General features: G+C 33.5%; 17 protein-coding genes, 2 long non-coding RNA genes and 1 pseudogene across 39 annotated transcripts; 12 read left to right on the top strand and 8 right to left on the bottom strand.

Annotated features, from left to right (window-relative positions):
* The first annotated feature begins 2,624 nt into the window (after nucleotides 1–2,624).
* On the top strand, nucleotides 2,625–5,933 carry LOC106401116 (tonoplast dicarboxylate transporter-like). Of its 2 annotated transcripts, XR_007325178.1 has the most exons (4): nucleotides 2,625–3,222; nucleotides 4,192–5,323; nucleotides 5,409–5,603; nucleotides 5,814–5,933. XR_007325178.1 is itself a non-coding variant. In XM_013841561.3 (3 exons), exons 1-3 carry the CDS (start codon nucleotides 2,776–2,778, stop codon nucleotides 5,435–5,437), a joined length of 1,608 nt encoding a protein of 535 aa, XP_013697015.2. In that variant the 5' UTR covers nucleotides 2,625–2,775; the 3' UTR covers nucleotides 5,438–5,699. The 2 variants fall into 2 exon arrangements, 1 of the variants encoding a protein (XP_013697015.2); XM_013841561.3 differs by lacking the exon at nucleotides 5,814–5,933 and having other exon boundaries at nucleotides 5,409–5,699.
* A 297-nt stretch (nucleotides 5,934–6,230) lies between these two features.
* Nucleotides 6,231–6,637, top strand: LOC125588987. The gene is made up of 2 exons (XR_007325183.1): nucleotides 6,231–6,267; nucleotides 6,345–6,637. It is a non-coding gene; the product is annotated as an uncharacterized LOC125588987 (long non-coding RNA).
* A 441-nt stretch (nucleotides 6,638–7,078) lies between these two features.
* LOC125588984 (putative nuclease HARBI1) lies at nucleotides 7,079–10,659 on the top strand. 4 transcript variants are annotated; one of them, XM_048761044.1, is made up of 4 exons: nucleotides 7,080–7,721; nucleotides 7,819–7,935; nucleotides 8,024–8,605; nucleotides 9,152–10,659. In XM_048761044.1, exon 4 carries the CDS (start codon nucleotides 9,380–9,382, stop codon nucleotides 10,436–10,438), a length of 1,059 nt encoding a protein of 352 aa, XP_048617001.1. In that variant the 5' UTR covers nucleotides 7,080–7,721; nucleotides 7,819–7,935; nucleotides 8,024–8,605; nucleotides 9,152–9,379; the 3' UTR covers nucleotides 10,439–10,659. The 4 variants fall into 4 exon arrangements, with proteins under 4 accessions (XP_048617000.1, XP_048617001.1, XP_048617004.1 ...); XM_048761043.1 differs by having other exon boundaries at nucleotides 7,079–7,721; nucleotides 7,819–8,605; XM_048761048.1 differs by lacking the exon at nucleotides 9,152–10,659 and having other exon boundaries at nucleotides 7,164–7,721; nucleotides 8,024–8,427.
* A 175-nt stretch (nucleotides 10,660–10,834) lies between these two features.
* On the top strand, nucleotides 10,835–11,638 carry LOC106424220 (cysteine proteinase inhibitor 5-like). Its single transcript, XM_013864977.3, has one exon. The coding sequence runs from the start codon at nucleotides 11,098–11,100 to the stop codon at nucleotides 11,458–11,460; it is 363 nt and encodes a 120-aa protein (XP_013720431.2). The 5' UTR covers nucleotides 10,835–11,097; the 3' UTR covers nucleotides 11,461–11,638.
* Nucleotides 11,639–16,370: 4,732 nt separating this feature from the next.
* Nucleotides 16,371–18,914, top strand: LOC106400999 (putative MO25-like protein At5g47540). Its single transcript, XM_013841419.3, has 11 exons — nucleotides 16,371–16,842; nucleotides 16,936–17,097; nucleotides 17,218–17,336; nucleotides 17,443–17,517; nucleotides 17,627–17,720; nucleotides 17,809–17,868; nucleotides 17,944–18,012; nucleotides 18,110–18,208; nucleotides 18,305–18,349; nucleotides 18,458–18,560; nucleotides 18,651–18,914. The coding sequence occupies exons 1-11, from the start codon at nucleotides 16,714–16,716 to the stop codon at nucleotides 18,725–18,727; spliced, it is 1,032 nt and encodes a 343-aa protein (XP_013696873.2). The 5' UTR covers nucleotides 16,371–16,713; the 3' UTR covers nucleotides 18,728–18,914.
* A 108-nt stretch (nucleotides 18,915–19,022) lies between these two features.
* Nucleotides 19,023–20,732, bottom strand: LOC106400989 (cytochrome b561 and DOMON domain-containing protein At5g47530). The gene is made up of 3 exons (XM_013841407.3): nucleotides 20,040–20,732; nucleotides 19,543–19,797; nucleotides 19,023–19,466 (listed from the first exon to the last, which is right to left on the bottom strand). The coding sequence occupies exons 1-3, from the start codon at nucleotides 20,664–20,666 to the stop codon at nucleotides 19,164–19,166; spliced, it is 1,185 nt and encodes a 394-aa protein (XP_013696861.2). The 5' UTR covers nucleotides 20,667–20,732; the 3' UTR covers nucleotides 19,023–19,163.
* Nucleotides 20,733–22,298: 1,566 nt separating this feature from the next.
* LOC106400972 (ras-related protein RABA5a-like) lies at nucleotides 22,299–24,529 on the top strand. Of its 2 annotated transcripts, none has more exons than XM_013841389.3 (5): nucleotides 22,299–22,495; nucleotides 23,130–23,213; nucleotides 23,287–23,370; nucleotides 23,484–23,894; nucleotides 23,978–24,529. In XM_013841389.3, exons 4-5 carry the CDS (start codon nucleotides 23,555–23,557, stop codon nucleotides 24,301–24,303), a joined length of 666 nt encoding a protein of 221 aa, XP_013696843.2. In that variant the 5' UTR covers nucleotides 22,299–22,495; nucleotides 23,130–23,213; nucleotides 23,287–23,370; nucleotides 23,484–23,554; the 3' UTR covers nucleotides 24,304–24,529. The 2 variants fall into 2 exon arrangements, with proteins under 2 accessions (XP_013696843.2, XP_013696851.2); XM_013841397.3 differs by having other exon boundaries at nucleotides 22,332–22,495; nucleotides 23,173–23,213.
* A 4,836-nt stretch (nucleotides 24,530–29,365) lies between these two features.
* On the top strand, nucleotides 29,366–31,318 carry LOC106400938 (probable pectinesterase 68). 2 transcript variants are annotated; one of them, XM_048758408.1, is made up of 5 exons: nucleotides 29,366–29,792; nucleotides 29,917–30,106; nucleotides 30,221–30,427; nucleotides 30,640–30,878; nucleotides 30,942–31,304. In XM_048758408.1, the coding sequence occupies exons 1-5, from the start codon at nucleotides 29,497–29,499 to the stop codon at nucleotides 31,042–31,044; spliced, it is 1,035 nt and encodes a 344-aa protein (XP_048614365.1). In that variant the 5' UTR covers nucleotides 29,366–29,496; the 3' UTR covers nucleotides 31,045–31,304. The 2 variants fall into 2 exon arrangements, with proteins under 2 accessions (XP_048614365.1, XP_013696800.2); XM_013841346.3 differs by having other exon boundaries at nucleotides 29,368–29,792; nucleotides 30,958–31,318.
* A 306-nt stretch (nucleotides 31,319–31,624) lies between these two features.
* LOC106400891 (WAT1-related protein At5g47470-like) lies at nucleotides 31,625–33,869 on the bottom strand. The gene is made up of 8 exons (XM_022704274.2): nucleotides 33,696–33,869; nucleotides 33,375–33,598; nucleotides 33,222–33,287; nucleotides 33,007–33,123; nucleotides 32,710–32,932; nucleotides 32,482–32,646; nucleotides 32,251–32,402; nucleotides 31,625–32,167 (listed from the first exon to the last, which is right to left on the bottom strand). Exons 1-8 carry the CDS (start codon nucleotides 33,699–33,701, stop codon nucleotides 32,041–32,043), a joined length of 1,080 nt encoding a protein of 359 aa, XP_022559995.2. The 5' UTR covers nucleotides 33,702–33,869; the 3' UTR covers nucleotides 31,625–32,040.
* Nucleotides 33,870–33,938: 69 nt separating this feature from the next.
* Nucleotides 33,939–35,855, top strand: LOC106400878 (putative pentatricopeptide repeat-containing protein At5g47460). The gene has a single exon (XM_013841278.3). The coding sequence runs from the start codon at nucleotides 33,969–33,971 to the stop codon at nucleotides 35,730–35,732; it is 1,764 nt and encodes a 587-aa protein (XP_013696732.2). The 5' UTR covers nucleotides 33,939–33,968; the 3' UTR covers nucleotides 35,733–35,855.
* LOC106400899 (protein NONRESPONDING TO OXYLIPINS 2, mitochondrial) lies at nucleotides 35,809–37,519 on the bottom strand. 11 transcript variants are annotated; one of them, XR_007323867.1, is made up of 5 exons: nucleotides 37,269–37,519; nucleotides 37,020–37,195; nucleotides 36,485–36,532; nucleotides 36,206–36,264; nucleotides 35,809–35,984 (listed from the first exon to the last, which is right to left on the bottom strand). XR_007323867.1 is itself a non-coding variant. In XM_048758432.1 (4 exons), the coding sequence occupies exons 1-3, from the start codon at nucleotides 37,430–37,432 to the stop codon at nucleotides 36,525–36,527; spliced, it is 291 nt and encodes a 96-aa protein (XP_048614389.1). In that variant the 5' UTR covers nucleotides 37,433–37,519; the 3' UTR covers nucleotides 35,809–35,984; nucleotides 36,485–36,524. The 11 variants fall into 11 exon arrangements, 4 of the variants coding, with proteins under 4 accessions (XP_048614389.1, XP_048614384.1, XP_048614371.1 ...); XR_007323862.1 differs by having other exon boundaries at nucleotides 36,206–36,249; XR_007323873.1 differs by having other exon boundaries at nucleotides 37,077–37,195.
* A 3,427-nt stretch (nucleotides 37,520–40,946) lies between these two features.
* LOC125587804 (aquaporin TIP2-3-like) lies at nucleotides 40,947–49,856 on the top strand. The gene is made up of 2 exons (XM_048758997.1): nucleotides 40,947–41,387; nucleotides 49,279–49,856. Exons 1-2 carry the CDS (start codon nucleotides 41,148–41,150, stop codon nucleotides 49,651–49,653), a joined length of 615 nt encoding a protein of 204 aa, XP_048614954.1. The 5' UTR covers nucleotides 40,947–41,147; the 3' UTR covers nucleotides 49,654–49,856.
* Nucleotides 41,394–44,595, top strand: LOC125587794 (ATP-dependent DNA helicase PIF1-like). Its single transcript, XM_048758978.1, has 2 exons — nucleotides 41,394–43,854; nucleotides 43,946–44,595. Exons 1-2 carry the CDS (start codon nucleotides 42,927–42,929, stop codon nucleotides 44,518–44,520), a joined length of 1,503 nt encoding a protein of 500 aa, XP_048614935.1. The 5' UTR covers nucleotides 41,394–42,926; the 3' UTR covers nucleotides 44,521–44,595.
* Nucleotides 49,857–53,044: 3,188 nt separating the features above from the next.
* Nucleotides 53,045–55,468, bottom strand: LOC106386605. Of its 5 annotated transcripts, none has more exons than XM_048758988.1 (9): nucleotides 55,202–55,468; nucleotides 54,752–55,004; nucleotides 54,598–54,688; nucleotides 54,370–54,494; nucleotides 54,176–54,293; nucleotides 53,876–54,040; nucleotides 53,663–53,777; nucleotides 53,397–53,530; nucleotides 53,045–53,323 (listed from the first exon to the last, which is right to left on the bottom strand). In XM_048758988.1, the coding sequence occupies exons 1-6, from the start codon at nucleotides 55,349–55,351 to the stop codon at nucleotides 53,884–53,886; spliced, it is 894 nt and encodes a 297-aa protein (XP_048614945.1). In that variant the 5' UTR covers nucleotides 55,352–55,468; the 3' UTR covers nucleotides 53,045–53,323; nucleotides 53,397–53,530; nucleotides 53,663–53,777; nucleotides 53,876–53,883. The 5 variants fall into 5 exon arrangements, with proteins under 5 accessions (XP_048614945.1, XP_048614939.1, XP_048614946.1 ...); XM_048758982.1 differs by having other exon boundaries at nucleotides 53,045–53,319; XM_048758989.1 differs by having other exon boundaries at nucleotides 53,045–53,319; nucleotides 54,119–54,293; nucleotides 55,202–55,465.
* Nucleotides 55,469–64,018: 8,550 nt separating this feature from the next.
* Nucleotides 64,019–66,626, bottom strand: LOC106424136 (F-box protein At5g42460). Its single transcript, XM_013864878.3, has one exon. It carries the CDS (start codon nucleotides 65,854–65,856, stop codon nucleotides 64,732–64,734), a length of 1,125 nt encoding a protein of 374 aa, XP_013720332.2. The 5' UTR covers nucleotides 65,857–66,626; the 3' UTR covers nucleotides 64,019–64,731.
* A 6,318-nt stretch (nucleotides 66,627–72,944) lies between these two features.
* Nucleotides 72,945–84,479, top strand: LOC106400862 (probable amidase At4g34880). The gene is made up of 5 exons (XM_013841257.3): nucleotides 72,945–73,602; nucleotides 73,835–74,049; nucleotides 83,380–83,583; nucleotides 83,671–83,848; nucleotides 83,936–84,479. The coding sequence occupies exons 1-5, from the start codon at nucleotides 73,057–73,059 to the stop codon at nucleotides 84,290–84,292; spliced, it is 1,500 nt and encodes a 499-aa protein (XP_013696711.2). The 5' UTR covers nucleotides 72,945–73,056; the 3' UTR covers nucleotides 84,293–84,479.
* LOC106400869 lies at nucleotides 84,443–87,007 on the bottom strand. The gene is made up of 10 exons (XM_013841269.3): nucleotides 86,402–87,007; nucleotides 86,166–86,225; nucleotides 86,050–86,089; nucleotides 85,811–85,989; nucleotides 85,684–85,722; nucleotides 85,493–85,582; nucleotides 85,226–85,286; nucleotides 85,023–85,147; nucleotides 84,799–84,890; nucleotides 84,443–84,704 (listed from the first exon to the last, which is right to left on the bottom strand). Exons 1-10 carry the CDS (start codon nucleotides 86,447–86,449, stop codon nucleotides 84,587–84,589), a joined length of 852 nt encoding a protein of 283 aa, XP_013696723.2. The 5' UTR covers nucleotides 86,450–87,007; the 3' UTR covers nucleotides 84,443–84,586.
* Nucleotides 87,008–87,052: 45 nt separating this feature from the next.
* Nucleotides 87,053–88,944, bottom strand: LOC125585906 (transcription factor KUA1-like). The gene is made up of 3 exons (XM_048755627.1): nucleotides 88,462–88,944; nucleotides 88,183–88,391; nucleotides 87,053–87,981 (listed from the first exon to the last, which is right to left on the bottom strand). Exons 1-3 carry the CDS (start codon nucleotides 88,733–88,735, stop codon nucleotides 87,409–87,411), a joined length of 1,056 nt encoding a protein of 351 aa, XP_048611584.1. The 5' UTR covers nucleotides 88,736–88,944; the 3' UTR covers nucleotides 87,053–87,408.
* Nucleotides 88,945–93,051: 4,107 nt separating this feature from the next.
* LOC111214445 lies at nucleotides 93,052–100,985 on the bottom strand (annotated as a pseudogene).
* A 9,430-nt stretch (nucleotides 100,986–110,415) lies between these two features.
* LOC125589268 lies at nucleotides 110,416–111,792 on the top strand. Its single transcript, XR_007325455.1, has 3 exons — nucleotides 110,416–110,791; nucleotides 111,149–111,320; nucleotides 111,633–111,792. It is a non-coding gene; the product is annotated as an uncharacterized LOC125589268 (long non-coding RNA).
* The last annotated feature ends 2,929 nt before the right edge of the window (nucleotides 111,793–114,721 follow it).

Raw genomic sequence — 114,721 nt, 5'->3', positions numbered from 1 at the left:
TAGACATGCAAATCACAAAACAGACCACAAACAAAACTATTATAGATCATTCCTCTACAAAGACAAGCTTGGACTCCACTTGATATGGAAAAAGACTTTGTCAGAAGACTTCCAGGAAGTCCAGATGACTTCCAGGATGTCCAGACGATTGAAATGGAAGTCGTCTGGAAGACTTCCTAGAAGTCGTCTAGTGCATTATATTTTAGACGACTAACAGGTTAGTCATCCCAGAAGTCTTCCAGATCTGAAAAACTGCATATCCAATCCAGATCTGAAAAACCTGCATATCCAAAAACGTTCAAATGGCTTAAAACAGAAAAAATGAGTGAAAAATTAGGTAAATCTACCTTTATAGAACACACAAAAATACATATCTAAAATTAATAGATCTACCTTTAAATGAGTGGAAGATGAGTACCATCTGATTAAAAACCTGCCAAAAAGATAGATTAATAAGAAAGACATGAGACAAAACTGAAAAATTCATATAAAGTTTGATGTTTTCAAGTCAAAGAGATTAGAGTGAGTTTAGAGAACTTTAGTTTGGGAAAAAAGTAAGAACTTTATACAACAAGAAGTTACCAAATAAAGAAAAATCAGACATAAAAACTTACCAAAAACGCTCAGATCTATTATGAAAGGGAGACTTCGTCAGAAGACTTCCAGGAAGTCCAGACGACTTCCAGAAAGTCCAGACGACTTCCAGAAAGTCCAGACGACTGAAATGGAAGTCGTCTGGAAGACTTCCTGGAAGTTGTCTACTGCATTATATTTTAGACGATTAACAGGTAAGTTGTCCTAGAAGTCTTTCAGATCTGAAAAACCTGCATATCAAATCCAGATCTGAAAACCTGCATATCCAAAAACGTTCAAATGACTTAAAAACAGAGAAAATGAGTGGAAGATTAGATAAATCTACTTTTACAGAAAACATAAAAATACATATCTAAAATTAATAGATCTACCTTTAAATGGGTAGAAGATGAGTACCATATGATTAAAAACCTCCAAAAAAGATAGATTAGTAAGAAAGGCACGAGACAAAACTAAAAAATTCATATAAAATTTGGTGTTTTCAAGTCAAAGAGATTAGAGAGAGGTTGAAGAGTTTTAGAATGATGAACATTACATTTTTTTTTGTAGCCATTTGAGAGGAGGAGAGAATGTGTAAATTTTTCTGTATATAGGAAGACAAAATATCCAATTAGGTTAAATATTTTTGATTCAGACGACTTACTTGTAAGTCGTCCAGAATACTTTAATATTTTTAGCGGGAAACTAAAATAGAAGACTTCTTAGACGACTTACAAGTAAGTCGTCTGGTTTAAATTATTTAGCGGAAAAATAATTTTTTAAAAAAATTTTAGTCGGGAATATTTGGACGACTTACATGTAAGTCGTCTGTTTTAATTTCTTCACCAGACGACTTAAATGTTCAAAAATAACTTAATTAATATAGATCCTAAACTTAATTAACTAAACACTTCATAAAATCAAATTAAACTTTAAAAGCGTTTACTATACACAAAAATAAACACGTATAGGTAAAAAAAAAAATTTAAAAAACATTCAAGCTTTTCAAAATCTAACCCTAAGAATAAATACAATACTACAATATATGTTGCCAAACCCTAGACCAAAGAATACCATGATTCACTACCTACACTCATCTATGTTGAAAACAATTCAATTTTGTTATATTTTAATTTGTATCACTTAAAACTTTTTATAATTACATGATTTTAATTTTTTGTTTATCAAAATATTTTTTAAAAATTTTAAAAATTATTTTTAAGATCAGCTACACCAGAAGACTTACTTTGAAGTTGTCCAGAAGACTTCCAACATCTCAGACGACTCAGACGATTTACTGGAGCTATATTCGTAAAAATAGCTTCTGTTTTTTTTTTTTTTTGGTCACAAAGGGACGCACTGCAATTTCACAAGGCTTTTAGGTTAGTTTTGCATTTGATTCAAGTTTGGGTATATGTTTGAGATTAAAATCAAGTTGTGGATTAGTTTTGGCAAATTCTCCAGTTATTTTATAACCTCTTTGTCAAAAGAAATAAAAACATTATTTGATTCACATCTATTATTATTAAAATGACTTCCTGTTGAGGATATTTTTTTTATGATAAACGAGACTATGAATGTTAAATGAAGAAGCTATACAACAAAGTTTATCCATGACTCTTTGAATTAATTATTTGTTAATAGTTTTCCTATAGCAGTATATGTTCATGATTAAATAGCAATAAATTGTCATGCTTACTTGTTATCTTAATCTCTAATGTTCTTTTGGGTCATCAGATTCCAGATTTTACAAGCCATCACAGTTGGCCACTTGTAAATTCGTTTGTCCCCATCATTTATGGGTCCATGATAGTACATCGAAATAATTATAAAAACTAACTTCCTTAGATAACTTGAAAAGACATCAATCATATTCACATTGAAAATAAAATAAATAACCTTTCTTTATATTTACCCATTATCTAATAACGCGATTTTGTCTTCCAAGAAAAACAGGACATATTGGTGATATATACACATTGGAAAACATTTTTTTCCAGGTACAAAATTTTACATGAAAAAACAAACAAACCGAACACCATGCTATGTGACCACACAAATTAATTCTATAACATAAATTTACATTCGTTTTTTGCCGAACACATTATAATAATTAAATAAATTGATTTATAAAAGGGCTCTTTCCCTTCTTACATTTCTTGCATTTCTCTATTTCTTTCCTCTAAAACCGGAGTTAACACAATGAACGGTGATCATATCTCCGTCGCAGACTCCGACAATATGAAATCTCCGCTCTTACCGGTCGTCCACAATGACGAACCAATGGAGAGAAAAACGGTGGGGCAACATCTCCGGACAATATTCACGCCGAATAATTGTTACATCGCTCTTGGTCCTCTTCTTTGCGCCGTGGTGTGTCTATGCGCACGGCTCGGCGGAGATGATACGACGAGGGCGAGGAACATGCTCGGCGTTCTTGTATGGATATTCGAGTGGTGGTTGACGGAGGCCGTTCCGATGCCTATCACCTCCATGTCACCGCTTTTCCTATTCCCTCTCTTCGGAATCACGGCGGCGGATGACGTGGCAAGTTCTTACATGGATGACGTCATCGCCCTAGTCCTGGGCAGCTTTATCCTTGCTCTCGCCGTCGAACACTACAATATACATCGTCGTCTCGCCCTTAACGTGAGTCGTTTTATCTCTTTGTTTTCTTTGTCTTTTTCTCATATTTTCATAGAATCTTTTTGTCCTTTTTAGATTTTGTAAGCATCGTTTTTTAAATTGTAGATTCGCGATTTTATGTGTTAGAAAAATTTGTACTCATGTAGTTGCTAGGGACTCTGATCCTAGGAAATATTGAAGTAAGCAGATGATTTTCCGTGGGTCCACAGATGAGTTGATTACAACTTTTGATCATTGATTCATTATGTGGAGAGCTTTCAACTAAATACAAACTTATTAAATTATAACTTTAAAATAAAATTAATTCGGCAGTGGTCTATGTATATATAAGGAAGAGAGATACATATAAGCGTAGAAGAATGCAACAAATATTATATATAACTTTTGTTCCACAAAGTAAAAGTCTGATATATTAACTGAACATATAAAAAGTTTAAGCTTAAAATATACAATCATCTATTTAATACATACTCCCATCTATTTCATAATATAAATAGTTTTAGCTAAAATCACAAAGATTAAGAAAATTGTTATTTTAAAAGAAATATCACTAAGTATATAGATTATATATTGACCAATCATAAATAAATGTATATAAATTGATTGGTTACACTTCGCCAAATAAATAAATAAAATTACATAAAAACATGAAACAACTTATATTTTAAAACAGAAAATAACTCTAAAATTATTTATATAATGAAACAGAGAGAGTATATATGTCATATCCGTGTTTTTATGGTGTTTATAACCTTTAATGGCTGGTGTACGTATAACCTTAAAATAGCATAGGCCAATCCACATAGCACAATGTTGACTAACTCAGGCATATGAGATGATTAGGTTACAACCTACAATTATATATGATCATCAACAGTAATATTATGATAGTAGATCCTATTTAATTAAGTGAAGGTTAAATAAATAATCAAGGACATATGAATAATGATAATATTATTCTTATCCATGAAGATAACTATGGTGTTCTGCGTGGAGCCTCTAAATGCGCCACTCCTTCTTCTTGGCATCTGCGCAACGACGGCGTTCGTGAGTATGTGGATGCACAACGTGGCGGCTACCGTCATGATGATGCCAGTTGCTACAGGGATACTTCAAAGACTGCCCTCTTCGTCGGAAATGGTGCATCCGGCGGTGGGGAAGTTTTGCAAGGCGGTGGTGCTCGGTGTGATATACTCGGCTGCAATTGGTGGAATGAGCACACTGACAGGAACAGGTGTGAATCTGATACTTGTCGGAATGTGGAAAAGCTATTTCCCTGAGGGTAACCCAATCAGTTTCAGCCAATGGTTCTTCTTCGGTTTCCCATTAGCTTTGTGCATATTCTTGGTGCTTTGGGGTATTCTATGTGTGTTGTACTGTCCTAAAGGATCAGGGAAAGCTCTATCTCCTTATCTTCATAAATCTCATCTTCGTAGAGAGCTTGAGATGTTAGGAACAATGAGTTTCGCTGAAAAGATGGTTCTGTCTGTGTTTGGTGGGTTGGTTTTGTTGTGGATGACAAGAAATATAACCCAAGATATCCCCGGCTGGGGTAGCCTCTTCCACGGCCGGGCTGGGGATGGAACGGTGAGTGTGATGATGGCTACATTGCTGTTTATAATCCCAAACAAAATTAAAAAGGGAGAGAAGCTAATGGATTGGAATAAATGCAAGAAACTTCCGTGGAACATAGTGTTATTACTAGGAGCTGGGTTCGCTATAGCTGATGGAGTACGCTCCAGTGGCTTAGCTGAAGTCTTATCCAAAGGTCTCGTGTTTCTTGAAACTGCTCCTTATTGGGCCATTGCTCCAACCGTTTGCCTCATCGCTGCTACCATCACTGAGTTCACCTCAAACAACGCAACCACTACATTGTTGGTTCCTTTACTCATCGAGATTGCAAAGACAATGCGCGTCCATCCTCTGCTTCTGATGGTCCCTGGTGCCATAGGAGCTCAGTTTGCTTTCTTGCTACCCACGGGAACGCCCTCTAACGTCGTAGGGTTCACGACAGGGCATATTGAGATCAAAGACATGATTAAGACAGGCTTGCCTCTAAAGATCGCAGGAACCGCCTTTCTCTCTGTCTTGATGCCAACCCTTGGTATGGTTAACTTTTACGATCATGGTCACTTTCTTTATATATTACAGTTTGAAAAATAGTTGCTTATCTATATGTTGTATGGCAGGGGCTTACGTTTTTGGAACAAAAGGATGAGATTAGTTCAATGAGTTGAAGCACAAGACAACAGACACTATTGATTCATTGTGTACTATATTCTTACAATGGGGCATCCTATTTTAGATATGTCAGTCAAACCAGGAAATTTAGATGTGGTCAACAAACCGGCCCATTTTTGTAACCTGCTCGACTATAGTTTCCGGTACGATTGTTTTCTTTTGTGCTTTTACAACGTACCGGTAAGTTTGGTCCTATTTTTCTTGTGTATATATATATATATTGAGAACAGTTATTTAAATATAACTATGTGCATTGCAAAAAACTCGTAACAGTTAAGTGTTAATTTATTCATGGTCCTACTAATTAATGATTCTCCTACATCACTATCCAGCATGGCTTCTTCTGTTTTCAGGTTTCTACAAACACAATAAAGGAGAAAAGAAAACGCTCATGCCTTGTTTACATCAACAATTTTATGTCCTGCTTGCTTGTATTACTTTTGTCTGTTACTCATTTATATTCTTGATTTGTCCTTTGCTATATAGTTGTGTAATAAACTATTAATTAATATGATTATCATTATATTATATGTTTTTGGGTATTTACCATTGTTGGTACTTGGTAGTAGTTGGGCATATTGGAAAAGAAAATATAATTGTAAGAGCATCTCCAATGGTGTTACCACCATTAGAGTCCTTAGCATTATTAAACTAATTTTTTTTGGATAGTTAAGGGTTCTAATCAAAATTCTATCTCCAATGATGTTCTCCAATTTGGAGTTTTTAGGAATAAAACACAACTCTTGAATTTTCTGAATCTTGTCTCAGGAGGAGTGATGTGTGCTCATCGTGTAGCTGCTGACATTGGTGAGACAAGTGTAATAGAGACTTGTTGATTGCTATGAGCGTAAGAAGCTAACACTTTTTCACCTTTTGATTCGTAGGGCTTGAGAGAAAATCGAAGGTACTTGATGCTGGTCTTCTTGGTATACTTGGTTGGCTAAGGACACTCGCATAGTTCTGAGAGTTGTGTTCCTCAAGTCCATGAGAGCAGGACAAAAGAGCTGCACATATATATAAGAAAAATATTTTTCCATATTCAATATTTTTTTGTCTTTCTCTTCATACATAGATAAAATCAAAATTAAGGAATCTAATCCTAGAATCATGGGAAAGGAGTCTAATTCCAACTTCCTATGTTAAGAAAAACATACTAGTTTAAGAACCTTAAGTCTTACATTTGGAGATTGAATTTTGGTTCAGGTATCATCATCATCTGCATGATTCTCATTAGAAGTAGAACCTTCCCACCAAGAAACAGGTGGTACTCCCGAGTCCGTAACCTTCGTTTGTCTACTTTAGGATGTATTCCAAAAAGGGTATAATAAGTGTTATCTAATGTCAAAAAATCCATTAGAGCATGTACAACGCGGGTTGTTAGTCAATCCTTAAGTGTAATCCTTAGCTTTTTGTGATTAAATAAACAATAAAAATATCGATTAAGCTAAGGATGAATCCTAAATTAAGGATTAAAAGGACGGAATCCGTAATGCGCTGGCGTTACGTGAGTGGCTGGAGTCACATTTGTTTTTGGTGGGGTGAGTGAAAAAAAAACGCGAAGAAATTCATTTGTTCGACCCAAGGAAAAAAAAAACCAGAGGCGTGACGGAGGCGATAGAGGGACGAATCGTGATCGTCGTTGTCGAAAGTAAATCCGGCTTCTCTGTCTGTTAATTTTTCTTCTGGGCTTGATGCATGTTCATTTCATCGGTTGAAAGGGTTCGATTGTGGGGTTTAAATAGAATTAGGGTTTGAAATGGGATTGGGGATTTCAATCGAATTAGGGTTTTTGTCTGGGTTTGTAATTTTCTTATTTTCGAGGCGATGTTGTGTTGTTATTGACGCGATTCCAGGTTCTGGATTGAGTAAATGGGATTGGGGATTTTATTCGAATTAGGGTTTTCTTCTGCGTTTGCTAATTTGTTCTTTTAGATAGGATTGTTTGTTGTTCTCGTCGGGAATGAAATCGAAATAGGGTTTTGTTCTGGATTGAAATCGTATAATGGTTTTCTTGTCGGTTCACACTCGATAAAAGGTTTGAGGCTGGATTTGTTTTCGTTGCAGGTACAGAAATGGAGGAAGAACTTCGAGATATGAAAGCACACAAAGCGTACATCAGCATGGTTGATTTCGTTGCAGAAGCGCAACAGGGCATTCCCAAACTGTGCCCCTGTGGCTCAATCACGAAGGAAACCGTTGATGAAGAGGACACTTACGACTACCTCCCTGGGAAAAGATACTTCATCTGCAAAGACTTCGAGGTGTGAAATTTTATTTCTATCTCATTTATTTATATGCGATTCTTGTTCTTCCTTATTTGTTTGTTGTTTGACCAATTTCCACTATTTTGTTTGGCAGAATGACGGACTTCATTTCAGGCAACCATGGGTTACGGGTGTGACAGAAGAGGTTGAGAGGCTGAAACTACGGGTTCACGAGCATGAGAAGCTTCTCAGAGAGTGTGAGGCACTTAAGGTGAGATTCAATTGTCAGTTTCATAATAAAGTTAGTTGTTTGTACTACATTTCTAAACCATTGTTTGGTTTACCTGTTCTCTGTACAGGCACAGGTTGCAATGCTGGTAAAGCGGGTGACAGAACTTGAGTTACTGCACTAAGGTTAGTCTAACTGAACTTTATTAGTTACTATATAACTCGCTAGTTACTAGTTTTAGTTGTTTGAATAGAAACGGATAGGACAGGCACCTGTTTAGTTTGAAATCTGTACACTTTGCGTTAATGAACTTGTAGAGTGTGTAGTTATAAATGCTTAGCTTAACGACCATTAAATTTTCTATAGCTGTTGTGATAGGACAGTTTTCTACTTGTATTGAATGTAGAATCCCTTATTTAATCTTACTAGTTTCTAGTAGAGAATCACACAGTTTTATTCATACTCTTTACAAACTCCTAAATGGAAAGCTCCTCTAGTTTTGTTAACCTGTTAACGAGTCAAGGGGCAGTTGACCTTGACTCATTAGAAACTCCGGCGTTTAGTACCCAATCTCCGCAGGAGGCAGTGTGTAATGTTTCATTTCTTGTACTCTAAACTTGAACCACTCCATGTATCAAACGTACGTTTAAGAATTCTCAACATTGTCTTTCGCTTGATAAAGTCTTAAGTCTTCACATATCAAGGCTACAAGGTAATAAGTCTTCTCAACATTGTCTTTCGCTTAATTAAACTCTCCAATCTAATAATATTTTATGCCTAAACTTTGAATGAATTCCAAAAGTGATGTTTACTCCTATTTGCATAAAATTATATTTATGGTTTTTAAGTTTAAATGCTAAACTTTCTGGATTATATTGCCAAATTTAGATTGAAATTTCAAGTTCGATCATTAACATATAAGACCGTATACATACTTGAAAATCAGTAGGTTCCCTTGTTTTAGTCAAAGACCGAGTTTCTCTATATCATCATGAGCTCACTTGCATAACCGTTTTTGTAGTCTAAAATGAAGGAATTGAAATAATTTAACTTTTTGCGAAAACTTTCCCACTTTTTCCTTGGGGATCTATTTATGAGTCTCTGTATTTTGATCTTTCGAATCCTTTATAAATGAAACATAGTACATTATAAATGCGGCTTTAGATTATGTTCATCAAATCATGTTATTATTTCCTCATAATTATAGACATGATCTTCAATATTTTGATTATAATTTTTTTTTTTAAACGAAATATAGCCAAATATGGGAGATGAAGTGGATCGCAGATTAAATGCGGCTTTAGATGAAGCTGTCGATGAATATTTGGAAGATACATACAACGACATCGTAAAGAAGCAAAAAAAGAAAGAGAGAAAACGTGCATATGTCGAAAGAAACCGCGAAGAGGGCCATACCCGTCTATGAAATGACTACTTCAGTGAAAATCCAACATTTCCGCCTCATTTATTCAGACGCCGTTTCCGCATGAACAAGGACGTTTTCATGCGTATTGTCGATCGTCTCTCAGAAAATTATCCTTTCTTCCAACAAAGAAGAGATGCTGTCGGAAGATTAGGTCTATCTCCACTACAAAAGTGTACGGCAGCTCTTCGTATGCTTGCTTATGGCTGTGCGGCTGACGCCGTTGACGAATACCTCAGACTTGGTGAAAGCACGGCACTTTCATGTTTAACGAATTTCACAGAAGGGGTAATTGATTTATTTGGAGAAGAGTATATGCGAAGACCCACTCCAGAGGATCTTCAACGACTGCTCGACATTGGAGAGATTCGCGGCTTCCCGGGAATGATAGGAAGCATCGATTGTATGCATTGGGAGTGGAAAAATTGCCCAACCGCTTGGAAAGGACAGTACACCCGTGGATCAGGAAAGCCAACAATTGTCTTGGAAGCTGTAGCTTCCCAAGATCTTTGGATTTGGCACGCTTTTTTTGGTCCTCCAGTTACCTTAAACGATATTAACGTCCTCGATCGATCTCCTGTTTTTGATGACATTTTACAAGGTCGAGCTCCAAGGGTACAATACCTGGTAAACGGACACCAATATGGTTTGCCTTACTACCTCACAGACGGCATATATCCAAGATGGTCAACATTTATCCAATCTATCTCAAACCCTCAAAGTCCTGAAGCACAGTTATTTGCTAAAGTTCAGGAGTCCACCCGAAAAGATGTGGAGCGTGCTTTCGGAGTATTGCAAGCTCGATTTGCAATAGTTAAAAACCCGGCTATTTTGTGGGACAAGACCCAAATAGGGATGGTTATGCGAACATGTATCATACTGCACAATATGATAGTGGAAAATGAACGCAATGGATACAGCGGGTGTGATATATCAGAGTTTGAAGAAGGAGAATCGAGTAGAAGTTCAGAGGTGGATATGTCATATACTCGCAGGCCTTCAAATCTCCGAACTATGCTTGAAATACGTACTCAAGTTCGTGACCCACATACGCATGAACAATTGAAGTTTGATTTGATCCAAAATATTTGGAACAAGTTTGGTAATGATGAAAATGTTTAATTGTTGTATGTTTCTATTTTCTCTTTCAATAAATAAAAATTTTAAATTTTTTTTTAAAAAAATTTATTAATAATTTTCTAAGAATTCCTTAACGGTAACACCATTGGAGCAATATTTGTGATTAGAGTCCTTGACTATTCATAAAAAAAAAAAATAATAATAATAATAAACTAATGTTAAGGACTCCAATGGTGGGTAACACCATTGGAGGTGCTCTTAGCTTTCGGAAATCCTCATATGATGCAAAATTAATTTTAAAATAACTTCATTGTTTTTTCCAACATTTTTATCTTTTAGTCATAAAAACACTTCTGTTTCATAGATTGAGTAATTTATCAATGAATGGTCAAACCACCACTCGAGATGGTACGCCATTGTGATTTATGATTGAAGAGATTGATATATAAATGTGGTTACAAAACAAAAAGGTTGAACAATAAATTTAAAACTTAAAATGTTCTAAAATGTAACACTTAATTTGAACATGAGTCTGCGTCACGTCAAGTGGCAAGCCTCTAGTGTTATGAGTCTGCTTAATTTAACACTTAATTTGGATATGAGTCTGCTTCACGTCAAGTGGCAAGCCTTTACTATAAATAAATAACCCTAAAACCCTCTTGCCATGACAAATTCGAGCAAAAAAAGAAACACGGAAAAAAATGAATAATAAAGCATTTTTCTTTCTTCTCCTCTCCCTCGTCCTCCTCCCACTCTACGCGTTTGCGGTGGTGAGTGTTGGCGGCTGGAGTCCCATCAGCGATGTTAAGGACCCTCATGTTGTAGAGATCGGCGTATTCGCCGTCTCCGAGTACGATAAACAGAGCAAGTCAGGACTCAAGTTCGTGACAGTTGTTAGCGGCGAGTCTCAGGTAACCGCAGGTACTAATTACCGGCTTATGGTGACGGTGGATGGCAGCATAGGAGTTGCTGGCGCTGGTGTGAGCAAGAAGTACGAGGCGATTGTATGGGAGAAACCGTGGCTGAAATCGATGAATCTCACTTCTTTCAAGCCCACCGTATAATGGCATTTTCTCTGGTTTTTCCATATGTGACAGATCTTATAAAACAACAAAAAAAAAGAAAGAAATTATTGTCAGTTAATGTATGACTATCTGGTTTTCAAGTTTCATGTTGTAACGGTAAAGAAAGAGTGTGATGCAGATTGCAGACGAATAAATGATACTATATTGACACATCCGCTAAATATGCCGGCTAATCTGCTATATAGATTATGGGGTCACGAGACTGTTGAGAGATGGTATCACTAAATTGAATTATTGGATATCATTTTTATGAAAAAAAATAGAAGGTGACACAAGAGAACATGTGAGGGGAAGTGTCGAAGGCGTAAAGCGAACATGTCATTTGTCTTTTGGTCCACTACGCAGGTCAATTAATGTCACCAGTAATTTTTTTCTTGCTAAGATAATGTGACCAGTATTTAAATTATTCAACTACCAGCTTGTCCAAAAAAAAAACCATAATATCAAATATTTAACTATTGAGAGTTGATTTATATATTTTTTTCGCTCAATAACTCCATATGTTAAATTATATCCCTTTCGTTCCCGAAAGTAAGATTTTCTAAAATTTTCACTGTGGGAACCGAAATTCGCACTGTCGATTTCCGTTTAAATAAGGAAATTAGAAAAATCCTAATTTCCCAGAGGACCCAAATATTTGTTAATTACCACACGTCAAGCAATCAGAACACGAGAACAACAACGATAAAAATAAGAAATCGAAAAGAGAGCAAAGAAGATCTTCTTCCGAATCTGCGTATGAGCGTTTACAACAAGGTATAAGCCTGGGCTCGAGAGCTGTCGGCGAGATTTCTAGTTCTAGCAACCCTAAGACGGCTAAACCTAATTGAGTCGCAGCTCGAAATAACAAAAACGGAAAATTGCCTAAATTGCTCTAAGTGCTAAGTTTGCTCTGAAAAAGTTTTTTTCTCTGCTCCTCGCCTAGGACTCCTTATATACTAGCTCCAAGGTCGGTTTACGCTTTTACTCTTCTGCCCTTAAGCCGTCATAGCATAAAAATGGAGATATTCCATTTTTCCCGATCTTCACAATTATCTTCAAAACTTCCGTATTTATCCGCGGAAACTTGACATTTATCCTTCCTCGTGGGCCAAGCGTGAACAATGCTGTGGTTCACGGGCTTTTGGTTAGGAAAAATCGTAGGATGGGCCTCGAGTCGTGTTTTATATCCCTTTGGGCCGTCTTCCGGCTCGACACGTTTACTACGAGTTTTCCGCGGTTTCTAATCCGAGAAGTTTGATCGACGAATTAGAATAGCGGGAAACATGGACTGAGCTTGCTACGGTCTTCGGGAGATAGCATTCGAAGGTTTGACGAGAATGCAAAGACTGATGTCGTATCGATGTTCGGAAAGGTTCAATCGCTACACAGCGACCGAACTTTGGCTCGAGCCCGGTCGCTACATAGCGACCGAGCGGGACAATCGCTCGGTCGCTACGTAGCGACCGAGCTTTAGCTCGAGCTCGGTCGCTATGTAGCGACCGAGCGGGACGACCGCTCGGTCGCTACGTAGCGACCAAGCTTGGCTGAGCTCGGTCGCTACGTAGCGACCGAGCGGGACGATCGCTCGGTCGCTACGTAGCGACCGAGCTTGGCTGAGCTCGGTGTTTCGAGCCTTCGTCGGATATCTCGACTCTTTCTTCCGTAAAGTTTTTTCGTAAGAAAGAGTCTATTTCGAAAAGTACTCTTCGGAGAAATTCTTATTTTCTTCTTCGGATGTTTTGGATGTTAAATTTGTCGTAACCGTTTTTGACCCCAACATTCACGTTTATTAAGAATAAAATAAATTTTTACAATTTAATTTATAATTTGTTTCAATACACTTTCTAATAATTATCCACCAATAAAATTTAATCAATTCAAATATTCAAAATTAATATTTCTCAAAAGTATACAAAAGTACCTTAAAAATATAAGAAATTTATTTTTATGGAACAAAAAATAAACTCTAAAAAATCTTATTTTCGGGAACGGATGGAGTATTTAGTTGCTATAACAAATATCACGAGAAACTGTTAGAACGGACATATTATAAATTACATGAAAAATAAGATTTCACATGGTTGTTTATAGTAAAGGGATGACGTACTATAAATCGGCATGGTTGTTTATACTACAAGAGATGAAATATAAGCCAAAGAATGCAAATTGATTTCTATGCATGTTAAAAAGATCTAGGTCAGTTTTGAAGGCCAAACAAGTCGTTGGATCAGCACAATTTGTCTTAAACCTTATTGAATACATCATTCTTTAGCTCAGGCTGCGCACGGCGCACATAAATTCTTCCAGTTTTGTGTGAAGTGTCGATAGATACTGTTGCATCCTGGGGTCTTTGGCATGTGAAATCCCATGTTAGTGTTAATAAACCATCCCAATCTATTAAATGGTCCATGATTAATCTAACATCGACGTGAAAAGTAGGGACAAAATAGATCACACGGGATAGTCTCATGCTGCTATGATGCTGTGGGGTCTCCACCCCTTCTTCACAATTTTTATTGGTTTGCCTTCTTCCAACTACCTACCTCTATGGGCACAAGTTGCCAAGTGCCCATTGGTGATATCTTTTTGAAAGTTTTCATATATACCAAAATGATTTATGTTCAATTGATCCCCATAATAATTTCTATAAAAATTAAAATTAATGTTTTGTTGTAATAAAATATAGTTTACTTATTTGCCGACTAGATTGTCATTTAATAAAATCAATAGTACAAAGTCGTAAACAACTTTTTTTTACGTAAACTATAATTATGCCCGTTTATTGAAGATGATATACCCTCGTACTACTATTCTACTACTATTCGAAGGGTGTGACTTTTCATACTTTTAAAATTTTCAAATCGCATAACCTCATGCTCATTGCTTCTAATTAGTACATATCAATGAATTTGATGATAACATAGCTTTTGCATTGATCTTGATTCGACCTGAACAGAGTTTATGTGAAAATGATTCTTTCTTATATGAAATTTTATTATTCTCTCCCGAAAAAAAACATTGTGAGTTTTTCTAAATATTCCAATAAACAAATTGCAGTCTTCTTCTACCAATCTTGTAAAACTCAAACGATGATGATTACTCTGGAACAATGGCAGAACAATGTAACAATGACTAAAACTTAGTGATGCCTTTTGTGTAAATGATCTGGCCAAAAATGTTTCTCCTAAGAAGTGACAAGAATTATACAAATACTCCATCTTTCCAAAAGGTTCTGAAATTTCTTCTTCTAATATATATAATGGTTAGTAATATCAAAAATTTGTGATAAAAAATCCAGATGATATTTCCTACTACATATAGGATAACAAACACCGGCCAGAAACATGAATTCAACAGACAATAACAAATTTTTTTGGACATAACCACTCTGTTAAAAGAGACATAGTTATATCGAAGATATATAATGAATGAGAAGAAACTAAATCGTAATATATCACCTGTAGATGAAACACCATTAGTGACATGACAATTGTTGTTGCCTTGACTCTGAATTGCAGTCACTGACCCATGTACCGGAAACTTATTAAACAGAATGTGTGTTTTTTTTATATAAACCACCACCATATCACAATGAAGATATACATAAATCAGAGTTGAAACCCAAATGATACCAACAAATTCTTCAGCAAACTAAACCCCGAAGGTATTTCAACTAGAACACTTAGTCACATCATGAATTATTGGAAGTGTTTTTGAAGAAAATAGAGAAGAATCGTCGTAAACGCTTCATGAATTTAAATGCTTATGAAGTGTATTTGGAAAAAATGTAGTCAAAGTGAAAACAGAAAGAGTACGACCAACATTAGAGTTGACGCCTGTCCGAAAAAAATACATATTAGAAGTTAAAACCAATCGCTTGAAGAATTGCTTGAATGGAAGAGTCGCGAAACAATGTGTAGTTTTTCTGCTGTAAACCGAGGAGACCTAAGTCTTTATTTTACAAAATAGGTAATTTATATTTTGGTATGAAGATGTACTTAGGAAACAATCTAGAAGAGAGTCGATTCGGTAACCATATTTGAACCTCTTAGAAAATAAAATTATCTCAATTCATTTATTTTTTTTAATCCGTTTATTTTTGTTTTAGTTTTTGTGTTTACTTTTATATAGGTTCTTTCGTGAAGAATTATATTTTGGTAAATCTTTTGGATATCTTATTTTTCCAATTTTATTGGTTATTGTAAGATTATCGATTTTAATTTGAATAAAATTTAAATGATAAAACGATTAAGAAAATTGTCAGAGCATTAATTATAAATCATTTGATTTGTACCAAAATTTATAAATTTTAATTTTAACAAAACTTTAGATGATAAAATCACAATCTTGGATAGAGAATCATTAAAAATCATGTAATCTTTATAAAATATATATTAATAATTAGTTTTAAACATAATTGAACTATTATGTGGATAATACATAGGAGATGAGTTTTTTCAAATAAACATTTCTCAAAAATATCTATAGCTCTAATCTTGAATAAATTCAATGTAATACGATAATTGAGATTGATGTTTGTGATGCAGCAAAAATTTTAAAGCTCACAAAAAAATTTGTAGAGTTGATATTCTATTGATAAATGGAAGAAATTTTATCTCTACAATTTATTTCTCTTGATATGTTGGTATCTTCTAGTCATTTTCATTGTATTATTTGTTGTTTTTATTTGCATATGTATTGTATATGTATTTGTATCATCTTTTAACAATCTAATTAATATTGAAAAACATATTTCTCAAAAGTAAAAACATATTTGATTTTTTTAGTTATTTGTATTTATGTTAATGATAAAATTTCATTAAAACTACTAAAATACAAAAGTGTCATGATTTGCCAAGAAAATCAGAGTCAATAAGGAAGGAAGGAAACAGAGGAAAAATAGATATCTTTTCTTTACAGCACATAGCTAAAAATGGATACACATCTCAAGTGAGAGAAGAAGAGAAAGAACCAGACAGGAGAGGAGATATAGGAACCAGACAGACACACAGACCAGTCAAATCAACATAAAAAAAAAACCAATCTTTTTTTTAACTTTTGACCAAATCTAAAAAAGGGGGAGAGAAGGGGAGAGAGGTAAAGATAGGGCCGTGCTTGTCAAAGGGAGGTGCTGCACGCGGAGCCTCCACACCGGCGAGGAGGCTCTCGTTGCAGCGCCATAGCGGAAGCCTATCCTCTTCAGGTCTCGCCAGAGAACCGTCGGATCAATCCGATAACGGCGGTGGGAAGATGAAGGGTCTATTCAAGTCCAAGCCTCGCACTCCTGCTGACATCGTCCGCCAGACCCGTGATCTCCTTCTCTACGCTGATCGATCCAAGTCTTTGCCTGACCTCCGTGAATCCAAACGCGAAGAAAAGGTCTCTCCTTTATTACAAATCACAATGTCGGTTTGCTCTCTCTCTCTGTATGGATTTGTTTGTTGAATGTTGTTGTTGCCTTCTTGTTTGTAGATGGCGGAGCTAAGCAGGAACATCCGTGATATGAAGTCTATTCTCTATGGAAACAGCGAGGCCGAGCCTGTGGCTGAAGCTTGTGCTCAATTGACTCAAGAGTTCTTTAGAGAAGATACTCTACGTCTCTTGATCACTTGTCTCCCTAAGCTCAACTTGGAGGTAACACTAGAATGACATCATTTTGAGATCTAGATTCAGAAAAATCTTGTGTTTGTTAGATTGAGATATCATTATTCTATGATCTAATTGCGAAAAATCTTATTTTTTTTTCTCTGTTAGACGAGGAAAGATGCAACACAGCTAGTTGCAAATCTACAGAGGCAACAAGTGAACTCAAGGTTGATTGCTTCTGATTATCTGGAAGCCAACCTTGACCTCATGGATGTTTTGATGGAGGGGTGAGTGTTACTGGTCCGATCTTATAATCTAAGTTGGTAGTTTCCGAATCAAGAGATTTCTCATTTTTTTATACCATTTATAACAGCTTTCCATGTTTTGTGTCAGGTTTGAGAATACGGACTTGGCTTTGCATTATGGTGCTATGTTTAGGGAGTGCATCCGTCATCAGATTGTTGCCAGGTGAGCAGATCATTCCATTTTCTCCAGTTTACAACTTGTGAAAGTGAACATCTGTTCAGTGATATTCAAGTTCACATTGGTTCACTAAAGTAATTTTCTATGGATTCAGATATGTTCTGGAGTCTGAGCATGTGAAGAAGTTCTTCGATTACATACAGCTTCCTAACTTCGACATTGCTGCAGATGCTGCTGCAACTTTTAAGGTTCTTACAAGTTGAATCTTTTCCTGCTGGCACCTATTAAATGTCAAACGTGCAGTCATTAACACAACCGTTTAATTTATATTCACAGGAACTGCTAACTAGGCATAAGTCTACTGTTGCTGAGTTTCTCATCAAGAATGAAGACTGGGTAAGTCTTTCTGATTTGCTTGCAAACTCAAAAACATTAGACAGAGTATAATTCTCAAACTTCTGTGGTTTGCAGTTTTTCGCGGACTACAACTCAAAGCTTCTTGAATCAAGTAACTATATAACCAGACGGCAAGCTATTAAGGTAGTGTAAATTATACGTTAGAGTCTACTAAAAACAATGAAACAATGTTAGTGTGTGTGATTAATCTGATGTACTGTTTTGTGTAAACGTTAAACAGTTGCTGGGTGATATATTACTGGATCGATCAAACTCAGCTGTGATGACGAGATATGTGAGCTCAAGGGACAACTTGAGGATTCTCATGAATCTTCTTAGGGTATGATGCTTTATTTATTTGAATATACTCTCCTCAGATCTTTTGTTCTTGGTGGTAATATCTTGGAAAAATAAACACAATCGCTTTGAATTACAGGAGTCAAGCAAGAGCATCCAGATAGAAGCGTTTCATGTTTTCAAGGTATTATTAATTCTTGTATCTTAAAGTAGTGGAACATTATGATGATGATGATGATTTTCCTGTTTGTACAACGTGATTGTACTGAGATCATCATTATCTGTTATGCAGCTGTTTGCAGCGAACCAAAACAAGCCTGCAGATATAATCAACATTCTGGTGGCAAACAAAAGCAAGCTTCTAAGATTGTTGGCTGATTTGAAACCAGACAAAGGTATGAGGCTCCTCTTTAACTACACCATGCTTTATATATGATCCTTTCTCCTCTTTTATAAATGTTTTGTTTGGTTCATCTTTTTGGCAGAGGACGAGAGGTTTGAAGCAGATAAGACTCAGGTCTTGAGAGAAATTGCAGCCCTTGAGCCTCGAGATCTTGCTTGAATTGATTGCACCAACCAACAGATATGCTCCTTCTTTCCCTTTTTAAAACATTCAACTAGACATTTTTGAAACATCAAAGTTGGTTGCTTGTTTTCTTTATTAGGTAAAACATCTCTTTCATTTCTCTTACATACTCAAGAGACAAGATATTCATTTGATTGTTGATGAGAAAATGGGTTTAGTTAAACGCGTTTAAGTTCTACACATAACCTCGTATAAGTTCATATGTACACATCGTGAAGGTGTAAGAGAGCAGCAAGAGGCAATGCTTCAAGAGCCGTTCAACTTCAACAACTATTAAACATCAAATATATTACTTTAATCTAGGAATACAATACATATAGAAATCCCAAAATCAAACCAAAACTAACCAACTCAAAGCTGATAAATAACCAGAAAATTTCACTCCCTACTCTATAATACACCAACGACTTCTCTAAGCATACTGAGATCGACCACCGTTTCCAAGCTGAGACGTCTTGGAAGATTCCTCTGCTTTCCCTCTTTTTATGACTACATACCAAGTAAACCCTTCGAGCACAGCCGCGACTAAGCCTAGGGTTACTATTATAGCTGTGTAAGCGTTTCTCCACTGCTTCTCCGGGCTCAAGATGTCTAACCCTTTGAAAACGTTCACCACCGCGAGGACGATCACGGTATAGCCAACGCTGTGGTGGTAGATGTTCCAGTAGAGTCTGTACTTGTGCTCTGGCTTGGGTCTTAGAAACATAGCAAACACCTAACGTGCACCACAAGCAACTGAGTTAATGCAACGTTTCGATGATAGTTTATAAACAGTTTTAATCAAAACCTACCTGAACTGTTGCGAGGCAGAAGAGAGCGATCCCGATGGCACGGTGAGTGCTGAACTGAATCCCTTCTGACTCGCTGCCAAGTTTGATACCTGTAGCCCAACCGGCAACACCAATGATATAAGCAGAAGCTTGGCAGGTAACATGAAGATAGAACCAAGCAGGGCCTGCTGATTTCGAGACTCTCAAGTATCTAGCAATGATTGCTCCTATTGGCATCATTATTCCCCAGCTCACTGCGTTCAGTATCCCATGTATCTGCAATCATTATCAGAAACTAAACTCAGTTGTTTCAAACAGGAAGAAACATGGCAGGTTCTAAGATTCATGGGGCTTAAAACAATTAATATATATTTATATTTTTTAATTATTTAACGGTTGAATGATAAATACATATTAAACATTAATATTTTGAGACCATAAGCGAATGTTTCATCTCGCTATGTCCAGAACCGGTTCTGGACGTCTAGCAAGAAAAGAAACTGAAATGATGAACTCACGTTGCGTTTTTTAAGCTTGGAATCTCCTGCTCCTCCTCCTGGGGTGGAAGCAGATGTACCGGAGATGAGATTCAAAGTGGAAACAGAGCGGATGTTATTGCCGGAAGTTGGATGAGGCAGGAGACTGTTCCCAGAAAGAGAGCCATCTTGCCACACAATATTAATGTTTCCACCGTTTGTAAGTGGAAGACTCAGAGTTGCGAAGACAATCATCTCGTTGTTTTGGTAAGTGGCTGATAGCATAGAGACGTTGAAGCTCAGATCACCTTCTTGGAGACTCGTCTGGTAGCTGTCGATAGGTGAAGTGTAAGCCCTAACTGTGCCGTCTGATATCGGATATGCTACAATGGCCTGAGCTCCAACCATGCCGGTGGATGATGGGTTCACGGCCCATGCCACCCATTTCCCGGGGGAGAGGTTTGTGTGGCGATAAGCGACTTGGAGACTGCCGGAAGAGGAATCATAAGTGTAGTGGAGGAAGGAGTCAAGAACAGGGAGGTCGTTACAGGACTCAAAGAGACTGTTGCTGGAGAACTGGTAGTTGGAACATGTTTGAGCCAAGGAGGATTCTGTGATGATGAAGATGAAAACAGAGAGACAGAGGAGGAGAGTTGAAGATTTGGCCATGGATACTAGTAAAGAAAAGAATGAGATGAGTATGGGTTAAGGGGAAGAGAGAAGAAGGAGATTAAGTAAGAAAAGAAAATGGGACAAGTAGGGTTAGGTTTGTTAGTTAATCTGTCTAATAAAGAATCTTTACTTCTCTTTCATCACACATTCACATTGACATGTTTCTTTCCTTACTTTAATAGTTGAGTATCTATGTTTTATTTTCTTGTTCATCTATCATTTGCGAGTTTGACCTATATTGTAACCTACACACTATAGAAACATTGTAAATGAAGTTATTCATTTCCAGGTTTGACGTGTATTGTTTGCCTTCATAGCTTCAAGTCTTTAACCCTCTTAAGTAAATACCAAGAAATATGGTATAATGTGGAAAAATGACAGTATAATAAATCAAGTAAATAAATGTTTGGTGGTGGAAAAAATGAATGGGTCCTCTTCACGTAAAAACAAAAGGTTCCGCTTGCTTCACCAACTTTGTTACGAATTCATCTCTCGTGTTTTCCCCTTTGTTCTCCACAATTCCTTTGATCGGTATGCATTTTAACATTTCTTTATTTAGTTAGGTATAAGCAGATACCTTCTGTTTTTAACAATTTAATAATAATAAATCTACTTATATAAACCTTATAAATTCAGAGACCGAAACTAATATTTATGTTCCAACCGTTGCTATATGATAAATTATGAACACACAAAAATATGAAGGTTCGTGTATAGATTAATATAGGGTTTGTGGCGCAATAAAGATCAAAACATATCCAACTAGTAAAGTTGTGGATGTGCCCTAATTTAATTTAAGCATATGTTTTATTGTTGTAATTTAATTCAAACATCCACCAATCTTCTTTATGAGTTTTGACTGGGCTAGCTAAAAACCGAGTTTGTGAGAGATCCAATGAAAGTGGTTTGGTTGGGTTAGCTGGTTAGGGTTTAGGTTTTATATTTGTGTCGCGACCAAAATCTCAACTGCTAATCACGTGCATGTGGTGGAGTCGTTGATTGTAAATTTGTAATCAAACAATATATAATGCCTTCCCCGGCCAATGCTCCAATGACTACCCGTCACATGTCTCCATTAAGTTTGTGGGTGTTGTTACGCTCAAGTTGAGCTAAAGACTTATAAAGGCTTAGCTGACATGATATGGGTTGTCCAAAAATAATCCCAAAAAGGGACTCCAATTAAGTGCATAGTCTTTATAGAGCTACATACCATACCACTATAAAATTTAAAATAACAAGTGATTACGAATGAAATTAAAATACCATCAAACGAATAACACATAAAATACAAAATAAAAATATTCATGGGAAGATTAAGCATTTGAAAAATGGTAAAAAAAATCAATTTCTACGAAACAAATAACCCCTACTTATATGTAAAACCAGAACCGAATTTGGGTATAACTATGAAATATTGACATTGACCTCCAGAATTTATGATTTTTTTTACGCAAATGTTTATTGCTCCAAAAGTCTCATATCTAGTCCTGTGTAAAACTATCTAAAGATGGTAAATTTAAAACGACGGTAAGAAAGACACGTAGGGCATATGATAAAATATGTAAAATGGGCTCATCAAAGGCCCAAAATGTAATTTCTTCTCAGCCCATTTATTTTGGTTACCGAAATAGAAACTTTCAGTGTTCGGTCTCTGACTGCCTTATTGCAACAAGTCTCTTTTGATTTCATAGCAGAAGCGTTGAATCCCTGCGTTTTCTTCCCCGGATCGACTCCACTCTGGGGATCGGATCTCACTTCGTTTCTCATCTCTGGATCCCATCTCTTCATCCACCCAATTTCTTAAAACCGTTGTTGTTTCCACAAAGGTAATTTTGTTGTCTTCCACACTTGTGATTATCTCTGCATATCTTGTTCTTTTGTTCCATTACGTTAAATGGGTCTGCAAAAGTTCTGAATTTGCGACGATCAGCGTCTTCTCTCTTGTGTGTGTGTATGTTGGTCTTACATTTTGACCGGAATGTCTTGTGACATGCTATGTTTGTCTGAAAAGAAACCCTCAAAAAGTCTCTCTTGACATTGGTTCTTACTTGGGTTTAGTTTCATTTTTTTGTGTGTATTGGTGTCTATAATTCTCTTTGTTAATATATTTTTTTTTTCTGAAAAATGTGGCATACCTTCACTTTATCATTCCGTATCTGAAGATTCATTACCTGCAACAATCATTCACTAGTTCATTCTTTAAGTGTGAACCTTAGGACAAGACTGCTTTGATTTCCATCAGTGTGTTAACTGCACTTTGTGTGATCAACTGATGAGTAGTGTTGGCTGCTTAGGGCCCGCTCTTGTCTCTTCTTTTTTGATAGAGAGAATATTTTATCTTGCTTTCTTATTGGAGGCTTTTTCATGCCTGGTGAATAGTTACTATCCACCGACTTTTAACTTTTATATATTCTCAGGGTGATCTCACCACTAAAGTTGGCTTTACTTGTTGTTTTATAGGCGTACACACGCTACTTATCTTGTATAGTAATTTCTACTGTAGGAGGTTGTAATAAAGGGTCAGATCCATCTTTCTCAGATGAGGTAACTGCTTCCTGCTTTACTTTTTGATTCAGAATACTGAAACTTTATGTACTAAATCATTTGCTTGTGATAGGTTTTCTTAGGCGGTGGAAGAGCTTAAAATTTAGTCAACTTTGCAGCTCCACAGAACCTTCTAGGAAGCTACCTCACTAGACAGGTGCTTTTAAAAATATTCTATTTTGCATCTGCTACTGTTAACTCTTAGATCTCAAATGTTTTCCTGTTTGTGAAGTTACCTATTGCCAACTCTACTTATTCTTGACTTTGTAGACGGGCTAAAAGCTAGTGGTAAAGTTATGCTTCTGTAGAAGGGAGGTATTGTAGCAATAACAAGGAAGGAGATGGCTTTCTATTCTGAGGACAACAAGAGTGAAGACTACCTCTTTAAGATTGTTCTAATAGGTGACTCTGCAGTCGGGAAATCAAACTTGCTCGCAAGATTTGCTAGGGATGAGTTCTATCCCAACTCAAAGTCGACCATTGGAGTGGAGTTTCAGACGAAGAAGATTGTTATCAACGGAAAGGAGATCAAAGCTCAGATATGGGACACGGCAGGTCAAGAACGCTTCAGGGCAGTCACTTCTGCGTATTACAGAGGTGCAGTTGGAGCTCTTCTTGTTTACGACATCAGCAGAGTGCAGACTTTTCAAAGCATTGGTAGATGGCTCAACGAGCTCCACAGTAAGACACATCACATTCACACACACAAGAAAACTCCATTTTCTTTATTATCTTTTACTAAATGATGAGCACTGTTGATGCAGCGCACTCTGATATGAACGTTGTGACGATCCTGGTGGGGAACAAGTCGGATCTTAAGGACATAAGAGAAGTTCCAACATCAGAAGGGAAGGCGTTGGCGGAAGCGCAGGGACTCTTCTTTATGGAGACATCGGCTCTGGATTCGTCAAACGTGGCGGCTGCGTTCGAGACTGTTGTGAAGGAGATATACAACATACTGAGCAGGAAAGTGATGAGCTCACAGGAGCTGAACAAGCAAGATCCTGCCTCTCTTAGCAATGGCAAGAAAGTTGTGATTCCATCAGAGGGGGAGTCCAAGACAGGTGGAGGTGGGTGTTGTTCTAGGTGATGATAGCAACTGATATTGTAGAAAGCTTTAAAAAAGGAAGATTAGTTTTCTCATCTGTTTGATTGTGTTTCTTTGTCCATGGTACCTGCCATGAATGTTGAAAAATTGAGCTGTCTTGTGGTGTGGAAGTGTTTAGGTGTAGCAAGAGATCTGTAAATTTTCAACTGCAGAAGCTTTATGTAAACTCACACTCCTATCTATAAAGTTTTTCCACTTTCTTGTTGTTCAACTTGTGTAATGATCATATGATGAACTCATGATGATGATGATGATGGTTAGTCTTCTGTTATTGTCACTTATGGATGAATAACATAAACAAGGATTGAAACTTTACTATATAAAAATCTTCTTTTATACACTAAATGAATATAAAAATAGTAAGATGCATGAGTATTGTTATTCTTCCAATGAAGCATTTGTCATAGGGAAGAGGATCAAATCCAGCTGTAGACTTAGATTCATAAAAAAAAAATCAATATGAGAGAGATGAAGTTGCGGTTGCAGAGGTCACACGTGCAGTTGCATGTGAGACAGATTGGCTCCACACATGATTTGCATTTATCATCGTAGTACGGATTGTCTTGCGCTCTAAACCGTTTAGCATTTGGCTATAGGTTGTATCGGTTTGATTCGGTTTAGAGGTCTCAATGATCTCCGCATGTCCATTCAAGGTCTGAATGAAGAAAGAGAGACTATTAAACCTTAGGCATATACTAATACAAGTGAAACTGTAGATGAAGCTCAAAAGATGTGAGGCATTAACTTTCACAGGTCTCTCCTATTTACCCTTGTTGTTTCACGGAGTGACACCTCCAACATTTCAACTTTCTGCAGAGACCAACCACACTAATCAGGAAAAGGATTCTAAGATTCATGAAACCCCAAATAAATATCTACTGAAATGATTTATAACTGTAAGTAGCAATTCTCCGAGACTTTGTCCATAGTATGTCCCTCAGAACCAGCATCTCCCATTGTGCAAGTCTCCAGTATCTAAATTAGTCCCTTTTGAGTGGAAATGAACTGTGTTTACTTGATGAAAAATCAATGGTACTGGCATAAACATCAATGTTTGGATCATTCCAGGGTCCATCACTGAAAAGCCACCCTTCACTATCTGAACAGATGCAATTTCCTCCAAGAAATGTTGGTAAGTTGCTGTTTTGTGAAATCAAACACAAACAATGCTGAGACTCCAAAGCTAAAACCTCATATCAGAAACATATCATTTCACAGGTTTTAGCATTGAAACAAATCAAAAAGTTGGCTACACCTTGGATCTATTGCTTCAAGTAGCTCTCCAAGGTAGTTAGGTCCTAGCACTTGGAACATACATAACTTATCTATGGTACCATCACCATTGTGTCTAAACCAAAAGAAAAAAATGAAATAAAATAGAAGGAATCAAGTGGCATATCGTTACCTGACTAATGTTCGAGCATCAAGAAGAGGCGATGCAAATTCTATAGCCCAAACCCAAAATCAGGGTCACAAGCATTGTTCATGAAGCTGCTAATGAAATCTGAAAATCCATACCTACCCCAGGGTAATAGTTGGTGTCTATCTTCTATGATCTTGATGATTTTGAGAAGTTTTACATTCCCTTTCCAAGAGCAACAAATCAGCCACAAACACTATAACATTTCATCAGCAAGAAAAGCCTAAAATATGCAAACATTATTATTTTAACCTGTTTTGATTGCTCATGTGCGACCATATTTGTTTGAACCGAACCGAGAACTGTCGATAAACTAGTAAAAAGAAGAGACGAGAACTCGTCGGTGGGTCGAGACAAAAGCGTTTATTATATCAGAGAATTATTCGGTCGAGTTATAAAAGAGGAAAGAAACGGTGGAAAGTAAGCCGGCGAAAGCTGGTTCGCCGGGAGTTACAGGTCGGCAAAAGAAAGATGTAAAACCCTAATTTCTAGCCGAAAGTAAGCGTGTAGTGATTTGCGGATCCCCTTCCTGTTGCTTCTTGCTTTCCTTATATAGGCGATCGATCGATAACCTAATTTGCCTTCACTTGATGGGCCTTTCGTCGGTTGGCCCGAGTTATCGGACCGCTGCTTCGAGTCGTCGAGTCGACTGCTTTCAGTCGCTCGTTTGATCGACTATAAATAGTTTTGAGTCGAGCCAATCGGTCGCTCGCGAGCCAGCGAACCGGGTCTCTTCCACACGGTTATGGGTCATGACAACTATCATGTGGCCTTTTGGGAGGGTCAGGTCCATACCCAACAATATTTATGTGATAAATCTTGCTCCAACAAGACCATCCCTATTCTCTCCGTGTATATTGGCCTACTTTATATCAAATATTGAAAATCCGGAAGATGTTCGGTATTACCCATGAGAAGTGTATTATTTATCTTTGTGCTTTGCGGGTTATTGAACAAGGACAGTGGCGGAGGTATAGGGGGAAGAGGGCAGCTGCCCCATATGAATTATTGAAATCAAATTTATTTTCATTGATTTTTCGAAACTTTTATGATTTAAAGTGTTAAAATCCCTTATATTGTCTCTTATGATTTTAAGTTCAAATTTTATATTGTCCTAGTGAACCATTTGTCTGGCTCCGCCAGCAAGTGCATCGACTATTGTTTATTGTTTGAGTTGTGTTATTCGTCAAAATAATCAAAGTGCATCGAGTTTTCAGCACAATCAGATATGTGTATATGAGTATATCTTTGACACTCGCCTCTGTTTCTTGCATCTGTAACCACGATCACTGGCTGTGTTTTCAGAGAGTTCAAAGTTTCTGAAAAGTTATGACTTTATCAAATATATAGCTGCGGTGAAGTACAGATGAAGGAAACAAAAGTACCGAGAACCGAATTCTTAATTAATTTCTTTTCAGAAGAAAAGGAAAACAGAAACAAAAGCTATACTGAGTAATTGGTTGGTTTCTCTTGCCGGGGGAAAAGTTTGGCCTTTTGGCTGTTTTCCGTTTCTCTCTTGTGTCGTTACGTGGGAAAGTCGTTTAGTTTGTTTTTGTTAGACATTGGGCTTACTATAAACAGTGAAAAGATGAAGAAGATGGGCCTCCTTTCATTTTCATTTTTAATAAAAATATTATTTAAACAATAATTTCCTCATGATGAGCATTTGTGAACTACAAAGTATATATATCCTCTTTAGCCTTTTTTTTATATGGCAAAGTAAACAAACAGTCAAGAAATTGAATTATTAGATTTATGATATTATCTTTATAAAGACAAATAATTTCGTACAGCATAGACAGAAGGTGAGAATAAGCTTGGGTCCCATTAAGCCACCATGAAAGATTCCAAAACAAATATCCTTTCAAAGTTTGCGGCAGCTCATCAAATTTTAAGCAAAAAAAAAAAAAAGAGTTTGCGGCACCTTCACAAGATGTAGAGCTATGGGTAAACTGCAGAGCAGATATCCAACTTTTAAAAGGAAAATCAGTAATTCATGTTGTTTGTTTGGAACATTATTTTTTTCTGAATTTGATGAACGTTTAGACTAATTAGATGTACAATGTATGGTTTTTAATATCAGGTAGCTAGCAATATAATAACTTTTGGTTATTTAATTATTTATTATTAAATAATTTATACAGTTTTGAAAGTTTTATAATTACTACATTTAAACATGTATAATGAAAATTGATTTGGGTAAGCCCCGCTTATGTATATATAACATAGTAAAACAGATATTCACATCTTCCGGTCCTGAAACGATAGGTGATATAACTGAAACATATACCATTCAATCTAACAGTATTTGTTTCGAATGCCGTTTAAACATCATTTGGTTGTTTCGTAAAGCTTATGGTTATCCAAAAATAAGTTTTATCTAAAATTACAATTAACTATGAACCGAATCAGGAATCAAAGAGACTAAGAAGTTGATTAGCTGTACATATAGATGCTTTGGACAACTAAAATTTAGTTTAGAATCATACTTAGAGCATCAGCACTGGTAGTTTTTATCCAAAACTCTCAAAAATATTATTATATATGTATAATAACTATTTTATTTATTTTTGTTTTTATGAACTAATCAAAATGAAATAATGAGGAGAGACGTATTCTTAAAACATGAAAACATGTTCTTAAATGAGAGCATGTTCTAAACTTTTTATTTCCTCTTTACTTTATTTTTTTCTCTTAGTATTTTCTTTGAGAGTTTTAGGAAAGAGCTTCCTATTGCTAATGCTCTTATAATCTCTAAAAAATCTACAGCAAGAAATATCACTAAATATAAAATGTGGATGTAGAGAGTTTTATATTCTCAGCAAAAAAGTCCTTTTCAAATTTACAGCAAAATGATCTACCGCAAAAAAAAAAACACTATAGTTTAAATTCTACAACAAAATAGCTACAGTTTTTTAGCAAAAAAAAAAAAAAAAAAAAAAAAAAAAAAATAGCTACAGTTCATACATTCCCTAATTTATACATGCATGGTCCCAATATCGGATATTACAAAGAAGGTTTGGAACAGTCCCCAACGTTCAGAAAATTTATAGGAGTGATAGGTTGTAGAGTTGTAGTCGATTGATGATGGATGAGTAGTACTTTTCAAAAGGGATGTGGGACCAAAATGGCTTCACGTGACTCTTATAAGCAGCAGTGTATCCGCACTATCATAAATTCACGTATGAGCGAGAGAGAGAGAGTGGGTTCCTCATGTTAAATTGTGGCTAGCTAATCAAGCCTGCTCCAAACAATATTATCTTGATTATGGGCATTCAAACATAATTACTATATATGGCAGCCACAGACTATGAAATAAACAATTAATTACTGTTAATATTACAAATCATGGGCTCCTGTTATCATATTACAATACACATAGATATACCATTGGTCGAATCTAAAATGAGACAAACCCTAAATTCAAAACCTCAAATATTTAGCCAAACACTTGATTCCAAATACAAAATAGCGAGGTAACACGAAAATATAGGCAGGCTACTTTTAAAATAAAATAAAATAAGGACTCAATTTCTTGATTTAAACAGTAAAAGCTAATACATGTGAAGACAAAACAAACTTATAGACTCTTGTGTTCTTCGCCAATGGTGGCTTCATTCCACCACATAGATATGACCGTTGAGACTCAAAAACATATAAGGACCACTTTATAATTAGTACATGTATAAAGCCCATAGATCGTCCTTATCGCAATTTGCTTAGTCCGACCATTTTCGTTCTCACCACACTCTAATATGGCGCCGCAACTCAGATCTTTTACTTGTTCCCTTAGTTATCTCCTTTCAGTTTCTCTTTTATTCTTTATATTCCACTGCTTATGCTTTCGTTTTTCATTTGTTGCAGCTTGTTCAAACTCCACCGAAGAACAACACCATCCCCACCGGAAATGGGTGGGTCCCTCAGGTCACAAAGTCATCACCGTCTCACTTAACGGACACGCTCAGTTTCGCTCCGTACAAGGTGCTGTGGACTCCATACCAAAGAACAATAACATGAGTATTGTTATCAAGATTGCTCCTGGATATTACCGGTATTTATAATCCCACTTTTTCAGCTAATTCTTGATTAATTTGTTTCTTTTCTGTTTTGCTTCATGCACACATGCAAATTAGGGTTGAAATTTAATTAACTTTTTCGTATGTACATTTTTACAGAGAGAAAGTGGTGGTTCCAGCTACAAAACCGTACATAACGTTTAAAGGAGCGGGTCGAGACGTGACGGTTATAGAGTGGCACGATCGTGCCTCCGACCGTGGTCCTGATGGTCAACAATTACGTACTTATCAAACTGCTTCCGTCACAGTCTACGCTAATCATTTCTCAGCTAGAAACATCAGCTTCACGGTACTACTTCTAATGCAAAAACATACAACTTTGAAGATATGAGTCGTAGTACTTTTCCCTTGTTAAAAAAATGTATCTTTAATTTTTCGTTCATTTTTTTCAAATACTGTGAAGAATACTGCGCCGGCGCCAATGCCGGGAATGCAAGGGTGGCAGGCGGTGGCTTTTAGGATCTCTGGCGATAAAGCTTACTTTTCTGGCTGCGGATTCTACGGTGCTCAAGACACTTTATGCGACGATGCTGGACGTCATTACTTCAAGGAGTGTTACATTGAAGGCTCTATCGACTTTATTTTCGGTAACGGCCGGTCCATGTATAAAGTAAGCACACAAAAACTGAATATATTTGTTATGGCGTGCATTACAAATTATTAGAAATAAAATGGTAATTCTTATTTTACTCTAAACTCACGACACAAATTTATGGTTTTTACCATATATTTTTTACTACAAATTACGTAATTATTATATAGCAACTCAACTGTAAATTCAACTTTAATATTACATGTAACCATGTGTTACTGTTGGTGTAGGATTGTGAGTTGCATTCGATAGCCTCGAGGTTCGGGTCGATAGCGGCGCACGGTAGGACATGCCCGGAGGAGAAAACGGGTTTCACGTTCGTCGGTTGTCGGGTTACGGGGACGGGTCCTTTATACGTGGGCCGCGCCATGGGCCAATATTCACGGATCGTTTATGCGTACACCTACTTCGACGCTCTTGTTGCTCATGGTGGCTGGGACGATTGGGATCATAAATCCAATAAAAGCAAGTACGTAATATTTTGATTACTTATATGTAAGTAAAAATTAAACGTGATTTTGAGTTAATCCAGAAATCTCGAAAATCAGGACGGCTTTTTTCGGAGTGTACAATTGCTATGGGCCAGGAGCAGCAGCGACGACAGGCGTATCATGGGCCAGAGCTTTGGACTATGAGTCCGCTCATCCTTTTATAGCAAAGAGCTTTGTCAATGGGAGACATTGGATCGCTCCTCGAGATGCTTAAGCCAACTTCATATGTTTGTCACTACACTACACGTTTTCCTTCTCCTTAGCTTAGTTACATTCTTTTATTAATTTCATTATTGTGATTTATTCGTAATACATGTCCGAGATTCTTGTCAAAATGTGTGAACTTATTATATTTATAAAGAAAACATGTGGCTGATATTTTACCAAAAAAAAAGGTGGCTGATCTGATATATTAGCATAAAATGTTGGAGTGCAATCAATTTGGAAACGAAGAATAAAAGAGAAAGTAGTGTAGCAAAGACATAACGCTTCATCTATACAGACAAACAATCTAAAAAGGACAGAGTAACAAACAATAGTGCAACATAACGTTTTGCAAATCCTCTCTTCACATACAAAAACTAAAATAATGAATATAAAATACATGGAAAATTAATCAGTTTTGACCTTGTTATATATTTGCCAACTTTCCTTTTCATAACGTTTTTATCATTTGAACCCCTCCCCCCTCCCCCAAAACGCAACAAAGAAAAGAAAAAAGAATTCAAATCTTTTTGTTTTTTTGTATGTTCGTCCTCTGATGAAACAGTTAGGTCTTCTTTGTGTTATCTTGTGTTAACCGGTGATATGTCTAACTAAACCTCTAATTATATCTTAGATTTGGTTTATTCAAAATGATATTTATGATATTTTGTGGACTCTTCTGGTATGACTTATGAAATAATATAATACTAACACAATATAAAAACACAAACTTGTTTTGTTATTCGATAATGATTTGTGACTTCATCCATCATCTTCTATCAATGCCCTGCGAAACCAAATATAAAACGGGAAAATATATATACTTCTATGTTCAGCGTAAAATGTTGACTAGAAATATATACAATATCTGATCTTTTGTATAAAAACTGAAATGATAGGGGGAAAATGTAAATAATATTGAAAAGATGATCAGATTCAAGACAATAGAGGCTTCTTAGGGTCATACTCACTCTCAAAACTATCAATCTGTGAGAATCCTTCTTTGCCTTTAGCCCACAACACAAGGTACAGTCCTATAAACATCAACGCCATCCCTCCCACACTGCATTCTCTTGTGTTAATATCTAATCAAATCAAATAAAAAAATGAATTATTATCTACACTAAGAGGTTGTATCAAAGCTACCTTCCAATTCTAACGGGTTCTCCTAATGTAACAACGGAGAAGCCAACCGAAATAACGGTAGCGATAGGACTAAACATTGATACCATAACCGGTCCACGCTTCTTCATCGCCCATCCATTGAAACTAACACATGCTCCACTCACCATCCCTCCCTGCCAATTTCAAAAAAAGGTTAATAAAATACAAAACCAGTCAACTATGCAAATGAAAAAGATGTTTTTTTGAACTTACCAGAAGAGAAAAACCAACGAGGTTACTGATGCTAATTAATGATCTTGTAACTACTTTAGTGTTCGGGTTTTGTAATAACTGTAACATTGTTGTAATCACCACTCCTATCAATGACGTTGTCGCACTTAACGATATTGGTGCTGGAAACTCTGCTAATGTCGATGCCTGTAAATAACCGAACTATTAGAAACTAAACCAAACCGGTTATGACGTAACCGGTTTGCTTACCTGAAGAACGACGTTGGAGGATAAGATAAAGACAGCTCCGAGAAGGTACATGCATCCCACGACTCTATCACGATCAAACACGAATATTGAAGCATTATCTTTTTCATCTTGTATGATCGAAGCGCTGTGCATTAAGCTCATTGTTAAAGCGCCGAATACGCACAACAACGTCCCTAAGATCTTCAGTTTGCTGTACAGACATTTCATATCCATCTTCTCTAACCTATCAAAAAAGTACAAAACAGAGAATGTCAGAACTTCGTTGACCGTGTTGAAAATGGGGTTTAGAGATTTCACCTAACCATCCAAGCGATGAAAAATATGAGACCAGGAGCGAGATTAGGCATCGCTGTGGCCATTGCTGGTGATGTCAACCTGATTCCTTCCAGAAACAGAGTTTGGAACAGAGTAACCCTGTTTATTTTTATTACATAGAAAATATGTTATATATAAATTTCAACAAAGTTTTCTACTTGTTAACAAAAAATAGGAATGGAGGATATGATAATTACCCTGCAAAGGAGATCAAAACTAGTTTACCAATCAGCCTCGGGCTGAGCTCATCTGGCCATTGCTTCCTTTAGAACAACAAGACAAAAACATTTACTATCTGAAACAAAAACAGAAATTGTGTTTTTGGGCATGTCAAGAAGTTAACAGGAGACCTTTCGAAGAGAACGGCAAAAGGGGAGAGGATTAGGAAAGTGGCAAAGGTAGAGAAGATGACAATGGTCAAAGGACCGAGACCGAGTGACATCAAATAACTCATGAGCAAAGAGTTGCCTGCGTATACAAATTGTACCATTACTAATCCTCCTATAATCACCACTTCTTCTATCATCTCCTTCTTCATCATAGAAATCGACTGATAAAGTTTTACGGAAAAAAACTGCATCACAAGAAATCCATTATAAGCACAATGTGTTCAGATCATATTGCAATAGATAATAAGTTAAAGAACAAACTAATTATACACTCTCATTCACCTTCATTTTCAGAAAAATATCTCTGAAATCAACATTTTCTTCCTATCTTTCTCTCTCTCTCATTTACTTTCTCATTATATTCCTCAAGACATTGCTTCTGTAAGAAAGCAGACCCTCCATTGTTATTCCGTCTATATTTGCTACTTTCCAAATAACTTTTATGTCTATTTTTAGCCCCTTTTTATCACAACCTTCAATCTTCCCTATAAGATTTGGAGTTTGGTTATATATTGATGCAACATGGGCCCCATGTGTTTAAGAAGGTAAAATCAAATGCTTAGATTTTTGTCGCATAAAGTTACAGTTTTTCTTACATCTCGTGTCTACTCCACAAGTAGCCATGTTGGTTCCGCTGCTTCTTCGAACTCATGGACTGCCGTCGTATCTTCTCTGGCTCAGTCCGGTGGTACCGGCGCGTTACACGCTGCTGTCGAGTTGCTCAACCACGGCGACAAGCCAGATGATGCTTCTTCTGCGCTGGTTCACTTGCTCCGCGTTTCAGGAAACCATGGCTACGTTTCTTTGTGCCGGCAGCTTCACGGGTACATCGTGAAACATGGGTTTGTCTCAGAAACGCGTCTTTCCAACTCCCTGATGCGATTTTACAAGACGAGTGACTCGCTGGGAGATGCTCACAAACTGTTCGATGAAATGCCTGAACCAGATGTCATCTCTTGGAACTCGTTGGTTTCTGGTTACGTTCAATCCGGAAGGTTGCAGGAAGGACTCTGTTTGTTCCTCGACCTCGAGAGATCTGATGTTTTCCCTAACGAATTCTCTTTTACAGCCGCTTTAGCTGCTTGTGCACGGCTGAAAATCTCGCGGCTCGGTGCCTGTATCCACTCGAAGATTGTGAAAGTCGGCATGGAGAAAGGCAATGTTGTGGTGGGTAATTGTCTGATCGACATGTATGGCAAGTGTGGTTACATGGATGATGCAGTGTTAGTGTTTCAACACATGGAAGAAAAAGACACTGTTTCTTGGAATGCTATCGTTGCTTCCTGCTCAAGGAACCGTAAGCTCGAGCTGGGACTTTGGTTTTTCCATCAGATGCCAAATCCAGACACTGTAACATACAACGAGCTCATAGACGCTTTTGTCAAGTGTGGAGATTTCAACAGTGCTTTTCAGATTCTGTCGTGTATGCCAAACCCTAATTCATCTTCATGGAACACAATATTGACAGGGTATGTCAACAGTGAGCAATCAAGAGAAGCTACTCAGTTTTTCACCAAAATGCACTCGTCCGGGGTCAGATTCGACGAGTACAGCTTGTCAATAGTTCTGGCAGTCATTGCTGTTCTCGCTGTGGTTCCATGGGGAAGTCTCATCCATTCTTGTGGTCTCAAGCTTGGTCTAGACTCTAGAGTTGTTGTCGCGAGTGCTCTGATAGATATGTATTCTAAATGCGGAATGTTGAAGCAAGCTGAGCTGATGTTTTGGACGATGCCTAGAAAGAACCTGATTGCTTGGAATGCTATGATCTATGGTTACGCTCGTAATGGCGATTCAACCGAGGCTATCAACCTCTTCCACCAGTTGAAACAAGAAAGATTCTTAAAACCTGATGGAATCACATTCTTGAATCTCTTAGCTGTGTGTTCTCATTGTGAAGTTCCAATGGAGCTCACGCTTGGCTACTTTGAGATGATGGTTAACGAGTATGGGATCAAACCACGTGTAGAGCATTGTTGTTCCCTTATCAGAGCTATGGCGCAGAGAGGAGATATTTGGCAGGCGAAGAAGGTGGTTCAAGAATTCGGTTTTGGGTTTGATGGTGTAGCTTGGAGGGCGTTGCTTGGTGCTTGCAGTGCTGGAAAGGATCTGAAAGCGGCAAAAGCTGTGGCCGCTAAGATGGTTGTGTTAGGGGACGTTGATGAAGATGAGTACGTATATATAGTGATGTCGAATCTGTATGCTTACCATGAGATATGGAGAGAGGTTAGTCAAATTAGGAAGATTATGAGAGAGAAGGGGGTGGAGAAAGAAGTTGGCTCTAGCTGGATTCAAGAGCAAAATGTTGCAATACAACTCTAGTATTTTTTGAGTTTTGAGCTTTTGGTTACGTAAACACAATGTTAAACTAGTTATGGAATCAAACATGGCTAGAAACTGAGGAGAAATAGTATTACATAATTTTATTCATGAATTTTAAAACAAGAGTTTAGCCACACAAAAATATCAACTTATTGTGTCTCTAACTTTTAGAGAAGAAGCTTGCCTCCCTTGATAGTAATGTAATGCTCTTCATGAATGTATCAAGTCACCTTGGGACTGAAAGACCCATCTCTACACAAGTAAAACAGAAAGAGAAATAACGATTAGGGCAGAAACAGAAGACTTGGTCTTTTTTATAACGAAGAGAGAAAAAGGCAGATGCTTTCCACTTAACGATTCTATGGTAAGTCTTTACAACGTGAATCAGATAAAACAGAACAGTAGCCAAGCAATCTCATCTAAAACAGCTTCCTAAATGTAATTATCACCAAAGCATTGACGACAAGACCCACCTTTAAAAACAAGTGCAAATAGTCTCACGTGCCATCGATTCCATCTGGGACAAAGAGAACTTATACAAATTACTACAGTAGTGTTGCCACTCTTATACACACACACATCATGAATTAATTTTCCTAAAATTGCATTTCATATACAGAGAAAAGCAAGAAACACAAAGCCAATCTGACACGTTTAAAAAGTTACCCTCTTCAAAGGTTTGCATTCCTAAAGGCTAAAACTTGTCTTCTAACATTTTATCTGGATTACTAGAACTAAGAAAAGGTTCGTACTTGATAAAGATGCAAGGATCCCACATGGTAACGGTGAAAATTATGTGCCTGCATGAATTAAGTACTCATAATTAGACAGACACAATGGCACTCAATCTTACAACTAGTTGTTAAGACTTAAGAGTCAATCTTCCTACTTGTGAAGAGTCAAACAGTAAATCTATCAACACTAGATTTTGCAACAATTTCGCCAAGCAAGAAAAGTCATAAAGCCAAGAGTTGACGCAGAAAGGGAATAAACATAAAGTAATCACTAACAGAGCCTTGCAACACTTCACATAACAGATCAAAAAAATTTATCTATTAAGTATGATCGATCATTTGCAATCTAGTATTCTCACATGTAAGGATCTTAGGAAGATATGATCCGTTTCTAAGTCTAACTACTAAGGTAAAACTGCTGTGTAGCAATGAAAAATGTGCAAAGTATCAAGCTTTAAGGTCACATAAGCAAACAATTTCTACAGCGAGTATTACAGATTATAAGGACACAAAGAAAGGAAGGATCAAATGTAGATAAAGGGAAGCAACTCACAAGCAAAATAAGCAGGAAAAGAGTATCAAAGGTCGGGAGAGGTGCAGCAGAGAGTACCCTGAGAGAGAGCTCGGCTGTTTCTTGAAGTCACGCTAAGGCACGACGTCAGCCTAGCAGCCGCCACCGTGCTGTGAAGCGGCAAAAGCGACTGAGCACAACCAAGCTCCGATGGACACCTAACGAAATGGAAGCAGATTCATTGAATTTGTAAAACGGAGCGTGTCTAATTGATTTTGATAATGAGCAGACCTGGAGAAGGAGAATCGGGGAGAAGCGGCGGGTTTAGACGGGATTCGAAACCCGGCGGACGAAGATCCGGGGCCGATTGGAGATTTGTGGAGAGAAGATCTGATGGCGGATCTGAGAGAGGAGACGGAGGATCTGTTGATGAATCTGTTGCAAGCAGAAGCCATTTTGTAAATGAAAGCCGGGAAAGTGAGTTTCGATCGTCTTCTTCCTCCTAGAGAGAGATTTACAGGGTTTAGGGTTTGAGAGATTTATTAACATTAATGGGCTTAACCCCAAGCCCATTTACTTAAAGGGGGAAAAAGTCTACTTCGACCTAACAATTTTCTACAGAGTTTCGTACGATAATTACTAAGGAATTTTTTTAATCTAACTTATATTTAAAAATAAATTTTATTAAATATTATAGATTTTACTATTTTCTTAATAATATTTAGGGACAATTTGCTCTATATTCATAACAGAGGAAAAATTAAGAATATAGCCATGCTACAGTTTTTCTTGGGAGATGAGAAAATTTGCACACAAATATGACTAAAATCTCCTTTTAAGCGCGTGCGCGTGATGTTGACACTCCAAAACTAAATTTGTCATACTATACTACATACCATATAGTATCGTCACACAGAAAAGTTAAATAGTTGCGAGGTTGAGTTTGATCTATTTAGTAGTTGTACTATACATGATTATGACATAGTATAGTACTATAAGCAAAGTAATGTATAGAAAAAAAAACAAAAGTGGTGGACATGCAAGATAAATAAACAACCTATACTAAACAATAGTGTAATTTCCTATCATCTGCTGCACTAGTCAAGTCAAGCAAAACAAAAACACGCAATCTATGGAACACAATAAGGCCAACACACGCACATGATAGTTTCATATATTATGTGACGATACTATACATAATTACGACATAGTATAATAGTATAATCAAGTAGCGTGTAAAAAGAAGGAGGGAGGGAGGGAGTGGGAGGAAGGGAGGGAGAGAGAAGGAGGGAGGGAGGGAGGAACTGGGAAAGTAGTTGTAAAACTACCTTTCTATTCTATATTTATTATATAGAATAGAACATAACAAAATATTGCATTCTAATTTGAACTGATAATTTTTCAAATGTGATGGATGTAAGAATACATAAGAATTGAATCACCAGATCATTAATCACTTGAATGTTTCTCTAATATAAAAAACCTAACAAAAACACTTTGAAAAAGAAATTATGTTGTATTCTATGATTCCTACTAAAATAGAATAGTATATTGTAATAGTAACTGTTTATCTTCTTCAAAAAATTTCATTTCTCTGGCAATTAAAGTTAGACGAACAGTTTGATAATCAACCTTCTGTATCGATCATTGCTGCATTCTAGTTACACGAACAAAACCACCGCCGAGCTCGAGCTCCGTTTACCACCATTCTTGGAGCTGTCGTCATTTCTACTTTTTCTTAGCGATGTTTTCTCATTATTTCATTCTTAAGATGAGTATATATGATGTGCATACGGTTCAGTTTCATTTGTAATTCTTACAAAAACGAGTTAAAAAAAAATCATTTATCTAATAAAACACACGCGCAGGATAGTTTTGTCATTAATACATAATATATAGAGAATACTATAGCCATCAACTTGTTATGGGTATAGACTCAATATTTTTTCTGTTATGTACATGGTCCCTAATTTCCCTAATATTTAATATAGATTTGATATATATTAAATAAATTTGTACAAAACTAATAAAAATGATATAAAATTATATTATTATCAAAATTTAACCTAAACAATATTTATAAAATTTGTAGATATATAAGAAACTAATGATCTTACGATTAAATATTTAAATTTTTAAAAAAATTGGAGAAATTTTTGAAAAATTTAGCAATACAAATTATATAATTATACAAAAATAATAATATTTCGAAATTTGAAATGTTATATATAAATATATTTATTTTATATATGATGTATGAGATATTACCATATTTAAAAAAAGTTTACCAAAAAGAAATATCAATATTGAATGTAATATATGAATTATTACCATATTCTAATAAGTTTGTCAAAAATATAAATCAACATTAAATGAAATTATTCATGTCATATTTTTCTGAAAGACATGTCATCAATTTCAGTAGCCATATCATATTTGTTTTGTTAAATTGATTGTAGAAAGGACATGTGGCAAAATCACTTCACAAATATATTCTAGAGGATTACGATCCGAACTTGCTTACAATTCAGAAAACTACACAAATTTTCTAGAAAACGCTTAAATCTACTTAACTGTAATTAAAAAAAAAATTAGTAACTAAGATTCGGCTGGCTAAACATGACATGTCACTATTAATCAATTTAGTGTTGAACTATGACCGAGTGGAAGTCATATTTAGCACGGATCACTTGTTCGGTTTAATAGAAATTGTTAGAACTGAAATATGTATTTTTCGCGAAGATAATGAAGTTTTGGCTAATGTTATCCATCCAATAATGTTTTTCACAGAATGCTACTCCCTTTGTTTGAAATTATATAATATTTTGATTGAATGTATAAAAATAAAATATACTCTTCCGTCTCTGAATAAGTGTCACTTTGACATTTTTCACACAGATTAAGAAAGTCACGAAAATATATGTAAGTTGTTATTAATTATACCCCTCTAACAAATAGTATTTGAGAGAAATAAAATTATTTATAAAATCAATGCAGTTATCAATTAATTTTTAGCTAAAAGTACGTATAGTTTGCATTCGAATTGTAAAATGACACTTTTTGTGTAACAAGAAAAAATGTTAGAATTACACTTATTATGACACAGAGAAAGTATGTATTTTCCTAAAATATCATTAAAAATATGAATTAAAACTAATTCAACAAATCATTTAAAAAAATTATAAAATATCACTGATCAGATAGTTTTTAATAAAACTAAAATTACTATAAAATATCAAAACATCATGCATTTCATGAAACATTAAAAACTCTTTGCAACATCATATGTTGTGGAACTGATTAATCACCTTTCAAAATTCAACTTCATCTAATTATTGAATATTCAAGTTAATTAAACTATAAACACAAAGAAAAATAATCTCGCCATCATCGTGGAGGACCTTTTTTACAATTCAGTATATATTTATTGAGGCTAACAAAATTAACCTTCATGATCTAATCATGTAAAGTTAAATGCATGCATTATTCTGTCAAGTGTTAGTTTTGTGAGTACAATATAATAAAAGTCATAATCACTTGTTAAAACTCAAATTTCGGTTTTATATTTATAATACAAACTGACCAGTTCCAATAAACACAACAAAGGTATTGGTTAATTGACTTATAAATTATAGTCCCTATACATTAGCATCTTCCAACTTATCTAATCCAATATAAAATTAAAAAAAAACAAATGGCAAATAGAATAAGACCATGATTATCAATTTATCATTATTGGTGTGACACAACATTTATTTATAAGCAGAATATCAAAATGTCAGCAGAAGATTCTTATCCTAACACTTTATTAAATACCACCATAGTTGTCACTAATTAATCAAGTTTAACATTTGCTGCTACCTTCAATTAATCAAATAAGAGGCGGTTTGGACGGCATGCAATAATGCTCAGCCACGTAATATGGGACCCATAGTCACTTGCTCTTCCCTATATAAACTAGAGTCCACACAAAGCCCAAGGACCAGAAAAAAGAGCTAAATTAACCACAGTCTTCGAGTAAAAAAAACATGGTGAAGATCGAAGTTGGAAGTGTGAGTGACTCGTTCAGTGTTGCATCTCTAAAGGCTTACTTGTCTGAGTTTATCGCAACTCTTATCTTTGTATTCGCTGGCGTTGGCTAAGCTATTGCCTTTGGCAAACTGACTTCCGATGCCGCGCGCCTTGGACCCAGCTGGTCTTGTGGCTATTGCGGTGGCTCACGCGTTTGCCTTATTTGTTGGGGTTTCCATTGCGGCTAACATCTCTGGTGGCCACCTTAACCCTGCCGTGACTCTCGGTCTTGCCGTTGGCGGAAACATAACACTGATCACGGGTTTCTTATACTGGATCGCTCAGTGTCTTGGCTCCATCGTTGCTTGCCTTCTCCTTGTCTATGTTACCAACGGCGAGGTACGTTACGTACTACCAGCGTAGAACTGGTTAATTTTGTTTCCCGGTTCGCTTCGGTTTTGATCAATTTTTAGGTTACTACTTGCTAGGACGTTTTTGAGACAGAAGTCACAGAACATATTTCGTTGTCGGTTTGGTTAGAAATTTCTGGTCTAGTTTAATTAGGTACAATTAAGGATTTATTGCTTGTTTTTGGTTTCCTTCGGTTTGAATAGTAAAATCATGTTTTCAGGTCAGTTTTTTTCATGCAGAAAATGGACAAATTTTTATTTAGTATAAAAAAATAAATCTATTATATTAAAAGAGAAGTCATGACTTCATTCATGTGTGATATTTTAAAATAGATTGTCTACTAGAAAATTAGCTAAATAATTGTATAACAGTTTTACTTTAGAAAATTGAGCCTTTAATTGTATGTATACATCACGTGGCTCATTATATGTAAACAATTGCATAACAATTGTTTTGCAAGGTGGTTATACTTACCGTATTTCATACAAACAGTTAGGACCAATTTTCATATCTATACTATTAAAGCAGAATCCCTCCTAGGACTCTGCCCCTGCTTTTTCAGTATATTTACAACTAAATGCCACTGCCTTTTTTTTTCTTTTTTTTTTAACGAAAATCGTCCATATTTATTGACCAATCAGAAGCAACTATTTTAAAATCCAATTACAGCAACATTAAAACCAAAACAGACTCGACCGAATCACAACAACTTTAAGCCCAATCTAATAAAGCCCATTTCGGATGTAACATAAACCAATCTAATAAAACTCAGAACAAACCCTATATCCAAATACCATAAAATTTGAATTTTTTTTCATGAATTTTAAAAATATAGTATTTACATTGTACTACCACCATAATGAAACCATCAATTTAAATATCAATTTTGAACAATAGTTAATACAGTATATATACAATTTATCAATTAGTGGATCTATAAAGAATAAAAAATGTATTTTTAGTTGAATTAAACTTTTAAACAGCGACTAATTCCAATATCCCTTGCAAACCAAATCTTTCCCCCGATTATATAGCTTAACTCATTTAATTATTGAAATCGATTCAATAGATTAGAAAGAATATTCTGATTTTTAACTACTTGGTCATTAATCGATACAATTTATTTCTACTAAAGAAAATATTTGCTAGAAGATTATGCAAGTTATACCTGATATCACGGTGCAAAGGATTCAATTAATAAACTTAACGTGAGCACACCCACCGAATATTATGAAGCTTTCAAAATGGTAACAATATCAACAATAAATTATATCAATTTATAGTTAGCAAATCTGGTGGGATACGATTTGGAGTTGGCCCTAAGGTTTCGTAATAACCTAAGCATCTCTCCCTTTAACCTCTACATATTATAAATATCCAAGACTATCTTCCTATTGAATCCACTATCGTCAAAAAGTCTACTGTCAAAGACACCTATGGCTTCTAACATGCAAATCCAAAAGCGAAAGCTTCTAAGGAGAACGTGACATGCATTAACGATTTGAAGCCCTGGAAGAATATTTGGTCATGGACGAGCTCAGTTACGACCGGCAGGAATTAGAAGCTGATCTTCAGCGTGACACTCCAAAACTTACGGATGAGCAAAAGAAGATTTTTGATGAAATTACTGATGCTGTTATTACGAAAAAAGGAGGCGTCTTTTTTGTCTATGGATTTGGTGGTACAGGCAAAACTTTCTTATGGAGATTGCTTTCTGCAGCAGTACGTGTCAGGGGCGAAGTATGTCTGAATGTTGCCTCAAGTGGTATAGCTTCCCTATTGCTACAGGGAGGAAGGACTGCACATTCTCGATTTGGAATTCCTATAAATCCAGATGAATTCTCCACTTGCTCACTTACAAAAGGAACTGATAAAGCAGAGCTGGTAAAAGCAGCGTCCCTTATAATTTGGGATGAAGCTCCAATGATGAGTAAACACTGTTTTGAATCATTGGATAGGAGTATGTTAGACATTGTTGGAGACAATGATAAGAGACCTTTTGGTGGCAAAGTTGTCGTATTTGGTGGAGACTTTAGACAAGTATTGCCTGTCATTCATGGAGCTGGAAGGGCTGAGATCGTTATGGCTGCTCTTAATTCATCTTATCTTTGGAAGCATGTAAAAGTTTTGCAATTAACCAAGAATATGCGGCTACTGTCAAATAATCTATCTACTGAAGAGGCAAAAGAATTGCAAGAGTTTTCACAATGGATATTAGACATTGGAGATGGAAAGATTGGTGATGGAAATGATGGGGAAGCTCTTATCGACATTCCAGAAGAGTTCTTAATTCTTGATGCTGATGATCCAGTGGAAGCTATAAGCGCAGCAGTATATGGAGATGCTACTTCTTTACACCAGAAGGACCCAAAGTTTTTTCAAGAGAGAGCTATACTGTGTCCTACTAACGAGGATGTGAACATTATTAATCAACATATGCTGGATAAGCTTGATGGTTACTTACGATTCCTTGAACTTTACATGAATTATTTTGTTAGATGTTTGGTTTTTGGTCACTAGAGTAACACTTTACTGTTTTAATGCAGGAGAGGAAAGAATATACTTAAGCTCTGATTCTATCGACGCTTCTGATAAGTTTTCTGTTAATGACCAAGCTCTCACTCCAGATTTCTTAAACAGAATTAAAGCATCAGGATTGCCAAATCATATTCTGCGACTGAAAGTTGGTTGTCCAGTGATGTTGCTAAGAAACATAGATCCTACTGGGGGATTGATGAATGGAACGCGTCTTCAGATTACAGAAATGTATGACTTCATGATAAAGGCCAAAGTTATTACAGGGGAAAAGGTTGGCCGAACTGTGTTAATTCCTAGGCTTTCAATAACTCCTTCAGATAAAAAGATGCCATTCAAGATGAGGAGGAGACAACTGCCTATTGGTGTGGCATTTGCTATTACCATCAACAAAAGTCAAGGCCAAACTTTGTCTGAAGTTGGTATTTATCTACCAAGGCCTGTTTTCTCTCATGGACAACTATATGTGGCTGTTTCCAGAGTCACTTCTAAGAAAGGCTTGAAGATATTGATTGTTGACAGCGAAGGCAAACCTCAACGTCAAACAAAAAATGTGGTCTTTAGAGAGATTTTTGACAATCTATGATTTCAGACTATTTGTTTTGTCTTTTATAACTTTGTTGGAACGTGGATTTATATACAGTTTATGGTTCTATGTTTAGCTACCATTTTATATAAATAAGTCTCTCTTATAATATTATTCGAACTTTTGGAAAAGTTCGATACATGCAGAGATTAAAATATTTTTGCTTTGTGATGAGGAACGATGATTTTGATGAGCCTCTAGAAAGCCCCAGGAACAAACAAAGAATGTTTCAAGCTATATGTGTTGTATAAGACAACATCTACAAGAGAATTTGAACTTTAGTAAAAGTTCTTAAGGAATACGGTAATAAATATATTTTCCACTATTTCAAATAATAACAAACAAATCAATCAAACTCCGGCTTCCATCCTAACTACCGATAATCACATCCAATCCTAAATTCTAGAACATTATAAATGAGGAATATTAACTTACTGATTAAATGCACTGAAGAAAGTTATCTTAATAGTCGCTGTCATCAATTTGCTTCTTAATTTCCATTTGGATGTACCATGTAATACGCATATTTTCCTGTCAAAAGAACATAATATAACAGTAAGTTACTATATATTTAAATTCTGGTAAAGTATAAAAAGATACTTATCTTTTTGGGTGGTAGTATTGGTTCATGTTCAATCCCTTCCTATCTGCAAGCCGAATCACACTATCAATATTCCTTACTCATTCAACCACCTAGAAACTGCAACTAAAGCAAATCACTTAATATTGAGTTACTTATTGTCTAATACAAAGCAATCACATACCATTAAGAAATTTTAGATAAGGGGGTTATAAGAATTATCAGGCTTTTTTTATCTTCTTAGCATTACTAACCTTTCTTTGTAAGACGCAAGTGTAATGCTACACTTTTAATAAACTTACTAGGTTAAGACCCGCCCCTTGGGCGGGATGAATATTATATATAAATTATTTTTAAGTATTATATTTTTTACATATGATGAAATAATAAATATATATTGAATAATAAAAAAATTAGTAACTATCACGTATGTAATTAAATTGGTACAAATACTTAAATAAATTTTATTAATCGAGACAAACACTTTTTCTAATTTATATGTTATAAAATTAAGTTTACATGATATTAACATAGATATAAAGTATATTTTTAATATTGACATCTGCTAAAAAATATTTTATACTCATATTGTTTTTTGATCGTTTGTATTTCTTTATAACAAAAATTTTAAATAAGTGATAACAATAAAAAAATTATGGGATGTTTAATAGTTTTAGTAATTTATAATTTTAAAAACATTCAATGCAAATTTTAAAATCTAAATATTAAGTTGTCAATAATTGTTCAAAATATTTATCAAAAAAATTCAAAGCAAATTCGAAATTAAAATACTTATGTATTTTATATGTAATATAAAATTTATTTTTAAAAAATATTAATATACATATATATAGCATTTATTAAATGAGACTTCCTACTTATGTAATTTCATAATCATTTGTATCTTGTTATAACATAAATTTTAAACCATGGATCACAAAAATTTCAATGTGAGATTTTTAACAACTTTAGTCATTTATATTCGTTTTTAAAAATTCAAAATATAGCATATACGAAAAAATCTAAATTTTTATTATATAGTTAACATGGTTGTTTAATTTATTTTAATTTAGTTATTGTTTTTAAAATGATAGAGAATAGAGTAATTTTTATGAAATCTTTATTATTCAAAATCATTAACTGTCATATATATTTTAGCCACATTAGGTAATTCCGTGATTTTTATTTAAGGAAACAATGAAGAACATTTATGATTAGTTTATGGTTAGTTTAATAAAAATCTTATTATATATTTATATGGACCAACATATTTTTCTAAGAATTCTAAGAATGATTGTGGTGATGACATGTGGCTACAAAAATATATTGTAATGCTTCTCTTTTAATATATAGGGGATTTCTTCAGCTAATTGTATCACCACGGAGCAGCACCACCATTACATCTGAACTCAGATTATATGTCTGATTTAACTGCAAAAAACAACAAGAAAACATGGCGATGGTAACCATATATTATCCTAAATGACTTTCTAAAATTTAATCAAAAGCTTCTGTGAAATCAGAGAGTTTATCAAATATTATATGAAAAGCTTTGATAATGGTTACCTTTGTTCGATTCTTCAGATGTGTTAAAGTCCCCAACATTTGATACGGTTGATCTTCTTCTGTGACATAATTTCAGATCTAAGAAACTCTTCATCTGTGAAAACTAAACCTTTTACATAAGGATCTGTGACAAAAAAAAAAAAACTTCAACTCTTCGTAAGAGAAATCAAAACAAACTGATTACTAATAAATACCTTTCGATTTCTTATTTCTGAAGTTGTCTTTCTCAAATATATGTTGTATAACTTTGAATAGCACCATCAATTTCAATCTGATTGTTCGTCGGCCAAGAAGAGACGACCGTTTCTAGATCTCTCCTTTTTTTTTCCCTTTCCTTTTCTATTTTTTTTTAACTTGGAAATTAATAAACGGTTACTTTTGATAAGTGGCCGAATAGTCAATGGTTAGATTTAAAAGGCCCAATTCGTTTAAAATGAACTTAATTGAACTTATAACAAATTGAAATTAGAAATTGAACTTAATTAAAAAATTTCAAGGCCCAATTCGTTTAAATGGTTAGAATAATAACAAACTGAACTTAATTAAAAATTAATTTTATCTATATTATTTCGTTAATTCAATAATTATTTCATTAATTCAAGAAACTATATATTTAAAATCAGAATTTAATAAATATTCTCTAATTTTAAAAATGCATAAAATAAAAAATTTGTAATTAATTATAAAATTAATCATAGAAGACTTATTAATTTTGATGTAATAGCATTATTTTAGTTTGACCAACAACACATATAAAAAAACACATTTTAAAATAATTTATAAAGTGCATATATGTAATTTTTTTAAATGGACAATCCCGCGCTTTGAAAGCGCGGGTCAAAATCTAGTGATATGTTTAAAGTAGTTATTTTATTTAATCTTTCGTTAATGTTAAAGGCTTAAAGCACAAGCCATTGTCCAATCTTTTGTCCCCAATGCATACAACTCATTAATGTGAATATGAAATATGTATTTTATAATTACTTTGACATACATGTTTGTTAATATATTTTCTTATATCTTACATTAAAGTTTGATGTATTTTATAAATCACAGTGGGTTACAAATCATGTTTATAACCATTATAGTATTCTCATAAAAATCGTCCAAGATATGACTAAACAATTTGAAATATATAAATTTATCTTTTTTGACAAATAAATTAATTATTTTCTAACAATATTTCAAAATATACAAAATAAATACAGATTGTATAACCACCTTGCAAAATAGTGAGTGATGGGTACACAATATACAAAATAATAATTTCAGATTGTCTTTCCTAAATTAAAGCAAAATATTTGAAAATTTTAACCGTATTACTTGAGTAAAAATCTTAATAATTTGTGCCAGAGTATTCAAAATTTTGTTAACATATTCGTAAATAGATTCCCGCATATCCTAATTATACACTATTTTCAATATTTAAAGGATATAATCAAACTAACAAAAACCTAAGCTAAACAATATCAATATATGACTCAAAAAAAAAGAATATATGTCGGTAAAACGGGTTAACATTAGCAAACTATATAATAAATGTATAATTAACATGTATTTCATTAAAACTAATACTATAAAATCTTTGTCACTACTTTAATCATGATATCTTTTCATTTTAAATATAATTTATGTATTATATTTTAAAATTCTAATAAATCTGTTGAAAAGTATTTTAATAATATCTTAATTTTCAAAACGTTCATGTAAACATTTTCACTAATTTCATAAGTAGCAATGAACTATTATTATGCATTAATATATATATATATATGTATAATGAAAAATTTAAAAATTTATCCTATTTTTATTTACTTTATAATAATAATCATCATGTTAAATACTATTATTATATTGAAGTAAACATGGTAAATATAAAATATTTATGTTAAAAGTATAATACGATGACAGAACGGTTTAGCATTAGCAAATTATATAATGCATGTCTAAACATTAACATATCTTTGACTTTTGTATACAATAATATATTATCTAAAATGAATAAGCGTAAAAAATATTGGTAAAAAGAAATCTAACTTTGAAAGGCGTGTCAGAATTAAGCATAAATTAAATACAAAACAATTTTCAAATATGTTTTTTCATGTAATTTTTTTAATAACTAAATGCAAATACAATAAGATAAATATATAATAAGAAGTGACAAATACATTCTGATTATTTATAACATGTAAATTAAAAAAACTATTGTATTTGAAATAATTATATAAGTATATAATTAACGTTAAAAATGTATACCTATAATGATCTAAAAGAAATATCTATGTATATAAAATCGAAAAAAAACATCCTCGCAGTTCAGAATCTAGTAACTAATTAATTTCGCAGCTGATTTGTATAGTTCAAAGCGTGACTATCAAATTATTTAGCTAGGCTCATACGAAGTTTGTTAGCTCAGTAAGAAAAACACGATACCAAACAAGTTGAAACTAATTCGTTATGTAATATATTGGTTAAATTTGGTTTGTTAAGCTATAGACTATAGTCATTACTGATAACTCGTGCGTAGAGTATTAATTTCTTATGAAAATATTATTACACTGGTAGCTGGTTTACAAATGTCAATGAGTTTTTGTTTTCACGGTTTGCTACAGAGCGTACCAACCCACGGAGTCGGAGCCGGTTTGGGAGCACTCGAAGGTATCGTGATGGAGATCGTTGTGACATTTGCTTTGGTCTATACCGTTTACGCCACCGCTGCTGATCCAAAGAAGGGATCGCTCGGAACCATCGCTCCGATCGCTATTGATTTCATCGTTGGTGCCAATATCCTCGCTGCTGGTCCATTCAGCGGTGGCTCAATGAACCCAGCAAGGTCGTTCGGACCAGCTGTTGTCAGTGGAGACTTGTCACAAATCTGGATCTATTGGGTGGGTCCACTCGTTGGTGGTGGACTTGCTGGACTAATCTACGGTGATGTGTTCATTGGTTCTTACCAAGAGGTTGAAACCCGTGAGATCCGAGTTTGATTAACCGGATTTGTGATTTCTTGATGTTTGCTTTGATTTTGTGTTTGTTGTGTATGTTTGATGTCCATGCATGCCTGCGTCTCTACAAGATTGCATGTAGAGAAAAAAGTTATCTTAAAAAAAGAAGAAGTTATCTTGTTAATAATAAGAAATATGTATATTTTCCACTTTATATGGCAAAACTGAATCAGCTAAATAATTCATCATCACTAATCTTGGAAGAAACATGAACATACCATTCATCATCCTTGATTATATACAATTGACTATTGCACTGTTGTTTTGTAGAGCCATGCAATGGACTATTGATTCTTTTTCTTACGTATAGTATACTAGAATAGGCCCGCCCTACGGGCGGGAATTGATGGACCAAGTTTTAGAATATGTAATTATATGTCAATTTTATACACTATAAAATAAATAAATTAATCGGATTTGGTCAAAAGAAAATGAAATATTGATTTCTAATACTATTATATCATAATTTTGTGAGGGTATATAAAATAATGGGTAATGATGTTTTTTTTTGGAGAAATCTTTGTTAAAGTTATTGTATTTGGTTAGTAGAATGTTAGATACTTATAATATTAACAATGGTGATTTTTTTGGCATTTGTTTGTTTTTTTTGTGTGATATATTTTTGGTTATATTTATTTATATATTATGTAATTGATCGCACTATTTCTTTTATTAATAAAAAAGAAATGGAGAAATAAGAAACAAAAACAAAAATCAACAAAGGCGACAAATGTATTATTTAAAATGGATAAATTAAGTACAACTTATTGTTCTTAAAAATGAGAAAAAATTCTACTAAAATATTGTGTCTCGACATGTATGGCATCTTATGTTCATTCGGATCCAATCAATTATGCCTTGATGATGATAGATATGGTTGCATTGCAATAAATTTATAAACCCGCCTTTTACAATCTGCTCAATGCATATAGTGAAAGGTTCATCTTCCTCCGCCGGTGAGGGTGCTCTTCTTTCGGTATGCAGGTTTGTTGAAGCTATGCGAATTGCTTGGGGATTGAAATATGTTATATATAGTTATAGATGTGTACCCTTGTAATTATGCATTATGGATTATTTTATGTATTTCAGTAATTTTGTAATTATATTTGTTATATCTTGTTAGTTTTTTTTTACAATTTTCTGATGTATTAATCTTTGGTTGTGGTTTAATCATTTTCAATATTAATTTTCCAAAGCTCAAGTTTTATGACTAAAAAATGAAAAGGTTATGTCAGACTCACTCCTTATTTTATTTTTAGTTAACCTGTAATGGAGTTATGTATTTATACAAATTTTCACTAAATCCATCATATTCGCCCTTTTTATTTTCTTTTGCAAGTCTGGGTTCGGTGCAACAAAACAAAATTCAATTACTTGCAAGTCAAGCTTGTTGTTACTGCCATCATGGTCACTTGTACTTGTTTCTCGACCATGGTTGATAAAAGGTTTGGACTTATAATGATGATAAATTGACTTTCATTACATTTAAACGAAGCTACATATGTAATTTGTAAAACATTTGTTATTTGTCTTTTTCTTCTTCTTACTGATATGACCTTCTTTTTATCTGGGACATTTGAGAACAGCCACTTTATTACAAACTTGATTAACAACAATAGATTTCATGAATGAATTCAGATAATAAGTGGAAACTAAGAAGCTTTGGAATGCTTGACGGACCGGTTTTTGTAAAATATATAATTTTGTGTAAATTTTCTTTATGTTAAGTTGGGGTCGAGTGTTTGGATTGCCGTTGGTTATTCGGTACCGGATGAGGCATCAGTTGAATGGGTCACAGCTAAAGCTTGGAATGCTTGAGTGGTCTCTCTGGCTTCTTCAGCCAATATGACAGAAGCATGATTTGTGGACGCCATGTTTTTTTTTTCTCTTTTGAGATATTGTAAGGACGTAGTTACTTCGTATGCTTGACTGTGGATGCTTTTATATTGTTTTGTGTCTGTGGTGCTGTGTTTTATTATTCAAACGGAGATATATGTTTTTACTGCGGTTAATTGAAGATTTCAATATTCTTGCTAATAATTGACAGCTTGAATTTTAGCCGTAATTATAGTATTCGAATATGGGAACAAAATTATTTTTGAGTATATGGTTTGAGGCGTAGTTGATGTTGTTGGGGTGATTGCTAATAATCCGGTTAATCTTGATACCTTCGTTTGTTGATATGGAAATAATATTGAGTAAGATAATCTTGGCCTATAGGGCCATTTATTTATAGTAAATATATTTTACCAAATTTAAGGCCAACAGTTAAGGCTTTAGTTATTTTGTATTTCAATTAGACCAACAACAGAATTTGAGTAATTGTTATCTAATATCGTGTGAATGAATGCTTCACTTGAGGTCGGACTTGTATATATTATTATATAAGTGAGTGCTTAGATGCACGTTGGTAAATTATTCTTTTTATAAGTGCTTAGATGCACGTTAGTAGTGTTTATTCTTGGGGGATTCTATTTGTTTATGAGTTTTTTAGTAAGCATATGGTAATAAATTAAGATGTTCTGGATATATTGGACCATTGAAACATAATATATGTGGGTCACAGACTCCAAAATGAAGCCATCAAGCTTTACAAACCTTTGTAAAACTGAGTATTGATTTCATCAGAGTATTAGAAGGAAAAACGATAGAAAAGAGGGAGTCTGAGTATTTTGAAAATTTGATGCGGAGTGCACTCTATTACGATATCCTTGTCGAAGCTAAAAATTCTTCAGGAACACATTGGCTGCTTTCCCTGCAATGAAAGTGATAAAGTCAGTATTAGAAATAAAAACAAAACTGAGATATCACACCATCTAAACCTACTTAATGCTAGTCTTTGCGTCTCGAAGGCCCTTGAAGATCTCTTTCTAGACAATATTGGTTACTGCATCCACACCGTCTAAATCAGAGGTATCGTCTAATATCCTAAGCCCCTCCGGTGTTGTTACTCGTGATAGCGCCACATACAACTGGCTGTGAGCGAAGACTGTCCTAGGAAGATATAAAGCACCTTGATTCAAACTCTGTCTTTAACTTTTATTGATTGTCATCGCATAGCAAAGACGCAGCGGATATTGACGGCGACATAACGTGAAAGGATGCATGGTGTCAAGAGGAGAGAGCTGTATCCGAGGGACCAATATTCCCAGTCATGATCTTTTGTTATGATATATTATATGTTAAGTAAAATGATATGAAACGTAAACATATCGAATTTAATTGTCTGAACTGTTGGTCTTTGTCTTTTTATTGTAGCGAAGGGTTTACACATCAAAAATGAATACTCAAGTAATATTAATAGAATAATATTCCATTTCAAGCAGTATTTCAGTGATCCAAATATGAATAAAAATCTTAAATACAGAACAACTGGAAAACGTGATAAGCTCGTCTGTAACCAAATATAAAATAACCAAGATTCAAAGATTAAGTGGTCAATAAAACATGGATAAAAAAAACACATGCGTAAGCATTACTGAAAGCGGAAAATACTGCACAACTTCAAGTTTCCAATCCTCTCCACCCATGCCGTACGTGCCTTCTTCTTAATTCCCGAGGATCCTTGCACCTGACTGATACCACCAGTCTCCACCTTAACACGAACCGAGATGGCACCACTGTTGTCGTCTCCATTGTCATCATCACCTCCCAATTCAGATCAAAATAACCAATTAATATATACCGTGAAGCTAACTGACCGTAATTTAGTACATGGAACTTACATTGGCAACAAACTGAGGGAGCGGCATACGGTCACCTTCACTAAGGATGCAGGAGATCGTAAAAATTTGATGGTTTTCAGTGAAGTTGTATGCACTGACCTTGACCTGGAACTTGTAGGTTTTACCCTCCATGTCTGCAACAGATGGAGGTGCCGGAGTGTCCCACGGGTTCACACCATCACCAGCATGAGGAAGCAACCGTTGAATGCAATCTCATGAGTAAAATTTCAAGACGAAGATGCATGACAGGCAGAGTAAAAACATACCAAAAGATGGCAAGCTTCATAGGCTCTCATATTATGCAGTTTTGTCATAACCCCATCAAAACAAACAAAGAGGCCTTCAACATTTTCATCTGCAATGGACATCTCCACCCGATACCTAGCAGTCAGTTAACACGTATCAAAACTCAAAGTTGACTATGTGTGTGGACACAAACGCCAATGAAAGTAAATACGGTGTGAACAAATTGAACATACATCAGTCTTCAGAACACCAACAGCATTAGTATTATTACAATCCAGACATGTGAAAGCCGAGACAGTGCGTTGGAGCTTCTTGGTACAGTTGGAGCAAGAAACGTAGCACCATCCCTTGTCCAGCTTGATACCAGTGACCTTCTCGGTGCAGATGAAATCAATCTCCTACATTCGTAAATCAGCAGCATCAAACTTTTAACTTTAATTCATTCTATACTCAAATAAAATATATGGTTGGAACACCTGAGAGGAAGCAGAATTGACAAATTCATTGAGATCAGCTATGCTCAGGGATTCCACCTTGTCGTAGCCCTTAAGCCCAGTGTCTTGGGCAACCAGCCTGTAGAAGTCTCCCCTGCGATGGTTTCCTTGTCAAAATATATGCGTGTGCCTGAAGTGGCATTCAGAAACAGATGACCTGAAAAATAAAAATGCTTTTAATGTACTGAGAATACTTAAAAGGAGACTATGTGATGTTAAGCTCAAGTAATTACCTCCCACAATTTTGGGGTTGAGACTGGTTGCAACCAGAACCCTTGGATCACCTCCCATTGATTCAAGTTGATTGTGGAGCTTGACAGGCTGTGAGTCGAACATACTCATAGTGACCGAAACATCACTGATAACACGTACATAAGAAAAGTGATAAAAAAATGTAATATTTTTTCAAATAGAAAACCAGTATTAAAATCTAAATGGATCAATATGGAAGAATTAGCTACTTATCCATTTTAATGGTTGCCATCAAATGGTTCTTGTCATGTGGAGGGTCGGTGACAGTGCTCTTCGCAGCAGTTATCTCACCGATAATGTCTGTGGAATGATAATTATTAGATAACTAAACAAAATAGACAAATTTACAGGTAAGAGCAGTACCTGGAAGCTGAGTGTTTGTGTTGGCAAGACCAAGCAGCTCGTGAACCGGAAAGATCGGAATAGCCGGTTCGGTTATCTCATCAAAACATGTTGAATCGCTGAAACGAACCATCATAGAGGAGTCCGACAGTCGGTAATTCTGATTACATCGGGTCACATCAAAACCGGCTAGGGAATATAGTGAACCCACCTTCAGATTAGGCATGTGAATTGCAAGCCGGTTCACATTCACCGTCGCCGGCATCATGGTCGACTAAACAAAAAATGATAAGAAAATCCTGTAATAAAGATTCAACACGACGGACGGTTCTGAAGAAAATATTAAAAACAATCACTAATCAGTTCTGAAGATCTAAACATGAATTGTTGGTAGAAGGATTAAAGACGGTTGAGACATTTAAATTAAAAAACCAAAGTACTTATGAACTCAGGCAAAGGTTCAGAACAAACCTGGGAATCAAGCAGAAACATATCGACTCCCATGAGTTCGCTACCCCATCGGAGGTTCATGGACTCCAAGAAGCGGAGCAACCGGACTTGAATGGTGGAGGAGCATCGTCCGGTCTTCAGATCGAAAAGGATGATCGCTGCTTTAGCCATATTCAGGATATAAGTTTCATCGAGTGACGGAGACAAAATCTATACGAAAACCCTAATACAAATTGAAATAATGTAAGGCCCAGATCCAATTAAAAAACCAACGTAAGACAAAGTTTAATGAAACACAGTGTTTGGTTTTTTAATGAAACGCAGTGTAATTTGGCTTTGGACACGTGTCGACTCCTGACGAATCCATTTAGTGACGTGGCTCGCTGTAGAAAGAGAGAGTCTCTTCTTTATGTTATTAGATATAGTTAGTACATTCATGTTCTTGTGTTTTAAAAAAAACATTCATGTTCCTAAAAGGGTAAAATAACATCTCAGAATTTTGCTTAAGAATTAAAAGCTAAAGACATGATTAAAACCTTTTGATTCATATGATTAAGACACATCTGAACATCTCTTGGTTGATTTCAAAACAAATGTGTATATGGGGGATTGAGTAAATTGAAAAAAAAACAAAAAATAAATTGGCAATCATGTAAGTATAATAAATATAAACAAAAATTGTAAGTTGAATTGCTTGTTAAACAAGTGAGAGTTCAAAAAGGTGGAGAATAGGAATAAATTTAAAGAAATAAAAAATAGACCAAACATAGAAAAACGACATCATTTATAATATCAAAAGCTGTTTTGAGAGGCTTCTCTTCCCGCTTACTTTCAGATTCTCGGGAGCTCAATCTGCTAGGAAACAAGGCTCTCTACTGGGACAACGATGATTGTAAGAAATCACTTTGTTCGATCAATTCTTAGTCTCCCTCTCACTCTCTCTGATTAACTATGTACTTTGTTTTTTTTTTGGTAAAACTATGTACTTTGTTTTGTTAGAGAAGACGAAAATAAAAGTTTAATCAACCATTAATTATAGAGAAAATTTAGGTCGCGAACTCAGGGGTTTGATTGATTTTGAATCGTATGCAAAATTAATCTAGTTTCATAATCAAGAAGATCGAGATTGTTTCAAGTTTTGGGGGAAATCTAGTTTCCTAATCGGAATATGGAGCAGGGAGTTTTGCTTGAAAGTTTCTAATATGGAAGATTGATAGTTCATTACAATGCGAGATTCTAGGTTTTCAGTTTTGCTTGAGATCTAGTTCCCTATAACTGATTACAGTGGAGAGAAAACCTGAGGTTCTCCGTTTCGATTTTTGCTTGAAATCCTAATCTGGAAGATCAACTATTCAGTACAGTGGAGACAGAGAATAAGTTTTTTTTTTCTTGGAAAATCTAGTTTCTTAGTCTGGAAGATCGATAATCCATTACAATGAGACTTTTTTTTGCCTAAAGATGTTTGTGGAGGATGAGTGTTGAAAAAAAAATCCACTTTAGTATTAACACAAACAGTCTCTTCTTCGTGTACATAGACTATTTTCAATGGGGTTCCACTTGTATAAGAAATCATAAGTGTTCTTAATAAATTTCACATGATGGAAAAATTTACTCTTAGAAACATTTTATGAGTTTCCAATTGTATACTTGGAGACACATTAGACTTGCCACACACATTTCATGCGTCTAAAGACATTAACACCCTTTAACTAGACCAAACTTCACTTCTCATTCCTCTTCTCTCGTAACTCATTATCAAACCTCACAAATTCATCTTTTTTTCCTAACTCAATTATACTTTCTCAAATACTTAAACCCTAATACTGAGAGTTTCAAAAAAAAAATCAAGAGAGGATCGATGGGTGTGATAATGAGACCAGAGGTTGTAATGAAATCAATCGTGGATGAGCTCATGAGTCGCTGTGGATGAGCTCCGGATTCATCGTGGGCGAGCTCGGGATCCGCTGTGGGTGAGCTCGGAATTCAGCGACCGTTTTACCGCGCCAATCTCTATTCCTAGAAAAACTCCAGATTTGCTAATCGTCTCACACGATGTTTGCTTTGATCATGTGTTGTAGTAGAATCAATTGTTACGGTTTCGATTCAAAAAGTCAGATTTAGAACTTTTAGTTAAAAGTTAATAAATTTGTTGTTATTAGAAAATGAAAAGAATGAATATTCGATGGGGAGACTACACAAAGAAACTTTGGTGTTATTGGTTTATATATTTTGATTGATTTAGAAATCTATATAGTATTTATAAATCCAAGTAAAATATGCAAATCCGGAGGTTTTCTCTTGGATTTGAGTCTTTGTATTTTTAACTAAAATATCCAAACAAATCCATTCAAATCCATTATAAAATCAAATATATTAGTAAATCCGTACGATTGAATAACACTTGATTTGATATAGAATTTTTGAATCATTAAACCAATAACACCTGATTTTAATACAGATTTGAAAATCACAGAACCAATAATTTAGTTCGGATTTTCAAATCCATTAAAATACAACAACCAATAACCCCTACTTTAGTTATAAGTAAACCAGTACACCAACCTCATACGGAAATAAATTATGCATTTAATGCAAATTCTAACAAACTCTTCTAACTAAATTACTTTTACCGTTGCTTTACTAAAATAAGAAAGGGACATTTTCGTCTCTAACATATCGATCCGTACAGGAAAGTGTCCTAAATGCATAATGTGTCTTTAATTGTAAAGAGAAAACACAATGTGTCCTTTTTGGTAACGCTCTCTTAATACAAACAGTCTCTTCTTCATGTACATAGAACATTTTCAATGGGTTCCACTTGTATAAGAAATCATAAGTGTTCTCAATAAATTTCACATGATGGGAGAAAATTTTGAAGATACCCAATATGCCATGGACCACATATCATGTTTGTTTACACGGTATAAACTTTGACAATCATATACAGTTTATCAATTTGCACAAAAAAAGTACACATTATCCCCATATACTTCTTACTAGAAGGTTAATAAGTACTAATACCAAACAAATTTAGTGTCATTCCTTTCTTTGATTGAATCCACACTACCCACGACACAACTTTAATCACCCAAACATAGTGTAAATATGATTGAATTAGCAACTCTTTTTGGAGAAACTTAAGGGTAATATTTATGGTTTCCCCTTTGATGTTTGTTTGCGAAGAATTTAAATTGAACATAATAGTTTATAAACTACTATTTGTATAAGAAACTAAAAGGAATGTAAACTAAAGAAATAATAAAATCCACGCCAATAACTTTTTTTTTAACGCTGATTTATTACGATCTTACAGTTATGATATTGGAAAGATTACATAGACGATTCGACAACCGGCAATACTACCTGCCTTATGAAGACCTATGACTAACTGCATCACCTGAGCCGTCCTATGAAGATCCACGCCTGGTCAGATTTACTTGCACCATGTTGAAGATCCCTTGCAAGCCTTTTCCTCTGTAGTCTGCATAATTGTTTAATAAACCGCTTTCTCCGGTACTTGAAACCTGGATTTCCTGTAATCTGCAATAAATTGCATAGTCTGGGATTCGAACCCCAGACCTGGGTGTAGAAGCCTTTAAACCTTAACCAATAGGCTACGGTGCTTCCACAATGCAGTTAAGGGTAATTGAACCCAACACCTCTAGCACTGATAATTTCTCTTAGAACCACTAGGCTAAAGTCACTTTTTTAAAATAAAATAATCCACGCCAATAACTTAAATGAGATATTTTGAATGAGTTTCTCATGTGTATAGATAAGCATTTCTTTTTGACCAAAAAAAAAAAAAAGATAAGCATTTCTTATTTATATCTTTGTTGCGATACTCTTCTTCAGTCTTTCCAATAAGGTTGGATCTTTGAGCCGCTTAAAACCGGTTGGACAATCTCTTTTGTTTTATGTTTAGGCTCTATTCTACAAACTGTTAGAAATGCTAGCGTTGAGCATCAATAATTGTTCCTCTCTATAGAATATAATTTCTTTCAGCATCAATTATTGTTCTTCACTTTTGTCTTTTGCTGAAGAACACTTAAAATGATTAGGAGAAGGCTTAGATAACCTTAGTATTCTGCCTTTTCGCACAGGAGGCAGAAGATCTGCTTGAGTTTTTTTTTTAATCTTATGTGATGTGGCCGCAACTTCTAGCAAGACGAGATGCTGAGATCAAGGCTTTCACCAAGAAGACGAGGGATAGCTATGTGAATATGGCTGCAAAAAACTGGACTACCCTATTACTTTGTATCCAAGTATTTAAATTTATTTGAATTTCCTGATAAAACTGAATCATCCGAATATTTTTGTCTGAAATATTTAAATTGATCTAAAAATCCAAAGTGCGATACTGAACCGAAAAATAAATCCACAACGGAACCAGAACTGTAAACCCAGAAAATTGGATCCTAACAAAAAATGGGTTAATAATTTGTGTCTTGATTAGTATGACCCAAGAACCATGACTTGTTTGAACTGCATTTCTAGTTTTTTCTTACATCGAACAGCTATTCTATTATTCAACTTAAGGTAGTCTGGATAACCAGACCGGAATAGAACAACCAATGTAATAAAACTCCATATGAAATGATTTCGCAGACTTAGCTAAAGAATCAGAACTGCATTTGTAGTTAATGCCCAAAATCAAAAGACTAAATATGTTTAATGTGAATCAAAACTCATTTGGAGAAATATGGACATTTTAGGTAAAATTAAGTTTTTTTATTAAAAGAAAAAATATAGAAATGATCATGTTTTAATAGTATAGGTGCGCTCTCAACATTATTTTTATCCAAATAAATTTACAGTTGGATCATATTTATTCCAAATGTTTTGCATGAACAAAGTAGATATTTTTTTTTTGGACAACTAAAACAAAGTAGAGATAGAAGAACTGCTTAAAAACTAATTTTTTATAATAAATAAATAAACATCTGGAAAAATAATCTATACTATTATTTTAGAACTGGATTTGCTTATGTGTCATATTCTCCATGATTTTAGGTATTTGACTTATTGTATAATTAAAACAAATATTATATTAATAATATTAGATTGTATTTTATATTATCTAATTGCTTGTATAGATATATTGTTGTTATCTGGAAATTTTTTTTTTATTATAAAACATTAAGATATATAAAAAATATAATTAAATATGAATTAATCAAAAATATTTGTATAAAATATTTGTAATATATAAGTGCTTTTAAAAGTTAATCACAATAATAAACATGATTTTAGGTATTTGACTTATTATATAAATTTTTTTTTTCTATTAATAATATTAGATTATATTTTTATATTACCAAATTTATTATAAATTAATATGAAAAATTATCAAAAAGAAAATATTATTTTTATATTACCAAATTGATTATAAACTAATATGATAAATTATCAAAATAAAAAAAAAGATGATTCTTATATATATGTGTTGCTATCTTGAAAATAATATTTTCTATTATAAAAGATTAAGACATAAAACAATCTCTACAATATTATTTGAGAAGTCAGTTTCCTATGTGTTGTTCTCACGTTAAGTCTCATAATGGTTGATTACACTGATACCCTTAATGAATTAAAAATATAACATTTTAAATACTATTATATATATTTTTAATTAAGTTTCATTTTTATAATTTTCAAACAAACATATATATATATATATATATAATAAAAAGGAATTTTTTTATAAATTTAAAAAAATGAATTGAAAAAATATATGTAATATAATATGATTTCATAAAAAAAGGAAAGTTCACAAATTTTTCTTAGATGATTACATAAAATAATTAAGTAACATAAACTGATATATGTTTAATTGACTAAAAATAGTTTACAATTAATATTATTGAAATGTTTTATTTATTTTATATATTTAATTGACTATAATATCTTTCAATTACAGCAAAAAAATATTGATAAATTATACTTTACTTATATAATATTATTTTCAAACAAAATCACAATTTTTTACTTCTTATTTTAATAGATATTTAAAAAAAATAAAAATAGAATTTTAAAATAAACATTGTTTGATCAAATAGTTGCAAAATAGCTTAATGAGGTAGATATATTATATTTAATTATTATTAAAGTTATTTGTTTTCTTAATATTAAATTTGCTTTTCAATTATATACATTTATGTTTGTGGAACTTAATAGAACCATAATCAAAATACCAAAGGCATAAAGTTATTTAGAATTTATAAAATATTTTAATTATTGTAAATATTGATATGTGTTCATGAGTTTCCAAAAATGTATCAACTACTTATGCACGTAACTTCCTACTGATCATCACTTTATTTTCTAATTGTTTAAAAAAAAACATCAACATATAATTTGATAAATATTATGAAAATACATGCACATTTAAACGATAAATAAAATTGATTTGATTGGACTTAGTTATAATAAAAATAATTATACTTTATTTTAAATTTGAAAGAATATATGTAACTCAATATACTCACAACATGAGTGACTCAACTAATCCAACTTATATCTAAAATCAAGATTTAACTATGACAAAAATATATATTTTTATACGAATAGTAACAAACCATCACTGTGAAAAACTCTAGGTTTAACGACGGACTCTATATACAAGTTGTTGTAACGCATTATAAGCTTACCTTTGCGCTCTATAGATAGATCAAACTTGTTGCCGTGAGTTCCAGTGAGATTGACACCCATCATACAAACATCTTTATTCATCACCATGACCACACTAAACTCTCTTGATGTTTCTTCAGCAATGTATTTCTCTACAAAACTACGAGTTTTAGATAAAGAGTTCCACTTTTTGCAAGTTAATCGAACTGATCTCATACATGTAACCAGAAGCTTTGAGAGAATCTCCTCCACCATCTCACTCGGAGATCTGACATCTCCACTGTTTCAAATTTCAAACAAGGATATTTTGTTAGGGTTAACCTACTCTTTTCTCTCTCTCTGATTTCTCTCGGCGAGGAAGTAGAGGTTATATAACAACTGAAAGCCTGAAACCCTTCAATGATTTAATAAGTATTTAATAAATCATTTTGAAAGTTAACCATAGTCTATTGTTATTTAGTTAATGATTTTTATATATTGTAAAACATGCATCATAGATTTTATAAGGGCAAATCTCCAAAATTGTATATTTCTAAGTTTATGACACAAAAATAGCCCTCAAAAACTAAAATGACCAAAATAGCATTTTATCTTTTGAAAAATTTAATTTTTTTTTATTTTTCAAAATTTGAAATCTTATCCCAAAACCCCACTTTTCAACTCTAAACCCTAAAACCTAAACTCTAAACTCTAAACCCTAAACTCTAAACCCTAAACTCTAAATCTTAAACCCCACCCCTTAACTCTAAACCTTAATGTCTAAATTAATTTACCATTGGGGTATAAGTGTATATTTATCTCTTTTGATAAAACATTAAATGCTATTTTGATCATTTTTATTCTTAGAGGCTATATTTGTGACAAAAATGTTTTAGTGCTATCCTAGTCATTTTCTCATTTTATAATCTTGTGTTGTTCAATTAAAATTTATTGTTGTTTAATACTCAATAGATTTTCATGACTAAGTTATTAGAAACAAAATTCAACTTACATTGTAGAAATTTTAGAAGTTTTTTCTTTTTTTAGAAAGAAGAAATTTTAGAATTCACACATAAATTCATGGTCTTAAGCCTAAAGCTAGTCGGCAGGGAATTGAACAGTGTGCCGCGATTTTGTTGGTTAACTCAAATATGTTTGCTCACTCAGCAAAATTATGGCAAGTACTAAACACATTTGTTTTTCTTTTGTAAAACAGAGCTTACCCACTTAAGTTCATGCTAACTCCGGTAAGACGATCAACAGCTTTTTAAAGGCTAGATCTAGATGATGAAATAGAAATGAATCAGATATGCGGCTGTATGAATTATCTTTTCATTCTATCCTAAAGCCTAACCCTCGAGCTAAATGGACAATTACATGGTTAGTTTGTTGTTTTGTCCGACAAACTGAACTTTCTATGACAAAAAAAAAAAGATAGCATTATTTGCGTTCCTTGCATACGTTGTGATTCTATAAGTGTAATTGTCCATTACTCTTCACCTAAGTTTGAAAGCAGAAAGAGAAGAGAGAGTTATGCTTCTGTATCATCAATCTTGGATTTTCTCTCATGTTTGATGACGTCACCGACCTGTTACAGAACCGATCCCCTAGACTATATTTGCGAAGTAATTTTACCATATGACCTTTTTACAATCAATTTCATAAAACAAATATGACATGACTACTGAAATTGATGACATGTCTTATGGCTTAATCTGACATGGACAATTGCATTTAATGTTAATTTATATTTTTGGTAAACTTTTTAAAATATAGTAATAATTCATATATTACATTTAATGTAAATTTTTATTTTGGATTTTTTTTGAAAAATATGGAAATAATAAATCATCATTAAAATAAATATATCCAAATATGGCATTATAAATTTCGAAATATAATTTAATCATATATTTTTAAATTATAAAAAAAATTTACTAAAATTTTCAAAAATGTATACAATTTTTTTAGAAAATTATAAAAATTTAATCGTAAAATCATTATTTTTTTATATATCTACAAATTTTATAAATATTATTTAATTTTAATTTTTGGTAATTATGCAACTTTTACAAATTTATTTAATATATTTAATTAGAATAAATAGATATTTAATTAAAATAAATAGATAGAAAAATCTATCTAAGATTATAATTTCAAATATATACATGCATATTCTTAAATAAAATTTTATGTTTAATTAAATCAAATTTATATTAAAATATTGATACGAAAAATAAAATTTACAATATTAATAAAATTTTATTTTAAAATATTATTTATATTTATCTATTAAAAAGTATTTTAATTTTTTTTATGGTGCAGGAAGACACCTAGTCACACTTTATGTAACTTTATTCTGACGCAACAACCAATAAGGAGATTTGGAAAAAAAAAATTTGGATTCGTAAGAGCATTCCGGCCTTGAGACAAGGGATTTTGTTTGTGGCGGTGCTTCTTCTAGCTCCATCTTCATGGTAAACACCATTAATGTCTTCATGCAATAAGCATATATATGTACGTACGTTTAACTTTTATTTTCAAAACTAACCCCTTTGAGTTAATAACTATTTCTAGTTAACCCCCTTTGGAAAAAGAAAATTAATTAAACCCTAGTACAGTAGAATTGAAATCCAATGAAATTCGGAATTGAGAATCCATTAACTTCGTGGATAGGTTTTGTTGGCAATGGTGTTGAGTTTTGCTTTAATTAGGCATTGTCTCTCTGAATTTTCTTTGTCCATATATATTTTGAGTTGGATCGAATTTTATATACACCTTCATTTTTAGTTCCAAAATGTTTTGCATTATTAACAAAGTAGAGATCAAAGCTAGAGGAACTGCTTAAAACCATATTTTTGATAACTAATAAATAAACATCCGAGAAAACAATATTATAGTTTAAGTAACAATATTATAGTTTAAGTAAACTACTCAACAAGTTAGCAAAAAGGATGGTTGATATGCACGGAACTTGGAACATAAGAACGTACATGTTGGTGACTGAAAATGTTCGTATCTTCTCCGAGATCAACTTTTCTAAAGTATCCATCTTCTCCAATAATGTAAGCTATCTTCCGAGTATCATCAAATTCGTGTCTACCAAAAACAACAACAACTTTCTTCTCCTCATCAATGAAGAAGCCTCGACTCTGAGTGAAAACATGATTACAACCAGTAATGAATGGTCTCATATCCACTTCTAAAAACTTGCTCCAAGATACCGTTGTTGGATTAATCTTACTTGTAACCCATATCTTCATCTCAAATTTACCCCATTTCTTAAACAAAACAGCAATCTGTTCTTCACCAAAATTAGATAGAATCACAATATCTTCAAAATAAGAGTCAAACGGGAAACTGAGACGCGATCCTAATCTCTCTTCTGTAAAATCAAAACATATAAAGAACTTCTTGTTCCTTGTTTCTATTTTTTCTCTAGCAACCCAGTAGCTGTTTCCCTTGAGTGATAAGGCTTCATAACAAAGAAAGACATCCTCCTCTAGTGGAGTGATACCAAGAACCTTCCATGAATCAGATTTAAAATCATAGATTTCGTAGGGGATACTATTAACGTTAGAGATCCTCAAGATTTTGTGGCTATGAGATTTGTCCTTCTTTGCGTATCCCATAGCAAAATCGTCTTGATAATAAGAATCTCTTGCTTGGATCCACTTCACCTGACCCAAATATGGGTTCCAAACGACGACCCTTTTCACCATGACGAATAGTAACAAACCATCACCGTGAAAAACTTTTAAAACGAGTGGCTCTGAATCCATGTTGTTGTTACGGATTATAAGTGTACCTTTGTGCTTTATAGATGTATCAAACTTGTTGTGAGTTCCACTGAAACTGACTCCGAGCAAATACACTTTTTGATTCATCGTCATGATTACACTAGATTTTCTAGATGTTTCTTCACCAATGTGTTTCTCTACAAAACTCCGAGTTTTGGATAAAGCGTTCCACTTTTTGCAAGTTAATCGAACTGATCTCATACATGTAACTGGAATCTTTGAGAGAATCTCCTCCACCAACTCCTTCGGAAGATCTGACATCTCCATTGTTTCGAGTAGTTAGGGTTTAACCTTCAAATACTCTCCTTTTTTTCCTTCTTTCGGCCAGGGAAGTAGAGGTTATATATAATTTTAAGGTTAACCTTCAAATACTAAAACGCTAAATGATTCTGGGCCAAGCGTGGGCTTCAAACTAGTCCGCCTAATTGAATGTGGTATAGGAATTAGGAGAGTTCAACGTATTCTAAGATAATTTTTTAATCGAGAAGTTAGTTTATTTATGTGTCGAGCTTTCTTAGCTGGTGCCATTGTAGATGCATGTTGGAGTTTTGGGAGACAGTCACAGGACATGGCGGTTGGAGTTTTGGTTGACATGCTGAAGACAGCACCACCATCACGACAAGACTCAAAACACTTACATGGCGTCAATGTCTGGGGTTCAGAGAGAAGGTTCAGTGTCAGGCACAAAATCTGAATTTTTGATGGCTCGATGTAGAGCAGATTCATTAGAGAAACTACAAGCACCTCAAAGAATCCAAGAATGTTGGTGGAGCAACTCGTGTTCATTGAGCCATAACCAAAAGAGCAATTAAGATATGAGTAAATGGAATGAATGTTTGTTAATATGTATTTCATGACGAATACTTTAGCTCACGTTTTAGTTCATGTAAAAGAACCTTCGCCAAACAAGAAAATGAAACATATATATTGTGCCTGAAGCCACTCATAAACCAAAAAAATGGTGAGCTATATGAACCATTTACCATTCTATCCAAAATTTCAAAACCAGACCCGAGTAGAGACAGTTACATGGCTAGTTTTCTGTTTGGTCGGAGAAAAGCTAGGGCTGGCCCTAGTGTAACAACAAACCATCACCGTGAATAACTCGACGACTTCTATCGACTAGCTTTAAATTCTTGTTGTCGTTGTAAATTTGTAATGCATTATAAATTTACCTTTGGGCTCTATAGATGGATCAACTTTGCTGGGAGTTCCACTGAGATTGACTCCCATCAAATAGAATTTGTTTTATTTTTAAATTATTGGTATAGACTATAAAACTAATTCAAATTTATAATATGTTACACGAATTTCTAAACAAACTAAAATATTGGTTAATTTCAGTTTTATACAGATACAGTAACAAAATTCATGAAAACTAATCAAATATGTTATAATAAAAAAATCTAATATGAGTGTAATCTCCAAAAATTAAATTTATGATTATTTAAGAAAATTACATGATGAATTCTCCTAAATCTTTAATCCGATTCACATATATAACATATAAAATTTAAAATTATCTCAATGAGGTATATAAGATAAAGATATCTAAAGAAAGATATAATTTATAATATAGATAAAAATAAGGAGTCTAAAGATGTATGTCTATAAGTTAGTTAAAATTTCTAATAAAATTTATATAGAATACCAACAATAAATTAGTTTGAAAGATATCAAAATGAATGGTAGAAAATTCATGAATATGCATTTATATATATGATAATATACTATCTAAGGTGATAATTGAAAAACTAATTTTTTTTTAGATATAATGCATTATACAATCATACAAACTTCAACACTATAAAAATAATTAATTAGATCAAATAGAAGATAAATATGATACTCTACATTTTTATATTATTCTCAATAAATTAAATGTTACCTAACAGTGTTTAAAATTCATTATATTTATTATTTTATATTATCTAACAAAACTATTTAATATTTATTAAAGTTCATTAAATATTTCTTATGAATAAATTTAAAATTTAAGTATTATACTATTACTCAGTAAAAAAATTAATATTATGAAAACAGCTTAATCATTTTATCATAATGTATGATAACCAATATCTACAAGAGTATTGACAGTTTACATGCATCAAACAATATAAGAACATAAGAAATAATTATTGTAATGGGTACAATTTTCTAAATAAACATAAATTTTAAAATAAGTAAATCATAATTCAAATAAATTTTTATATAAATCAACTAGAGTTTTAGTTTTAAAATACTATAAATACTAAACTAAATTATTAATAAAGATTTGTGTGCAGCGTGAATATAATGTTAGTATATAGTATATCAAAGTTAAGGCTATAAACCATTAAGAATGTCCACATATGATTTAGAACTACTAAATATATTATGATAAATCATCATTTTAACTTACTATCTTCAAAAATGTCAACATTTCCAAAATGTTATTTATTTCAAAATAAAATAAAAATCAATATCAAATAAGATAAACTAACAAAATAAAAATATTATAAATAAATTAACTTAATATTTATAATATTTTATAAATTTAGTATAAAATAAATAAAATATTAGTTAATTTTAATAATTCAAGAATTTTAAATAATTTAACCATATAATACATAAATTTAAAAGTTTTTGGCTTCAAATCATTGAGAATGGCCACATGTTATTTTAAAGAACCAATAAATAAGGCCAAATCATTATTTTATTTCTTATTTTAGTTTTTTTCAAGATTTCTAAAATCATTTCTTTCAAATTAAAAAGAAATAAATAATAATTTAGTAAATACATAAAAAAATTATTAAATGGAACAATTTGATATATAAAATAAATCCTTAGGCGATTAACATGAATTTAACTAGAAAACAAAAACAAAAATCTTAAAGAATCCAATGATTTATAATAATAACGATAATATAAATTTAAAATACAGATTATTTTTAAATTTAAGGATATAAATTATATAGAGTTCACATATAGTTTATAAAAAAAATACCAAATCATAATCATAATTTGATTTTTTTAAATATCAAAATTTATGAAAACCAAAACCAAATAAATTACAAAGCAAAAGAAGTTTTATTAAAAATAATTGATTTGATATAGGAGCTAAATAGATAACTAATATCAAAATAGTTAACCCAATATAAATAAAAAAGGTAAACTGAACTTTAGAATATGATGTTTTATTTATACAGACATCGACTATAAAAAATCATCCAATTTTATAATATGTGTCATAAATTATAAAATATTTAAAATAACAGGTATTTTGATTCATTTTCTCTAGTGAGCCAATTCATTCTTTGGTTTACAACAAATTTGCAAATGTTTTATTAAATAAATGATGATAAGAGTTCATTCATTTGTCTAAGACACTTTGTTAATTAGACTGTTTATTTGTTTTAAATTGTCTTTTATCATTTAAAGAGATTAAAGTATTTCTTTGCTAATCAATAATTAAAATTTTACTAACATTACTATATTATGTTTTAACTAAATTTGTTTTAGAAGATTGTAACTTAAATTTTCACAGAAAATAATCCAATAGGCCATTACGAAATAAACCTAAATATTGTAATCGACCAAAAAAATAAAATATAAGTTAATAATAAATTAAGCAAAGTATATGGCAACTCTTATAATTTTATAATTCAATTTGCCGATAAAATTTATAAGTTTCATTCTTATGAAATTTTAATGAAGCAATCAAGATAACATATAAAATAAATATGATTTCACATGAATTCTATCAAAGAAAAATATTCGAAGAATAATGCTAATAATATATATGAAAACATAAAACTCTAAAGAGAGTAGCCAATAATTTAGTTGAAATTTCTATTAATATTTAAAATTAGTAAGTCTAGTATGAGCAACAACATATAAGAAATATATGAAAAGATTCAATATACATTTATAATCGGAGTTAATACATTTATATGTAATAAACCAAAATTGAAATTTTGATAAATTTCTAAGAGTTAGGAAAAATTAACTATGAATTAATAAAATACCATAAGGCTGACATTATTAATTTATACTGTTATCATATCAAGTAGAAGAAAAATATAATATTTTCAATTTTATATATTTTAATCTCAGTTGATAAAATATTACTTCACATTATTTAAATTCTATATATTTATTTCCTCCTATCTTATATAACAAAAAATGTTAAATAGTATTCAAATTTAACAAATTATTTATTAAGATTAAAAATTATCATAATATACACTATTCGATGTACATTTAAAAGAATTAAAGAACAATATGTCAAGTACATATATGCACACAACAAATATATAATAAGCACATAATTAACTGTAAAATATTTTGTTAAAATATTACAAAAAATAAAAATTGAACAGATAGATCAAAGTTTTAAGATACTTAAATAGAAATATAGATGAAAAGTATAATAAAAGTATATATTAATAAGAGAGTAGTAACAGTTAATATGCATCGAACAATCCATATTTAAAAAAAAATATAATTGATAGACAATATAAATATGTTTATAAAATAAACTCAACTTATACATTTACATATACAACAAAGAAATTTTAAATAGTATATATTTTGAAGGATATAATTTTATAAAATACTTAAATAGAAAAATAATAAATCATATTTTGAATACATTATATGTGAAAATGTATATAAATCAATTATGTTTTATAATATTAAAATTTTATAAAATGTAACAAATTGTAAATATAGTCTTACGCGTAGCTCGAATAGAAAATCTATCACTGAAATATCAATTTTATAACTTCATTTATTACCATAAGAGATATAGAACGAAGAATATGTTTTTTTGAATAAATAAACGTAAATTAATAGTTTCGAGAGGAAAGTGTTTTTGATGTGACGACTTATTTTAAGGTGTGTGACCAAATATGTTTCGAATTTGGTGTGAAAGTTCCAGTTTAATTTTGTTACCGAGATACTTTTTGGTTAAGTGTAAAAGGCTTTTTAAACTTTTATGACCAAGAGTGTTTAAGTTCAGTGAGAAGTCCTTCTGTAAGGCTTGTGATCGAAGGTGTTATAGACCGAGAAACCATAAAAAGTGAGCTAGTTACAGAATATTATGGGAGCTAAAACTCGACATAATCAAAATTGGTAACCGTACTTTTACGAGGTCGGATAATCCTTTGTCAGATAAAAAAACAACAACACGTAATCAGAAAAGTAGGGGCGGGCGTTTGGGTACTCGTTCGGGTTAGGATCGGGTATTTCGGATTTTCGGGTATTTCGGTATAGAGGTCTAGAACCCGTTCGGATATTTCTGTACTTCGGATCGGGTTCGGGTATTTTTAGTTCGGATTCGGTTATTTCGGATTGGGTTCGGATATTTAGATTTTGAAAAAAAAATTAAAATTTTCATTTCTCAAGTTTGTTGTATTTAAAAATATAACTTTCAGTTAACTATTTTTTTTATTTTTAATAGATTGAATGATTAATAGATTTGGACATAATATTTTAAAACAAAAAAACATTAATTTAGTTACTTTTTTATTTTATTTTAGATGTAACTTCTTGTTAATTTTTGAAATAAAAAACTTGACATGCATTTTAAGTGAGTAGCAAATCATTTTTTCCGTAATTGTATGTATATCATATGAACTTAAAGTATGTGTAGTATCAATATAAATATTTTATAAAAAATGAGAGATATAAACTAGAAATATAAGATTAATTATACATATGTTCGGTTATTTTCGGATATCCATTCGGGTTCGGATATTATCCGTTCGGGTTCGGGTATCCAATCTCTTTTTATTCAATACCCGTTCGGGTATTTTGCTACTTCGGTTCAGATTTCGATTCAGGTTTTTCGGATTGGGTTCGGATGCCACTTCGGATATCGGGTAAAATGCCCACCCCTACATAAAAGAATGTGCAAACAATTTGATAAGCAAATTTCTATATCAGAATTCTTGTAAAAGTGTTCAAGAGACAAAACTGTACATGAGATTTGTCTAAAAAACGAGATTACAACAGGGAAAATGCGAAAGAAGCCATCAAAATCTAACTGAGTTCGCTAGACTAATCACTTACATCTAAAATTCCCTGATGGGAATAACAGCTCAGCATAGCTATATTTTTTTCTAAAAAAAGAAAAAAAAAGTACGAAGCTATGAGTTCTATGCAATATTATCAAACTTGAACAACTAATTTAGTTCCAGACGGGAGAATCACTTAATGATTATTATCTCTTTAAAAAGTTTTACTTTACCAAAAGACATTCATTTAAACTAGGGAAAATTCCTTAAAAATACCCAGACTGAATTTCTTTTGCTACTTTAATACACGAACTTTTTAGGCTCCCCATTTAAAATACAGACTAAGTTGCGTTACCCAAAAAATACATCAACTTTTGAATTTCAGAAGTTTCACACCTCGATTCTAACAGCGTTAACTCTGTTTACTAGAGAATCAAGACGACGTTAATTTTTTAATTAGACACGTGATTGAACCGTTAATCCTCGGGTTCCTTCATCAAAAGCCCCAAATCAAAAAAAGAACAAACCCTAATTTCATTCAACTCTTTATTTCCCAGAAATCCCTCAAATCGATGGCTAAGAGTGAAGGCTCGAGTTCTAGTGCAAGGTCATCCTATAAGAAGAAGGTCGACGGTCCGTTATGCTACTGTAATAAGAGATCGACTCCGGCGAAGGCATGGACAGATGACAATCCAGGTAGAAGGTTTTGGTGCTGCGGTTCTCATGGGTTCGTCGATTGGATTGATAAGCAGGCGCAAAATGAATGGCAGAAACAGAGTTTACTGGAGGCGAAAGGCGTGATGGATCGTCAGAGAGAAGAAATCAGAAATCTGAAACAGTTGCTTAGCACAGCTTCTCAACCAGCCACATCTGAAGATTCAACTGCATTATTGTTGGAGGAAGGGGACAGACTCGCAGAGGAGAAGAAAAACAATGTTTAGAGAAGAAGAACAATGTTTAGAGAAGAAGAGAGTCTAGAGCAATTCGATTGTGGGGTAAATGAAATTAGGGTTTGTTCTTCTTTCAATTTGGGGCTTTTGATGAAGGAACCCGATGTTTTAACGGTTTAATCACGTGCTTAATTAAAAAATTAACGTCCTCTTGATTCTCTGTTAAACAGAGTTAACGCTGTTAGAATCGAAGTGTGAAACCTCTGAAATTTAGAAGTTGATGTATTTTATGGGTAACGCAATTTAGTCTGTGTATTAAATGAGGAGCCTAAAAAGTTCGTGTATTAAAGTAGCAAAAGAAATTCAGTCTGCGTATTTTTAAGGAATTTTCCCTTTAAACTAATTGATTTTCGTCTTCTGTTTCACGTGTTCTGTCCTCTCGAAAAAGAAAAGAAAAGAGAAGGAAGGTCAAAAGAAAAAAGGTTTATTTATTTGCCACTAATCAAACATGGATCTGTAAGAAAGAAGCCATTGGCGACTAGCGTTGACCCTTTATCTCTCTCTTTCTCTCTTTAGCCATGGTTGCTCTGCGTTTCATCTTCTCATCATCTTTTCTTCTTCTTCATCTTCTTATCACTCAAGCTCAGCCCCACTCTCTCAATAAGCCCACCTCAACATTCTCGATTCAAGAAGCCACTGTTGATGACATCAGAGTTGCTTTCAAGGAGAAGAGACTGACATCAAAACAGCTCGTCGAGTTCTATCTCAAAGCAATCTCCAAACTCAACCCGACGCTCCACGCCGTCATCGAGACGAACCCAGATGCGTTAGTCGATGCAGAGATGGCAGACAAAGAACGCCAGCTCAAAGGCGTCACTAAGCTTCCCATGTTGCACGGTATTCCGGTTCTGCTCAAAGACAACATATCCACGACAGACAAGCTTAACACAACGGCTGGTTCCTTTGCTTTGCTTGGTTCGGTCGTCCCTCGTGATGCGGGTGTTGTCAAGAGGCTCCGAAGATCTGGTGCTGTGATATTGGGCAAAGCCAGTTTAAGCGAATGGGCTCACTTCCGATCTTTTTCCATCCCAAATGGTTGGAGCGCACGTGGCCTCCAAGGAAAGGTCAGTTTCTTTTTTCCATCACATTCATTGCTCTATAGAGGCCGGATTTGAATTATATATAAGAAATCAAGTAAAAAAAATTAAAAATTTTGAGGCTTATTTATATCTATGTAAGAAACCTTCGAAAATTTTAGAGGCTAAGACTAATGTTTCACTGGCATGTGCCCAAATCCGGCCATGCTATAGACTGGTGATGACAAAAACTAATTCAGCAAATCTTGAAATGTTGCAGAATCCATATGTTTTATCAGCAGATCCATCGGGGTCAAGTAGTGGATCAGCTATTTCTGTAGCAGCAAATCTTGTGGCCGTATCACTAGGGACTGAAACTGATGGTTCCATTCTTGCTCCATCCAGTCAGAACTCGGTGGTCGGGATTAAACCAAGTGTCGGGCTCACAAGCCGAGCCGGGGTGGTCCCTATCTCCTTGAGACAGGACAGTGTTGGGTGAGTGAGATTATGAGCACCTACCTTATTTCTAACTACTCCGTCTGTTTCATATTAGATGATGTTTAACGTCAATGCATATATATTAGAAAAAATTGTCAAAACACCACAGAAAATCAACTACATTGTCCCTATAGCATAAATCCTTTTTTGGTCGGATTTGGACATAGATGCCCCTGGCCAACTTCAAAAAATCATATCAATTATTTTAAGAGTCAGAAAATATGAAAAATTATTCAAAATGTACATAAACATGAAACAATCATATGAAAAATAATTTGGCTGACTAAATATTAGTGTAACACAATTTCATATTTTGATCTTCGGATCGCAGAAAACAAAATCTACTAACTACGGATATGTAGATCGTAGTTTCGGTTAACTACATAGGTATCTGACGCATGAAGATAGTAAAGTCTACGGTTTCGTAATATGTCTACTACCGTAGAAAGAAAAGGTTACGGTTTTGCTTACGATCTGAACCCCGAAAGATTTCATGAACTAGTGTCTCATATATAACTACTGTCCCGGAATCATAGAATCTGCCAGTTACTAATCCTCTACCACGGTAATATTTCGTTATCTACTAAGATACTATAACCTATCTCTGTAGGATTATACATTCTGCCGCCGTATCTACCATCATATATCAAAGCTACGGGCAGCAGAATGCATGTTCTGCCAAATTCGAATTATTTTCGAAAATATTCCTTAAATCTCTCCAAAATCTGTTGAGAAATATTCTGTAAATCTTTAATTTTCTAAATTTTACGTGTTTCCTAAAGTTATGTTTTCTAAAAAATAACCGTGATTTCTCTTCTTCTTCTTCACAACTTCTTGATTAATTTTGAAACCACCCCAAAAATTTGAATCCCTTGTTGAAGAACATGCATATCTATGCCTCTTGTGGGGTGTGGAAATTTGATCCCTGTAAAGGATGGGGATTTGCTTTTGATAAGGAAAAAGGAGGAAGAGTACTTGCTGTGGAATTGACAACTTCCTTTGAAGATCTAAGGACTACGACTTTTGAGGATTTTGGCATTGACCAAAACGACGTCGAGCTTGAGTTAAGCTACTTACCTATGGAGTTAATCAGTACGATAGACTGTCCTCCAGTTATCATTGGGAATGATCGGCAAGTCAAGAATTTTCTTAAATATGTACGTGGAAAAGCTTCTTCAAGGTTGTGTGTGTCTATTTCACCTCTCAATGCAAACAACGACAACATTGAGCTTGATAAGGAGCAATCTAACGCGTCTGGCAGAGACCGACGTGAGCCTCCCTCCGTTTCACCTGGAGATGACATTGGTAGTTCTTCTCAATCGAGCAAGGATGGTGAAGACGAATGTAACTTGAACGCCTTGAAAGAAAATGAAGATGCTGACTTAAGTGGAAAAGAAGAGGATAGGGGAAAAAGTGTTCGGTTCTCTTTGAAGCATGTTGTGAAGACGGGTGAAACGTTTCAAAACAAATCTAAGTTAAAAGCAGCATTGGAAATGTCAGCAATGAAGAATAACTTCGATTATAAAGTTGTGAATTCTGATAGAAAACTTTGGTACATCCGATGCGTGGACAACAAGTGTAGGTGGAGTGTTCGTGCTGAGGGGTTATCAGGATCTACATATTTTATCATCAAAAAATATGTGGCGGATCATACATGTGCTGCGTCAAATATGGATAATGGTGGTCGGACAGCTTCTGCAAAAACTATTGGGAGTCTAATAATGCATAGGTATGATGGTGTCAAAGAAGATTCGAAAGCTAATGATATCATACAGATTATGAGAATGGAACATGGATGCGAGATATCGAAATCATTAGCGTGGGACGCTCGTGAGTATGCGATGAATCTGGTTAGAGGCATTCCCGAGCAGAGTTTTGGAAAAATTCCGAAATACTTGCACATGCTGAAAGAAGCTAATCCAGGAACACACACTTTTTACGAAACCGATGTCGATGGTAAATTCAGATTTCTCTTTCTTTCGTTTGGGCAATCAGTACGAGGATTTCATACATCCATGCGAAAAGTTCTTGTTGTTGATGGGACATTTTTGAAGAGCAAATACAAAGGAGTATTACTTGTTGCGACAGCTTTAGATGGAAACTCCAACTTGTATCCTATTGCATTTGCTGTTGTCGACTCGGAAAATGATCGTTCATGGAATTGGTTTTTCAGACAACTAAAGGTTGTTGTTCCGGACGAGCGTGCTCTTGCGTTTGTGTCGGACAGAAATAACTCACTTTGTAAGGGGCTTGAGAATGTGTATCCTCTTTCTCAACATGGAATTTGTATTCACCATTTGTTAAATAATGTGGTCACACATTACAGAGGAAAAGGAGTGGTTGGATTGATTGCAAAAGCTTCTAAAGCTTATAGAGTTGTTGATTTTCAGAAGCGATTCGAAGCTGTGTGCAATATTAGTCCAGCTATTGGAGAATATTTAACAGATGCAGATGTTACAAAGTGGGCTCGCTGTCAGTTTCAAGGATACAGGTATGACATCAGGACGACAAACCCGGCTGAGTCAATAAACTCTGCTTTGCGCTCACCAAGAGAGTATCCAGTCATTCCTTTGTTGGATAGCATCAGAGAAATGCTTACCCGTTGGTTTTTCGAACGACGCACACGAAGCAGGAAGCACACAATGCCATTAACTATTGCCATCGAAAAAAAGATAGATAGACGGATTAACAAGGGTAAAACGTTTCTTGTCCAGCCAGTTAACGAGCATCATTTTTTGGTTCGTGGAGATACAATCGACTGCCTAGTTGATTTGGACAGAAGAACCTGCTCTTGTGGGAAATATGACCTACTGAAAATCCCATGTAGACACGCAATCAAGGCTGGTTTAACAGTTGGCCGCGCCCCATCCTCACTAACAGATTTCATGTACACGACTTCCAATTGGAGAACAGCTTATGAAGAAACTATCAATCCAATAGGTGTTCCTGAGGATAGTTGGGTGGTTCCAGATACTGTTCGGAATGCCAGTGTGCTAGCTCCTGAATCAAGAAGAGGAGCAGGAAGGAGAAGAAAGCGCAGGTATGAGACTGTTGAAGACAAGCTCCGTTCGTCGCAAGGAGCTCAAGAAAAAAAGAGGCGCAGGTGCAGTCGATGTGGCGAAGAGAATCATAACAGGGCTACGTGTGACAGAGCTATTTAGACATGTCTTTGTTTTCGATTTTCTTGTTTTTCATTTTGGTGTTGGTTACTTGATTTGTTTGGTTTTCTTGCTTCTGGATTTTCTTGTTCTTGGATATGGTTTACTTCATTCTATGCAATCATTCCTTCGTTTTCTGCAATGTTATATATTTGACAATAAGTTGTAAACTGAAGCTGATCAATATGTTTCTCTGCAACTTTTACTCTTTAAAAAACATGAAATAGACTCTGAACTGAAGCTGCTTATAAAGCCAACGATTGTAAACAAGAATCCATAGAGTATATTAGTCAAAATAATGAAAAACAAAACTGCAAACTTAATAGATTCTGAAGAAAATCAAACTCAGACAACAAGCAACCGACAACTAGAACTTGCTCAGACACGAAGAGAAGTCCATATTCCTACGATTGCTCCTACAACTACCATAGCCACCGTTGCAATCTTTAGCTTGTGTTTCATCTCGTGTGCAACTCTAGCAATCTCCAAGTCTACCTTCTCTTTAAGCTTTTCGGACATCTGACGTTCAACTCTAACCATCTCGGACTGCACCTTTTCCATAACCCTTTCTTCAAACTTCGTAATCACTTGAGCAACCTTCTCATGTTTCACATCCACCATCCGAATCTCCTCAATCAAAGCTTCATCAATGCATTTAAATAGATGATTCTCAGTTTTTCTCTAGCGCAAAAGAAACAAAATTCAATCAGTATTGTATTATGAACTGTAAATCTAAGTGATATAGTATGGTTTAATCTGCAACACGAAATCAAAACAGGGACTTACATCTCTCGCGATTTCGCATCGGTAGAATCGTCGATACCTATTCTCCGCCGTCGATGAACCAAACGCGGTTATGCCCTCGCCACACCAACATCTTGTAGGCACACTATGAGTAGAGATTCGAGGAAAACGAGTAGAAGATGTTGACGAACTGGTCATTGCGATTTTGTTGCTAGATTCGCAGATAAAGAACCCTAATCCCCTTTTCTCTATACTTTACGTTCTTAAGTTTCGACAAATGAAAAGAAACTCACGTGTTTGGGGGTGTGTGGACCCGGGTTTAGGGTCGGATTTTAAACATTTTCGGGTGGGCCTAGTGGGTATAAACCGTAATTGGGTTATACTCTAAAACACTTATATTAGCTGCTCAAATACTACACTCTAATACACAAAAATCGACTTCTGAGAAGTATATGAAGACAAAATTTGAAAATACTAACCCGTAAATCATATATTAGGAATCAATTAAAATCGTCATGTTACATATTATATTGTCAAGAAATTGTTAAACCCACAATTCTTATTTACTCTTGTTAAATACTACACTCTATAAATCGATTTTAACAATTTCTTGATAATATAATATGTAACAATTGTGATAGTTTAGGGGTTTAGGGGTTTGAACCGTAATGAATTTAGGGGTTTCAACCCGTTTTTATTTAAAATGAAAACTATCATAACAACTAACAACAACAATTAACCATGAACTCAAATAAATTAGATAGGGTTGAAACCCTATACCCTAAATCACTTAATATATTAGTTTCGAAACATAAACAATAATCGTGAACTGAAATAGTAGATCAGTTTCAAAACAATCAAAGTAGTGCATGAACTGAAATGATAAACCACAAACTATCAAAGACAACAAGCATGAACTCAAAAGAGTTCAACCGTTTTCTCCGGAGCACGCTTTGGAGGCTTAAATGTGGACATTCGATACTGCAAGGACTCATCATTTGCTGCTTCCCAAAGATCAAACGCTATCTTGTGTCGGGCTTCTTGGATGTTCTCGTCATTCACCAAAGAGAAATCTAAACCAAGTAGATGGCACTCTATGAACTTCAACGAATAAGCACCACAGTCATTGCCACTCGTGTTTAGGGCGCGCATCGGGACATAAGAAACAGCATACTGTTTGACATTAAAATCTTTCTTCTTATCTGATGACTGGACAGCCTTGACGATTCGTGGAATGAGGACGGCGAATGCTTCCACGGCCTTGTTGTTCTTCTTACCTCCACAATCAAAAACCTCAACAGTCCGGTTCACAAGATTGACGCACATAGAGATCCAATGGATTTGGTTGACACAAATAGGGATGTAGAGACGATCGACATCAACACCCCAAACCGAACCTGTGCTTCCATGATATGGAAGCTCACCTCTTCCATATTCGAGAAGGTTGTTGTCGACTTTGTACCCTCTCCTGTTCCCATCAAACTTGCCGTAGGCGGTGATGATCTGATTACTGAACATACAATTCAGAAATGTTACTCGGTTTGGCTTCCACCGACGCAATGAGGTTTTTTCCCGAAACAAATACATCATTGCGTCCATGTCCTGAAAAAGACAATGCATGTTTTTAAGGAATGAGAACCAAAAACTATTATTAAATATGTAAATTAAGTCTAAGATAAACTCACATAGTTCTTCAAACCATTCATTAGGCCCCATTATACGCGAAGCCAACTCTGCATCAAATTTAGATGGCCCAATCTGAAGTACTCTGTAAATAGAAAGCAGTAGTGTGACGATGTTTGTGAGGAAAATTGAGAAAAAATAGTAAAACAATACAAATATTACTTACTTGGGCTTGAGGATCCATTCGGTTAGTTTGGAGAATTTGTCTTCTGGAACAAAAACCAATTCGTAGTCGCTGTCTTTGCAACGAACTTCTGGATCATCTATATCATTCAAGAATGGTCGGTTGAAGAAATCTTGAGATGGATCAAACCCGTTAACATGGGACTCTTGTGTAAGGTTGCCCATTGTCTTTTCTAAGTCCTCTTGGGTCCCTAAATTGACATCTAAAGTGTCAAATAAGCTGCCAAACAAATCAGACAACTCTGGATCCTGGTTATAAACAGAAAAACATGACATTAATATTTTTAAAACATATATATGAGAACATCAAATACATGCAATTTCAGAACATCATTCTTACTTCAAAATATTACAAACCGCAAACAAACCATCATTCTTACATCAATACTACAAACATTTAACAAAACATCATCCATACAATAATATTACAAACCGCAAGAACAGTAACCGAATACAAACCGACCGCAAGAAGAGAATTCAAATTCATGAGAAAAGATCTACTTCTTGTTTACCTTTGTCTGAGATCTTGTCTTAGCAGCAGTTGCAGGACCACCAGTGTGAGAAGGAACCGAAGCTTTGTCGCGAGAAGCTCGAGTGCGGGAAGTAGTAGCAGGACCACTAGCGTGAGTAGACGCCGGAGTAGGAGTAGGAGCTTGAGTAGATGTCGTAGCAGCAGCATGAGTATGAGTAGATGTCGTAGCAGCAGCAGGAGTATGAGTATAAGCCGGAGCATGACCATGAGTCTGAATATAAGTCGGAGCAGGACCATGAGGCTGAGTATAAGCCGGAACACCAACTGGAGTCTGAGATGAAAGGATCGTCTGCTCTAATTTGGTAAACCGGTCTTCAATTAAGTCGCGGACCTCAAGCCCTAAGGCAATAAAAGAAGACTTGAACATACCCTGGATATAGGACTTCATACTCTCTTCAAGATCTCTGTATTTGTCGGTTGATCTTTGGCAAAGTAACCTCTTCTTCCTTGACTCGGCTCCAATATCCCGATACTGGTTCTTCTTTGCAGGAGACACATGGGCGGTTTCTATTTCTTCTTCCATTTCACAGTCACTTCTTTCTCCAGCCTCTTCTTCCTTTGAACCATCATCCTCAGAACTTTCCGCATATGGTTGTTCAGTTTCCTGATAACGCCAAACATGCTTACTCCAGTCATACTTCTTTCTGTACATGTCAATGATCAGATCGACCCTTTCGTCATTCATCTCATCGTCTCGCTCAAACCCAGCATCAACAATGATGTTGCCATTTCCAGTTGAAGAGATGTATGGAAACACAACTCCCTACAAAAAAAACAAAGTTCAAAAGTTTAGCACAAAGATTAAGAATCATGAAATTCAATCACATTGATTAAAAGAAGCAAAACTTACAGTGGATGCAAAATCGGACTCAATACTAATAATATCTTCATAGGAAACCTTAGCAGATCCTTTCCAATTTCTGCATCTCATGCTAGTGACGCCTTCTTTGAGCTTCGTACCCAAAAGAGACCCGATGTCTGGAATAGCCTCCATCAACCAAATCTGAAGTGCATAAGAGAATCCATCTATGACATAGCTGTTCTGCGTCTTCACTTTATCCCTAGCTTCAGTAATGGAAGTCACAAGCGCATCAAAAGAGTGAAGACCCCACGAATATTTTCTCATCTTATCGAAATCCATCACGAGCTTGATGTACTTGTGTGGGATGCACACCTTCTCATCCTTCGCCATAACCAGACCAGCAATCACACACAAATACACCATCCTCAGCCTATCAACATGAGACCATGTATTACAAGACTTCAGATGCACCTTCCTGATTTGCTGTAGGCTAATTTTTCCTTTTTTCCGCAGCAACTTACTCCAAAACCCTTTATCACCTCTCCATTTATCAATATCCAAGTCAGGCTCGTCGTCTTTATATTTCAGACCAGTGATCGCATGGAATTCTTGCATTGAAAATCTGAGAGCCCTCCTAGCAAAATGGAACCACAACTCATGGCGCTTTGCGGTCAGAAACTGCTTACAAACGAAGCTGTGGATCACTCTCCCTGAATACTGAAGCTTGTGCACATAAATATCCATAACCTGAGAAAATAGCGGATCACCCAACACTTCCTTGTACTCTGCTTCAACATACTTCTCCACCTTCTTAAGTATAGAAGTTCGACAAGTGTTGTTCACCTTCTCAACTTGTGTTTCCGTTCCCTCTTTGAATAGGGTTTTTGGCAACTGATCCATCGCCATACCTGTGAACAATGAAACAAATACAATCACCACAGTCAGTACTCATAAAACAAAGTCATCATGATACAAGTTCATAATACTTAAGCGTTGACAAACAAGAAAAAGTTTGAAACTTTACTTAGCGTTCAAAAATATCAAAAGAATTAAACTTTCATAACATAGACACCTAAATCATTAACACTAACTATCTCAACTAAAATCGATACATATCAAGCACAAATTATGATAATGAAACACATATTTTAAAAAGAAAGACATGAAAATGAAGTCACCAGTTCTTATAAACTCTTATAAATCACAACACAAGGAAAGAAATACAATCACAACAGTCACGGTTCATGCCACTTTTCATCATAAAACAATCGTCCAAAGACATACATACTAGTGAAAACAAATCAAACAAAATCACCAAAGACATACAAAATGCAAACCACATACTTTACATGCTTTATAGATGTCAATACCCAATTAAATGCGAATCCATTCTCCCTCAATGTCACGAGAAACAACAACAGGTACAAGAGATCGGTTGCAACAAACAAACAATCAAAAAAGTATGCAACTTTGATAAGATAGAAGCCTAAATCATTCACATAAACTAAATTCGAAACCTATGACACTCAAACTATGATTAAAAAAAGACTCAAGTAAAAGATACAAAGACATGCAGAAAAAAATTCACAAACAAACCTGAAAAGTCTCGATTGGTTTGCTTGAAATAGAGCTGAGAGAGTATATTCCAGATCGGAGAGGAACGAGCTTCGGTTATCGGTGAGGTTCGAGCTTCAGTGGTGTTCGGCGAGTTACTTGAGAACGAGATGCGAAGTGGACGTGGTTTCTGACACTGCAATTAAGATGAAGAAGAACACCACCGGAGTCCTAGCGGGCTGAAGGAACACCGGCGACGGCGAGCTCTGACACGCCGATGACTTGAAATCGTCTTTTGTTCTCTATCGCCAAAGGAGATGACAAAATTAGGGTTCTAAGTCACGATTTGAGATTATCCCCTTTTGTTTATTTACCATCTGTTATTTTTTTTTTTTACTTTTAACTTTTATTTTTAACAATTAATTTTACAAAAAACGTTTTAAGCTTAGATTAGGGACTTAATTGGGTTTACATTAAAATTTATGCTAAGTGGACAACTTCTTGTTCATATTATGGTATAGGGACAATATACTAGTTTTTTTGTTGCATATTTCCAATTTTCCCTATATATTATTAAGAGATCTACTTTTTCTCATATATTGAAATAGAGGAGTATTTGATTTTATAACATTTTTCCAAGTTTCTACATATATGTGTTCTTGCAATTTTAGGCCAATATGCAGAAGAGTTTCAGATTCTGTTCATGTACTTGATGCTATTGTGGGTTATGATCCATTGGACGAGGCCACCAAGACCGCTTCTAAGTACATACCCAAAGGCGGTTACAAGCAATTTTTGAGAGCTAATGGCCTCAAGGGTAAGAGATTAGGCGTTGTGTTTGGTTCTCTTCTTGATCATGACATCAAAACACTAAGGTAATATTCGTTATAAGTTTTGAATTTTATTTTATCATATATTAAACCAACCGAGAACTCATATAGCTCTGTTGTTCTTGGACGTAGACAAGAAGGAGCCATCGTCATTGAAAATTTAACGATACCATACACAGATAGCGGTGAAATGACAGCACTTTTGGCTGAGTTCAAAATCTCTCTTAACGCATATCTTAAAGCGCTTGTGAAATCGCCAGTCCGATCCTTAGCAGACGTTATTGCCTTCAACAAAAAAATTGCTAAAAAGGTACCATAAGCGTTAAGACTGAATTCATCATTTTTTTGGCTGTCTCAACGGAATGTAAATCAATAGTTTTACCCCAAAAAATGACTGGAAAAGGTGAAAGAATGGGGACAAGAGGTCTTCCTTGAAGCAGAAACAACCAATGGAATGGGTGATAAAGAAAAAGCAGCGTTGCTTACAATGGAAGAATTTTCGAGGAATGGAATCGAAAAGCTAATGAAAGAGAACAAGTTAGATGCGATAGTGACATATGGTTCAACGTTGAGCTCTGTCCTCGCCATTGGAGGGTATCCAGGAATCACCGTCCCTGCAGGATATGATAGTGAAGGAGTGCCGTTTGGGATTAGCTTTGGAGGATTGAGATTCTCAGAGCCAAAGCTCATTGAGATTGCTTATGGCTTCGAACAAGCAACTCTCATTAGGAAACCACCCAAATTCAAAGCTTGAGGCACCTGCGAAGTTGATACTTGGAGAAAATATATATTTCCTGTGTACAATTATTCGGGGACTCTAGGTTGTTTTAATCTCGGTGTATTTTGTGGTCCGTTGTTTAGGACTTTTGTTTCCTTCGATTGGGCTTAGTTTTTCAGGGAGATATCTTTGCAATATGAATCATATATCATTCTATCCAAAAGTTCAAAACCAGAGCTAAGTAGAGACAATTACATGTTAGTTTGTTGTTTGGTCGGAAAAGCACAACTCTCTCTCTCTCTCTCCCCTTCCCCTCTCCTTTTTCTGCTTTCAAACTTCTTCGGTTAAGAGTAGCGAAGATAGAATCACAACGTATGCAAGGAACGCAAATAATGCTATCTGTATCATCAATCTTGGATTTTCTCTCATGTTTGGTGACGTCACCGACCTGTCACAGAACCGATTACACTTTATATACTTATAACCTTACTCACATACAGCCACCAATAAGGAGATTTGGGATTTGTTGGTTTATTTTTTACCTTGCAATACGCTGAGAGAGCCGATGAAACGGTAAACTTTGGATGAAGACGATGCCAGGTCCCGTTAGTGTCGCCATTACTACGTTATCACCCTTTGGGATGGTACAGAGAAAGTCAGATATATGAGGGAAGGAACAAAACAAAACAAAACAAAAACCTGAATCTTCTTCTCTTCTTTTAAAACAAAGTTTCGTATGTAAGGGAGTGTAATGTAAATGTAATACCCCGAATACTGCTCGTCTGAGAGGAGTGTTGTATTTGATTTGGACATCGATAGAGGGAGTGAGAGCAGCGATGCAAGACACGTCAATGGTGAGAACTTCTCCTACCTCCAGAACTTTTTGTACAACTAACATGTTTGGGATAGTAATGTCAGGGGATGAGGCGAAAACTACGAACAAGCATTCTGGTTGAGATAAAACCTCACCTGAGCCACCTGCGAGGATAAAAGCAAGACCTTGTCCAGATATGCGTTGTCTCAGAAATCCCTACAACAACAATCTTAATGAGAGTAAAATCCATACAAGGATTCGTGTGATTGGTAAGAATACTAATGCATCAGAAAGATACAATATAAATGCAGGATAAAAAACTAATTGGGTAATTCCTCACAATTATATACAAGTCTTTCTCAAATGGAAATCTCTAAAAGACATATCTATAAAAATCAGGGCAATGTTTTGCATCGTCTTACCTCTGCACCAGCGGCAACAATGTTTCTTGCCCTCTGGTCAACGGAGTTGACAACCTTCACATCACTGACCGAACAAAGGAATGCATCTGGCTACAACAACAACAAAAAAAGACAAGATTCTTATAGAGCCTTGATCTTAATGAGGAAGAAGCTGAGAGTAAAGCGTCCACATTTAAGAACAGAGGCTCTACCTGGCATAAGATTTCACCTCCAAACATAGCTAAATCGATCTACAAGGTAACAAAATAAGCAAAGATCACAAAATAGACCAAGCCGTACATTTAAGGGAGATAAGCAAAACTGTTATAGTCAACTAACCGGTAGAATCCTAGCGAAATAAGGTGCAGCAACACCCACAAACCCATCGTTTGGCCCAGTATTCCGAAGAACAACGCTGGTTACACTCTTACCGAAAATCCACTGTAAGACTCCAACTTGTTGTTCAGGAGTATATGTATTCTCCATCTCAACAGACCCAGACATGTAACACATGGAACCTACAACACCGTATCAAATTAGTAACAACAATAAATCAATAAAAACCGGTCTTTCAGTACCTGGCTTAGCAATGACTCTCTCCTCTGACTTTAACATTATCTGCCAACAATTATTTGCTACAAGAGTTAAAAAAGGAGGATATGGCATCTCAAAATGAAAAGAAGAATTTGTTTACCTGAACAACTTGAGCTTCACCACCCAAAATCTGGAAAGGTGTGACTGTATCTTGTTGACTCTGCATTACAGACCTAACATTGTTATCAAATGACATAATCACATGAATACTAACTGGCCGGGTCATGCGTTCACACGTACCTAAACTAAATTGAAGGAAGCGACAACAAATTAACATGAAATTCATATGTTATTATCAGATCAACAAATAGATTACACGAACCCAGAATGTCTAACCTGGTAGACATATGGCTGGAATGGAGTTGAGAAGAACGGTGCGGCCATCGTGTCGTGAAAGCAAAACCTCTGACGAGGTTTAACGATTCTCGAGAGCACCCCCACACGATTGGATCGCAGACGAACTAGAAATTCGAAAATTCACAGAGTAGGGCGAATCAGCTGACGGAATGAAAATAAATGGATCTTACTGGCGGACGACACGTGACGCGGCAAAGTTTCATTGGTTGTGACAAGCAAAGCCACATCTCCCCTCATCACTAGGCTTAATAAAACCCTCTACGCGAGTTAGAGGGTCCATTAAACATCCTAGTGAGTGACAATTTCACAATCCTTTTGTGAGTGCAACAAACACGGAATAGAGAAACAAAAGCACTGTAAACATTGGTGCTTCACACTGCTTGCGAATTGGTTCCTACTTCCTATCACCGCGTAGCTTGAAGAGCTCATTACGTTTTCTATGGGGCTGATTCAGCTCTAGTGAAAAAGCAATTGGTTCAGTGTCATGGGCCGCCAAAGAAGTTTGACACAATGCTCTAGGACTTTGTAAAAATGAAGATTGTTCTGATAATTTTACTCAGACTAATGTTGTATCACCAATGATGGTTTCCGGTTTAATCCATTTCCAATCCGGTTAGTTTGATCAGAGGATAAACAACAATCCTTTTTATTTTATCCAAACTAACAAATTCTATTTTCAGCTCCTAGCAACAATATTAGTAAACAAAAAAAAAAGAGAATTAAGTTTTAACCCATCCTAAAGGCAAACTAAAAGCATACAAATGCAAAGATAAATTTAAGAAAAATAATAATTTGTTTTTTTTCTCCCTCCTTTTCACTTCTTTTTCTTTCTTTTTTTTCACCCTAGCTGAACAAAAAGACCCTACTCAGTTAAACAACCTAACAAAGCAGATCTTATTTTACTGTGACCAAAGAAGCAGTCTAGTCTGTAAACCCCAAACCAGAGACAGAGATTATCTGCATGCAACAGTCACTTTTGCAAATCCTTACACCGCATGTACCACGTTGGTGATGTCTGAACTATCAGAACTAGGATTCGGGTGAAACGCCGACTGTCTCGTACCTAGCTTCAGTGAAAGAGACTGATCCGATTCTCCATTCTTCTTCTTGGACTCTCCAAGGCTAAGCTTAGACATACCAAGAAGCTCGTCCACATTGATAGGAGCTTTCGAATGCACTGCAGTTGGTCTAAGAATCTCGTGAGTTTCCTCTTTCTTGGTTGGTTCAGGAACATAACCAGCAGGCCATATTGGGTATGGAAACGGGTAATACGGTGAGAAGTAGGCTGGATATAGTATCGGGAATGATTGTAGTTGCGGTTGTGTGGTTTCTTCTAGTATGGACGAAGAAGAAGAAGCAGCAGCAGCGATGGAGGTTGGTTCACCGGTGGTAGAGTTTGTTGAGTCCATGGATTCACATTCATCGATCTCCAAGATTGATGGTGCTTGACGGGAGCTAGAAGCAAGTGTCTGATGAACAGAATCAGAACTTTGCATTAACGTTTCCACGGGAGTGTTCTCTGCTTCCGGTTCTTGCTGATCCATCGGTACATCTTCTCCCTGCAAGGATAGATTGCAGCATAAGGAGCCGAAGAAGAACAAAAAGGATTTGCATTTCAAGATCAAGTTCCCGTGAGAATCCAATAGAAGGCAACCCAAGCAACATACGACTTATTTAATCAAATAAACCGTAGCTTATGAACCATTTTGATTCAGTATCTCTAACCTAAACCATATCGGCGTAACGAAAGAAGGACTAACCTCATCAGGAATCATATCAAAGAGACTAGAACGTCTCTTGCGACGAGAGACATTAGATTGTCTAATGAAATACTTCTGAGCATGACTAGCAACTTGCGTTGGTGTCCTCGTATTCACATAGTTTCTTGAAATGCCACGCCAATCACCTTTACCAAGCTTCTGTAAACCTAACAAGAACATCCTGTGTTCTTCCTCTGTCCATGGAGTTCCTACAAAGCACACAAAAGCTCAAGAAAAGAATCGGATCAACGGGATATTGAATCAGAGACAGATGGATACCTTTCTTTCTCTCGCGGCTAGAGGAAGAAGAGCCAGCAACGAAATCCTCAGAAGCGTAACCATCACCACCAGCGACATGGTCAGGGACATCACCAGGAGAACCCGACCCATGCCCACCCGATCCAGAGCCCGTGTAGTGGCTAAGATTCCCCATACTAGCACTTTTCCGGATCGAACCTTCGGTGAGTCTAACGCCAAATAGCTTCACACCACGGTTGGGACATGTCCGAGAGTTGTGACCGTTGTGATTGCAGTGAGAGCATCGACGAGTCATGGCCCCGAACCTGATTTTGTTATCTTCAATCGGATCTCCGATCAGAGTTGAAACGTGTTCTTCGACGCGGATCGGATCTTAGCTGATCGCAGAAGCCCAGAATCTAATTGAGAGAGAAGGAGCGAAGACAATAATAATATCGGCTTATCTGGTCGGATTTATTACAAGACTTCGATTTATCCGACCGTACTTACCGTAAGATTTTTATTTTTCTGCTGTTATGTTTATTAGTATTTTCTATATTATAATCGAAAAAATGTTTGGTGTGTCATGTCATGGGTGGATTTTTTCCATTCTTTTTGTTTTATATGTTTCCACATCTATACTATTAAAAGAGAAGTCATGACTTTCTTAATGTATGATATTTTAAATGGATCATTTCTAGAAAGTTGTTTACATTATTTTTTTTTGTATTTTCATAACAATATCCTAACAAGATATTTAATTCTCTTTTTATTTCATCAAAATGTTATTAGATATGGATAATTTCGAAAATATATTTATTCCATCAATATATAATTATAGTTGCATATAACCATTTATAATATACTTAATAATAATAACATTTAATTATTCTAGAGTTAATACCTGCATATGATCTAATTAATAATAATAATAATAATTAATATTTATTATGCAAATAAAATCATGTTAGAATTACACCATGCAAATAATAAAATCGAATAAAAAATCATGTTATTATTATTATTTATGTTATACATTATACATGTATCAATATTTATTAAGATATTGTGTTAACAAAAATGTACTGATAAATATATAATATTTTAAAATACATTTCTATGGATTCAACCATATACTGGTTTTAATTTGGACCATTCCTTAAAATTTTATTAAATTTTACATGAAGTAATTATAATATTATAGTATTCATCTTTATAATTGAATACAAATGATTTTTTTAAAGAAAGTTCTAAACAAAATCTTTTAAAAACATTTTCAGAATTATTTTAAATTGTATATAAAAAAGTAATTAATTTTAAATTATTTATCATAAACTATAATTAGAAATTAAAGTTTATTTTAGTTTTGATTTATATATGAAAATTTAAAATTATACATAGTATTATAATTATATATTCAATGATAATAAAAATTTCAGCTGATTAATTTTCAAAAATAAAAATTACAAAGATTTTGTTAGAAAGATTCATTTTTATTTCAAATTAAAAAAAAAGATATTTTATCCAACTTAGTGTATTTCTCAAATATGATGTTTACAACAAACTTATTTTGAAGTACAATGTATTATAGTATTTTTTTTAAAGAAATTCTTTACAGTATCTCAAAAAATTTCTTCTCTACTATATAGATCCAATTTAATTTGCTTTCATATAAATTTTAAATAAAAAGTATGTAAAGTAACATTATTACATAATAAAGTTTCCAAAATAATTTTTGTTACAAAAATACAAAATTTATAGTAATAATATATAAGCCACGTAAACATAGCTATTATAGAATTACATAATATATAACACTAAATTAAATTAAGTTATTGGTAAATTTTGTTATATAAACTAAAATATTTTAGTATAGAAATGAGAAACCCGCACGGTTGTGCGGATCGAGATCTAGTTTAATTAAGGTCAATGCAATGTGTCCACTTTAGTAGATTTGTTTTTGGAAAAACATATCAATTACTTGAACTAATTAGTCAAATATAGCTATTACTATTTAATGGTAACGTCATAAAAAAAATTGTAAGGATACAGACTGTCTGCAATTTTGTAAATATTATCTTACTATATAAAAACAGTTACCTGTCTTTTGACTCTTTTCTTTCCAATATCATTTGATATTTTGAGTATATCCTAATTTTTAAATCAATGTCAGAAGAAATAAAAAACTGTAACGTTCTTTTGTAAGGCTTCCAAGGTGTAACGTTTTCCATAAACATTCAGGGGTGATTAGTAGTTGCTGTTCACAACCCTATTTATTTTTACAGCACCAATTTCAGAGCAATCAACCTTCAAATTTTTTTTTGAAATCACAGCCCTTGAAAAAACCTACAGCTGTACAAGTACTCTGCAGAGCCAAATATTCAAAGCAATTGTTTAGTATTTTCCATAAAATTCTACAGTAATAAAATCTAAAGCCACAGTAAAAAATCTACAGATTTTTTTCTACAGCAAAATTTTTAAAGCTACAACCATTACCAATCGGACCTGAGAGGCCTATTTTCTAACCTAAATAATTACAAATCACTTGTATGATTTTTATAATTACATTAGGATTATAATGGATACTAGGTGGATGCCCGCAAATTTGCGGGTACAAATCATTTTAAAATTTTAATATAATATTTTATGTATTTGATCTGTAATAATATATTTTAATATTTTAAAACTGAATGTGAATTTAGATTATTTTTTGATAAATTTTTTTATTTTTAATACTTTTTGAATTCTTAAATAGGATTTATATAGTATTTAGTTAGAAGTTTTACATATTTTACAAAACAATTAATATTTTATTAAATTATATTATAACATTATCGTTAGAACATGTGTATATAGTTTAATTGGTTTGTATATCAAATTCTTCGTCCATAAAAATTACTAAAATAAAAACATGAACTCATGTTACAAATAGATCCATATTTGCAACTAAAGTATAAAACACAAAAGTTATTAAGAAGAAACATAACTATATATATATGTGAATTATATTAATTTAATAAAAACGTAAGAATATAAAAGTTTCATAAATTTTGGAATATACTTTTATTCATGATATTTTTTTGATTGTTTTACGACTGATGTAATTTTTGTGGTTATTTTGCTTTGAAAGCTGTTTTGAAAATGATGAAGCTACGAAGAAAATAATATTTTGCGATTGATTCTGATTTGATAACATTTTTATACCCTTTAAGAAAGGAAACTATACAATTATAAATAATTAATAATTTTTTTATAAATTTTTAATTTTATGAATTATTTCTCAGAAATTTAAAATCCGTATAAATAGTTTCATAAATCCTAATAAGTGGTTTTATGACTCAAGAAAATAGTTTTTTATCTATGAAGAATAATCTATAAACTTAAAAAAATGATTTAAGAATTTTATAAAATAATTCTATATATTAATTTAAAATTAAAAACCATCAATAAGTATTTAGAAAAATATTTTATAGAATTATTATCATTTTTAAATTTTAAACAATTTACAAACCTGTTAACTTTATCGATGGTTTTTAATTTTATAAAATATTTAGAAATTTTTTTATAAGGTTATTAAATCATTTTAATAATTTTAAATAATTTACAAACCAGTTAACATTCATAAACATTTTCTAAATTCCTATAAATGATGAGAAATTCTTCCTTATAAATAGGTTTATAAATCTTTATAACATTTTTTATAGATCTTTATATATTTATTTGTAAACTCTTATTAATGATACTAGGGGTTGGCCCGCCCTACGGGCGGGTGAGTTTACACTAAAACTATTTTTATATTAAAATATAATATTTTATAAATCATTTAAAATTTTACTTTATATTGAAAATAGTAAATATATTATTTTTTTATTATAATGATTTGTATTTTTCTATTTTATTTTTATTTCAATTTGATATAGTTGAAGAAAATCTAAAGTAAAAATAACTAATATTTTTTTTTATTTCTAAGAGTATCATATTTTAATATTATTACATTTACTATTTTTCTCACAGTAATAAATTAATACACCAACCTCCAAGATAAATCAATGTAGTCCAAACAGTGTATTTCAAGATAAATTAATACACCACTAATTTTAATATTTATAGTTGATCACAGTAATAAATTATTAGATTTAAATGTGAAGTGGTAGATTGCACTGTTTGATGCTTGCCTTCTATCCTTCTTGAAATATGTTTTGATAGCAAGATTGCCCTTCTCATTCCACGTGCATTTTTTTTGGACTACATTGATTCAAATTTATAATGTGTTTAAATAATCAGTAACTATTGAATATAGATTAAAAATGTTTATATTTGGAATTTATATACCGTGTAACACGCATATATCGCAGCCACCTACGAAGCGAACAATTGTTTTTAAAATCACAATTATTAAAATATATGTATAAACTTTACAATAAATAATACATATATGAATCGAAAGATAGTGGTGAAATATATTTTTCTTAATTTTTTTTAAAATATAGATATATATATATATATATTAATATTTACTAATGAGTATATATTTATATTTATTTATATATAAGTTTTTAATTTTGTGAGAGATAGTTGGATAAGGACTCACAGTCATAGAATTTTGGTGCGAAATTTTGTTGCTCAAATCTCATGGATGGGCGAGCTGTCCGAGAAAAAGGTTAGTAGTTTAATTGAATGGTAATTATAGGACCAAGTAGTACGAAAACATCTTGTTATTATATTTCATTTTTAAGCACGAAATTATTGACAAATATGCCTTTTACAAAAAAAAAAAAATTATAGACAAATATGTGGTTAATAATTTAACATTGCTCGGCTCAGTCCATAAAAAAAGTAGGTGTATACCTTTAGTTTTATTCCGTATTCCTAAAGGCCGGCCACGCTTACGTGTCACCGTGTTGCCACTTGATGACTCTTATATTGGAAGACGAATATTTTGTTATAGTTAAGCAGAATAATGATGCAAAAGCATGACATATATGATTTAATAATGGTAATGCAACTGTACAATTGATAAATCCATTTATGTGTATGTATAACGAATGCAGGAAGAAGATCGAGCAATTAACTTGCTGGCTTGAAAAAAAATTTTCTTATAAAAACATGCCGTCTCCTCGGGGAAATATTTAATTTAGCTTTGACCTACTGAGAGCTAAACTTCGGACATGTGCATCGGGAGCTTTTAGCAGTTTCTTAAGGGGAGGGGGGAAGACCACAAAAACATAAAAATCGGTAACCAAAAGCGCCAGTTAAGGATCAATGTTTGAGTGATCCTTGTTTCTTTTCTGTTAAAAAGTAATGACAGATCATGAAAGCTGGATCGTTGTTGTTTGCTTTTTCTCCTTTACGTGTTGTGTCTTTAAGGATGATCACTATCATCATGAGACCAATTATTTTATTGGAATAATTTTCGTTCATTCTTTAAAAAGAAAATGTGAGTTCACATTCTTTTTAAAGAAAATGTAATTTTCGTTCATTTGCGTTCATTCTTTAAAAAGAAAATGTTTGTACTTCATGTTGGGATCTTGTCTGAGAGAAGAAAAAGCTACAGAGAATGTAAGATCTGACATATGAACTGTTTCTACACAAGTTCTGCCTCAGTAACACAGAGATCAATCATTATACAATCTGATTATTCATGCATAAAAGAATCAAATTTATGGCCTTTCAGGATCCGAGAATGACTACTAAGTACTAACCTAGGAAGGTTTTAGTTTATTTGTTACCACTGGTTAGCCGATGTTTCCCGGTACTTCTCATCATCATTGCCCTGAGGCAACTGCTTCGGTTAGTAACTTTTGCCCGGTTACTTAACAGTCTCTCGGATATTCTATCTTTAGCGGTTGTTTTCTTACGCCGTGCCAAGGAAAAGGTTTGCTTCTTGTTTTTCCTTTCAGCAAAAACTCTATTGAACTCCTCGTCGATAAATTGAGGCTAAAGCAGCATCACGCAGAACTGAAAACTTATGTTCCTTAACCTTAGCATGCTTTGCTCGCTTTGCTATTTTCTTCAACTCTTCTCTGTCTTTCTCCCTGATATTCTTCAGAGCTTGTTTCGCTTTTTGCCTAGCTAACTGATTGGGATCAGAATCTGAAACTGTTCCATCCATAGGCGTGTCATCCTCCTGGCTGATCCTTGTAGTTGAGGAGGAGGTTTGGTTTTGACTCTCTTCTAACGAAGATTCCTTGATTATGGGGTTTTCTTCATCATCCCGAGGTACAATGGGTCCATGAAACGGGCAGGCTCGTAGGTCTCTTCTCTGGCAAAGACCACCTTTCTTCAGAGGAGCATGGCATGGAGGTATCTCTGTTCTCTCTTCTCTATAGACACTTGCCTGAAGATTCAGTGCTGCTATTTTATCTGCTGGAATTACAGCGTCTTGATCCACCCTGCCCCAGTGGCTCTCGACCTCTATGCCTCGGTGGTTAGCTCGAAGCCTCGAATTAACTTCCGTAGTTGAGTCCCAATTACTCAGCTGTGATCCCCAATTCATCACAGGCGCTTCAGAAATTAGCTTATCCCTAAGAGGGTCACCACTTCTTCTAACCTGGACGCCTTGTTGGAGAGATTCTAGTGTAGACCTATTTGCTTCACTTGATGAACCCTCACCGTTTTGAACTCTCGGCAAAGGAGCCACCTTTTTTACTGGATCAGATCCAACCTTACCATCATCTTCCTCCCAGATATCTTCTTCATCTTCTTCTTTCTCCCAAAGTCAATCATTCTCGAGATTGTAAAACCAGCTTGCTCACATTTCTTCTCAGTTGCTAATATGCTATTCCTAATATCAATCAACTCTTTCAACATGGAATCTCTGGTGTTATCACTTACATCAACCCTGATGAGAAGTGAGATCCCATCTTGAACCGAGACCAAATGCTTTTTCATCAGAAGCTTGCCCTGTTCCCTCAACACATCATTAAGTAATATTCTATCGTTTCACCGGCGATCCGGAACGGCGGAGAAGGTAAGTGTTTAGTTGTCGAAGAGAAGAAAAACAAAACGACGTTCCCAGTGTTTGGAGATACGATTTTGTACATTTATTGGGCCAATCAATGGGCTTTATACAAAGCTCGAAAAACTCAACTCTTTTTGTCGCCAATTTTGAGTAGTACGTAGAATTCAAGCTGACATGACAAAATGATTGGCCAAGAATATTTCATCTGACGTGGCACCTCTTAGAAGCTCCAAAAATAGCTTCTTTTATATAGTAGGATAATAATCATTATTGATGATTTGACACCTTAAAATGATTACCGAATATTTATATAATTATAAACTATTATATATCTTTTATTAACCATTAGAAATGAATTAATATAAATGACTTTATTTTTTCTTACAAAATATATATTAACCATCACATATGATTTTAAACTAATGCAAATAATTTATAAACTCGCTATATGATGCATTAATAGTTATTATAATATATTTTTATTACAATTATATGTTTTATATATGTATTCTGACCTATATAGAAAAATAAAGCTTTTTACAACTGTTTATAATAGAAAATAAAGCTAGTATATTATTTTTAATAACTACTTTGTAACAACATACTTCATATAATTTATAAATAGACTATTACTGCAAAAACAAATGATGGAGTAGTAAGTAGAATTTCCATAATTACTACCATTAAATACTATAAATGATTATGCATAGAATATATATAAATAGTTTGGAAACTAACATTAATTGGTTTTAAGATTGCATTTTTAGACTTGATTAAAATAAATAAAAATTAAAAATCATTGACCAATGAAATTACAAGAATTTTTCTCAAACTGTATATATGAGTGACACATCAGCAAAAGTCAGTAAGGTGGATTCTCAATTAATATATAACTAGGCGGACAGTCCGCTCGCATATGCGGCCATTAACATTAATATTAAATTGATATTATATTTACAACTATATAATACTTATGTTACATGTATATGGTTAATATGAAAGATTCGATGTTACATATTGATATTTATACTATGTTCATATGAACAAAGAATACATTAGAACGTTTACAAAACAATCACATTTAACACTAATCTTACAACATCAGAAAAATATAATTGAGAAAAAATAAATATTTCATGCATAACCCCAATAAAAAAATCAGCCATGAAATATAAAAGAGAGATTTGAATTACCTGAGATTTATTATCATTGGTTTCATTGTAACAGCAGAGATGATTTACAGTTTCCTTCTTTAAGCCTTGAGTCAGAATATAGGTAATTTGCTAACAAAAATATTTAAAGATATAAACAATCCCTAAAAGATAACAAATTATATAATTGATAGGATAACATCAATGAGTTTCAAAGTTTTTAAAAAGCTTTGAGATTACTTTTGGCTCTCAGACGTGTCGAAGAGGATCACGCACAATAAATAAATTGCACTTGATTAGCATACATATTTTATATTATATTTTTGATAAGTGATTTAACTTTATAAAAAAAAAAAGTTACCTTTTTTGAAAGGGATGATCAGTTCCTGGATACACAGAGTCGTCTCTTTTTGTTAGTTGAATCACTACTCATGCAAAAATATAGATAGAGATACAACATGTAGAGGAAGAGAAAAAAAAATAAACGGAGAAAAAGAATCTCTCATAAAATTACCAGTAATGGTGTTCCCGTTTATGAGTTACTTATTGATTATCATACACCTGCGCAAGATCACAAAAGTAGAATTTAAATTATAACGATCAAAAACATATGAAAACTTAAAAGATAGATGCGTGAAACTAACGGGGGTGGCATGATATTTATATAGCAAATTAGTTTAAGTTTCTAGATGACCTAGTTTTCAAGAGAAGCTATGATATAGAATATCCTCTAACAAATTTTAATTCAGTTATGAGATATAATATCTTCTAATAAATTTTTAAAGATATCTTGGTTATAATATATACATAATTTTGGTAACTCAAATCTTGCTATACATATATATAAATATATATATTTAAATATTAAATGCATGATATTAGAAAAGAAGATATCTCGTCAGTTGATTGCAACATGTTTTTGATAAAACAAATCCCACTATAAAGATTTAAATAATAGATAACTAGGAAAGAATAAGGAATTTTAACGTTAAAACCCCCCGACTAAGTTTGTTTTGGGTAAAAACCCCCAAACTAAGTATTTAACGAAAAAACCCCTAAATTAATTTTATTTAATGAATTAAACTCTGATAGGTCATAATTACTATTACTAACAGTAAATCTTTAGTTTAGGGGTTTTTACACTAAGTAAACATAGTTGAAAAATTTTACCATTAAAATGACAAAAATTCAAAATATTGTAATAGGAGGATAAATTTTCAAAATACATTTTATAAATTAATGTATAAGCTTCTATAAATGTCTTAGAACCTCTTATAATAATTTAAAACGTCTGATTTTTATAAATGTATTTATAATTTTATAAATGATTTATAAATCATGCATTGAATTATTAGACATTAATAGTTATTATGATACTTTATATACAAATATAATTCTTTCTATACAAATATAAAATCATTATATCAATTCAAATAAACCCTTTTGTTTATTATTTTATGTAATTTATAAATATATAAAAAAATTGATCGCATTATTACTCTTTCATAGTTTTAACAATTAGTTACTATAAATAATTATTTCTAATATTATGTAGATTATTTGGAAAGTGGTAGTTGAATTATCATTTCCTTTTAGATATAATTATAATAAATAAAATTAAAAATCATCGGTCTATCAAATTATAACAATTTGAAGAGTTCATTTATGATAAACACGTAATAAAAAATCACTTATGTGACTTCTCAATTAATATATAGTAGGATTTATATTTTTATAAATAATTTATAACATTATATAAATAATTTTAAAACTTTGATAAATTTATTCTGTAAACAACGATAAATAATTTAAAAATCATATTAATAAACATGTTTGGATTTTGTAATATTTAAAATAGTTATTATATAATTATATTCGAATACAATTCATCAAGTAGAGTATTTAACTATTATAATTATTTTATATAAAAATTCGTTCATTATATTTTATAGTTTATAAATATTAAAAGTAATAAATATAACATTATTAATCTTTATATAATTTAGAGATTTAGTTGCCATAAATTGTTATTTGTAATATTTTTTAGATTATATGGCAAGTGATGTTAAATGTTTTTAGACTTACCTTAAATTTTAGATCTAATTTAAATTAATAAAAATTAAAAACAATCGACCAATCAAATTATAATAATTTTTTTGAAACTTCACTTATGAGCGACATGTCACCAGACCTCACTAAAGTGACTTCTCTTTTAATATATAAGGAGATAAGATACAACATGATTCATAGAAACCCAATCAACATTTGGCCACAAGATTATTTACCCAGTCAACATGTCGACCTATGTAATAACCCTTCTCGCTTAACCTTGTTCCATGTACATAACTTGACTAGGTTTTTCGAAGTTACAAACAAAGATAAACGAATATTCAGTTACAAAAAAAAAATATAACATCTATTTAGTTAAATATCAAAAGAAAACAAATAAATGCTAACAACTCACGAATAAGAAAATGGGTAGATGTTGGTCTTAGACTCTTAACAATGCAATTTATAACATCAAATAATATTCAGAAACAAAATTAGACCTACATTAGAACCTCTATAAATTAATATCCGATAAATTAATAATATCTATAAATTAATAAATTTCGTCGGTCTTAATTGTACCGGTTCAAAATTTGACACAAATCGATAAAATAATAAGATAATAATTTTTTTTAAAATATATGTAAATATATAGTCTCATTAAAATTCTAAAAATTAATAATTTATATGTATACATATTTTATATAAGTAAGAACCTATTATTATATTGTTTGTTTTATATTCACAATGAAATTATTGTAACACTTAATATATTTCTATAAGATTTAGTAATATTATATCTAAAACCACATAAAATTCTATGCAATATTATTATATACAGAAAATAATATAATAAAATTAATATAAATGTTAAATTTCAAAAAATAACAATTAATGTCCATACACTAAATGAAATATTTTTCTTATCTTAAAATAAATATTTTTATAAATATATTTTAAAATAAAAAAAATTCAAATAAAGAAAATTTGTAAATTAATATTTTTATAAATTAATAAAATAAAGTCTCAATATTATTAATTTATAGAGGTTCTACTGTATACTGTAAAGTTTATATATAATGTTAGGATGAGACGAAACACATGATTTGTCAAGGTTAATTAATCAAGAGTTAGCTAACAAACATTAACTAAGACATTAAAATTTACTAGAAACAAACACTATATGAAGTTATAAACCTTATATATACTAAAGTAAAATATGTTATCTTTAGAAAAAAATCATGATTGTGATTTCATTTTTTTTTTTTTTTGAACTTTTGATGCGTGATTTCATTTTTTGATATTACAAATGTCCCACATGACTATTTACGGAGTAGTATTTATACTTAGGCACCACTAACCAATCTCGTTATATCCGTAGTTGTGCAACCTTTGTCACATCTCGGAATTTACTAAAATAATGATCAAAGCATTATAAGAATATTAAACGAAATACACCATTTTTAGTTCTACAAAAAAACTAAATACTGTTGTATAATAAAAGGTGGGAGATGATTTTATATTTGATATTATATATTATCTTTTATAGAAATAAAAGAAAGATGAGATGGAACAAGAGAGTGAGAGAGAAATGAGTAGGAGAGAGGTTCATGTGTGTAATAGGAGAGAGAGATGTTGTATCAAAACTGATTACTTTATTTCTAACACATACACATCTTTTTATAGTACAAAATATAATGCTTAGTCATCTCTTCTCTACAGACACAAAGATACATGCTTATGACAAGATGGTGTTGAAGTGAGACATGTGTCTTTTGGATAATCATCTATATTATAACACTCCCCCTTGATTATCCAAACTTGTATTACGTAGTGCCTCGTTAAAAACCTAATCATGGAAAAACCCATTGGGACAAAAACCATGACAAGGAAAAAAGAGTACACTGTCCGTAATCTCCCCCTGAAAATAGTGGACCTAGCTTTCTTATCATAGGTCACGTAAATGCTCTTTGTTTTTCTCGAGCTCCCTTATGTACGAGAAAAATCTTGTAGGAATGTGCTTTGTTCTATCAGTTTTGATGTAGCCTTCTTTGAGTTGAGCAACACAAGCCGAGTTGTCTTCAAATATTTTCGTCGGCTTTTTCTTATTGATTATTCTGTTTGATTCTTGTATGTGGTGACTCATTAACCGAAGCCACACACATTCTCGACATGCTTCGTGAAGCGCAATAGTCTTTGCATGATTCGAAGATGTCGCAACCAGATTTTGTTTCTGGGACCGCCAAGAGATCGCGGTTCCACCAATTGTAAAAACCATATCCGATTTACGTTCGACTTTATAAATAACATGTATCTGCAAAACCATACCAAACTCGGGGTTTCTAGGTAAACCAATCCTGAATCAATACGTACCTTGGAGAGAACTGACATGTTCTTGACGCCATTCTAATTTCCATAAATATGAAATGAGCTGTATCTTGCAAAGACATTAGTGTCTAAAACTATATTTTATCAAATACAACTTGCAAGACATATAAGCTCACAAATACTTTATTACCATTAGCATCTCCAAAGTACTTATTTATATAAGATCTTACCTGGATCTTTTAAAATAACATATCTTTTAAGATCGAGAGATCTATTTACTATTGGAGTACTCAAATGAGTCGCTTTATTCATACAAAAGCGTTTCAATAACCTTTTCGTATGATTTGATTGATGCACAATTATTCTTTCTCGGAGATGCTTTATCGGGAGCCCAAGACAAAACTTTGTCTTGCCGAGATCTTTCATTTCGAACTCCTCTTTCATACGAGTTCGAGCATCATCAACCTCCTTTTGTGTTCCAATTATGTTCAGGTCATCTACATATACAGCAATGATCACAAAGCCAGATGACGATTTCTTTATAAAAACGCATAGACATATCACATTATTAACATATCCTTTTTTCAAGATATATTCACTTAAGCGATTGTACCACATGCGTCCTTATTGCTTTAATCCTTATAGTGATCGCTGTAACTTGACCGAACAAATCTCCCTGGATTTTTCTTTCAATGCTCCTTGCATTTTCAATCCCTCAGGGAGTTTCATATATATATCGTTATCCAACGATCCATACAAATATGAAGTCACAACGTTCATGAGATGCATCTTAAGATTTTTAGACGCCGTTAGGCTCATTAAAAATCTAAACGTAATTGCATCCATTACCGGGGAATACGTTTTCTCAAAATCAATTCCCGGTCTCTGAAAAAATCTTTGGGCAACTAATCAGGTTTTATATCGTGTTACTTTTCTCACGAATACCCACTTATACCCAACATGATTTATATTCTCAGGCGTTATGACTATAGGTCCAAAGACATTCCTTTTATTTAGGGAGAATAATTCAATTTGAATGGCCTTCTGCCACTACTTCCCATCATGTCTTTTTAACAAATGGACCTTGGATCGGGATCACACTTTTATGATCGATCTCTTTGGACACAGAAAAGGAGAACATTCCATCAACATATTTTGTCTTATAACTTTTCATCAAGGGTATAGTTGATGAAAATCTCATACTTTTCTGTTCCCTTTTCGTCATCTGGATCATCTTTATTTGGTTCATCTTGAACCTTTTCATTTATGCCTTCTTTCAGCATTTTTCAGTATCATGTTCTTCTGGAACATTTCCATTTATGTCTTCTTTCAGACATCTTAGCATCAGGTTCTCTTTGAACCTTTCCACTTATGTCTTCTTTCAGACATTTTTTACTATCAAGTTCTTCAGGAACTTTGCAACTTTTCTCAACCAATTTATTTCGGGGGTTTTTATCTCTAGAACCCGCTAGTCTCCCCCTCTTTAACTGAACCTTAGGTTCATTTTATTTCCATCAGTTTGTTCTTTAGGAACATCAACTCTTGATGGAACATTTTCAGCGGGTATATCATATCGTATCTGTGAACACATTTGGTAACTGGTTTGTCAAATTATGCAAGTGCACAATTTTTTGAACTTCCAGCTCTCTTTGATTTGTAGGGGGACCAAAGTGCAACAACGAATGTGTACACCATGTAATTTATTTAGGAATTTCTCAAATTCCTCCCCCAAACGCTGGAATTCATTCTCATTAAAATGACAATTGGCAAATCGTGCCATAAACATATCACCAGTTACTGGTTCAAGATACCTTATATACGGCTTGTTCTAACTCTTTCAGAGTTTTATATATTCCCGAGAGTATCTTTAACTCTCCAGGGACTACTAAACATCAAGATGCAACTCAAGTTATTTTTATCCTGCCAGACATTTCAATATATTGCATCTATTTTAAATTTTCTCCAGTGACCTCGGAACAAGCCGTTTTTCATACTCAAGGTCATCTTTCATTTTATTCTCTGGAGAACTATACCTTGGACTTTTGGTCCAAAAATCTCTCGTTTTTTCTAACGAGCTTTATATCGAATTGATGGCCAATCAATTCACTATATCCTCACACATAGAGGTAGATTCATAATCTTTATTTTTATAGCGCTTTTTCATTTATTTATTATCGCCAATCTATTTTCTCTTTGGTTCCATCTTTTTATCCGTACTGATATGGTTAATCGAGATCTCTTTATCATCATTGATGATTTACCCAGGTACCTGACTGTAATATTAACCATATCAACGGTCTCATCATGAGATTCATCCTCTATTTATATTTTTGCTCCTTTTCGAGGACTCTTTGGAACCAAAGTGGTCTATCACATCTCTAACGTGCCATAGACTCATATATCGTCCGTTTAGGACATTATTTTCTTATTGGAGCATTTTCAGCTGGAATATGAGATATCATTATTTCATCAAAATGTCTGGCAGGCATTTTGTGAATGGATTATTCTACTTTTCATTGTAATCCATTTCACATATCTCTTTCCATCAGCTTATCATATGCTTCTAGCAAACTTGCGAGCATATTTCTAAGTATCCATATACTTTATCCCTCTGGATTGTATATGTCTTTATTACATGCACAACTGCATGTTTACACCCGATCATGGGGATCATCTTACTTGAATTTACTTTATCAAGTTCTTTTTCAAGTGCGAACATAATTTTTCAATGTTCCACTCACTATGATTCTTTAATTCTCCCCCTCGAGATGATGACACTCCATGTCTAAAAATCTCATACTGAATCCCACTCTAGAACCAATAACATATTCAATTTTCCCATTTGGGATGAATTATGTTTCAAATCCTTTAGAGTGAGATCTTAATTTGGGGTCTGTTTAAAGAAATCACATATTGTGAACTTGTTTGATGATTCATCACCATGATGGTTTTCTTTATTTCCTTGACATGCTATATGTGAAAAACTTCTGGGTTTTCAACATTTCACAATAATGTCGATAACATTATTGGAGATGGCTATATATCAGTAAACTCCAGGTTTACTACTCATTTATAATTTTGCCATCCTTTTTCTTATGCATGTCTTTTCATCATAAGCTCCTCTAGAGCCAATAGTAATTTTTATATTACTAGATACTATACTTATTTATTTTGAGAGAAAAGAAATATTTGTTACCTTTATTAGTCATGTACGATGACCCAATATCTGCCAAGTATTTCTATCTCCATCCTGAATCTCAAAATCTTAATCAGGAAGATATTCATTATATCACCGATACTCTCTGGTTCACCCAGAAAGTCTATCACATCAAGATGAGTATTCAAGCTATGAAAGATGGTTCGGGCTCATAAGAGACGAAGTTTAATATACTTCATTTCTCTTTTTCTTTTTGATTCTCAATATAGATCGGCTAAATATTTGGCATACGACAACTACGTACCCAATTTTCTTTCTAGCCGTATCTATAGCAAACCTTTTATGTTTGCCTTTTATCACCCGACCACTTTCATTTTCGTGGAAGTTCTAATTATTTCGCATGGACGGAATATTCTTCCTCGTCCACTTCCACGACCACGATAGGGGGTTTCAACCGCATCTACACCCTCGTCCTTTTCTAGTAGGACCGACTTGATGGTTTAGTATCATGATTTCATATTTTTGTTTTCAGTTTTCAAGGAGGATTTACATCAACTCCAACTATTTATTGAATCATTTCTTTCAAGGATTTAATTATTCAAAGATCTTCTAGATCTTTTCTCATGATACACCTCATCTTATAAACCATCTTTAAAGTGGTGTAAATTATCATGGCTTAATCTTTTTTTCATCCAATATAGATTATATCGATGATTTTTCAAAGCTCATTCTCTCAGGTGCATCTTTGCACCCACTGTCCAAACTTTATAATTATTTCTCGTAATATCAAGGATATTTATTTTGAGCTTTGTCAAAATTCACTTGATAACATTATTCATAGAATAATATTATAATAAAGACGAGAATTTAAATGCATAAATTAAAAGCATAAAATAAATGCATAAATTAAATTGCAGAAATTTAAATTGCAGAAATTTAAGTAGCATAAAGAAAATCGGGAGGCTCCGCCTACCACATGATTCGAGGAGTCATAGACTACCATATTGATCATTTTTCAAAGTCCGAGGAGACATGGTCTACCATTTTGACTTTTACTTATTTCAAGGTCCGAGGAGACTTAGTCTACCATTTTTGACCTTTTCTTTTTATTTACGGAGGCAAAGTCTTCCACGTAAATTTTTTTTTTTTTCAATTCACAGAGGCAAAGCCTATCACGTGTTTCTCTGATCGTGAAGGCATAGCCTACCATAACGATCAGTCGGGAAAGGCAACGCCTATCATCCCGGAAAATAAACGGAGAAGGCCTAGCCTCTCACTCCGGAACAATAATAAAAATTAAATAAATTAAGTATATTGAAATATATAAATTTAAACATTACCTCGACTGGTTTAAGAACTTTCGGATTGATAAACCTCAGTTGGTCAGAGCTTCATGTTGATAACGTGTTGTATAATAAAAGGTGGGAGATGATTTTATATTTGGTATTATATATTATATTTTATAGAAATAAAAGAAAGATGAGATGGAACATGAGAGTGAGAGAGAAATGAGTAGGAGAGAGGTTCATGTGTGTAATATGAGAGAGAGATGTTGTATCAAAACTGATTACTTTATTTCTAACACATACACATTCTTTTATAGTATAAAATATAATGCTTAGTCATCTCTTCTCTACAGACACAAAGATACATGCTTATGATAAGATGGTGTTGAAGTGAAACATGTGTCTTTTGGATAATTATCTATATTATAACAAATACACCAATTTTGTTTATGACGAAAAAAGGACGAGCGTACAAAAACATAGGACGAAGGTAATTATCACAACAAATAATGAGTGGATGGGCTTCGTCATTAAGATTAGTAGGTCCCATGTCCCAAAAGCCACGGATACGAAGAGAGCGGCTTATCCAGAAAGTAAAATATTCATTTTTGTGTTGCTGGTCAGATCATATAGGATTCCCTCAGAAGTATACTCAGCCGTTCACGTGTCACGTTTCGTCGGTGGCATATTCTGTCGCACCTTCGCATATTTGGAACTCTCTCAATTTGCTTTCTTTGTTGTTAAACCATCTTCAGCTCTACTCAATTTTTTACTTTTAAATAGAGTTTAAAGTTCAGTTGTTCCAAAAAAAATAGAGTTCAAAGGAAAAAATACACTTATTCTATTTTATTTTCTATTCTATTATAAAATAAAAAATAAAATTACTCTATAAATACCAAATTTTATTTTTAATTTATTATTTTATTTTTATTCTAAAATAAAATAGAATTAAAATAAACTCAACTTCATTATAAATTTACTCTATTTTGAAATAAAAAATAGAGTAATACATTGACAAATGCTATACATTGAAAAATGTTCAGTAAGCACGATATGTAAAAACATTACTTAAGCTTACCAATTTTATTTTTTCTACGAAAATTAGAGTATAATATCGAATCTTCACACACAATGATTTATACTAAATTTCTTTCCATAAAATTACAATAATTATTTTTAAATTAAAATTATAAACTTATTTTTTAATCTTAATTGACCACATTTTTGGAATTGGAGTTTGAAACCAAACTTTTTTACATAAAGATGATAAAAAGATTTAGATGAAATTTAGTGTAAATCCAATTTTATTCATTTGTGGGATCTGGGTGGTTCGGAGAAGACCACCACAACTCTTTTATTGTAGAGAATCTATATATTCACTACCTAGATGACCAATTCATACCTCAATAGAAGATCACAATTCCGATCAGTACATACATTCGAACTATGTGCTAAAACATATATCAACATATAATATATTAAAATTTTATACATCATTTAACAAAATTTGGCTTTTACCTACATTAACTAATTATCTGCTAGTAAAAAATAACCCAATCTGAGCTGTCTTTTACATATTGATTACACAGTTTTTTATATTTTAAATAATTAATAATTAATTAAAACCTACTATCTAAAAAGGAGGTGGGAGAGACTCAAACCTGGGTTTCAACAGTATTTCAACAGATACATTAACCATTGTGTCGGTCACGATTTGTTGATTGTATTCTTTATTGTTTCTTATTTATAATTAATGAATATTTTTATTCAAATATGGTAATTCGTTCAAATAATTATTTAAACAAATAATAATAATAATAATAATAATAAATAATAATAATTTTTAGTTTTCGAATATGATTTCAAATTCAATTTTTAAACTTTTGTTTTGAAATTAAAATATTCTTTCTGAAAATATTTTTAAATTTTTTTGCTACAGTCGGAAGTGCAAATCAATACATATACTTGGACCGTGTGCTAAAATATAGTTGTAACAATGACGATTAATCATTTAGTAAGAGAAGAATTAACGATGGGTGAAAGAAGATGCTCGAACTCTAATTCTTCAACTATGTTGGTTATATTAAATGGTAAATATACATTTATATCTTTAGGTTTAACTAATAAAGACTTAGGGTTTGAAGTTGAGGGTTAATTTTGAATTCTAAAATCGAAGAAGTATACTTTAATGTAGGAAGCAGGTTTTACACCTTCATCAATATTTTCAGTCCAAATCGAAGAAAGACTCATTTCGTCCAAAACAAAGCCCAAGGTCTACCACACTATGGGCAACAATATATGAAGCATATCTAACAACCTGCTGAATACAGATGATGCACTATGCATGCTTTAAACGTACTTACGATGAAGCCAGTTGTATATGTATCACAGCGAATATATGTCCTTACAGACAACTGATATTACCTGATTGGAATGGACATTGAATATGTGACATCATCCGTAAGTTGTCTTCTTGTCATATTCGGAATCTTATTCTATCTATAAATACGAGCTTTAGCCGAGATTCAGGAGATACACATCTTTTAGAACATGTTAAAATTATTTTAGAAAAATAAACATTCGAATTCTTTATTCCCTTAATAGTCATGAGTTTTCAGTTTGAGATCTAACAAAAACTAATTAAAAAAAAGGAAATAAAAATTTCATACTTTTTGACGGGTTCAATATTTAAAATATTTATCCATTTATTTTTCTTTGGTTTTTGTGACATACTATATAATGTGATTGCTTTAAAACAGATAATGGAGTTCGAACAATAGTAGGTTTGCTGAAGGGAATCTTTTATCAGTTAATCAAAACTATCTAAAAGACTAAAACATTAAAAGTTGATATATCTGATACAATTTTCAGCATCAAAAGAAAAAGAAAAAAGAAGTTTTATTTGGTTTGGTTTTGTTTTACAAAAAAAAAAAGAGTTTTATTTGGTTCCTGTACGACGAGTGAAAATTCACCTGGAAACACTTGAGTATACACGTGTCAAAAAACGAAAGACTAACAAAAAAAAAACTAAAGGGCAGACAATTTGGGCTTCGAACTGCCAACCTGAAAAATGTATAAGGTGAAACAAACCAAATGATCTAGCGAGCCAATTAGCAGGGATCTTTTTAATAATAGTTAATATAGTAGACGCTTGAAATTCAAACACTGACAGCCTCTCTTGCTGACAAAAAGAGTTCTTCGAAAAGAGTTCTTCTCCCTGTTTCTTGATTTGTTTTCATAGACAAAACAAGGAGCCGAGACAGACGAAGAAGAAGAACACGAACTCATCGTATTTCTCGTTGTGAGATTTTTCAAACTTGTTTTTCTTTTTTTTGGCCAATTTTACCGCTAAATTTGATAATCGCCAAAATTAAGAGAAAATCCTCTGTTCCTCCATAATTTTTTTGTCCACTTTCTTGATTAAGTTTTGAAACGATGACTGAAAGAGGATCAATTTTCAAAAACTGTGAATAGATATGACAACAGGTTTAAAGAAGATGATGTGATTAGGAAGAACCAACAGTTAAAAGAGGTGGTGTAGAGTCAGCGTCAAACACAACTTGGTGGCATGTTCATCCCTCTTATGTAGCGAGATCATCTTATCTTATGTGAGAAAATACTCAAGGCTCATCACCATTTCAGTATTATCTACAAAGAAATCTTATTGGATAATGAAGTCAATCCCACTACTCGAATTTACCATGATGTGAGGATGATACTCAAGCAACAGAATATGTGTGTCAACACAGAACATGTGTGTCAACATAGATTATAGAATTGGAGATGTTTCTGGAATCCAAGTTGGGTTGGACTTCATTTTGGAATGATGAACAGTATAGACTATGAAGAAAGTCGTCAAAAATTGTTTTGGAGACCACTATTGTTGTTTCAGAAGGAATCGAGTACAATTACATGTTCAAGTTTGATGAACTGATATACTCTTGGATAGGGAAGATAAAGAGATTTAAAGAATGTTTCATTCATAAAACTTTTTAATGTTCAAATTAAAAGAATCAAATATATATAATATTTTTATTTAGTCTTTTTATCCAAATTAAAATATAAAAGAATGAATAATAGTAATCTATGTAAGGCATTTAAGTATTTATGAACTTTTTGTTAATAAATATATTGATTAAGTGTAATGATCAAGTAGTTATCACTTTTATGAGAAATTATGTTTCAAATAACATTTGAATGACGAGGAAGATAAATCTAGTCTGTTGTAGTGTATTTTTATTGCATTTGATTTCTATTGATTGCTTCTAATGTTTTTTTCACAACATTGCCTCTAATGTTTTTATTTCCGTTTCATTAAGCATTCATCATTATCATTATGATTACTAATTATATGAATTATTGTTTGGAATATTTGTGTATGAACTAAAAATATGAAGTGTGAATTTGTAATGAACTATTATATAAATTTTCAAGGATCAGTTGTTCTTGATAATGTTTTCAGAACGGTTCTTTAACCAAATTGGAAAAGTTTTTGAGTCATGGATCAATATAATTTAACGGGGTGTAACCATATTCAATTAGCTTAATTCAACTAAATATTGGCATTTTTTTATTTATGTTTCAACAAAAAAATTAAACATGATTGAGTTTATCTATTAAAATTTTCAATAAAATAACTTAAATGCAAACTAAATGGAAAGCGAACACAAAAATTGGTATGTTATGAGTCAAAGATTTATACTTGTAAGTTACAAAATTCAGAAAAAATCAAACATTATAAGAAGCATAGGAGTTTTTATTTGTAGCTTCCTTTTAGTAATCCAATTAGATTAATTGGTTATAAAGACTAAATAGTTGATAAAATTGATTTTTGGCAGTGAGTTACAAACGGCCTCTGTTTTATTTGGTTCATTAGTTTGATGGTTTCTGGTTTGTAGTGGTTGGATATGGTTTTCTCGGTCAATTTTTTGGGTTTTCTTATCTATCCAATCTAGATAAATTTTTAGTTTATGGCTTAACATGGTCTCACCACCGGTCCGGTTTGGGTTGAAAACACTTGTTCGTATTAATTGATTATAAGCTATTAAAAATTATAGGCTAGTCCAACAATTAATACATTTTCTGAAAATCTTTGAAACCATCTATCTTGGTGGCAAGGTCCTTTCTGTTTTACTACCCTTTTTGATTTTCGAAATTGATTCCCATTATTAAATCGGGATGTGAGTAAAGCTAGAGTCTTTGTTTCTGGGTTTATCTTAAAACTTGCTTGAATTTTCTAGGGGTTGTTGAGACAGCTTGTCTTATGGCCTCTGATGGTTATAGCGGAGAGGCTTTTTTATTCATTTTGATGGTAAAGGGTGGCATGTAATGAGGTTTCTCTACCATTTTGATTCCAGATGAGCGTGTGGCTACTGAGCTAAAGAAAGCCATCATGCAAGCCTGCACTGAGAAGAAGCTTACCCAGTCCCAACTTGCTCAAGTAAATTATTCTTCTCTATCTCTTATTATTTACCTTCAATCAGGAAAGTGACCTAAAGAACTTGTAAGAAAGAGTAATCTTTCATGCTTTCTTGTAATGTCGTAAACTCTGTCAAGAGTAATTTTTTTTTCATGTAAGAAAGATCAACCGTTGAACGTTTGCTTGATGTATCACTCTTATCGGAAACATATATTTCATTATAAAAAATAGCACACTATATGGTTTGGTATGCGTATGGAGCTGTTATTTGAATCATCAGATCATTGATATTGATCTTTTTGGTTGTTGCTGTTTTAAAACAGCTCTCTGTCAACAGTCATGTCAGTTGGAGACTGATTGTTCTTGTATGATCATCAGGTTTAGGGAAGAATGGTGAGCTGGTGAGAAAATCGAGTGGGAACAGGAGCCCTAAGTCGATTGTTGAACCAGCAAAGTATGTAGAGAAGCCAGCCAAATGGGGGAATCAGAAGGTTGCTCCACAAAACATCCACCAGCCTCGTTGAAGTGGGGATTGTGTTAACTAGTCAGGGTATGTTGTATCTTTAGCCACTATACCTTTGTAATTTTTAGTATTTGCTTTCAACAAGAGAACATGTGCACACACATATAACAACAACAACAAGAAAACAATGTTTTAATTTTTTTTAAAAACCTTTAATTAAGAGACTAGCATTGGAGCATAAAAATATTAGTCTCTTAATTTGGTTTCTTAAGTAATATTAATTATTTAAAAATGATTAAGAGACTCAAAGTGGGTTTTTGGTTTAATGATGCTCTTATTCCTTATCCTTCTGAAAACAAAATCAAATTTTCATACTTTGCATTGACTCATACATTGCAGTGGCTTGAGACCATTAATATCTCCACCGTCTCGAGGAAGAAGCCAACCGAAGATAAACTAGAGCCACTTCTTTGTTTTTCTCAGGTTCAATGTGGCAACTTAGTTTGACTCATTACCACTGATTTTATTCACCTATATTCCAAAGCTATAGTCCCTTTCACTCAATAATCTTGGTTCGTTTGTGCTAATTGGTCCCCTGAGCTCGCCATGTACTCAAAAGGTCCTAGCAATAAAAAAGTAGTATGATAGTATTGGGTAGAGATTGGATAATCATATAAGGACATGAAAAGCCTGTAAAATCAAAGCCAAGGAAGCGTACGTGGACTGCAGATCATCAAACAGTAACCATAAACATATTAGAAGATATTTCTTTCGCAAATTAATTCTGTCCGACTAGTATCTTAATACATAAGAAGATATACATACTCCCATTTTTGAAGATCATAGGTTTTTAGTTCAAAAAAAGGTTTTTTTGTTCTTGTAGACCTGGAAGCTAATTATGGCATTGTTGGAATTCATAGGTTTCCTAGGCAAAACTCCATTGCAAGATTCAAATTACAATAGCATCTTTTACAAAAAAAAAAACTAGAGAAGAATTGGAACTATCATCTTATTTCTTGAACAACACTAATAAAAACAGTCTTCAAAACCATTTCAGGATTAAAAATTCAGCATAAAACGTCATTTACATAGATAAATGGAAGAAATGAATGTACTAACTCGTGAATGAGTTCAAAATGATCATTTAATAAAATAACAAACCCATACATTTTAATCATTTCCGTAAAACGTAGAGCCAACCTGAGAATGACCTTTACACCAAAAAAAAAAAACCTGAGAATGGCCTAGCACATGAAGACACTGTTGTTGAATTTAAAACAGCACGCGTAGCATAAACTAGAATCAATAAAAGTACGTAGACAGTAATTTCATTCAAACATAATTTAAAAAGGTGATGAATATTTTGCTCTCAAATCTCAATTATCAACGAGGTCCGCCATGCACATACTAAAAACTATTTTAAGTGAACTGTTGGAACATCAATTCAAGGGAAAAAGAAAAAATATGAAAAAATGTTTTAAGATGATGTTTTATTTCTCTTCGTTAGCTATAAATCTTTTAGCTGCTAACTTTCGGCAGAAAATAAAATTAATTTTGCTATTCATGTTTTAACTTAGGCTCGCGTTTTTGGCATTGGACATGTGAATCCTATCTGGTATGTTCGATGATCTTGTTTTCTTTTGGAGCTATGATGGGAAATAAAACAAACATCCTAGAGTTAAGTTTATAAATGAACAGATGTTTGACCGTTGACTGTGAATTTAGCTATAAATGAACATACGTTTTAGAATGAACGTGCGAGTGAATGTGATACCCTACCCACCTGTGCTTCGTTGCAATGGTTCAGATAGGTGTGTGTGCGCCACATCAGTTCCACATGTAATGCAAAAAAAATGTTACGCACCAACTAACTTGCTCATCTCTTTCCATTTTCCTTACAATTTTTGGAGCTTACTCCGAAGATTCTTCAAAACCAATATCATTATTTTTTCCTTATAAATCATTGATAAATTATGACTTCAAAAATATCATTGTTGAAATAATACTGCTAACTTTATTCTTGGCATGGAAATTTCAGTTATCATATTGCTAATAGCATGATAAGCCTATAATTAACGTCAGAAATCACCAAAACTATCATACTCTGATATTTATCTATTAATTACAGCTTAAGTGATGCAAATATATAAGAATCCAACAATCATGTGCTCAACCTCAAATACCGAGTTTTTTTGTCTGATCTGCTGATTGATTCTAAATCTGGAAAAATCAAATAATACAGTTGATAGATCAAGTACATGTGAGAGGACAATTGGACAAATACATTTAGATAGACAATAGAGTTTTTTTACATATAGTCACTTTATGAGTTGTTATTACACATTAGAACATTTTCCACTACTAGAATAGATTTTTAGTGGTTGTTTACGTCGATACTCCTGCGATGTAGATCTTTTAGTTTCCCTTGCTTTTTGGATAAATCTTGTTTAATTCTGAATTATCACAACCATAAGAAATTTGAGGCTTGGAAAGAAGCGGCCGTGATGAAGCAACGAAGATGGAAACGAGAGGCGATCAAATCCCAGATCTCGTTCTTGTTCTCTTCCGTTCAACATTTTTGGTAGTCAAATTAGGGAAGAATGAAAATATATCTTTCTCTCTCTAATCTATCTTATTTTTATTAACATTCCACATCGTGTGGTGTTGGTTCCTTGGGCAATATACATGTGTATAAGCAATCCTCCATTCTTGAACTAGCTTTTGGATGTGAGTTAGGCTCATCACTAATATGGTATCACAGCTCATAGTAAAAGCCCAGCATATGATTTCCCACATAAACAGTTTTCTACCTATGTAGCCTGTAAAAGTGGCCCATATTGTGTGGTATATCCGAGATGTTGGGCTTGAGCTGTTTCCAATGGACCGTTTTCTACCCACATCTCGAAAGGGATATTAACATCCCACATCGTGTGAGTGTTGATTCTTTCGGTAATATATATGTGTATGGGCAATCCTCCACTCTTGAGCTAGCTTTTAGGTGTGAGTTAGGCCCATCACTAATAATTTTCTCATCATCTCGAAACAAGAGAATAAAGAACGACTGTGCTTTCTCCTCCTTCTCCCATTGTCCTTTGAGGTTAGCTTATCTACTTCTATGGATATATATGCATCATTTTGTATCATATCTCTTTGTGTAGATAAGTTTTTTCACAGGTTGGTTTCAATAGATTCCATCCCGAGCTGGGGCCTACTCTCCGTGTCAAGTTCGCTACGAAGAACTCAACTTCGAAAGCAAAGTTGTCAAAGCTCAGACTTGGGATATTGCTGGTCAAGAGAGGTAAACTATATATGATTTTCTTACCCGATGTTGTTTTGAATAGAAAATTTGTTGGTTTCAAGTATATGATGTTTTTATTTTACAAAAAAAATGTATATGATGTTTTTACCATAAGTTGATTTTGTGTTTCTTACATTGCAGTTGTTATATGTTTGCACATGTGTACAATTGCTTTTGTGTACAATGTTTT

The sequence above is a fragment of the Brassica napus genome, chromosome A2, assembly GCF_020379485.1.
Source record: "Brassica napus cultivar Da-Ae chromosome A2, Da-Ae, whole genome shotgun sequence".
Taxonomy (NCBI): Eukaryota; Viridiplantae; Streptophyta; class Magnoliopsida; order Brassicales; family Brassicaceae; genus Brassica; species Brassica napus.
The sequence above is the reverse complement of the archived record's forward strand: the minus strand, read 5'-3'. Positions and strand labels throughout refer to the sequence as shown.

Coding starts and splice junctions, on each gene's coding strand:
- LOC106400869 (XM_013841269.3), bottom strand. CDS start 86,449: ATGGCCGCACCGTTCTTCTCAACTCCATTCCAGCCATATGTCTACCAG. Junction 85,990..86,049: donor GAGAGTCATTGCTAAGCCAG/GTACTGAAAGAC, acceptor ACGGTGTTGTAG/GTTCCATGTGTTACATGTCT. Junction 85,723..85,810: donor ATTTCGCTAGGATTCTACCG/GTTAGTTGACTA, acceptor GTTACCTTGTAG/ATCGATTTAGCTATGTTTGG.
- LOC125587804 (XM_048758997.1), top strand. CDS start 41,148: ATGCCGCGCGCCTTGGACCCAGCTGGTCTTGTGGCTATTGCGGTGGCT. Junction 41,388..49,278: donor TCTATGTTACCAACGGCGAG/GTACGTTACGTA, acceptor GGTTTGCTACAG/AGCGTACCAACCCACGGAGT.
- LOC106400862 (XM_013841257.3), top strand. CDS start 73,057: ATGGTTGCTCTGCGTTTCATCTTCTCATCATCTTTTCTTCTTCTTCAT. Junction 83,584..83,670: donor CATGACATCAAAACACTAAG/GTAATATTCGTT, acceptor TCTTGGACGTAG/ACAAGAAGGAGCCATCGTCA. Junction 83,849..83,935: donor ACAAAAAAATTGCTAAAAAG/GTACCATAAGCG, acceptor AAAAAATGACTG/GAAAAGGTGAAAGAATGGGG.
- LOC106400989 (XM_013841407.3), bottom strand. CDS start 20,666: ATGGCCAAATCTTCAACTCTCCTCCTCTGTCTCTCTGTTTTCATCTTC. Junction 19,798..20,039: donor CCAAGCTTAAAAAACGCAAC/GTGAGTTCATCA, acceptor TAATGATTGCAG/ATACATGGGATACTGAACGC. Junction 19,467..19,542: donor TCTGCCTCGCAACAGTTCAG/GTAGGTTTTGAT, acceptor GGTGCACGTTAG/GTGTTTGCTATGTTTCTAAG.
- LOC106424136 (XM_013864878.3), bottom strand. CDS start 65,856: ATGGAGATGTCAGATCTTCCGAAGGAGTTGGTGGAGGAGATTCTCTCA.
- LOC106400938 (XM_013841346.3), top strand. CDS start 29,497: ATGGCGCCGCAACTCAGATCTTTTACTTGTTCCCTTAGTTATCTCCTT. Junction 30,107..30,220: donor CTAGAAACATCAGCTTCACG/GTACTACTTCTA, acceptor AATACTGTGAAG/AATACTGCGCCGGCGCCAAT. Junction 30,428..30,639: donor ACGGCCGGTCCATGTATAAA/GTAAGCACACAA, acceptor CTGTTGGTGTAG/GATTGTGAGTTGCATTCGAT.
- LOC106400899 (XM_048758414.1), bottom strand. CDS start 37,432: ATGGCTTCTGCTTGCAACAGATTCATCAACAGATCCTCCGTCTCCTCT. Junction 37,196..37,268: donor CCCCGATTCTCCTTCTCCAG/GTCTGCTCATTA, acceptor CCATTTCGTTAG/GTGTCCATCGGAGCTTGGTT.
- LOC106424220 (XM_013864977.3), top strand. CDS start 11,098: ATGAATAATAAAGCATTTTTCTTTCTTCTCCTCTCCCTCGTCCTCCTC.
- LOC106400999 (XM_013841419.3), top strand. CDS start 16,714: ATGAAGGGTCTATTCAAGTCCAAGCCTCGCACTCCTGCTGACATCGTC. Junction 16,843..16,935: donor AATCCAAACGCGAAGAAAAG/GTCTCTCCTTTA, acceptor TCTTGTTTGTAG/ATGGCGGAGCTAAGCAGGAA. Junction 18,561..18,650: donor TGATTTGAAACCAGACAAAG/GTATGAGGCTCC, acceptor TCTTTTTGGCAG/AGGACGAGAGGTTTGAAGCA.
- LOC125585906 (XM_048755627.1), bottom strand. CDS start 88,735: ATGACTCGTCGATGCTCTCACTGCAATCACAACGGTCACAACTCTCGG. Junction 88,392..88,461: donor TAGCCGCGAGAGAAAGAAAG/GTATCCATCTGT, acceptor TGTGCTTTGTAG/GAACTCCATGGACAGAGGAA. Junction 87,982..88,182: donor TTGATATGATTCCTGATGAG/GTTAGTCCTTCT, acceptor CTATCCTTGCAG/GGAGAAGATGTACCGATGGA.
- LOC106400878 (XM_013841278.3), top strand. CDS start 33,969: ATGCTTAGATTTTTGTCGCATAAAGTTACAGTTTTTCTTACATCTCGT.
- LOC125587794 (XM_048758978.1), top strand. CDS start 42,927: ATGGACGAGCTCAGTTACGACCGGCAGGAATTAGAAGCTGATCTTCAG. Junction 43,855..43,945: donor TATGCTGGATAAGCTTGATG/GTTACTTACGAT, acceptor GTTTTAATGCAG/GAGAGGAAAGAATATACTTA.
- LOC106386605 (XM_048758988.1), bottom strand. CDS start 55,351: ATGGCTAAAGCAGCGATCATCCTTTTCGATCTGAAGACCGGACGATGC. Junction 54,689..54,751: donor CACAAACACTCAGCTTCCAG/GTACTGCTCTTA, acceptor ATCATTCCACAG/ACATTATCGGTGAGATAACT. Junction 54,041..54,175: donor GGCTTAAGGGCTACGACAAG/GTGGAATCCCTG, acceptor TTACGAATGTAG/GAGATTGATTTCATCTGCAC.
- LOC106400972 (XM_013841389.3), top strand. CDS start 23,555: ATGGCTTTCTATTCTGAGGACAACAAGAGTGAAGACTACCTCTTTAAG. Junction 23,895..23,977: donor ATGGCTCAACGAGCTCCACA/GTAAGACACATC, acceptor CTGTTGATGCAG/CGCACTCTGATATGAACGTT.
- LOC125588984 (XM_048761043.1), top strand. CDS start 9,380: ATGAACAAGGACGTTTTCATGCGTATTGTCGATCGTCTCTCAGAAAAT.
- LOC106401116 (XM_013841561.3), top strand. CDS start 2,776: ATGAACGGTGATCATATCTCCGTCGCAGACTCCGACAATATGAAATCT. Junction 3,223..4,191: donor ATCGTCGTCTCGCCCTTAAC/GTGAGTCGTTTT, acceptor TTATCCATGAAG/ATAACTATGGTGTTCTGCGT. Junction 5,324..5,408: donor TGTCTTGATGCCAACCCTTG/GTATGGTTAACT, acceptor GTTGTATGGCAG/GGGCTTACGTTTTTGGAACA.
- LOC106400891 (XM_022704274.2), bottom strand. Junction 32,933..33,006: donor TTCATCGCTTGGATGGTTAG/GTGAAATCTCTA, acceptor CTTTTTTGATAG/GTTAGAGAAGATGGATATGA. Junction 32,403..32,481: donor TCGTTGGTTTTTCTCTTCTG/GTAAGTTCAAAA, acceptor TGAAATTGGCAG/GGAGGGATGGTGAGTGGAGC.